The following is a 144,179-nucleotide window of genomic DNA, read 5'->3' on the forward strand; positions in this document are numbered from 1 at the left end:
TTTGGGGAGTGTTTTTTGGAAGGGCCATCCTGCGTGACACTGCAGTGCCACTCCTAGATGGGCCAGGTGTTTGTGTCGGCCACTAGGGTCGCTTAGCTTACTCACACAGCTACCTCATTGCGCCTCTTTTTTTCTTTGCGTCATGTGCTGTTTGGGGAGTGTTTTTTGGAAGGGCCATCCTGCGTGACACTGCAGTGCCACTCCTAGATGGGCCAGGTGTTTGTGTCGGCCACTAGGGTCGCTTAGCTTACTCACACAGCTACCTCATTGCGCCTCTTTTTTTCTTTGCGTCATGTGCTGTTTGGGGAGTGTTATTTGGAAGGGCCATCCTGCGTGGCACTGCAGTGCCACTCCTAGATGGGCCAGGTGTTTGTGTCGGCCACTAGGGTCGCTTAGCTTACTCACACAGCTACCTCATTGCGCCTCTTTTTTTCTTTGCGTCATGTGCTGTTTGGGGAGTGTTTTTTGGAAGGGCCATCCTGCGTGACACTGCAGTGCCACTCCTAGATGGGCCAGGTGTTTGTGTCGGCCACTAGGGTCGCTTAGCTTACTCACACAGCTACCTCATTGCGCCTCTTTTTTTCTTTGCGTCATGTGCTGTTTGGGGAGTGTTTTTTAGAAGGGCCATCCTGCGTGACACTGCAGTGCCACTCCTAGATGGGCCAGGTGTTTGTGTCGGCCACTAGGGTCGCTTAGCTTACTCACACAGCTACCTCATTGCGCCTCTTTTTTTCTTTGCGTCATGTGCTGTTTGGGGAGTGTTTTTTGGAAGGGCCATCCTGCGTGACACTGCAGTGCCACTCCTAGATGGGCCAGGTCTTTGTGTCGGCCACTAGGGTCGCTTAGCTTACTCACACAGCTACCTCATTGCGCCTCTTTTTTTCTTTGCGTCATGTGCTGTTTGGGGAGTGTTTTTTGGAAGGGCCATCCTGCGTGACACTGCAGTGCCACTCCTAGATGGGCCAGGTGTTTGTGTCGGCCACTTGGGTCGCTTAGCTTAGCCATCCAGCGACCTCGGTGCAAATTTTAGGACTAAAAATAATATTGTGAGGTGTTCAGAATAGACTGAAAATGAGTGGAAATTATGGTTATTGAGGTTAATAATACTTTGGGATCAAAATGACCCCCAAATTCTATGATTTAAGCTGTTTTTTAGGGTTTTTTGAAAAAAACACCCAAATCCAAAACACACCCGAATCCGACAAAAAAAATTCGGTGAGGTTTTGCCAAAACGCGTTCGAACCCAAAACACGGCCGCGGAACCGAACCCAAAACCAAAACACAAAACCCGAAAAATTTCCGGTGCTCATCACTACTGTCAAGTGCCACAGTCATCAACCATGAAAATACACTTTTCTGCACATGCCATACCACACAAGCTACTTACTAACAATGCCATGAAGTTCATAAGTGTTTAGTTCCTGATTTTCATCAGTGAATGGGACATCTTAAATGTCACCAGCAGACTTTGCTATTAACAGTCCAACGAACTAGCAGAAAGAGCAGTATGTTCTTTCAAAGCACTTTTTAGATAAATGCTATAGGGATGATTCTGATGTGTTTATGATGCTCCTCAATTTGGGAAATACTCAGAGAGATGGACTTCCCTCTCCTGCCCAACACCTCCTGTCCAACACAGGCACCTGCACCATTATTTCTACCACCAAGTTCAAACTTAGACTACAAGTTGAGAACCATGTGCAAAATGCTCTGCAGAACTGCAGGTTGTGGCTCAAAGCAAATCCTCGGGATCGGGCGACATATCGTCTATTGTGTACCCAACTTAAGAGTTACTAAATTTGAGAATGTTCAAGGACTTCTGCAAATTAAATCAGTAGCAAAACTCATTTTGGTATGTATTTTGAAAATACTGTTATATAATTTACAAAGAAATCAAAATATAGCGCTCAGGCGCTCACACTTGAACACTTCCCTTAATAATTTATATGAGATGCGTCTTGAAATTCTCTCTCTTCAATTCCCCACGGAATGTCCTCGCACATGCAAGAGAAAACAAATATGCACCGAGATCCTCGTGTATTACTTCCAGATAATTTATATAGTCACTCTCCCTTCTTATGTTGTTAGTACCACAAGGGAAGATTTATCATGTGTTGGGGAACTCCCCCTTCCAGTACACTTACACAACTATGTAATGTGAAAACATCTCAAGAAACAATATTACGATGTCGTCCTAGGTAAATTTTCAAAAGTGTATCAGTATGACGGGGACAAGACACTCCCCTTCCCCACACACTTACACAAATGTAGGAATCAAAGGCATTCACAATAACAACTCCATAAACAGGGTGCTCCGTCACCAAGTGAAGAAAAAATGCAGGGGTTGCCCCCTATATATGGCACTCACAATCAATATGATGACCTTGACAAAGACCCTAGTACGGGCCGAAACGCGTTGGTAGAGAGACCTATACTGGATAAATCTATCCGTGGGAGACCAGGAGGAGATCAGATTAACGGGGCCCCGTCTTTTCTGTACACCATCCATTTCTCTTTCAACTCTCCCGGGTATGATTACCATTGTTTTTATTTAAAGTTTGTTTATTTTATTAAAAAGTCTTTTACTCCAACCTCCTTTCTGGTTCTTATTTTGGGAGAAAAAGCGCAAGGTTGGAGACTAAGAGTGAATAAGAAAGACCCACCCTACATGCTTGTGATATATCATATTGATTGTAAGTGCCACACATAGGGGGCAACCCCGGCATTTTTTCTTCACTTGGTGACGGAGCACCTTTCTAAGGGAGTTATTAATGTGAATACCTTTGATTCCTGCATCTGTGTAAGTGTGTGGGGAAGGGGAGTGTCTTTTCCCCGTCAAACTAATACACTTCTGAAAATTTTCCTAGGACGATACCACATATTGTTTCTTGAGATGTTTTCAAATTACATAGTTGTGTAAGTGTATTGGAAGGGGGATTTCCCCAACACATGATAAACCTTCCCTTGTGGTACTAACAATATAAGAAGGGAGAGTGACTATACAAATTATTTGGAAATAATACACAAGGATCTCGGTGTATATTTGTTTTCTCTTGCATGGTTTTGGGAGAAAAAAAACGCAAGGTTGGAGACTAAGAGTGAATAAGAAAGACCCACCCTACATGCTTGTGATACATCATATTGATTGTGAGTGCCATATATAGGGGGCAACCCCGGCATTTTTTCTTCACTTGGTGACGGAGCACCCTGTTTATGGAGTTGTTATTGTGAATGCCTTTGATTCCTACATTTGTGTAAGTGTGTGGGGAAGGGGAGTGTCTTGTCCCCGTCATACTGATACACTTTTGAAAATTTACCTAGGACGACATCGTAATATTGTTTCTTGAGATGTTTTCACATTACATAGTTGTGTAAGTGTACTGGAAGGGGGATTTCCCCAACACATGATAAACCTTCCCTTGTGGTACTAACAATATAAGAAGGGAGAGTGACTATACAAATTATTTGGAAATAATACACAAGGATCTCGGTGTATATTTGTTTTCTCTTGCATGGTTTTGGGAGAAAAAAAACGCAAGGTTGGAGACTAAGAGTGAATAAGAAAGACCCACCCTACATGCTTGTGATACATCATATTGATTGTGAGTGCCATATATAGGGGGCAACCCCGGCATTTTTTCTTCACTTGGTGACGGAGCACCTTGTTTATGGAGTTGTTATTGTGAATGCCTTTGATTCCTACATTTGTGTAAGTGTGTGGGGAAGGGGAGTGTCTTGTCCCCGTCATACTGATACACTTTTGAAAATTTACCTAGGACGACATCGTAATATTGTTTCTTGAGATGTTTTCACATTACATAGTTGTGTAAGTGTACTGGAAGGGGGAGTTCCCCAACACATGATAAATCTTCCCTTGTGGTACTAACAACATAAGAAGGGAGAGTGACTATATAAATTATCTGGAAGTAATACACGAGGATCTCGGTGCATATTTGTTTTCTCTTGCATGTACGAGGACATTCCGTGGGGAATTAAAGAGAGAGAATTTCAAGACGCATCTCATATAAATTATTAAGGGAAGTGTTCAAGTGTGAACGCCTGAGCGCTATATTTTGATTTCTTTGTATATTGTCTGTTCTTTGGAATTGTTTGTGGTTCCTGTTCAAAATATTTCTCAGGTTGCTCCACAATAGCGCATAGAGGCAGCTCAAAACCTTTTTTCATACTGTTATATAATTACCCATTATAATGTTGGGAGATCATATCTATTAGCAGAGGAAATTATATTAGTAGATGTGAATATTCCACATGGAACTGTCCATTTAGCTGGTTTGTGAAAAAGAAAAGAACAAAGATTATAAAAAATAATGGGTTTACTTTATAACTTGTGGATAATTACTTTATTTGTAAGTTGCCTAGTCAGACTGTAATGAAAGATAATAGGTAAATAATGGTAATTACTGTATAAACTACTGTGGCAATGTTGAATAAAGACAAGCTACTGGTGATAAAAGCCTGATTTATGGACAGGGCGAAACAATATTCTGCATTTATGATCTGTTTAGTTCCCACAGTGACAGGAGTTCTTCTGCCTTTAAAATAAATACTGGAAGTGTTGTAACTTCATATTACTGTTCTATTTTTTGAAGTAGCTGCACTTAGAGACTGACATAATGTGTTCTGAAAACAGTAATTAGGTTCAGGAGGTGACTATGCTGGCATAGTGTTGATTTTCTATTATTATCTACCAAGCCATTTCTGCAGAGGAATATTTTCTTCAAAGTGAACCTGCTATTCGATATCTCCCAACTGTCCCGCTTTGGGCAAAACAATACCGTTTTCCTGGGACGTCCTGCTGTCCCACCCACGGGCTGCAGTGTCCCAGGGTAGGGGCATTTGGAGCAATCACAGACACTGCTGCTCTGTGAGCAGCGATGTTTGCTAGGCGAACAGTGGATAAATAGATGCCGTGTGCATCTAATCAATGCGGGGACAGTCTCCTGGGCCAGCCCAGCATCTCCGGGAGTGCTGGCCACACCCCAGAGCATCAAAACAGGGAATGCTGTGAGGTTAAGCCACCATACCCACAAAGCCATAATCCTTTTAAAAAATGTCAGGGTCCCGCTCCATTGACCACAAATGTTGGGATGTATGCTATTCCCATATATTTTCTGTGTCCTTAAAGGCTATCTCTGCCAGCTCCAGGCACGTTCGACACATGCGGCTGCTCGGGGCGCCACCCTAATGGGCGCACCAATTTTCATCCCATCCAGTCCGCCCAGCGCTGTGCTCCCCTGCCCGGGGCCCTTCCCCTCACCGGCTCCATCCGTCCTGACTTCTGCTGTGGACACCTGAGTGCCCAGACACAGCCAGAGAGACCACAGTGCCAAGTGATCCATGTCATCCTATCAGCCGCGTCCCCCTCTCCTGGCTCTATTCCAGCATGCTTCCCTACCCGGAGACTGAGCACTGGCAGGGGGATAGAGAGGGAGGGAGAGTCCGTCGGCTGTTACCAGGTGTGCTGATGTCACCCGACCGCCCCACGGTCACACAGCTGCCTGTCCCTGCAGCACCCAGTCCCCTCACACACAGCTACAGTCTCCTCCAAGTCAATGCCTCCCAGTCTCCTGTCAATGCAGCGCCCAGTCTCCTCACACACAGCCTCCTAGAAGTCCAAGCTTACCAGTCTCCAGCCCCTTCCCTGTCCCTGCAGCACCCAGTCTCCTCTTGAGGAGGTGGCATGCAGGATGTGATGTCACACTGCCAAATCACTCTGATGGGGCTGGTGGCCGTTGGGCTGATGCAGTGGCTGTGCTGCAGTTCGGTGCAGACGTCGGGACCCAGTACCTGCACTGATTAGTGATGGCAGCTCCCCGTGTCCCTGCAGCTCCCCAAGTCAGGTCCCTCTGGCTTCCTCTCTCCTCCCCGGTTTACCTGTGATATCGGCGCTGATGGCATGAAGAGCGTCTCCCTATGTCAGGTACCTCCGTTTCCCTCCTTCCTCTCTCCTCTGGGCACTACTACTGTGGGAATTATGTGTGGCACTACTACTGTAGGCAATGTATGGCACTACTGTGGGCATTGTGTTTCGCACTACTACTGTGGGCATTATGTGTGGCACTATTTTGGGTGTTATTTGCTAGGGGCACCTCTACTGTGGCCATTGTGTACAGGGGTACTGCTGTGCAGCGTAACGTGACTAGGAAGTACTGCTGTATGACATAAAAAAGGTACTCTACTAAAGTATGTGGTATAATATAAATCAGGGGCACTACGTGTGATGTAATGTGAATAACTTTGTACTACTGCGTGGTGTAATTTTAATTGGTGGCATTATAGTGTGGCTACGCCTCTTCCTTGTGAGACCACACCCCTTTTTGGTAGCATGCGCCTACGGCACACTGTCATTTGTAGGGGGGCTTTTCCAAGACATCACTCTTCCTGTCATACGGATACAGCATTTTCTTTCAGGCCACACCCTTGTTGCAAGGCAATGCCTACTTTTCCAGGAACACCCTCCTCTTCCCATGTCATTGGGGTGAGTGGAGCGGGGGGGAGGGTGCTCCTAAAAATGATCGCTCAGGGTGCTAGTTGGCCTAGAGGCGGCCCTTGGATATCTCAACCATTGAGCCTTTTAGGGGTTAAGGGGTTGATGCAGAATAAGAAGTGAGAAGTACATCAGTTTGCGTAATGTAAAATCACTCTGCACATGCCCAGAATCAGGCATATGATTCTGCTGCTTACACCTGCTTGCATCTGGGGAGACAGTTTGGGAGCCAAGTATAATAGGGCTATAGCATCTTGTGGGTGTGGCTGTACCTCTTTCTTCTTCTACCAACCTCCCTTAGTATGCAATCCCGGCAGTCAGCATTCTGACAGTCAGAAGACTGACAGCAGAATCCCGACTGATCGAGATATGTACTTTCACTCCACGGATATGTACTTTCACTCCACCCTTAGTCCTAGACCTAACCCATCCCTCCGGCAGCTGCAGCCTATCCCTAACTTCCCCCTCCTGCAGCCATACCCCAACCATTCTCTCCTGCAGCCTGAGGATATGCAAAATGATCCAAAAACCCCAGCTGCTCTGAAAATTATAGAGACATCCAGCGGAGCAATCGCAAAGGAATAGCAACTGTGTGGACATTCCCAGCGCACACACACATCTTTAGACAACTGTCAGTAAATCAACGACAACGCAGCATGACAGCCTGAACAAAAATGGCGGAGCCATACTGTTTAAATATGTATTTACCAGTGCAGCCAGCGGCACGCCCCGAAAAATGGCCACGAACTCCCGCATATCTGGCACTACTCATGTCAATCATTCTGCATGAAAGTTCTACGAGTAGCATCGCTATTCGACCTTGGTGCATGTGGAGCGAGAAGCATGTGCAATTTTCCGATAAAGCACAATTGCGAAAAAACATGGACATAGTGCAGGTTAAGTTCGGCAGTGGGTAATTAGAATTATACATTTGTAACATATCCACTAAGAAACGCTTTATACTGAGAGTACAAATGGGGAAATTGTATATACTGTAGAAGGGTACCACAGGGAGTAGGACAGACGACACTACGGTTTAAGTACTTGCTTCTTGGTGGTCTTGGACAGTTAGTTTGCCCATTAATTGAAAAGGATTTTCCAAAATTCAGAGGGTCTCACCCTCTTTCATTCCCTTTATAATCTCCTAAATGAACAACAGACAAGCTGACTACTTCACACATGCAAGCAAAACCACGAACAAAGAAGACTTTTCACATGGTAGAGCTTTACTTTAAAGCTATGGAACACATATTAATATTCAGAATATCACTGAAGTATTTTCAATTTTACAAAAGCGTTACTTCTTGTTTCAAACAAAATACTGGAAACTGACCAATTTATTTTAAGAAGCTGAATTTCTCAGTCTCATTGAAAGCAGTTGATCTGCCAATTGGGAGACAGAATGAGATTCGACTTGTCGATTTTAAGTAAAATCTTAAAACAGGAAACGAGCCGTCCAAATATTTGAGCCTGATTGCCAGCCAGGAGTCTGAAATTGAAGGAGGAACTTGAAAGTGCCCAGAACCACGACGTCCTTGGCTAATTAGCGAGAACCATTCAGTTTGTCTTTGCAAGCATTTTGTGACACTTTCAACCACAAGTAAGATCCCCAGATAATAGAATACTTTCAGATGGAAAAGAGAAGCAGAAATGATTGGAGAAATAAATTAAACACAAAAAATATGTGCCAAAAATGACTCCAACATAAGAAATTCAAGCACTGTGATGAGAAGGAAACAGCTTCTCCTTTTAATAAAATCACAATACAGCTAAATCTTCATAGGCATCTCTGAAATGTGTTGGCAGAAAGGACATGAGGAGATAATGAGAACCAGTAAGGAAACACTTAGTCATAAGAAAAAGATTACAGTTTAATGATATTGCTCCTGATTTTGGAAAAGCAACTGTCTTGAGGAAGACTACTCATTGCTGTAATGCTCTGGAAAAAATTATGTTGGTCTGGCTGTATCTTGTAAAAGAAATCCAGATACATCACTAGTGATATAGCTGCTTGTTAGTCTTATGAGGCCTTGTCAAAAGAATGCAGGCCTCGTGCCTTCACATTGTAAGTTAAGGAGCCAGCTTAGTTCTTTAACTGGTCACAATATTGAAATCCCACAGTTTTTTCTTTTTTTTTTTAAATTGGTTGTATTATATATTGACAAAAAAATAAATAAATGTTTCCTGCTGTGTCCCAGCCACCGGTAGTGAAGTAGCTGTCTCTGACCATCGACCTCACTGCCCCCAAAATGCCTGAGCACTATTTCTGATCTCTGCACTTTGAGTTCAGAGATCAGCTGGGGAACTGATAGGGTTACAGAGAAGGGGGGAACTAGTTACCTGGGCTAGTTAAAGAGCTATGGCAGGGGCCCGCATCCATTTACCCCCATTTCTTACCTGTCAGCCTCAGCAGCCTCGCTCCTCAGCCCAGCGCTCGCGACTGTGTGCTGGACTGCAGTGGGTCCAGGTAGTGTAAGCTGCACATTCCGGTTTTTTATTTTTTTGGTACAGGGGCTCCATGATTTGGCCAAGCCTCCAACAGTGCCCAGGCACAGCCCCATTCTCTACGGCCCTAGGGACTGATAATCAGTCCCTGTGACACTCTTTCTCAGTGCTCGGCATGAGGAGAAGGGGAGTGGGTATGGTAAACTGTGGGAGTGTCTCTGGCCATTGGGGAGGTGGGTCAATGCACCAATGAGATTTATCGTTACTGGTGCAGGATGATCTATTGATATAGGAGTTTATTGCTATTGAGGGGGTGACCTATGGACATTAGGAGGGTGGGAGCAATGCTACTTAGAAATTGTTTACCACAGGATGGTGGGGGTTAAAGCCTCTGGGGATCTATCGCCACTTGAGAATCTATTGTCAGTGGGGGGTGGGATATAACATTATAGTAAGAACCTACGGACACTGGGAAGGAGGCCGGGGTGGGTGGTGTACTAGATGTATTTTTTTTAGTGAATATTAAAATATTTTTTTAATGTTTTTGACTTATGGAAACAATTTTGCCAATTTTTGCTGTTACTTTTAGGAAGGAAATGTCAGTTATGGGGGGTATTCAATTGAAGTCGGAAACTGCCATATTGTCGGAAAGACTACAGTTTCTGACTTGTTTAGATCAGAAGGAGTTTCGACCTATTCAATACCAACTCTGTTTTCCCGACAAGTCGAGGAATTACGACTTGTTGGAAAGCACGCGGATTGGCGGCTTCAGGAGCCGATCCACGTGTGTAGTTGGAAACGCGGCTAAATCCGTAAGGTTTTAGCCCCGTTTCCGACAATGTCAATCTGACTTTAAAAAAAGTTGGATTGACATTGTTGGGAGCAGCCAAATCCGACAGGATTTGGCCACTCATTAAATACTTAGATGTCGGATCCTTTCCGTCGGAAAGGATCCGACATCTATTGAATATACCCCTATGTGGTTAAGGTCCAAATATATATGAAAACATTTATTTTATTTTCTAAATATATATATAAAAAACGATATAGTAGCACTATATAAGCAGAAGATGTGCTGTAACTCATAACAACCAGTTAATCAGCTGGTCTCACTAGCGTAGGCTGCTAAAAGCCGATACTTGATCGGTTGCTGTTGGTTACTCACATCATTGCTGTTATTATTATCATTATTTAAAAAAAATGTATAAGGCGCCACAAGTGTTTCGCAGCGCCGTACAAAGGACAGTACAGGGAGACAAATCTTAGCATTACAGTAAATAAATAACAAAAATAGAGTACAGGTAACAAAGAGCACCACAATTCTCAAAACATAATACAGCTAAGATGTAAGTAGTGAGGGAGTGATCATCGTATTACTAGGGGCTGGTGGCCATAGATGGAGATGAGCCTTTACCAGCAAGAGAAAAAGCGGGTAAAGATGGTCGCTGAGTAGGAGAGAGCTGTGAGTGAAATGTGTCGAGATGAGGACTTTGACAACAAGAGGAAAGAGGGCCCTGCTCTGAAGAGCTAACACTCTAGTGGGAAGGGGCGACAGACAGATGACATGAGGTGCAAGCAAGCGGGAGGTAGCCTGATGGCTGGATATAAGCAAAGCAGAGATGTTCAAGGAATGAGGCAGGGGGATGGAAGAGCAGCCTCAGGACTAGGTTATGCATAGGAAGGGTACGCTTTGATGAATAGGTGGGTTTTCAGTGCCCGTTTGAAGCTTTGCAAGGTTGGGGAGAGTCTAATGGAGCGGGGGAGCGCGTTCCACTGAAGGGGTGCGGCATGGGCAAAATCATGAACTCGAGCATGGGAATCAGTGACCAGGGTAGAGGAGAGGCGACGTAGAGAGCAGTAGGGAGTATGAAGGGAGAGGAGGTCGGAGATGTAGGGAGCAGTGGAATTAGAGATGGCCTTGTATGTGAGGGTGAGGAGTTTGAAGAGGATTCTGTAGGGGAATGGGAGCCAGTGCATGTTTTGTCGAAGGGGAGTGGCAGATGTGGAGCGGTGGGAGAGGAAGATAAGCCTAGCTGCGGAGTTGAGGACAGATTGTAGGGGAGCAAGATGGGAACAAGTGAGGCCAGTGAGGAGAACATTGCAGTTGTCGAGTCGTGAGCCGACCAGTGAGTGGATGATAAGTTTAGTTGCACTCTGGGAGAGAAATGGCCTGATGTGAGTGATGTTGCGTAGCTGGAACCGACAGGATTGCGCCAGAGCTTGGATGTAGGATGCAAAGGAGAGGGAGGAGTGAAGAGTGACACCCAAGCAGCAAAGTTGGGGAACAGGGGAGATGGTGGTGTTGTCAACAGTGATAGAGATATTGGTAGGGGGTGTTACTCGGGAAAAGATAATAGGATTTTAAATACCTACCGGTAAATCCTTTTCTCGTAGTCCATAAGGGATATAGACGGGTCCAAAGGAGCCAGTGCACTTTGAATTTCTTCAACTGGGTTTACTGGCTCCTCCCATCTATGCCTCCTCCTACAGCTCAGTTATAGGTAAACAGTGCCATAAGGAGAATGACATACTTGAGAGAAGGAACATAACAACAAAAAGTGTCATGAGAATTTCACACCAGCTCACCAACATATAACTTAGCCAGCAACATCTGGCAACATTAACAGCAACAGCTGAACAGGAACGCATGCTAAGAACCTACAGAAAGTCACTGCACAGAGGCCAGCGCCCAATATCCCTTATGAACTACGAGAAAAGGATTTACCGGTAGGTATTTAAAATCCTATTTTCTCTAGCATCCATAAGGGATATTGTGGACAGATTAGTACGATGGGGATGTCCCAAAGCTTCCAGAATGGGTGGGAACATGCAGAGACATCTGCAGCACCGCTTGCCCAAACTGGGTATCCTCTTTCGTCAGGGTATCAAACTTGTAGAACTTCACAAAGGTGTTCTTTCCCGACCAGGTAGCAGCTCAGCATAGTTGCTGGGCCGAGACTCCACGTGCAGCCGCCCAGGAAGAGCCCACCTATCTTGTAGAGTGGGCCTTCAGAGACTGTGAAACCGGTAAGGCTGTCGACACATAGGCCTGTTGGATAGTAAGCCTAATCCAATGAGAAATGGACTGCTTTAGAAGCAGGGCAACCCTTTTTCTGCACATCATAGAGCACGAATAAGGAATCCGTCTTTCTGATTCGAGCTGTCCTTTTGATACAAAATTTCAAGGCTCGCACAGCATCCAATGCCTCTGGAGGAGCAGAAGTGTCAGAACTGTATGGAATCATGATAGGTTGATTCAAGTGAATCGCGGAGACCACCTTTGGCAGGAACTGCTGTCTAGTCCTGAGCTCCGCTCTGTTCTCATAAAAGACCAAGTACGGACTTTTGCACAAGGCCCTCATTTCTGAGACATGCCTAGCAGAAGCCAGGGCCAGTACCATCACCGTTTTCCACGTGAGGTACTTATCTTCTACTGTCGTCAGAGGTTCAAACCAGGAGGACTGTAGAAAACGTAACACTACATCCAGATCCCAAGGTGAGGTAGGCGGCACAAATGGAGGTTGTATGTGAAGCAACCCTTGCAAGAAGGTTCGAACTTCTGGCAAGAGAGCCAGCTTCTTCTGGAAGAAAAAGATGGAAAGAGCTGAAATCTGGACCTTAATGGATCCCAGATGTAAGCCTTTATCCTCTCCAGCCTGCAGGAATCATAGGAACCTTCCCAAGTTGAATTCTGCAGAGGGATATGTGCGTTCCTCACACCAAGAGACATATCTCCACCAGATATGATGATAGTGTTTCGACGTCACAGGTTTTCTGGCTTGCACCATAGTGGCAATGACCTTTTTGGAAAGCCCTTTGTGAGCTAGGATGTTCCGCTCAACTTCCATGCCATCAAACAAAGCTGCCGTAAGTCCGGGTAGATGAACGGTCGCTGTTGAAGAAGATCCCTTCAAGGGTCCTCTACGGACATGTCCAGAAGAGCCGCATACCACGTTCTTCAGGGCCAATCCGAGGCAATCAAGATTGCTTCCACTCTTTGATGTCTGATCTGCTTGAGAACCCTTGGGATCAGCGGAATCGGGGGAAACATGGAGACCAACTGGTAAGGCCAAGGTGATGTCAGCGCATCCACTGCGCTCACCTGAGGGTCTCTGGTTCGTGAGCAATTGCAGCAAAGCTTCTTCTTGAGACAAGAGGCCATCAAGTCGATCTGTGGGCAACCCCACTTGTCAATGATTTGCTGAAACACCTGAGGGTGTAGTCCTCACTCCTCTGGATGGAGGTCGTGGTGACTTAGGAAGTCCACCTCCCAGTTGTCCACTCCCGGAATGAAGATCGCGGACAGTGCTCTTGCATTTCTTTCTGCCCAGAGGAGTATTCTTGACACTTCTCGCATGCAGGTCTTGCTTTTTGTCCCTCCTTGTCAATTGATGTATACCACCGCTGTGGCGTTGTCCGACTGCACCTGGATTGCCTAATCCTGGAGTAGATGGGATGCCTGAATCAGAGCGTTGTAGATAGCTCAAAGTTCCAGAATGTTGATTAGAAGTAGGGCCTCTTGGGCAGACCCCCTGCCCTGGAAATGCGCCCCCTGGGTGACAGCTCCCCATCTTCTCAGACTCGCTTCCGTCGTGTGGAGGATCCAATCCTGAATCCCAAAGTGTTGACCTTCCAGCAGGTTGGAAGACTGTAGCCACCACAGAAGAGAGATCCTGGCCTAGGGTGACAGCCAAATCATCCGGTGCATCTGAAGATGGGAACCAGACCAATTGTTCAGGATGTCCAATTGAAACGGTCTGGCATGAAACCTTCTGAATTGAACTGCCTTGTACGAGGCCACCATCTTTCCCAACAATTTTATGCAAAGATGAATGGAGACTCGAGCAGGTCGCAGAACCATGTGAACCATTTCTTGAAGTGTTCTTACTTTTTCCTCTGGGAGGAACACTCTCTGAGCTAGAGTATCCAGTAGTATCCCTAGAAACAGGAGCCGTTGAGACGGTTTCAGGTGGGACTTCTGCAGATTGAGGATCCACCCGTGGTGTGACAGAAGTTGGATGGTGCGATCTATATGGAGCAATAGAAGCTCCCTGGAGCTTGTTTTTATCAGGAGATCGTACAGGTATGGAATTATATTGACCCCCTGGACCCTGAGTTGAAACATAATTTCTGCCATCACCTTCGTGAACACCCTCGGAGCTGTAGACAGGCCGAAGGGCAACGCCTGAAACTGGTAGTGATCGTTCAGCAGGGCAAACCTCAGATAGGCCTGATGAGGAGGCCAGATTGGGATTTGTAGGAAAGCGTCCTTGATATCCAGGGACACTAGGAATTCCTGTTGTTCCAGGCCTGCGATCACCGCTCTCAAAGATTCCATCTTGAATTTGAAAACCTTCAGGTAAGGATTCAAGGACTTCAGATTCAGAAAGGGTCTCACAGACCTGTCTGGTTTTGGTACTATGAACAGACTGGAGTAGTAACCTTGTCCTTGTTGTAGAAGGAGTACTGGAACAATGACCTGGGACTGGACCAACTTGTTTATGGCCATCAGTAGCGTACCAGGCATATTTTCTAAAGCTGGTAAGCTGAATTTGAAAAAAATCGTTGGGGAGTAGTACCGTCGAACTCCAGCGTGTAACCCTGAGAGATAAGGTCCCTTACCCAAGCATCTTGACAGGAACCGTCCCAGATGTGAATGAATTGCATGTGTCATCCAACAACCTGCAATGACTGGCCTTTGAGGGAGTCACAGAGGACTCTTTTGCCGTATCCTGAATGTTATTCAGGAAAGTAACAGTATTAACTAAGGTCATATCACCCGAAAGACCTTCCTTAATTTGATTAGCCCATGAATGAATTGCATGTGTCTTCCAGCAACCTGCAATGACCGGCCTTTGAGCAACACCTGCAGCAATGTAAATAGATTTCAGAGTGGTCTCAATTTTCCTATCTGTTGGGTCCTTTACCGTAAAGGAGCCCGGAGCAGGGAGTACTGCCTTTTTAGAAAGGCGAGAGTCTGAGAAGTCCACTGCTGGAGACTCTTCCCAGAATTTCCTGCCTTCAGGGGCAGAGGGGAATGTATGCAAAAACTGTTTTGATACCTGATATTTCTTATCTGGATTCTTCCAGGCTATTTTAAATAAGTCATCCAATTCCTTGGAATCAGGAAATGTGACTGTCAGTTTGTCTTGTGGGAGGAAAAATGACTGCTGCATAGTAGCATCCTCCAGGGGGAGCTTTAACACATCCCTAATAGCCAATATGAGGTGTTCAATACCCTGGGTAGGAGTGGAATCCCCATTTATGGGGTCCACATCAACACCATCATCCTGTATATCATCATCAGTATCTGATAGGAGTGCAGGTAGAGCACGTTTTTGTGCACCTGTAGTAGACAGAGGGGGATGTTTAGCAGCTAGACTTGCCACTGCTTGTTGCAGTTCCTGAGTCTTACTTGCATTTGCAGTGAGCTGAGATGGCATATCAGACATCATACTTTTGATAGCCCCCAACCAGGAGGACTCTGGACTCTCCCCCAGATTGATATCAGCATTCTGAGATGGCTGACTACACTGCTCACATGATATGGAGATAGATGAACTAGGAGAGAATCTAGCATTACACACACTGCATAACTTCTGTTTTACCATATTGAAGCAGAAAACAGTAAGAATACACACACAAAACAGTCTTATATATACATATATATATATACAAGCCTGCCCTATTGCATGTGAGAGGAGAGGGTGGTCTTCAGGTTGCCGGTGGTCGGGGTCCCGGCGACCAGCATACCGGCACCGGAATCCCGACCGCCGGCATACCGACATCTTTTCTCCCTCTTGGGGGTCGATAACCCCCCTGGAGGGAGAATAGATAGCGTGGCACATTTGCGCTCGCCCAGCTGTCGGTATGCCGGCGGTCAGGATTCCGGCGCCTGTGTGCTGGTCGCCGGGACCCCGACCGCCGGCAAATCATACTTCACCCGAGAGGAGACACAGAAGAGAGGACACTAGCACACAGAGAGCTGTGCAGCCCCATTGAGGCTGTCAGCATTTTTTTGTGTAAACAACAGTGCTACTGTAATATGAGAAATCCCTCAGAGGGATGATACTTGTGCACAGATATAGCGGCTCTCCCCTTCTACACCCGGTACCAGCGATCCAGGGACTGATATGGAGGAGCTGTGAGGCTGCTGCTTCTATGCAGAGGAAGGCTCCAAAATGCCTCTGTGCCTGCTCTCATGTAGCCCAGCCCCCCGCCATGGTGCCGGAGCTACTTTTTAATAATTATACTGTCTATGTCTCCTAATGTATGTGGCCTCACATAAATGCTTGGTACAACATTTTTATTAGCCAGTCTCAAACAGGGGCTACAGCGTGTCCCCCCCAGGAGGGACCCGTACACCTCACCCGCGCTTCTTGCGCACAGTGATCCGGGGGACCCCTCTAGCGGGGGCCCCGATTGGTACTCACCACTGATGATCACCTTCAGGCAGCATTAGGGGTGTGCGGCATGCTGCGACTGCAACAGACAAGGCGTCATACCCCGCTGAACAAACAGCCCCTTGGCCCTGATTTGTAGGAGGAGGCATAGACGGGAGGAGCCAGCACACCCAGTTGAAGAAATTTAAAGTGCACTGGCTCCTTTGGACCCGTCTATACCCATCGTACTAATCTGTCCCCAACATCCCTTATGGATGCTAGAGAAAATTAGTTTAGTTTTGTCCATGTTAAGCTTCAGAGAGCACTCAGACATCCAGGAGGAGATGGCGGAGAGGCAGCTGGAAACTCGAGAGAGGACAAAGGGGGACAACTCAGGAGAGGAGAGGCAGAGTTGTGTGTCATCAGCATAAGGCAGTATTGAAGGCCAAAGGAGTTAATGAGCGCACCCAGGGAAGAGGTGTACAGGGAGAACAGAAGGGGGCCAAGGACCGAACCCTGAGGGACACCAATAGGAAGGATGGAAGGGTGTGAGGTAGTGCTGGAGGCAGACACAGAGAAGGAGTGGTTAATGAGGTCAGAGGTAAACCAGTCAAGGACAGTGCTAGAGAGGCCAATGTTTTGGAGTGTCAGGAGGAGGAGAGGATGATCCACGGTATCAAAGACAACAGAGAGGTCCAGAAGGACAAGTAGAGAGCAGTGGCCCCTGGATTTGTCTGAAAGCAGGTCATTGGTGACTTTCACCAGGGCAGCCTCAGTGGAATGGAGTGGGTGAAAGCCAGATTGTAATAGATCAAGGATGGAGTTGTCAGTGAGGTAGCTTGTAAGACGGCTGTAGACCAGTCGTTCAAGTAGTTTGGAGGATAACGGGAAAAGAGAGATGGGGCAGTAGCTAGTGGGTGATGAAGGTTCGAGGTTGTTTTTTTTTTTAGAATAGATGAGACCAGAGCATGTTTGAATGGTGAGGGAAAGATGCCGGTAGAGAGCGATAGGTTAAAGAGGTGAGCAAGGTGGGAGCAGGCAGTGGGGGAGAGGGAGCGGAGAAGACGGGAGGGGAGGGGGTCCAGGGGACAGGTTGATGGGGGGTGGGGATAAGATGAGGGAGTGGACTTCCTTGTCTGTAGTGGGATGGAATGAGGACTGAGTGGGATAGATGGAGGGGAAGGATGATGGGGGCAGGGGGGCAGCAGAGGGATGATGGGAGGAGATATCGTGTTGGATATCCTCAATTTTGGATATGAAGAAGGAGGCAAAGTCAGTGGCAGTGAGGGAGGATGGGAGGGGAGGAGGAGGGGGGCGAAGGACAGTGTTAAAAGTTTCAAAGAGATGGCGTGGACTGGAGGACTGAGAGAAGATGAGTACTTGGAAAAATGCGTACTTGCTTGGCGAGGGAAAGAGCAGAGCTGTAGGAGGAGAGAATAAACTAGAAAAGGAGGAAGTCCGCCAGAGAGTGAGATTTCCTCCAGGAGCGTTCAGCAGAGCATGAATATATTTGTAAGAATCGTGTTACTTTGGTGTGCCACGGTTGGGGTTTAGAGCGGCAGAGGGGGACAGAGGAGAAGGGGGCCACAGAGCCGAGAGCAGTGGTTAGGGAAGAGTTACAGAAGGAGGCTACCTGGTTGGGACAGGTCATAGTGGAAAGAGCAGAGAGGAAAGTCTTGAGGGAGGACAGGATAGCGGGGTCGAGAGACCCGAGATTGCGTCTGGTGATGGTGGGTCTGGAGAGGAGAGGGGAAGATGAGTGGGTGAAGGAAAGCAGATAGTGGTCAGAGAGAGGGAAGGAACAGTTTGAGAAATCAGAGAGATCACATCGGTGGGTGAAGACAAGGTCAAGGGAGTGGCCGAGATTGTGAGTAGGGGTGGAGGTCCATTGAGAAAGTCCAAAGGAGGAGGAAATGGGCAAGAAGATTAGTGGAAGCAGCATTAGTTATGTCAATAGGGATGTTACAGTCACCGTTTATGATAAAGGGGAGGTCAAAGGAGAGAAAGTGGGGAAGACAGGCATCAAAGTTGTCAAGAAAAGGTGAACAGCGGCCAGGGGAGCAGTAGATCACTGTCACAAGGAGGTGAATGGGGTAGAAGAAGCAGATAGTGTGGACCTCAAAGCTTTTCACAGCAAGATATTAAAAGTACCTCACTTATCCAGGAGCTGTACTGTACAGAGATTCATAATTCTCTACTGCACCTGTGTATTAGAAACATAGAATTTGACGGCAGATAAGAACCACTTGGCCCATCTAGTCTTCCCCCTTTTTTTTATCCTTTAGGTAATTTCAACCCTTTTTGAACCTTAATTCTTTGTAAGGATGTTCATATGCTTATCCCGAGCATGTTTAAATTGCTCTAAGTCTTAGCTCTGATGGGAGGCTATTCCACTTATCCACTACCCTTTCTGTGAAGTAATTTTTCCTTAAATTTCCCCTGAACCTGCCTCTCTCCAGTTTCAGTGTATGTCCTCGAGTTCTAATACTTCTCTTCCTTTGAAGAATGTTTCCTTCCTGAACTTTGTTAAGACCCCTGGTATATTTTAAAGTTTGTATCATGTCCCCCCTTTCCCTTCTCTCCTCCAAACTATACATGTTAAGATCTTTTAGCCTTTCCGGGTAAGTTTTGTGATGTAGGCCATGCACCATTTTAGTTGCCCTTCTTTGTACACTCTCTAATGTATTTATATCCTTCTGGAGATATGATCTCCAGAACTGGACACAGTGGCCCTCATTCCGAGTTGTTCGCTCGTTCTTTTTCATCGCATCGCAGCGATTTTCCGCAAACTGCGCATGCGCAATGTTCGCACTGCGACTGCGCCAAGTAAATTTGCTAAGAAGTTTGGTATTTTACTCACGGCATTACGAGGTTTTTTCTTCGTTCTGGTGATCGTTGTGTGATTGACAGGAAGTGGGTATTTCTGGGCGGAAACTGGCCGTTTTATGGGTGTGTGTGAAAAAACGCTGCCGTTTCTGGGAAAAACGCGGGAGTGGCTGGAGAAACGGGGGAGTGTCTGGGCGAACGCTTGGTGTGTTTGTGACGTCAAACCAGGAACGAAACTGACTGAACTGATCGCAGTGGCAGAGTAAGTGTCGAGCTACTCAGAAACTGTTTAGAAATTTCTATTCGCAATTTTGAGAATCTTTCGTTCGCAATTTTGCTAAGCTAAGATTCACTTCCAGTAGGCGGCGGCTTAGCGTGTGCAATGCTGCTAAAAGCAGCTTGCGAGCGAACAACTCGGAATGAGGGCCAGTATTCCAGATGGGGCCGTACCAAAGACCTATACAGTGGCATTATTACTTCTTTTTTCCTGCTACTGATTCCTCTCCCTATGCAACCAAGCATCTGACTTGCCTTTCTCATTGCTTTGTTGCATTGCTTTCCTGCTTTTAAGTCACGTTAAATAGTGACTCCTAAATCCCTTTCCTCCTCAGTAATTTCCATTATAGTACCCTTGATACTATATTTAGCCTTTGGGTTTTTAAGACCCAAGTGCATGATTTTGCATTTTTTAGCATTAAACTGTAGTTTCCATGTTCTTGACCATTTCTCAAGCCTACCTAGGTTATCAATCATTTGTTTTACCCCTCCCTGTGTGTCTACTCTGTTGCATATCTTTGTATCATCTGCAAAAAGGCATACTTTCCCTTCAATACCATTTGCAATGGTACCAACAAAGATATTAAAGAGAACTGGTCCAAGTACAGATCCCTGGGGTACTCCACTGGTAACATTTCCCTCCATAGATTGCACTCCAATTACTACAACTGTCTGTTTTCTATCCTGCAACCAGGTTCTTATCAGTTTAACTGTTTTATAATCCACCCCCATGCTTTCAAGTTTATTTAGCAGTCTGCGATGTGGGACAGTGTCAAATGCCTTACTAAAGTCTAGATATGCTACATCTACAGCTCCCCCTTGATCTATTATTTTCATCACAGAGTCAAAAACGTCAATAAGATATGTTTGGCATGATCTCCCACCAGTAAATCCATGCTGTTTTGGATCCTGTAAATTGTTTTATTTAAGATATTCCACAACTCTTTCTTTTAATAGTTTTTCCATTACTTTCCCTACTATGGATGTAAGGCTTACTGGTCTGTAGTTACTTGCTTCTTCCTTGCTTCCACTTTTGTGAAGTGGAACTACATTTGCTCTTTTCCAGTCCTCTGGAATGGCACCTGTATTTAGTGACTGGTTAAATAATTCTGTTAAAGGTGTCACCAGCACATCTTTTAGCTCTTTTAGTATCCTTGGGTGTATCCCATCTGGCCCCATTGAGTTATCCACTATTAGTTTTGAAAGTTCTGTTAGGACTTTTGTTAGGATATTACCTCAGCTAAGGTAATAACAGTGGTATACTGCAATGCAACACTGCCCCCTTGTGCAAAGATATCACAACAATACTGTATGTACTGTATTTACCTTTACCTATTTAGCTTTCTGCACATAAGGTACTTTTGTACTTTAAAAATATAGGGACTGAAAAGAATAAATAAAATAAAATAAAATAAATTTTTTGCAATTGTATTTCAGATTTTGTACTTTTTGTTTCCTAAGATTTCTTATACTTAACAGACAATTTAATGAATAACAAGTTTATTGCGTACTGTCAAAGTCAGAAAAATATCACGCTGCACATTGCCATATATGCACCTCATGCGTGTGCACGTGCATGAGCCCTCCCGTGCGTGCGTATACTCGCAGTCGCGTGCACTCGCAGGCGCACGGTATGCGCATTTATGGTAGAGTTTGTGTGCGTCTAGCGGGCGACTCAATCGTTACATATTTTAGTCATATAATGTATTTTGTAGATTATGGTCCCGTTGATAGAATCTGAAAGTTTAGTTAATGTAGCATGTTCAGAGACAAAGAGATCCCTCTTTGTTTGATACGAAGGGTCAGACAGGGGTTACACAGTGGTGTTTAGTATCCATCGGAAGGGTATATAATTAGCAATATTCCGGTGTTGGTTAGAAACGGATTAATCGCTCGTGCGTATAGTTATGACTATAAGAAGTTTATGGACATTTGCTATATTTGCAGTTTATTACCCATGCGGCGGGAAACCTGAGTTTCCCTCCCACTTGAGCAGTTTGAAATAGTCACAGCCCACCTGTATGAACCAACCTATGACCTTTTGTTGTAATGCGGAGACGGATTCCTGTGTCCAATGAACAATAAGAATGTAGGGACCATTGTACTGTACTGTGTGTAAGTGTATATAAAGACAAGCCGACCTGGGCCAGCCCCACTCTACTCTGCTCAACGGTTCTCATCACTGATAATCGGGAGCTGGATATCCAGGAAGGCGCTTGCGATTGTTTCCCCTTGTGCGTAAGTTCTCTGCAACCATTTTACCTCCTAATTTGTTGTAAGCCATTCTCTCTCTCCTTCCCCTTTAAATGTAATTGTGCCACTATTGTATTTTAACGTGTAGTAATTCAGTTAGATGTTTATGTTAGCCTGGTAGTGTATAAATTGTACTGTATATTCTTTTGCAATTGAACGTTCATTCTCTCCCTTAAAGGTGTTAGAACCTTAGACCGGTATTTGAGTGTTTATTATATTGCTAAGTGTTCCCTGAGCGTCACAAACGCTCATACAGCTTTTAAACTAACAAGGTTACACTGCATTGCATCTACACCTTATCACTGCATAAAGGTTTACAGTATAAGTACATTCCTTATGGTATAGTTATTAAGGTTTAATTCTGTGAGCGACAGCGCCGCTTGTGATCTCCTCGTGGTCTCGAGCGTCCGCTATGCTGGTAGCGTATCATTACGGTAGTCGGCAGCCTATAGCGTGCTTGACTCTACGCATTAAGCCATGCGTCTCGACCACGGCTAAGCGTCTGCTATGCTAAGTGCGTACCCTTACGGTATCTCATACGCCAATTGCGTACTGTGTCTATTAACCTTTTAGAGTGTTTAATATAGGATAAAATCTATAGGCTTTATCAATTGGGTGCTCGGCCGCTCTTCACATATCTGCACTAGGTAACTTTAACAGACATTATCGGTCAGCAAAGGGCGGGAAGGTGGTATACCTCGCAGTGCTGACCAGATAAGCGTCTGCTTCGCTTAGTAAGGAGTGCTGAGGGAATCCGGAACCGGAAGGTAGGAACAGTACGTTATTGTCTTTTAAAACTGTTTAGTTTCTGTTTTGCGTACGTACGCATAAGCACACACACCTGTATTTCTTGTTTAGTAGTATTTGTCCGTATATCATTCTCCTGATTGCCACATACCAGTGATAACGTACTGAGAGATTTGTTGTTATTAATAGTTAAAAGATAAAAAGTAATATTTAAGGGAATAATTGTAAAAGGCACGCATACAGTCTCGCCTAGAAATACAAGGGAGATTTGGGTGGTGTCCAGTGAATGATTACAGTTAAAGATCATTTATTGATAAACGTGTACTGTGTTACTGTGGACGTACTTGGTCTGTGTACACGTGTCCTTACAAGGGCAGGGTGTACGCAATACAAGGGTCAACGCACGGAGCGTATATTACGCAACGGAGCGTACGGATACGCCCACATAATACAAACCGCACGATAGTATTGTTTTAGTAGGCGATAAGGAAGCAACGCGATAATAATGCAAATCTATCTCAAATCCAAAAAGTTAAAGTTAAAAGAAAAACTTTCTCTGTTGCAATTCTTCTGGGTTAGACTATTACTGAATGAAAGGAATTCTGTACAGAAATAAGAGTGTTCGAATGTAAGAGTGTGTATATATAAGATTTCTCTCTTTTTACGGACGTGGGAACCATAGGCAATTAGAAAGAGGTACACCAGCGAGAGTGATAGTGCGGGGTGGCTTGGAAGGCGTCCCTTGTTAGTCTCGCCATATTATGAGCAGTAGAGTCTGCTGTACATAACAGACCAGGAGGTCACGGACCAAGAGGTTCAGGTACAGTAGACTAGAAGTAGAGAGCACAACCGAAGAGGGTTGGTGCGAGACCCATATAGGCCAACAAAGCTCATTGCTGAAGGAATTTGCAGCCGAAATTTTCAATTCCGTTGATCGTTCCGCACATAAGATTAGTTGCTTGTGTGCAGATACGATTGTACCGCATGTGATTGTGTGCATTAGCGTGTCTTGAATATTCATAAGAACGCTACTTGCACATTGTTAACGTGATTTGTGTAATTTTTTTTATTTTAAGGGAGGTAGCCTGATCACTCAGGGACACTCCAACGACTGATACTTGCTGGGGAGGGTAACATACTCCCACACGCCCGAGCAAGTAGACGTTCATAGGTGCCCTAGGTTGGGTACGGAACCTCTGGGAACTTTGGTCGCCGTATTGGCCAGCGTGGGCGGGAGTTAAGTGGGCGGACCTCGGTGCAAAACCCCCACCGCAGCCTTACCCCGGACATCTTGGTTTTTGTAAGGGTTGCCGAAGACCCTGATTTGAAGTCAGAGGTAGTGAAAGCAGCACCAGCAAAGATGGGGGCCAGTTGTTCAGGTAAGGGGCGATCAACCGAGGTTCAGGTTGATTTGGTAAACCGACCAATCGGGTCGGCAAGGTATATCATGTGTGAGAAATATGGTCATCACACAGAGATGTTGTGCAATGAATGGGAAAGGATGACTGTGCATGACGGGGAGAAGTTTCCCCGGGTAGGTAGTTTTAACCCAGAAGTATTACAGAATTTAAGGAGAAGAGTTTGCCTGATTAAATCTTCAAAAAGGCGTATTAGACATTATGACTATTTAACATTGTGGCAACAGGAAGGTGAAATACAAAGGGGGTTGGCGCAAGCCGCTGGATCTAACCCTATCAGGAAACTGATAGCCACTGCACCCCCACCACCATACATACCTGGAGAGAAATTGGTTGCAGAGAATGGCACACAGGGTTAGGATAAATGTATAGAAGTTAAAGATAATGTAACCAAAGTAATTAATGCTAAAACTAATCCGTGCAAGTTGTACCCTGTTTTGAACTTTCCCCAGGATTGTGACCAAGAGGATGAGCCCACAACAATATCAGCACTCTCCCTAGCAGCCACCATAGCAGAAACAACCGTGGGCACGACCCAACCCGTAAGATTAGTATCAAAGGCCCCTAGCGGAGGGACAGGTGAGGTCGTATCGACTGGTAAGTACGGCACCATACACTATGCTGAAACCATTTCACCACATGTTTTAGAATCTACTCAAAATGATGTTATTGGACTTAATCCCGTTAGGGTAATAGCAGTGCCAAATGGGAAAACTGACACTTCAGGAGCAACTCCTGTCAGGAACATCGCCATGCACTGTCCCTTTTCCCGAGCAGAATTAAGATCAATGATGTCTGAATTCCCTGATCCTAGGAAAGACTTAGTTGCATGTCAAAAGTATATTAGAGAGCTAGGAAATTCTGCAGAGCCAAATAACCAAGACTGGAGGACAGTTTTGAGGGCATGTTTACCCCCCAATGTTGATTCGTTAAAGTTTATCGCTGATTGCAAGTTAGATGAGGAAGTACCATTAACAGACGAGTATAATCAGGATAATGTAAAGAGAATCAACTTACAGTTAGGAGTATATTTTCCTGCAGTGGTAAAGTGGAATAAAATCTTTACAATAAAACAAAAAGAAGGTGAATCCACACCAGAGTATTTTCACCGGGCTCTGCAGGATATGGCTAGGTACACTGGTATAGATGACATTAAAACTAATGTACACCACAGGGAAGTAGCTGTCTCGGTATTAATGGATGGGTTAAAAGAGGTTTTAAGGAATAGAATACAAACCACTAGGCCTGATTGGAGAGGTATGTCGGTGGATGCATTGGGAGAGGCTGCTGCTGGGCATGATCAGAATATCATCAGACACAGGGAGTCACATAGTGATAAATTAATGGCTGTGAGCATACAGGCCCTTACTACCAGGCCACCTCAGCCCAGAACTGTGACCCCTGAGGGTAAGTCAAGAGGTATAAAATGTTATTGTTGCCACAGAGAGGGACACATGGCACGTGATTGTAAAACAAGACAAATACAAAATTCATATCAACCCCCTAGACAACGACCTATTACGAGACATTGGGATCAAGGACCGCAGAAGCAGAGCTATGAGCCACATGCAGGGGAAACAAAAAGGTATCCCCCAAGAAGAGACTGGCAAATCTCTGATAGTTCCCATCTACCCCCACCACAAGTAATTGCTGCCAGTGCGATTCAGGGAGGTCACCATACCCAATAGGGGTGTGGCCATACCTGTAATCTGCAGCCAGTGAAATTAATTGCGAATCTTGGAAGTGAACCCGAGGTCACAATTGATGTAGCTGGTAAACCATTAAATTTCCTTGTAGATATGGGGGCGGCCAAATCAGTGATAAATTCGACAGTGGGCATGAGAACCACTGGTAAGACAATTCCAGCCATGGGAGTAACGGGAGTAGTACAGCACTACCCTGTTAGCAAACCAGCAGAGATTACAATAGGGCCTTTGCATACCAAGCATTCCTTTTTGCTGGCTGCATCGGCACCGACTAATCTCCTGGGAAGAGATTTATTGTGTAAAATGGGGTGCGTCATATATTGTACACCTGAAGGTGTATTCCTGGACATACCTGAGAACCACGCTCAGGAAGTACAAGATATGTTAGACTCCCCATCAAAATTAATGTCACATACTGTTATGATAAATAGGAGTCCATCCCAGGTAGAAGAAATGACATCCCAAATACCAGAGTCACTTTGGACTAAAGATGGACAAGACACTGGATTAAGGGCAAACGTAGCTCCAGTAGTTGTGCAAGTAAAAGATGGTAGGATAGCTCCAAAAATCCCACAATGCCCTCTGAAGCCAGAGGTGGAGTTAGGAGTGTACCCCGTAATAGAGCGCTTGCTACAACAGGGCATTCTGGTAAGAACATCCAGCACTGCCAATAGTCCCATCTTCCCTGTTAAGAAGAGTGGGGGGAGGGGTTACAGGCTAGTGCAGGATCTAAGGGGGATTAACAAAATAGTTGAGAGTCAGTTTCCCGTAGTGCCAAATCCAGCTGTCATCCTTATGCAAATCCCTCCCACTGCAAAATTTTTCACTGTAATTGACCTCTGCTCCGCTTTCTTCTTGGTACCTCTGCACCCTGACAGCCAATATTTGTTTGTGTTCACATACAGAGGAGTTCAATACACCTGGACTCGCTTACCACAAGGTTTCATTGACAGTCCGAGCATTTTCTCACAAGCCTTGCATGATTGTTTACAGTCTTTTCAACCTGAGAGTGGATCAATATTAATACAGTATGTAGACGATCTACTTCTGTGTTCTGATTCACTCGAATCGTCCCTGAGATACGAAACAACTCCTGTTTCATCTCTCAGAAACCGGACACAAGGTTTCAAAAGATAAGTTGCAATTATGCCAGACTAAGCTAAAATATTTGGGACACTGTCTGACACAAGGACTGAGACACCTGACCGCTGATAGAATTCAAGCAATTCGAGACATGACTCTGCCACAAACCCAGCAACAGATCAGAACGTTTTTAGGAATGTGTGGGTATTGCCGTAACTGGATCCCAGGTTTTTCCATACTAGCATTACCTTTACAGGAGATGGTCTCATCAAACAAACCTGATCGGATTTCGCATACAGACGAATCTGAGATGGCATTTGAGAGACTTAAACAGTGCCTAACGCAGGCACTAGCATTAGGTATGCCAGACTATGGGAAACCCTTTGAGCTGTACGGAACAGAAAGTGCTGGTTGCGCGGCAGGCGTCCTAACCCAAAAGCACGGTGATGCCAGCAGGCCGGTAGCATACTACAGCGCTCAGCTAGATACGGTAGCGCGATCCCTCCCCACATGCTTGCGAAGTGTTGCTGCGATAGCATTGCTAGTAACAAAAAGCGAAGATGTAGTGCTAGGACACAACCTCACAATCCATACACCGCATGCAGTGTCAGCCTTGCTAAATTCGGCTCAAACCAGACACGTCTCCTCAGCACGGTTTACAAGATGGGAATTGGCATTAATGGCCCCCGTAAACATCACCATAAAGAGATGCAGCGCATTAAATCCTGCAACGTATCTCCCAGGTGTGCCTGGACAGGCACAAAGGGTGGAGGATGAAAGTGATGGTGAAGGAGGATTTAGTATAGGAAAAGACATGCATGATTGTATGGAATATCTGACCCAAAATTTCACGGCAAGGCCTGACATCAGTGACAACCCACTGGAAGATGTAGATTTTACTTTCTACACTGACGGTAGTTGTCACAGACAGACGGACTCGGGAGACTTGTGTACTGGATACGCAGTCGTAGATGACCAAGGCACCATAGAAGCAGAACCGCTAGGCCCACCTCACTCAGCCCAGGTTGCTGAACTGGTTGCCCTAACCAGAGCATGTGAATTGGCTAAGGGAAAGTCAGCCAATATCTATACGGATTCTAGATACGCCTTCGGGGTAGTCCATGATTTCGGAGCCCTATGGCGCCTCAGAAATTTCATGACGGCAGCTGGTACACCGGTAGCGCATGCAGCCCACATAAAAAGGCTTCTAACAGCGATACAGGAACCCGACAGAGTGGCTGTTATCAAGTGTAAAGCACATACATATAGCCAAGACCCGGTATCACTTGGTAACAGCCGAGCAGACGAAGCTGCTAAGTTAGCAGCTGGTACCCCCAGACAGACAGACATCACACAACTGATGGTATTTAATACTGTCAACACACAGAAATTGTGTGAAATGCAAAATTTGTGTTCTACACAGGAAAAGGCAGTTTGGAGGGCAAAAGGATATGGCCAGGAGTCCTCAGGACTCTGGATAGATGGACAGGGTAAACCAGTGGCACCAAGAGCATACCTTCCAAGTCTAGCGGAAGCAGCACACGGGCTGACTCATCTGGGCAAAGAAGGGATGTGTAAGCTAGTAAGAGCTTATTGGTGCGCCCCAGGATTTTCTTCCCATGCAGAAAAGAGAGCGATGACATGCCTCACCTGCTTGAGGAAGAATATCGGAAAGGCAATACCAACAGAACCATCTCATATCCCACCTACAGGCGGCCCTTTTCAAGTAATACAGATTGATTTCATACAATTACCCCCTTGTCGAAATTTGAAGTATGTACTAGTTTGTATAGATGTGTTTTCAAATTGGGTCGAAGCATTTCCTGCGGCCACAAATACCGCTATGTTTACTGCTAAGAAAATTGTGCAGGAATTTGTGTGTAGATACGGTATCCCTAGAATAATTGAAAGTGATAGGGGTACCCATTTTACAGGTGATGTCTTTCAAGGAATGTGTAAGTTGATGGGAATTAATAGTAAGCTGCACACTCCGTACCGCCCCCAGGCGAGTGCGAAGGTAGAAAGAGTGAACAGCACTATTAAAAATAAATTGAGCAAAGTTATGGCAGAAACAGGATTGACATGGCCAGAAGCTTTGCCCATTGTACTATACAGCATCAGAACCACTCCCAGGTCCCCTCTTAATCTGTCCCCTTTTGAAATTCTGTTCGGTCGACAACCGCATGTTATGATTAACCCTCAGGATGATTTGAAATGTAACAATGAAGTGACTGTAAAATACCTGGTTAACATGAGTAAACAGCTAAGGAATCAGAATGATAATTTGAAGTTGGTGATTCCTGATCTGCCAGATAGTAATTGTCATGACATTGAACCTGGGGATTATGTAATGATACGGAATTTTCTACGCTCAGGTTGCCTTATTGACAGATGGGAAGGACCATACCAAGTCTTATTGATTAGCACGACAGCATTGAAGGTTGCCGAGAGAGAGACTTGGGTTCATTCGTCCCATTGTAAGAAGGTTGCTGATCCAGAGAGGTCTCGTGATAAAGAACAGACAGTAGAGGAAGTTGTATCACTGGAGTGTCTGTTTCAGGAAGAGTGAAACGGCACCTGAGCATTGAGAATAATAAGATCGGAGGCAGTTGTCGATCCCCTGTTCCCTTTTATTGTTTTTCTCCACCTCCCATCCCATCTCCCTCAATTATTTCTTTCCCCCTTCTCATTTTTCTCCATTTCCTCCTATAAGATGGACTTGCCCCAAGAGACTGTGATCCGGATTTTCCTGTTGACCATGATGTTGACCAGAGCAGTCTGTTCCGGCGAGAGTACCATGGAGGTCGAGAGAGGTTCTGGAATGGGTTCTGATGACAGAGATGGAGGCGTAGATTTCCAAGAACAACATAATCACCAAGCAAAGGCGAGTATCAGAAAACGATCTGGTAGCATTGACCATAGAAGGAATTGTGAAGGATTGTTAGCTGAAGAAAATTGCATCTGTAGGCATTGTGATAACTTAGTTGAGGATGGGTGCATCAAGAAATGTCAGTCCAGTTTTAACATTAACATGGACCGGCATCCATTGGGTGACTATCACTCCTTAGTGGGTAAAGTGTTAAACCAGACAGATTGTTGGGTATGCTCTCAAGTACCTCAAGGCCATAGCAAATCAGGACTAGTACCATTCCCTTTAACTATAGGGGAGGTATTTGAGTTAAGTGGTGGGAGGCCGGTGGACAGGAGGTTTAATATCTCCAGTCCTCCTAGTCTGAAGCTACACCAATATCATGTGGATAGATCCCTAGTATGCTTTAACATTTCCAATCCCCGAAAGCCGGGAAATTGGGAAGTGTCATGGAATAACAAAACCATGACCTTTTCATATAGAGCCGATAGAATGCCTACAGATACAGAACTTATACGCCACATAGCCGATAGTGGAAAATATTTCCGATATAGGTATACCCTAGGAAGTAGGACCATGAGAGTTGGAGAAGTATCACCAGGATACTGTGCACATATCATACAACCGGATACGTGTACTACACAGATGGGAGAATTAGGGTTAGGAGGGTTCACATGGAAGATGTGTAACATGGTTCTAACATATTCAGTCCCATATGTTCTCCCCGATGATGCATATTTCATATGCGGGAGAAAGGCGTATAAGTGGCTTGCCCCAAACTCAGAAGGGTTATGTTATATTGGAAAAGTACTGCCTGAGGTAATGACTGTATCCCACACAAAACTGAAAGATATTCACCTCAGTGCCCAAGCTCCTTATACTCACACTCATTACGAGCACATCGTTAAACGGCACCTGATAGAAAGAACAGAGCATCCGGCCTCTGACCTGATCCATGAATCCACCGGGATTCAATTCCTAATCGCGTTAGATATCACTCGTACCGCCAGGGGGGTGATAAATTTCAAATACATAAACGCGCTTGCGAATTTGATAGACAATATCACTGAAATGTATGACGACACTTTTAGGTATACTGGAAGGGAGCTCCAAGCTTATAAAACAGAACTGGTTCAGCATAGGATGGTTCTCAATTATCTCACGGCAGTGACAGGTGGATATTGTGTCACACTGGCAACGCAGTATGGCGTAAAATGCTGCACTTATATTACAAACAGCACCGAGGACCCGGTCGAGGTCATAGACCAAAAGATGGATGACATTCTTCAATTAAAGTGGGAGTTTCGCAGGAGACACAATCTCACCCTTGCTGCTGTGGGTAATGAGCTGACCGGTTGGGTGTCATGGTTGAACCCGCAAAATTGGTTCTCCGGTTTAGGAGAATGGGCTCAAGGAATTATAATAGATGTAGGGAAATTTCTTCTGTGTATCTTGGGTATCGTCATATTGATTGGTTTGGTATTTAGATGCGTTCGGGCTTTAACGAAGTGTAAACGAAGTACTAGGGTGATGAGTCTGAGGAGTGAGGACATTGTAATTCCAATTTATTTGATTTATGACCCAACGATAGAGACAATGTTGTGATGAAAATGTGATTCCACGGTCCGTTTCTTTCACCCGTTTCTCCTTTGTTTTCCTCCAAGGTAAAAAGACATCCGCTTGGAAGAAGAATTTGACAACCTTTTACACAGACCACTGATGGACAATGCCATAGACCCCCCCATATCCCTAGTGACTTTAACTTTACGCTAGCCCAACACTTTTAAAAATTGTAAAGTCTATGGACATTGAGAAAGCTTTTTGCTCGCATTTTGGCAAAAGCCCAAAGAGACTACAGTCAACATGTACATCAAGACAAGACACCAGACAAGACTTCAATCAACTAATGTATATTAAACTCACATAGTTTATGACTGCATTTACCACAATTGCTCCTTATCTTCATTTCTACAACCTTCAGGTAATGACACACATAGTCGATAGGGAATATAGGCACAGATATCAGCACTCACATATCCCCCCATTCATGTATCATCAACTAAAATGTGCTCCCCCATTTTGTTGCAACCAAAAGCCGAAACGAGCTCGGTAAAGTTTGACAGCCCATCCACAGGCCCGTAATACGGGATAAGAAGGAATTCAAATGTATACTTCGCAATACCTCGAAGCTTGATTTAAAACACGTACGGCACGATGATACATGACCCCCCCAAACATGGACTCATACACACATGCTTCTACTATCTCACTAGGTCATACCTTTTTCCCACCTTCTTCTCTCCTCCCTTACCCAATCATAGAAATGTATTTACATATGACATATATTTTTCTCTTTTTGAACTGTTTTAGGAAGTGGCAGTTATTGGTGACTGCCAAAGGGTGGACTGTCAAAGTCAGAAAAATATCACGCTGCACATTGCCATATATGCACCTCATGCGTGTGCCCGCTGCATGTGCATGAGCCCTCCCGTGCGTGCGTATACTCGCAGTCGCGTGCACTCGCAGGCGCACGGTATGCGCATTTACGGTAGAGTTTGTGTGCGTCTAGCGGGCGACTCAATCGTTACATATTTTAGTCATATAATGTATTTTGTAGATTATGGTCCCGTTGATAGAATCTGAAAGTTTAGTTAATGTAGCATGTTCAGAGACAAAGAGATCCCTCTTTGTTTGATACGAAGGGTCAGACAGGGGTTACACAGTGGTGTTTAGTATCCATCGGTATCCATCGGAAGGGTATATAATTAGCAATATTCCGGTGTTGGTTAGAAACGGATTAATCGCTCGTGCGTATAGTTATGACTATAAGAAGTTTATGGACATTTGCTATATTTGCAGTTTATTACCCATGCGGCGGGAAACCTGAGTTTCCCTCCCACTTGAGCAGTTTGAAATAGTCACAGCCCACCTGTATGAACCAACCTATGACTCTACGCATTAAGCCGTGAGCGAACGTGCCGCTCGTGCGTCTCGACCACGGCTAAGCGTCTGCTACGCTAAGTGCGTACCCTTACGGTATCTCATACGCCAATTGCGTACTGTGTCTATTAACCTTTTAGAGTGTTTAATATAGGATAAAATCTATAGGCTTTATCAGTACAGTCCTTACCTTATAATGTCACATTTGGGTTTAGTACATCTGTATATTACAGTACCTTTGGTACCCAAATAGCAGGCAGTATAGGTCTGAGAGCTAATACACCATATGAAAGTCTCTTGCATTTTTTTGCGGACTGTATTAGATCTTGCATTGCTTTCATCATGGTCTTGGTGATATGATATATGAGCTAGAAAATGTGGGTACATATATACACAGGAGCTTTCTAGACAAAATAACATTAAGTAAATAGTTACTGTTTTACAGTGTGAGTTGGAAATGTGTGTACAACTTGTTTAGCCGAGTTGTGTAACCACCAGCAGATATGCAATTACTCCAGACCACTAGTCCAGTGAAACTTAACCAGGTTGTGTGGTTTATTGAATGTGAGAATTATGCAGCCGTACTCACTGTTACACTGGAAGTTAAGAGCATGAAGCGGAGCAAGGTTAGGCCACTCACCATATGATGACTAACTCAGGTATTGCAGTAACGTTGCAGACACTGGAACAGCAGTCAAATGTGGGCAATTGTCTCAGGAGCTAAGAGGGGGACAGCCACCCTTCACTGTAACACTCATATACAGTGAACACATGCACATTTATAGTATCAGCAGCCATCTTGGTAAGCATGTTCCATCCTCAACAGTAGTAAATGAGCAGTGGCAGCTCTAGGTGCAGGAAAGCAGGGCTGCCACCCGGGCGCAGCTGAAGTCACCCCACCAGCGGCCGCCCAGCCGCCTCGCCAGTATTTGTGGCATTGATCAAACTGGGAACAACTTTTCTAGCTGTCATCGGGGAAGGAGCTGAGGAAGTCTGAGCCTCGGGGGATCCCGTACTCAGTCCATGCCAGTGATGGTGGGAAGTCCAGCAGGATATCCACTATCTCTCCACCTATCCCGCCTCCCAGCCCAGTTCCTGCCTAGCTACTCACCGAGATCAGTGACCCAGGAGCTGCCGGTGTGTCGGATGGGGAAGGAGACTGATTGAAGAGTGGCGGCCAGGCCTGCATGTAGGGATCCCGGTCCTCCCCCTTCCCCCGCATGCGGAGGGCATGCTGGGTTCCGGCATCATAGGTAATGGCAGTGGAGCCAGTGGTGTTGGTGAATGCTAATGATCCCCTGCAGAGAGCTCCCCAGTCCCGCTGCTGACAGGTACTGGCTTCCAGCTCTCTCTCCTCCTGGCTAGGCATTATGCCCTGTCCTTCCTCCCCTCTCCACACTCAGTTCCCCTTTCCTGCCTTGTAAAAAGGGGCTCTGTCTGGAATAACGTGTATATAAGGATCTCTAAAACCATACCTTGTAAGTGATTGCTCATTTAAAAAAATGTCTGAAATCAGGCGGCATCTCAAACCTTCGGCGATCTTGGATTTTCCTGCAAAATAGATCTTGAGATATATATATATAGATCTATTTATTTGTATATGCATACATACATAACTTATATTACATATAGGGGCTAATTCAGTACTGATCGCTAGGGTGCATTTTTTCCTCCCTACGATCATGTAGTCGCCGCCTACAGGGGGAAGGGGAATTTGCTGTGCAGGTGTGCGATCGCATGTGCAGGAGAGCTGCACAAACTGCAGTTTGTGCAGTCTCTGCACAGCCCAGGACTTACTGTGGTGATCGGGGCCGGAGCTGACGTCACAAATCCTCCCACAAAACGACGGGTCCCTCCTGCGTTTTTCTGGACACTCCCTAGAAACGGTCAGTTGCCACCCACAAGCGCCCTCTTCCTGTCAATCTTCTTGCAATCACCAGTGCGATCAGATTTTTCGGACCATCCTGGTGCTGTGGACTGTCGCGCCCTGCGCATTGCGGTGCATACGCATGCGCAGTTCAGACCTGATCGCCCATTGTGCGATAACGCACAGCAGCGATCAGGTCTGAAATAGCCCTATAGTCATTTTGGACTGAAGAGCCTGTGCATATTCCGATAAAACCATTTTTTGTCTCCATAGTTCATAAACAGTCCCTAGAAGTATAATTCTCCCCATAAAAATTACATTTATATACATACTGTACATACTATAGACATTTTTGCCTTGAGAAGGCTGCACACTGCTTGCGCAGAGTTTTTATTTTTTCTTTAGTGCTCCTCTCCATGATGTCACATTGAGATCATACATACCTCAGTTTCTTTCTAGGGTAATAATAAGCTATAGAATAGTGAAAACACCATCCAAATTCATCCAGCAGTTTTTGTGTGATGTTGAAATGAATAGACAGAAAAAAATTCAGATTTATGTTTTTTTGTCTCCATAGTTCATATACAGTCCCAAGGAGTATCTTTCTCCAAAAACATTTCTATGTACAGACACAACCATTACAACTTAATTATAAGTATAGATTTCTTGAAATTATATATACTAAAAGTGTATATATTTTTACTTTTACAGAGTGTTAAAAATTTGTGTGGAAAATACACAAACTGTTATTACAATAAATACTGCCACAATATTGAGAGGTGTAAATTGATTGCTCAATTAATTCTATGAGGAATTAATGGAACGATCGCCGGCTGCGAATAGTAGCAGCTTGGCATGCCATACAGCAAGCGGTGTTGCAGCGTGCTGCAAAGATGAGCATGGATACATCTATAAGTTGCAGTATACTGTCGAAACAGAGGGATTGCAACAGATACAGACGGTATCTCATGCTGTATATGTGCTGTGGTCACCCCTTATTACATTCCAGAGATAATCATCCATATACCCCTTTTACACTGAAACACCGGCTTCGACTCGTCTGGGATACTGAACATGGGTCAGAGCAGAGACTACAGCTATATTCGCGCTTTCACACTGCCTGATGGTCCCAGGTTGCCGCTGCTCACACAGGAAGCTTGCAGATGATGTCATCTCCAAGCGTTCCAGAACCAACCAAACGGCAGCCATTTAGGAATGACCTGGGTCATCAATGACCCGGGTCTGCCTTTCACACTGCAGCCGCCCACGGTTGGACCCAGGATGTTAGACCTGGGTTGACCCTTTCACACAGAGGTTCTCAACTCAGTGTAAAAGGGGTATAAATAAATATGCTCTGAAATCTCCTGTTTGTTGATGTATATACCATAGTGGGTTGTGAACAACCTATAGCCAATGTTAATGGCAGCGCAAGGCATTGCTGCATGTGACAGGAGCAGTGTCATGATGTAATGAGGGGAAATAAGAAAAGTAAGACGACTGTAAATTAAATAAGCAAGATCTTCCAACAACACACAGTAGAGATTTTGGGGTACCTACCATACTGATATGGAGAGGTTAGGCTGTCATATACATTCTATACAGTAGCGCATCTTGCCACGGGCAAGCAGGACTTTTGCCCGGGGCGCCGCCTTCCGGAGGGCGCAGGGCGCCATCCGGAGGGCGCCGCACCAGGGCAAGATCCGCTGCTGCTGTGTGCCCCCCGCTGCCCGCCTGCTGCCGCTGGCCGCTGCCCCCCCGCTGCCGCTGTGAAGGGAAACTAGACGCGTACGCGTCTAGTTTCCCTTCGTGGAGAGGTCCTTTACTGTGCGGTGCGCGATGACGTCATCGCGCACCGCACATCATTTCAGTCTGTACAGTGGGCGTAAATGACCACGCCCCCTGTACGAAACCACGCCCCTATTGCCGCCCGGGGAGCTCAGAGCGCCAGAACCGGCCCTGAATCTATATGAAATGAATTCATACATCCATTTTGCGTTTCCCTTATTTTCTGACACAAAGAATTATATGTAGCAGGCTTAGTTTCAATCAGCTCTCACAGACTGTGTGAGATTATCCAGACTAGCTGAACTATTCTATACAATCAAAAAACTGAGGGCAACCCACCAGCATCTAATTTGCATATCCCTATCTATTATAGTCTGTAGGAAATTGTACGGTAATCATATTTTATTGCCGTTATGTTAGAAATAAAGATTAGATGAGAGCAGAGTTTGGCAGGAAGCCATTAGGCCATCAAGGATTTAACGAAGTAGTAGTTGGCACAAGCTGCTAATTGCTTGTAGATCATCTTAAAAAAACATATCTTTCACTGGAGTGCTAAAACGGACATTTATGCTTCTTTAGGAAAAATAGTGGGGGTGCCTTCATCAGAGTTCATGGGATTCAGATGTAACATTTAATCACTGTAATCACTATTTACATTACCTAATCTGTAGAATATAGGTATAAACAAAAATGACCCCCCCCCCAACAATAAAAAATAAAAAAATAATTTGCTCAGATAGAAAAGCACGTGTCTCTTGAGAGGCGTCCAGCGGTTATTTGAACTGTATTCTTCTTTCAGCTTTCCTGCCCCGTGCCTCCCAACCTCACAAATTTCAGCATTGGCTTAATTGGCACGGAAGGTACTGTATCTCCCATTCATCATTGATTACAAAGTAGAGTGGCACCTGCCACTGGTGTATGCCCTGAATGTGTGATTGGCAAGGGTCGAAGGGGTTAATGGTCAGCCTAGCTCATTTCAAAACTAAATCACCCCCTGGACCATAGCTATGTTATAGTATTGAATGATCTACAGTAAAAACATAGACAGTTAATAGGTCGACCCCAAATGGTCGACATGCAAAATGTCGATAGGTAAAAGGTAGACAGTGCTTAAGGTCGACAGGTTGAAAATGTCAACGCAAGTTTTTTACCATTCTATAATTTACCATCCGCATGGACTACGATTGGAAATAGTAACCTTGCCTGAAGCATGGTGAGCCAAGCGAGCCAGCAAGGGTACACGTTTCCACTAAATTGGCTCAGATATTGTGACACATACAAAATGACACTAAAAAAATCTTGTTGCTATTTGGTACAGTGAGTGTGTTGTAGAACCACCACAATTAATTGCATATATGACAGCACTGACAGAGACACCTTGACATTTACATTAGAATTAATTGAGGTGTAATAATATTCTTGAAGGTGTGGTCCACACAATGTATATGGTAAAACTGTATCCGTTTCCAAATCCCCATTAAGTACAGTGAGGATTTCAATTCCACTTATAACATGATCACCAAAGTTTATTGGCACCTAATTAGTGTCATATTGGCGTACACAGTTATAAAAAGTGTCACTGCAGACCGCAAGAGTCTCCCATAAACAGCAGGGTAACCGCAAGTGGTTGCCCTGCTGTTACCGGTTTAGGGGGAATTGGTTGAATCTGGAAAAATAAAATCATTCAGCTCAGGTGGGCGGGCCCTCCTGCTGCATATGGACGATCTCGTCCATATTTGTATGCACTGGTATGGAGCCGGGTGACGGGGGGAGTGAAGAAACTTCACTCTCCCCGTCACCTCCCCCCCGCCGCCGGGTAGCCCGTCTGCTGTATCGGCCGTCGGGCAGCTCGGCAGTGGGTCGACCAATGTGTAGGACTAACAGTTTACTGTGATCACTAGCCCAGTTGCCCAGTACCTCTGCAAAGCTCTACCATCTGACAAAAATAAAAATTGTATACAGATCTTAGGGACAAACAGCATAAATAGAACCCTGCCACGTGGATTGCACTGATCCTCTCTAACAATGGAATAGGCTAGGGCCGCTAGGCTGTTATCATCTAGTGATCAAGCAATACCTTGCAGCCCAGGGGATGCCTAATTTGTCTGAAATAAATGTCTGCCATCTGTATGATACTAATCATGTTTTATCTTAAAACAGATAGAAATTAAATAAACGGGCAATGTAAATTGCATCGTGACTATTTAAAGCATATCTAATAATTCCTTTTCAGTCAGGTGAATGTATTTAAATATGCAGAAAAAAAAGCTATGTAAATATCTGTAAACCGGTAATTTTACATTGTTTGAAGCTTGTACGCTGAGCCCCAGGATTAAAGCCTACAAATAAAGTTCTCAAGGAGTATTTAATTCCATCGCTGTGTGATACTGTATATCCATAAACCTCTCTGCAAAGGAAGAAAGGATGACTTCAACCTGGGGGGCCGAGTATGTCAACGTTTCCTTGCTCAGACTACTGTAATAGCATATCGAGTCCAAAATATTATTTGCTCTCTAAAACAGAATATAAATTAATAGGAAAAAGATACTTCCTTATCACTTTCTCCCCTGCTCTCTATTTCTTGTGTTTCTCAGTTAAGAGGCTTTTTACATAATTCTTACAACTTTCAACAGTTCTTTGAACTTACAATGTGTTTAGAAGAAAAAAAAACTGCACGAGAGACTGGTCTGACTTAACGCTCCCAAATATGATTAGTGTCAAACTATGATATATCATCTCCTTATCTCTGGGCACCAGCCGACAGGGACATTTCTTGGGATCTGGGGTTGTTTCTTGCTGTATATTTATGTATCAGTTTTCCTTTTGCAGAATAAAGCCTCAGAGGCCTGGCTTGTGTGCTCAGCTACTCTGCTGTCATTTAGCTTTGTTGAAGCCTCCACGATTCCGCAGTGTTTGTTTGTTCTTTAGCTTGAACTTCAGAGTTTAGGAGGCCATTAATTTGTGATCAAGGGACATCCGTTTTTAAGATGTCAGATGAATAGTTTAACCTGTTCTGTACATATGAAGTGATTAGATGAATGTATGTATCTGTAGCTTAATCAGCAACAATATTATGTAAAGTTCAGCTGTATATATGATCCCCTAAGGGTCACACAAAAAGATAAGAGTGAGACCAACTAGATTATGTTGTAGAAAAACCCACAAATGTTTTTTACAGATTTGTCCTTATCAGTGCCGGTTCCAGATGTGGGGCTGTAGCGCAGTCCAAAATTCAAATAGGGGAGCCACACCAACTGCCACCCACCCCCCAAACACTGCCAAACATCGCCTGGCCTAGACTCTCTGGCAGCATAAAGCCACTGGGAACCGGTGATGCAGCAGCAGCAAAAGACAGGATGACGGATCATCAGCAAACTTCTATTGGCAAGCTAACTATCTGCCCACCCTGTGACACGACTCTGGGGGCGTGCAGATAGTTAGCTAGCCAATAAACATTTGCTGGCTGGGAGAGAGCTGATGATCCGACCGTCTGTCTATTACTGCTGCTGCGCCGGCTCCCGGTTACATCAAGCTGACAGTAGCTGGAGATATTTGGCAGTGTGTGTGTGTGTGTGTGTGTGTGTGTGTGGGCAGGGGGGGGGGGGAGGAGGGCAGTTGGTGTGGCTCCCCCCCTATTTGAATTTTATATTGTGCTGCGTTCCCACCACTGGTCCGTAGACACTGCAGCTTCAGTCACGTCAAATAGCAGACCAGCATCTCTAGTACACTGATCAGGGGTTGGTGGTCTGTCTAAACCAGCAAATAGATGAACTTGTGAAACTTTTGACAAGCAAATACTAGAGCCACCAGTTCCTTATCAATCTGAGCGTAATGCCACTTAGTCTCAGAAAGGGCCCTGGACGCACAACTGATGGGTTTGTTATGCTGTTTAAAAACCTATATAAAATCATTTCCAAAAACAGATAAATTTGTAATATCCAATGATTCTATACCGATGAATTAAGTAAATACTGCTCCTAAATAGGTATTCATGATTACCAATCAGCAGAGATCACAACAGAAACATGAACATGAACAAAATTAATGCATGGGCTGGTAGTGAGCATAGCCTTGAGGTAAAAATTAGCAGTAGCATGGTAGCCAACCAATGCCATTCAATGTCGTTGTACAAAAGCTAGCGGAGTGGGGCTGTGACTTCACTGTAGTATGGCAGAAATTTTGAATGTAGTTGTTCATACCCAAGAAGTACTGCAGACACAACTTATCTGTGTGGCTAGTCATGTGTTGGATAGCCTGTGCCTTGGCAGGATCCACCTTAACACCCCCTGAAGTTAAGAGATGGCCAACATATGGGACCTCAGTGACTCTGAAGCTACACTTTTCATGGTTTTACTACATGTTGAATTTTTCTGATTCTTTGGAGGACCTTGCGGAGGTGTATGCCATGTTCTTCCATAGTGTGACCCCAATCGAGGATGCCATCCACAACAATCTCTCAAGGGTATCCTTCAAAGAGATACTATGCATTGTATGGTTAACAGTGAGAGTGTAAGATTCTTTTATATTCCATCGATATAATCTAGAAAGCACAGCAAGGTTTTATTAATGGAATTTCTCCACCAATGTCAATCTGCCGCTATGCCACCACTATCCCCAACCTGTTGGATATGATGTGTGTGCAGGTGTTGATATTGCAGAGTTAAATAGAAACACACCAGTGGATGACTCAAGATAGCAGGAGCAGCCATACTCACTGTTACATGAACAATGGTGATGGAGCGGCCTTTCATACAGCTCAGTTGGCGAGTGTATGCTGCATATAGATAGTGATGCAGGCATGCTGGAACACCTTTACAGCTTTTACCAGGTCTCTCATGGTAGCTAAGCAGGATATTCCCACCATGACACTCTCATGTCGCTCTTGGGATAGGGAATGAATAGGAATCAAAATATAACGTAACTTTAGCTTTGCCTTATTGGAAGACACATTAGTAAAAGTTCCTTCACTTAACAACAACTCACAACTCATGAACACGTGTGTTTTTTTCACTCACACCAATCAGACTAGTTTTTGGTCTCTGGAAATCTTGATGTTCACTGACTGCAATGTTTGCAAATTCTTTATCATACCTCTTACTGTAGGTGGTTTGCCAAAATTTGATCTCCTCTGTGGTTTAACTTCTACGCTGGAAGCTTCTGGATCAGTTACATCTCCAGCTGCTGGCATGTCAAATGACACATACTTGTTCTGCATATCAACTTCCAACTTTTCTTCAATTTGAGATTTTTTATAAGATCTCTCTAGGCTTGAATATCTTTTTGATATTTGGATTACATAATCTGCAGCATGATGCCCTTTACTAATTTTGTATCCAGATTGCGTCTTCTTTCTTTTGGTACTGTACATGGACATTGGTATATGGACATAGGCAATACTTCCAAAAACTTTGAGATGCTTTACACTGGGTTTTCTCTTTGATCAAACTTCAATAGTTGTTACTGTATGTCCTATAAGGCAACTGTTAGAGAACGGTACTTGATGTAAACTGCTGTGGGCATGGCTGCTGGTCTAGGTCTGTGTCCGTTAACATACCTCTTCTATTCCCCACTAGTGTATGGTTTGCCTGTTCACTGACACCGGTTTGCTCAGAAGTATAGGAAATGGTCAAATGATGCTTGAGACCTGTTTGATTTTCTACAAGCCTCTTTTATTCTGCAATCTTTTTTGCCACTTGAAATTTCTCTCTGATGAAGTACGTTTGCCATTCTTGTGAAGACATCTATGAACGTCATAAAGTATTTGTATCCACTTACTGACTGTACTTCCATTGGATCACATACATCTGAATGTAATCAAGCGATTTTGTAGCTAAGATTGTTCCTTTTCTGTTTCGCAGGCTACACTTTCCTTTAGCAAAGTGAACTCTGTGGCCTCTCTATTCTAGGACACTGATGGCGATCAGATTCGTTCCCATTTCTGGTACATAATTAATGTCTTATCTGTTGGTAGTAGGCATGTGTTGGATATCCTGTGTCTTCATAAGATCCAGCTTAAAACTCTCCGGCGTTAGGAGGTGGCAAACATTTGGGACCTCAGTTATTCTGAAATAAGACTTGTCAGGGTTTCAAGGATTTCATGGACCTTGCAGAGTCACATGTTGTGTTCTTCAATGGTGCAACCCAAAACTAGGAGGCCATCCACAAAGCTCTCACACAGGTATCCCTCAAAGACATGCTCCATGCACAGTTGGAATACTTCACTGCCAGTGCAGATGCCATAGGTCAGTGGTTCTCAAAATCAGTCCTCAGGAGTCAGGACCCCACACAGTTCACTTATTCCATCTCACCTAGCTGGACACAGGTGTATTACCAACTGTAACATTTCAAAGATCCATGTGTGACCTGGAAAACATGAACTGTGTGGGGTTCTGAGGACTGAGTTTGAGAACCACTGATATAGGGTATTTGGAGGAAGGTGTACATTCCCACATGTGTCATGAAAGTGGTGAGCATAGATGATTCCTTCTACCACTGGAGCAAGGACGCCTAATGCTGTCATACAAATTCATTCTGCTATCACTTCTCCTTCATGGCCAGAGGCACATGTCTGAAAGCACATACTGTGGGAGAATCAGTCTAATCTAAAAGCATGTGACAGGTGACTGGCAGTTTACCAATGGTATTACAACTGATCAGATAAGCAAAGTACTTTAACTTGGGGATTAGCCACATCCATAGTCTTTATTACCTGGCTACCATAAGTAGTGTGAGGGCAGTCAATAGGTGTTTTGGGGTTTCTGAGCTACAGGATTTCACATGACATAATGTTACACTTGGCACCAGTGTAAATTTTTATTTTGATGGCAGTAGTACTGCACTTGTTTGCCGGGGTTTAGGTCACAATCAGTCTCAATGTACGCATTCAGAACTGTAGGACAGTGTTGCTGGACCAGTTTCAACGGCTCATCACTGTTACAAGATGGCTGTGGCGTCCGTGCCTTTCACTAGGTCTGGCAGTGTCCGGTCTCCAGCTGCAACATCTCACACTCGCTCACCCGGCTCTCGACTTCCCAGTAGCACCCCGCTGCTTCTACTCTGCAGCACTGCTCTCACTGCCCCGCGTGACTCTCAAGTTTGCATCTGTTCTCAGCTCTTGCACTGCTCCTCGCTTAGCATGCATCCAGCACCTGCAGTCACTCCTGCAGACTCCTCCTTCTGCTTCCCACAAGGCTTCTCTGCTCCCAGACTGCCTTGTCCAATCAGCCATACAGACAATGTGATCGGACCAGGGTCTACATCTAACTCCTGCTGTCCTAGTGCTTCCCCTTTTTGCTTCGGACCTTAAACGTTTTAAAGGGTGCCACATTTGCTACAAGCATTGCAGCATTTATTGAAAGCACTCTGGTGTTCATGGGATTGGCAACATATGCAATTCACACAGCATGTACGATGTTGCATGTCTTGCCATACAGTACATTAGACTGTCTTTTAAACTCCATTGCACTTTTATTGGACTGCTCATGCAGCATACATATTTGTATAGCAGTGTCTAGTGTTAATTCCTTCTCATATAATAAATGTACGAGTTACATCATTATACGATCCACATACAATCTTGCCTCTGATGAGCTCACTTGCTAATGCCTCCATAATCACATTTATTTGTAAGTAGTTTCAGTCTGGCAGCATATGGCTGTTTACTCTCAGAGGGGCTCAGCACAGCAGTGTTAAAAAGCATGTCTGTACATTAGAACATTTTTCACTGTTTAGCATGGGTGGTCTTCAGGTTGCCGGCGCCGCCCGTTTAGCATATCTCATCACACTTTTTTCTTAGTGTTTCTGAATGCCCCTCTGAAAAGTAGAGATGTGCACTTGAAATTTTTCGGGTTTTGTGTTTTGGTTTTGGGTTCGGTTCCGCGGCCGTGTTTTGGGTTCGACCGTGTTTTGGCAAAACCTCACCGAATTTTTTTTGTCGGATTCGGGTGTGTTTTGGATTCGGGTGTTTTTTTCAAAAAACACTAAAAAACAGCTTAAATCATAGAATTTGGGGGTCATTTTGATCCCAAAGTATTATTAACCTCAAAAACCATAATTTCCACTCATTTTCAGTCTATTCTGAACACCTCACACCTCACAATATTATTTTTAGTCCTAAAATTTGCACCGAGGTCGCTGGATGACTAAGCTAAGCGACCCTAGTGGCCGACACAAACACCTGGCCCATCTAGGAGTGGCACTGCAGTGTCACGCAGGATGGCCCTTCCAAAAAACACTCCCCAAACAGCACATGACGCAAAGAAAAAAAGAGGCGCAATGAGGTAGCTGTGTGAGTAAGCTAAGCGACCCTAGTGGCCGACACAAACACCTGGCCCATCTAGGAGTGGTACTGCAGTGTCACGCAGGATGGCCCTTCCAAAAAACACTCCCCAAACAGCACATAACGCAAAGAAAAAAAGAGGCGCAATGAGGTAGCTGTGTGAGTAAGATAAGCGACCCTAGTGGCCGACACAAACACCTGGCCCATCTAGGAGTGGCACTGCAGTGTCACGCAGGATGGCCCTTCCAAAAAACACTCCCCAAACAGCACATGACGCAAAGAAAAAAAGAGGCGCAATGAGGTAGCTGTGTGAGTAAGATAAGCGACCCTAGTGGCCGACACAAACACCTGGCCCATCTAGGAGTGGCACTGCAGTGTCACGCAGGATGGCCCTTCAAAAAAATACTCCCCAAACAGCACATGACGCAAAGAAAAATGAAAGAAAAAAGAGGTGCAAGATGGAATTGTCCTTGGGCCCTCCCACCCACCCTTATGTTGTATAAACAGGACATGCACACTTTAACCAACCCATCATTTCAGTGACAGGGTCTGCCACACAACTGTGACTGAAATGACGGGTTGGTTTGGACCCCCTCCAAAAAAGAAGCAATTAATCTCTCCTTGCACAAACTGGCTCTACAGAGGCAAGTGGAACCTAGATGGTATTTGGTAACGGGGGCACACTACCTCAAGAAATTGTCTAGTTCCCTGTGAACTAACGGCGGATACCGGACGCACGTCTAACACCAACATAGTTGTCAAGGCCTCAGTTATCCGCTTTGCAACAGGATGACTGCTGTGATATTTCATCTTCCTCGCAAAGGACTGTTGGACAGTCAATTGCTTACTGGAAGTAGTACAAGTGGTCTTCCGACTTCCCCTCTGGGATGACCATCGACTCCCAGCAGCAACAACAGCAGTGCCAGCAGCAGTAGGCGTTACACGCAAGGATGCATCGGAGGAATCCCAGGCAGGAGAGGACTCGTCAGAATTGCCAGTGACACGGCCTGCAGGACTATTGGCATTCCTGGGGAAGGAGGAAATTGACACTGAGGGAGTTGGTGGGGTGGTTTGCGTGAGCTTGGTTACAAGAGGAAGGGATTTACTGGTCAGTGGACTGCTTCCGCTGTCGCCCAAAGTTTTTGAACTTGTCACTGACTTATTATGAATGCGCTGCAGGTGACGTATAAGGGAGGATGTTCCGAGGTGGTTAACGTCCTTACCCCTACTTATTACAGCTTGACAAAGGCAACACACGGCTTGACAAATGTTGTCCGCATTTCTGTTGAAATACTTCCACACCGAAGAGCTGATTTTTTTTGTTTTTTCACCAGGCATTTCAATGGCCATATTCCTCCCACGGACAACAGGTGTCTCCCCGGGTGCCTGACTTAAACAAACCACCTCACCATCAGAATCCTCCTGGTCAATTTCCTCCCCAGCGCCAGCAACACCAATATCCTCCTCATCCTGGTGTACTTCAACACTGACATCTTCAATCTGACTATCAGGAACTGGACTGCGGGTGCTCCTTCCAGCACTTGCAGGGGGCGTGCAAATGGTGGAAGGCGCATGCTCTTCACGTCCAGTGTTGGGAAGGTCAGGCATCGCAACCGACACAATTGGACTCTCCTTGTGGATTTGGGATTTGGAAGAACGCACAGTTCTTTGCTGTGCTTTTGCCAGCTTGAGTCTTTTCATTTTTCTAGCGAGAGGCTGAGTGCTTCCATCCTCATGTGAAGCTGAACCACTAGCCATGAACATAGGCCAGGGCCTCAGCCGTTCCTTGCCACTCCGTGTGGTAAATGGCATATTGGCAAGTTTACGCTTCTCCTCCGACAATTTTATTTTAGATTTTTGAGTCCTTTTTTTACTGATATTTGGTGTTTTGGATTTTACATGCTCTGTACTATGACATTGGGCATCGGCCTTGGCAGACGACGTTGCTGGCATTTCATCGTCTCGGCCATGACTAGTGGCAGCAGCTTCAGCACGAGGTGGAAGTGGATCTTGATCTTTCCCTAATTTTGGAACCTCAACATTTTTGTTCTCCATATTTTAATAGGCACAACTAAAAGGCACCTCAGGTAAACAATGGAGATGGATGGATACTAGTATACTTATGGATGACGAGCGACTGCCGACACAGAGGTAGCTACAGCCGTGGACTACCGTACTGTGTCTGCTGCTAATATAGACTGGATGATAATGAGATAAAATTAAAATATATATATATATATATCACACTAGTACTGCAGCCGGACAGGTATATATTATGTAATGACGGACCTGCTGGACACTGTCTGTCAGCACTGCAGACTCCTAAAGTAAGCTACTAGTATCAAGAAGATAGAAAAAAAAAACCACGGGTAGGTGGTATACAATTATGGATGGACGAGCGACTGCCGACACAGAGGTAGCTACAGCCGTGGACTACCGTACTGTGTCTGCTGCTAATATAGACTGGATGATAATGAGATAAAATTAAAATATATATATATCACACTAGTACTGCAGCCGGACAGGTATATATTATGTAATGACGGACCTGCTGGACACTGTCTGTCAGACTCAGCACTGCAGACTCCTAAAGTAAGCTACTAGTATCAAGAAGATAGAAAAAAAAAAAAAAACACGGGTAGGTGGTATACAATTATGGATGGACGAGTGACTGCCGACACAGAGGTAGCTACAGCCGTGGACTACCGTACTGTGTCTGCTGCTAATATAGACTGGATGATAATGAGATAAAATTAAAATATATATATATCACACTAGTACTGCAGCCGGACAGGTATATATTATGTAATGACGGACCTGCTGGACACTGTCTGCAGAATGCGTTTATAAAAACACCACACGACGAGTGTTTAACTTTTTCAGGCAGACAATCACAATATACTGGTGGTCAGCAGACAATCACAATACTGGTGGTCAGTGGTCACTGGTCAGTCACACTGGCAGTGGCACGCTGGCAGCAAAAGTGTGCACTGTACTTAAAATATGTACTCCTGCTATAACTGCTCCCCAGTCTCCCCCACAATTAAGCTGTGTGAGCAGTGAGCACTCAGCACAGTCAGATAATGATATACAGTATTACATATATGCAGCACACTGGGCTGAGCACAGATATGGTATGTGACTGTGTCACACTGTGTATCGTTTTTTATCAGGCAGAGAACGGATTAATTAAACTGGTGGTCACTGGTCACACTATCAGCAGCAAGTAGTACTCCTCCTAATAATATGCTCCCCAAAATTTGTGTCTCTCTCTAGTACTCTAGTCTAAACGGAGAGGACGCCAGCCACGTCCTCTCCCTATCAATCTCAATGCACGTGTGAAAATGGCGGCGACGCGCGGCTCCTTATATAGAATCCGAGTCTCGCGATAGAATACGAGCCTCGCGAGAATCCGACAGCGGGATGATGACGTTCGGGCGCGCTCGGGTTAACCGAGCAAGGCGGGAAGATCCGAGTCGCTCGGCCCCGTGTAAAAAAACCTGAAGTTCGGGCGGGTTCGGATTCCGAGGAACCGAACCCGCTCATCTCTACTGAAAAGCCAACTGTATCTGTCTTATCAAAAGCCTAATGGTGCCCATACACTTGTGAGATATTAGGTGCTATCCTTCGATTTCGACCGCATCTGTGAGAGAAATCGAAGGATTGTATGCACATTGAAGGTACCATGAGACACGATGTGCGGGCACGCCGCTCGAATGTCGTGTCTGATGATAATATGTGCTGCACATAATATTTCTCGTATTGCAGTGTGATCGCATGTTTTTTTTTTTAACACATGCAATATATCGCAGCCAGAGGCTGCTCCCACTCGGCGGTGACGTGCCCATCACGTGATTACCATGTGATCTATCACATGATCGCATGGTAATCACTTTAGCAGTTCAGGTGCGATTTCATCGCACCTGAACTGTAGGTGCGATGCCCCGCGATGTCGCGTCGCAGGGCATCGCACAAGTGTATGGGTACCATTAGACCCAGCTAGGTTGAACAAGGTGTATGCCTGTATCTTTTTTACTTGTCTGAGAGTCCTGCACAACGGATCTATGCATATGGGGTGTCATTCAGAGTTGATCGCTAGCTGCCGTTGTTCGCTGCGTAGCGATCAGTGAAAAAAATGGCTAATCTGCGCATGCGTATGCACCACAATGCGCACGTGCGTCGTACAGGTACGAAGTCCATTGTGGTTCTGCACTGGTTCTTGCGCTAATTCCAATCGCACAGCCGAACGCAAGGAGATTGACAGAAAGTTAAACCATGCCGTCCTTTCATCCGGCTACTTCGGCGGGTACGTCGGGGTCCAAGGAGCAGCGGCCCAATGACGTGTTGGTTGGGAACTTGTAACGGCACCGGCTCAACTGGCTAATAGCAGTGTCCGAGTCTTGGGGACAGTGTGTGGGCACCCCTAATCAGGCCACGCTTGCGCCAACTTGGATGTAAATCTGCATCATCCGCAGCATATTGCAGAGCATTAAAAAAATATATCAAGGATATCTGGATTCCCATAGTATTTATTCACTTACAGCGAAGTGTGCCAATACTTTGGTGCAGAGCTATAATCTATAAACAAAGACAGGGTACAATGTGCTAAAATATATGAGAAGTATCTAGTGTAAAAACGGGTGATAGTATCTAGCCTTGGAGAGAGTGAGCGATAAAGTGGAGATAGATAAAGGAGGAGATGTACTAAGTCTCTGAGGGGGATAAGTGATAAGAGCGGAGAAGTGAGCCATTAGAGATGTGGCCCCATTAACCAATCAGCAGCTCTGTATCATTCTATAGTATGCAAATTATAGATGTTACTTCAGTGCTGGTTGGTTGCCATGGGCAACTTCTCCACTGGCTCACTTCTCTGCTCTTATGACTGCTTAGTAAATGTCCCCCTGAGAGAGATAAAGTCGAGAGAAAGATCTCCACAGAAGAAGTACCAGATAATCAGCTCCTAACTGCCATGTTACAGGCTGTTTGAAAAACTATAGGAGCTGATTGGTTGGGGCTTTATCTCTCTCCACTTTACTCAGAAAGGCAGAGCGGGGACCCCCAAAGACCCTCTCCCCAAATTTTGCTCTGTGGCTTGATGATTGCATGTTACACTTCTGCCTACTGCTTCTGTTTCCTTAAATGTTCATTTTATACTTTCAGCATGCAAGTCTGCAAGGCTGCAAATCACTCTAGATTGGCTCTGTCAATAAGTTGCTTTAAATTGCTCTCAATCTGAAATTGAATCCAGACAGCCTGTCAAATGGAATTACATTATTTTGACAAAATGCCAAGACAAAATTTGTTCTGTTCTTATTAACAATTGTTGGTTATAAGGTGATTAGAAATCAGGCATTACTCCAATCTCATTATTGTGTTTAGGTAAGAAATATGCATTTCTACTCCACAGAGTGGTGGGGGCTCTACTGTGTTAAAGTGCACTCATCTACCCACACTAACGGGCATATTTATTAAAAAATTTTTATTCAAATAATGTGAAAAAGGGTGTTTCACACATTTTTCCACATTATTTTATTATCACCTGAATATATTAAAGGGCTTGTGGAGCAGTTTTCATGACAAGCTGTTCAAAACCCTTTAATTCGCTTTTTTTTTTAGTAACCAGATCACATTTCCCATACTTATAATAGGAAATATGATCTGACCGAAGTTACTAATTTAAAAAAAAAAAAAATACCGCAGTGAGCCCTGTGATAATTACGCTATCTTCAGCTGGCGGAATCACACAGCTCACTGCGTATTCTGTACTTCTGCACAGCTTTCTCTGCCCCTGGGTAAGGTGATTCTGCAAAATGGCAGCACGCTTTACAGCACTGAAAGTCACAGCAGCAGGGAGCACCTGATGACCAGCAGTCCTCTAGGAGCTCCGATCACTGATACCCGGGCTTGGTATGATCAGGGTTGGTGGGAGGGGGGCATCACAATGGGGAAGGGGTGCTCACAGTGATTGTAGCGTTATTGTACAGTGACGTCATGCCGCGGCCGGGCTGTGCATGCAGCATTGGACGATGAGTACAAATTTAGCTGCATGTACAGCCGACACCACGGGTCGTTAATGACCCACGGGGCCACGCAATGGCTGTCGTCAGCTGCATACACACCGGGCGATATAATAAATTATATCGCTCAAGAGGGGTAAAATGAGCGATATCGTGTGTATGCACCTTATGTTTTATATATTTATCTTTTCAGATGCCTATCTCTACTGGAATTTAACATCAATATCCAGCATGAAAGAGAAGTAATCATATATCATTATTTTATTTTACTACACTCACGTCTATGGCTGTATAGGGTAGTGCCATTTTATCACACCACTTTCCTCACAGAGCATTGTATATCTTGGGTTTTCATAGGTTAAGCCCCAGTGCTTTAAAAAGCTGCTGATACCTACTGTAGTCAAGTGCCAATTATAATTTCTTTCACACTATGGGGTATATTCATTTAAAGTCAAAACCTGCCGTCTTGTCGGAAAGACGGCAGGTTTCGACTTTTTCAGGTCAGAAGGGGTTCCGACCTATTCAATATACCCCATTTTTCCCCCCGACAAGTCGGGGCATTTCGATTTGTCGGAAAGCACGTGGATCGGTGGAATAGCCGCCGATGCGCGTGCTTCTGCAGGAAATGGGGCCAAATTCGACAGCTTTTGGCCCCATGTCCGACAATCTCAATCCGACTTTAAAAAAGTTGGATTGAGGAGATGAGACGGAGGAGCAGGGCGGTGCGCTATAGGTGCAGCAAGGCACAGGTACCTCTATAGCAGGGCGTCCGCCCGGAAAGGGTTTTCTCTCCCGCAGCGCTCCGCAGCCGGCAGTAACAGCAGCAGCAGGATGGGATACCAGGAATGGGCAAATACGACAGTCGGATTTGGCCGTTCATTAAATAGGTCCTGTCGGATCCATTCCGACAAATGCATGTTGGAATGGATCCGACTTTAATTGAATATACCCCTAAAGGATTTTGCTCCCAGCCTATAGAAGTGTGAGCAGAATCAGCTACCTTAAGAGAATGAGAACTGTTACTGAATCTGATCCTACATCTCTCATTTAGAGAGGAAACTATAAAATTCATAAAATAAGTAGTAGCACTGGATATGGGGACGGAAAGATCCCTTAGAAATGGGAATGCAGGCAGCATCAAATGGCGTAATCTGAAGAGGGATACGGACTAATTGCCGCCGGATGGGATCCCCTACGCCAGAATGCCGGCAGCAAGGTGAGCGCTAGAAAGCCCCTTGCAGGCTCGCTGTGCTCACCACGCGCTATTGTGGACACCCTCAGAGGGAGAATAGCTTGTTTTGCCGGTATTCTGGCGGCAGCATTTCATCCCCTGTCGGGATTCTGTCTTCGGCAGTGGCGTAACTAGAAATTTTTCTCCCCCAAGACAAAAAATTCTCCAGTGCGCCCCCCCCCCATCCCCCATAATTGTCACTAGTGAAGGGATAAACCTGCGCGCGCCGAATGCACTCGCCACAAAAAGGGGTGTGGCTTTGTTGAAATGGGTGTGGCTTTACATAAAGGGGCGTGGCATTGCAGGAAAATACTACCTTGTACCCCAGTTTTGCAACCTGCACGCCCAGACGTTGGCCACCACAGGAAAGAAAAATAATCCTGATTCATGCCCCTTACATTATTTGTAATTTTTCCTCTTTATAGTAATGCCCAGTATACATTATGCCACATACTGCAATGGCCCTTAGACATTATGCCACACACAATAATGCACATGACACAATATGCACACACCATAATGCCCCGACACATTATGCCACACACCGTAATGCCTGTGACACATTATGACAGGAATCGCAATGCCCGTTATACATTATGCTACACACTACAATGCCCCTGATACATTATAGCACATACAATTCCTGTGACACATTATGACACACACCGCAATGACCCTGAGACATTATACCACATACCACAATGCCCGTGATATAGTATACCACACCGTAATGCCTGTGACACATACCGCAATGCCCGTTATACCCTATGCCACACACTGCAATGCCCGTTATACATTATGCCACACTGCAATGCTCCTGAGACATTATACCACATACCACAATGCCCGTGATATAGTATGCCACACACCGTAATGCCTGTGACACATTATGACACACACCGCAATGTCCGTGATACATTATGCCACACACCGCAATGCCCATTACACATTAAGTCCTACAGTAAGGCTTCTAATTACTTTTAAATTACCTGCTCGTTGCCAGGGGTTTCATGCTTTTGGTTCCATGCACGGTGCCAGGGGTTTTCATGCTCAGGGTGTCATGCTCGTTGCCAGGGGTTTCATGCACTGGGTGTCATGCTCGTTGCTAGGGGGTAATGCTTGTTGCTAGGGCTGTGCTCCCAGTGTCACATATGCCCCCAGTGCCAGATATTCCCCCACAGTGCCAGGTACACACATGCCCCCAATGCCAAATATGCCCCCCCCAAGTGCCAGGTATACATATACCCCCCAGTGTCACATATGCCCCTCAGTGTCACATATGCTCCCCCTCACCCCAATGCCAAATATGCTCCCCCAGGTACAGCTCACCCCCGCTCCCCGCTGTTTTGTGAAGGAGGGACACGGAGGGCACAGCGCGCGCCTCTCCTGTGTCCCTCCTGCGTCTCCGGCGTGTCTGTTAAATGAAAGTGAGGCAATCAGAGCTCACGAACGGGCACTTCATTCAATAGACACACCGGAGACGCAGGAGGGACACAGGAGAGACGCGCGCTGTGCCCTCCATGTCCCTCCTTACAGCAACGGCTAGGGAAGGAGGGAGACAGCAGATTGACATGCGGATGGCTCGTCCGCATGTCAATCTGCGCTAAATCAGTGGCGGCGCCCCCCGCAGCCCTGCGCCTCCAAGCCACCGCGAGGGCTGCCGGGGCAGTAGTTACACCACTGGGCTTCGGAATCATGACCACCAGGATCCCGACTGCCGGTATTGTAACCACTTCCCTCTTACGAATGGAAGGATGTGAGATTCCAAAAGAAACAGACATAAAACAAGGTCTGGATGCGGTCCACAAGACTGGTACACAGTAGTATGGTATAATAACAAACAGACAAAGGGCCTAAGGGTACAATAGACAAAGGGCCTAATTCATGAGCGGTTGTTTTTGTGATTGCTGTTGCTATCTTTTGTTGTTTACAATTGCGATTATATGCTAATATAGGCAGCAGCTAAGCTGAGCATAGAGACGCCTACTGCTGGCGCATCATTTTCATCCGGTGGTGTAGAGCAGCTGATACAGTATATAGGTACCATCATCGCAAATCAGGTCATACAGTATGGCAGATTCAGAGTACCTAAGGTAATATTATCCGAAATATTACCGGTGCCACGCGCTAGTCCAGTGAGGCAGAGGGAGATTAGGGAGGTAACTGTGTGGCTTAGGGATTGGTGCAGGAAAGAGGGCTTTGTGTTCCTGGAACACTGGGCGGACTTCTCAGTCAGGCGCCATCTCTTTTGTCGTGACGGATTGCACCTGACTGAGGAGGGAGCAGCAGTGCTGGGGGGAAGAATGGTTAGAAGGTTGGAGGAGATTTTAAACTAGGAGCCTGGGGGGAGGGATTAGCTAGAAACTACGGGTCATGCAGTGAGAATAGTGGGGATGGCGGTAGTAAACTAAATGGGGGAGAAGTTGGGGGGAGGGTAAGAGCAGGCGGTAAGGTTACTAACATGGGTACTAAAAGAGATTTTACCAAAGCACTAACCAATGACGATTACAGGTCATCATTGCTACATAAGGTGAAAGATGTCCCTAACGCAAGGGAAAATACTTATCTTAGTTGTATGTATGTAAACGCTAGAAGCATTACTGGTAAAAAGGGCGAACTAGAAATACTTGCAGCAAGCAAACAGTATGATATTATAGGCATTACTGAAACTTGGTGGGACGAATCTCATGATTGGACAGTCAATCTAGAGGGCTATACATTGTTTAGGAGATACAGACTAAATAAAAAGGGTGGAGGGGTGTGTCTTTACGTAAAGCCGTTTTTAAAACCTGATATACGGTAAGATATTCAGGAGGGGACTGTAGACACTGTCGAGACATTATGGGTAGAAATTGCATGCGGGGAAAAAGGAATAAAAAAGTTAGTATTGGGTGTATGCTATAGGCCGCCTGGTATCAACGTATGTGATGAGGAATTGTTACTAAAGCAAATTGAAAGAGCAGCAGGAGTAGGAGACATAGTAGTGATGGGAGATTTTAACTATCCAGAGATAAACTGGAAAAACGATTCATGTGATACTGCTAGGGGCAATATGTTTTTAAACACACTTAATGATAACTACTTATTTCAACTAATTGAGGAACCAACTAGATACAATGCAATCTTAGACCTGGTATTAACAAACAATGAGGATTTGGTATCAGGTATTATAGTAGGGGAACCCATAGGAAACAGCGACCACAATATGGTCACATTCAATATCAGTTTTCATAAACAGCCCTATACTGGCTCAACTAGGACTCTAAACTTTAGCAAAGCGAATTTTGAAAAGATGAGGGTATTTTTCAGGGATATTGTATGGGAAGGTTTGTTTTTAGGAAAAAATACTACGGAGAAATGGGAGGTACTAAAATTCCTGCTAGCTAAAAATACACTCAAATTTATTCCTACGAGCAGCAAAAAAAAGGAATACAAATCATAAACCGATGTGGCTTAACAAAAAGATAATGGAACTTATGGGCAAGAAAAGGTAAGCATTTAAAAAATACAAATCTGACGGGGAAGCAGAGTCATTTCAGCACTATATGGAATGTAACAAAATATGCAAAAAGGAAATAAGAGCGGCTAAAGTAGAAACTGAAAAACTAGTAGCAAAGGAAAGCAAAGCGAATCCCAAAAAATTATTTAAATACATTAATAGCAAGAGATTAAAGAAGGAGAGTATAGGCCCTTTAAAAGACAAGTTGGGAGTCTTAAGCAAAAATGATAATGACATAGCGGACACACTAAATTATTTTTTTTCAACAGTATTTACTAGAGAGGACCCAATTCAGGGACTAACACATAATCTCAATAATGAGAATATCCCACTGATAGGTACTTATTTAAGCGAGGAAGTAGTCTGTGACCGATTAAAACATTTAATGATTAATAAGTCACCAGGTCCCGATGGTATTCACCCAAGGGTTCTAATGGAGCTTCACTCTGAACTTGCAAAACCGCTATTTTTGATCTTTAAGGATTCAGTAATATCAGGTATGGTTCCCAAAGACTGGCGTATAGCGGAAGTAGTGCCTGTATTCAAAAAGGGAAGTAAAGCTGAACCAGGTAATTATAGACCAGTTAGTCTTACATCTATAGTGGGGAAAGTATTGCAAGGTATTCTAAGAGATAGTATTCAGAAGTTCCTTGAAGTCAATAAGGTCATTAAAAGGAATCAACATGGGTTTATGAAGGACAGATCCTGTCAAACCAACTTACTTGGCTTTTATGAAACAGTAAGTGCAAACCTAGATCAGGGTAAAGAGGTGGATGTAATCTTTTAGATTTTGCCAAAGCATTTGACACTGTACCACACATGAGACTTATCTACAAGCTACAAGAATCAGGACTAGGAAGCACAATATGCACTTGGGTCAAAAACTGGTTAGATAATAGGGAGCAGCGCGTTGTGGTTAATGGATCTTTTTCAAATTGGACTGAAGTGCTAAGTGGTGTGCCGCAAGGCTCAGTATTAGGACCGCTATTGTTCAATATTTTCATTAACGACCTAAGAGAAGGTCTAGAGAGCATGGTGTCAATTTTTGAAGATGATACCAAATTGTGTAAAGTTATAAATGTGGAGGGGGATGCTGAGTCGCTTCAGAACGACTTAGTTAAATTAGAAGCTTGGGCAGCAAAATGGAGAATGCGCTTCAATAGAGACAAGTGTGAGGTAATGACTGTGGTAACAAGAACAAAAATAACACCTACCTACTAAATGGGGTAAAATTAGGGGATTCTGTACTGGAAAAGGACTTAGGTGTCCTCATAGATAGCAAACTAAGCAGTAGTACCCAAAGTAGGACTGCAGCAAAGAAGGCTAATAAGATATTAGCATGCATAAAACGGGGAATTGATGCTAGGGACGAGAGTATTATACTCCCGTTGTATAAATCACTTGTGACGCCACACCTTGAATACTGTGTACAATTCTGGGCACCTTACTACAAAAAGGATATCCTGGAGCTAGAAAAGGATCAAAGGCGGGCGACCAAACTAATTAAGGGTATGGAGACCCTGGAATACGAGGAAAGGCTTGCAACACTAGGCATGTTTACACTGGAAAAGAGGAGATTAAGAGGGGACATGATCAACGTTTACAAATATATAAGGGGACAATATACAGATCTTGCGCAGGACCTGTTTTTGGTTAGATCAACACAGAGAACTCGTGGACACTCCCTCAGGTTAGAGGAGAGGAGATTCCGCACAATACGGCGTAAAGGCTTTTTTACGGTAAGGACGATACGTGTTTGGAATTCCCTGTCTGAGGGAGTTGTAATGGCCGACTCAGTCAACACCTTTAAGAATGGGTTAGATAAATTCTTAATGGATAAGGATATCCAGGGTTACGGGGCATAGTCACGCACTATGGTTATTATAAAAAAGAGGGATAAAACGTAACGGCAGTCATCAACTTCAGTCAAAATTTTATACAAAATAATCGTGCATAGGAGACCACAAATAGGTTGAACTCGATGGACAATTGTCTTTTTTCAACCTTAGATACTATGTTACTATGTATATTTATTAAGACATGCAGGCTGAACTGAGATGCAGAGGGCTCCCCTGCAGCAAGTGAGATCACTACTGCAAAAAACGCTGTCTGAATGGCCATGACGCCTGTGTTTTTCTGACCACTACCCACCCCCACCCCCAAACGCTGTCTGTCTGACACTCACTTTGCAGCTGATTCCTTGTTTTGAGTGCATTTTGCCTGTAAGTAACCCAAATGTCAGTGTATGCAGAGGGTTTAAATCATCTGATCACTTTTTTGTTAGGACTTATATTTTGTTGTTAATGCAAATGTTGACCTCTATTTCTAAAAGGAGGCACAAGGCATTAGTGTATCAATATATTTTGGTAACCAGTTTAATTCTAGTTGAGGTTGAGATTGTGGTGGTCCTACCCTTCTGCTGTTCTCCCGTCGTGCCAAGTTATTGGTATTGGGCTTGGAATGAGAGGAGAGCGAAAGGACAGAATAGGACAGGAAAGGGTTAAACCCCTCAGGCTGGGGCAGACCAGGGAAAACATCAGGTTTCTAGTGTAGTGGCCTATGGGTGCAGAGGGTAGTGTTAGGATCTCCTGCTCTGTGCTGCCACGTCGCCATGGCAACCGGGAGGCAAGTGTTAGCGAAGTAACCTGAGCGCAGCTTATACTCCGGTCCGGGTTTTTTACTGTGTAGTGGGTACAGGCGCTGTGCACAACAGGGAATCCGGCGCTGGTTTTGTGCTCACAGTCTGTGAGGTCTGAGTGGGGCGTGGACAGCACCTGCTATATAAACCATCCTCTCAGGCTAGGCAAATGCTGCTGAATCTTTGTTTGTTAGTCAGTTCCAGAGAGTTAGCTAGTACTGTGTGACTTTGTATTTACTTGTTGCTTACTGCGAATAGGCCTTGGGATTCGGTACTTCATTCTACCAATCCGGACCTAGCAGTAAGACTGGAGTCAGTTGTTTGACCTGCTGGGGTTCTTTTGCTATTCTGTGAACCCAGCAGGTTTGCGGCTGTACTCTCAGACCTGCCTGCTTAATCCTCCCTCACTGTGCAGGGCGTCCAGGTGTCAGTTTAGTGGCAGTAAGCTGAACCTGTGCCCTGCAAGTGGGGGTTAGGATTGTGGATACTCTCCTTGTGTCTATATTTCTATCTCTGACCAAGGAGTTTATTCCCACACCCGTTGGTAACCCTTTGGGGTTTTTTCTGTTGCTCTTAGCAACATCATTTCAGGTGCTCCACATGTTAAATCACTACACATCGCTTCATTGTCCGCTCTATTCCATCTGAGCATTCCTGACACTAGGGAGACACCCAATTCCTGAGCCTTTGGGCTTCTCCGTTCACTTTGTGTTTATTAGTTATTCCATCACCTCCTGTGTATGTTATGTTATACTGTCTGTGAGTTCGTTTGCTTCGCTTCCCTCTCTGTTCATACACCGGTATACTCCTGTTAGCACTGGTGTGCGTAACAGGTAGGGGTTGTCCGTGAGTTGTATAAGGGAGCTGGCAGTTAGGTCAGCCTCTTTTCTAGAAATTTTTCCCTCCCTCCCTCCCTTTGGTTTATTATGATGTTGGTGGTTGTCGTTGGGATTCGACAGTTTACGGTGGCAGGAAAGAACGGATTATTACCTGTTGTTGGTTGAGTTTGCAAATTATTTTGGGTGCGCTCACCTTTGATGACTGTTATATCTGCTGGATCACCTTAATGGGGGCAGCCTCACCACCCGGACGGGTGGGTAGTCAAGTGGAGGTTGAGTGGATACCTTTGTTTAGTGTTTTAGTGTTGTGACTTGGCTGGGTTTGTATAGAGCTTTTGGTGTGGACTGTTACTGTCGTTCTTTCTGGTCACCATACTCTTAATTTCTTTGCTACTTTATTACATTTATTAGTTTACTACTTATAAACAAATAGCCGTCAAGATTTTCTGCCAAGTTCAAGTCTCAGAGTCTTTATTTTAGATGTTAAGTATAATTGTTTGTCACTGAATGAGTTTAACTGGATGGCCCTCAGCCGTTAAGGGGTTTAGAGGGTGGCACTGTCCTTCAGCTGGAAAGAAGGAAGCAGAGATATCAAGCACTAAGGCAGTGTGGAGCTTTTCCTTGATGCAAAGAACTTGCTGCACATGGAATTGCTCTGAACACTAGTCCAGTGTGCAATATGCTCAGAAAGAAGGATAGGAAAACACAGTGAACACACAATTAGGCTTAGTAGAATGTGATGGGTTCATATAGATTCGTACATGTAGTCGTGTAAGGAATGATTTTCCCTGAAGTTATTAAATTAATAATCACTACAGTTTTTGTTTCTGAGACCTGAGTGCTCCCAACCTAAGGTTACTTCTTTCTCTCTCTGGTTGCATAGTCAGCTGATAGTGTCGGAGGTCATCTGATACCGCATCCTAGAATGCAAATCAGTAATGCACGCAGGAGTCGTGACGCCTCCTGCTGCGTTACCATATAAGTGCTATCGCAGCTTATTCTATGTAAGCAGCAGCAACAGCAACCCCAACTGAATGACCCCCATTATATGCCAATTTTGTCCAATGAAGGAGTACAAGACTTACAACACTATGGGGGTTATCCAGTTAGCTGCGGTTAATTGCCACAGCTAATTATCCCACTGGGGGCTATCCAATTAGCCCCGTTAAGTCACGCCTGTGCCAGCTTATTGGGGATTTTGTTTCACCTGCCTTAGACAGGCAAAACCAAATACCCAGAAACAAAGGCTGTTTCTACCGATAATACACAGGTTTCACTGAACTTATGTGTTTTCGAGAGATAATGTATTTTTTTACAGATGACCAAATTGGATAGCCTGTAAAAAAAAAAAAATACGGGTGAAACATCAGTAAAAACATGAAAAATGTCTGTTTTTCATGCCTGATGTTTCTTCACCCCCTATAGACGCCACCTTAGTGTTTGTAATGTTTGTTATTTGGGGTGTGATACAGGATGCTGATGGTTGGGATGCCGGTGGTCACGTGACCAACACTGGCATCCCAACCATGAAAATGCAGATGGGGACAGGGTAATTATTTTTAATGACCAGGTAAATACAGGTTACAATAAGCAGTGAGTGTGGTATTCAAAATGCAGAGGATTCCAGCCAGGCAATCTATGATATGTGAGTTGTTGTCAATTCAAAGTATGCTCATTTCTGGTGTTCATTACATTTAATGTAATCGTATTTCACTACCGTGCGTCCCCTTTTTTTATATTCTTCTGTAGATACTGTTACATTGAGGGATGGAGAATGGAGGGGTGCTGCGTGAAAAATTATTCTACTAACATGCATATTGAAATAACTCTACACATGGTAATATAACTGAGATGATATCAGAAGATGTCATAAATCACCCCGTTCTAACTTCTTGGTGTAATGACTCCTCATCACTAACATGTCATTTCCCACTGATTTCCCACATGTATCACTGTGTAATATCAGTGGGAAGATGCTGCTGATGTGAAGCACGGCCATCACCAACTGCCATCACCAACTGCTGCCCGCATGCCACATTTGAATTCTCCATGGCATAAAACCCCAGTGCACAGCAATATCACCGGCATTTCTTGAGTTGAAGCTGTTGCTGACCCATGAGAAAGAGCCTCCCAAGAGAGATCACGTTTTCTCACTGGTATTTGCTGCCAGCAATTCACCAGTGACCGGATCTCAGCGCACAATCACATCTGTGTTTTGTCTTACTCTCTTTTCTTTCTTTTTTACATTTCGCCAGCTACTGTCACCAGCTGCAATAAGCCAAAGGGAGTTAGCCCAGCTGCTTGGAAATGGAGGAACAAACCATAACATCAGTGAGACATGGTTGAGGTCATGACGCCGCAGACCGTCCAATAGTGGAGCATCATCAGGAAGAGAAACAGCTGGACCATCATCTGGAAGAAGAAGAGCTGGCCCATCATCAGGACGAATGGCACCATCATCTGGAAAAGTGCTGGACCATAATCAGAAAGAAGAAGAAATGAGCTCAGTGAAAGTGAAAACTGGGCAGCTGCACTGAGGGCAACACTCTTGAGGCTGGTGTTATGTCTGTCTTGTTTAGTTGTTGTCTCACCACCAGGGGTCACCAGACATTTCTGGATTGCAGATCCGCACTCTGCCAGACGTGCTGCTTATTGGAGATTCTTGCAGATCAGGTGCCTGGTAAATGATCACTTAATCAGCAAAGTCTGGACACCTGTCATCTGGACTTTAAAATCTGCTTGAGGCCAATACACTTTGCTGATCATTGCATTTTCTGGTCTGATGTAAGGAGGTTGCTGATCCTGGAGCTGTTCCTTTTATATCAGTCTGCCAATACAGTACCTTGCAAAGCCCAGCCACAGTAGTTCTTGGATTCCTGGCCTGTCTGTCTACATTTCATAACTTCAACCGCAGCTGTTCCTTAAATACCTGCATTTCCATAATCTGCAACTATTCTGGTTTCTGGTTTCGACTATATCTGCATATACCTGGACAATTCATTTACCAGCATCACCTCAGTCTGCAAATATCCTGTGTTCTAGTCTGGTCATCTATGTATTTCTCTGGGCAATCCATTTGTTAGCATTACCTCAGTTTGCAGTATTTTGTGTTAAGTGTTCTGCCACACCTGCATATACCTGGACAATTTATTTACCTGTGTGGAAGGGTGCCCAGCTGAAGAGGGAGTGGAGGTCATTCATTCCTCTACAGCATCGTCGGGTACAGCGGGGGACGGCGGCGTCGCGGAGGAGGAACGGCGACGGGATGCTGGTGTGGATAAGCTTTCATCTGAAAGGATTCAAGCTCATCCAAACAGATTGCGGAAATTTGAAATTGGCATCCTCCATGAGCCAATCACAGCTCGCGGAGCGGCAGCCAATGAGCAGCGGTCGCGGTGCTCGCCACGTCATAGCCCCGCCCCCTCCCAGCGTCTTATTTAAGATGCTGCAGAGCGGGAGAGCCCACTTTGCTGGTGGAGAGGGAGCAGAGAAGAGCTCCAGAAGAACAGAAGAGCTCCAGCAGCCGCGGAAGAGGCCAGAAGCCAACGGGATCAAGACAGAAGGCGGCAGCTGTGGAAGAAGAAGCGGCGGATTGTGGAAGATGGTGGCTGTCGGCTCAGGCTTGCGCAGCAGCTGAGGACCGGAGAGCTCTGCAGTGGTGGGAAGAGAAAGAGGTCAACGAACTTCCCCACTGCAGGCTATCCCACCAACCAGGGTAAGAGGTTGTAGTGGCCCACGACCAATCTGTAAACCCTAGACCACCACGGTTCAGGCACTAGGCACGTGAGTACATTCAGGCACCAGGCATGATAGGCGGGCACTAGGCCCATGGCCAAAATCAGGCATTAGGCCTGTGACCACATTAGAGGGCATTAGGCCCTAGTACAACTGCGGCCAATTAGGGATATATGGTGACTGGGCAATAGGCCCAGGTCACTAAGCAAAGGCCCACTGTGGACAGGCTTGAAAGCCTGAGCCACCTGTATATAAGGGTAATCTGGGAACTAGGCTCAGGTCACTCCAACTGGCCCCTGTAAGTTGGGCAGTGTGCCCTTGCACCAGTGTAAAAGGCGATCTGGGCATTAGGCCCAGATCACCTATCTGGCCCAAGTCAGGTGGGCGCAAGGCCCGTGGGATAAAGTCAGGCCTGTGGCCTGTGTGCAGATAAGGGGGCACTAAGCCCAGTATAAATAGAGTGCACTGAGTGAGTATGGGTGGTACTGGGCACTAGGCCCAGGCAACTACATTGTGCCCGTGGTAGGCAGGCCCACCAGCCTGAGCTGATGTTAAACAAGATGAGTGCGTGCTTCATTTAGATAGTGTAAGGTAGAGATGAGCGGGTTCGGTTTCTCTGAATCCGAACCCGCCCGAACTTCATGTTTTTTTTCACGGGTCCGAGCGACTCGGATCTTCCCGCCTTGCTCGGTTAACCCGAGCGCGCCCGAACGTCATCATGACGCTGTCGGATTCTCGCGAGGCTCGGATTCTATCGCGAGACTCGGATTCTATATAAGGAGCCGCGCGTCGCCGCCATTTTCACACGTGCATTGAGATTGATAGGGAGAGGACGTGGCTGGCGTCCTCTCCATTTAGATTATAAGAGAGAGAGATTTACTGGAGCTTAGGACTAGGAGGAGTACTGTAGAAGTGTAGAGAGTGCAGAGAGTTTACTAGTGAGTGACCACCAGACAGTGCAGTTTATTTAATATATCCGTTCTCTGCCTGAAAAAAGCGATACACACAGTGACTCAGTCACATACCATATCTGTGTGCACTGCTCAGGCTCAGCCCAGTGTGCTGCATCATCTATATATATTATATATCTGTCTGACTGCTCAGCTCACACAGCTTATAATTGTGGGGGAGACTGGGGAGCACTGCAGTGCCAGTTATAGGTTATAGCAGGAGCCAGGAGTACATAATATTATATAGTGAGTGACCACCAGACAGTGCAGTTTATTTAATATATCCGTTCTCTGCCTGAAAAAAGCGATACACACAGTGACTCAGTCACATACCATATCTGTGTGCACTGCTCAGGCTCAGCCCAGTGTGCTGCATCATCTATATATATTATATATCTGTCTGACTGCTCAGCTCACACAGCTTATAATTGTGGGGGAGACTGGGGAGCACTGCAGTGCCAGTTATAGGTTATAGCAGGAGCCAGGAGTACATAATATTATATAGTGAGTGACCACCAGACAGTGCAGTTTATTTAATATATCCGTTCTCTGCCTGAAAAAAGCGATACACACAGTGACTCAGTCACATACCATATCTGTGTGCACTGCTCAGGCTCAGCCCAGTGTGCTGCATCATCTATATATATTATATATCTGTCTGACTGCTCAGCTCACACAGCTTATAATTGTGGGGGAGACTGGGGAGCACTGCAGTGCCAGTTATAGGTTATAGCAGGAGCCAGGAGTACATAATATTATATTAAAATTAAACAGTGCACACTTTTGCTGCAGGAGTGCCACTGCCAGTGTGACTGACCAGTGACCTGACCACACTGACCACCAGTATAGTTAGTAGTATACTTATATTGTGATTGCCTGAAAAAGTTAAACACTCGTCGTGTGACTTCACTTGTGTGTTGTTTTTTTTTTATTCTATAAAAATAAAACTCATTCTGCTGACAGACAGTGTCCAGCAGGTCCGTCATTATATAATATATAATATATACCTGTCCGGCTGCAGTAGTGATATATATATATTTTTTATATCATTTATCATCCAGTCGCAGCAGACACAGTACGGTAGTTCACGGCTGTGGCTACCTCTGTGTCTGCACTCGGCAGGCAGTCCGTCCATAATTGTATACCACCTAACCGTGGTTTTTTTTTCTTCTTTATACATACATACTACTACGACATCTCTTTATCAACCAGTCTATATTAGCAGCAGACACAGTACAGTACGGTAGTTCACGGCTGTGGCTACCTCTGTGTCTGCACTCGGCAGGCAGTCCGTCCATAATTGTATACCACCTAACCGTGGTTTTTTTTTCTTTCTTCTTTATACATACATAGTTACATAGACATCTCTTTATCAACCAGTCTATATTAGCAGCAGACACAGTACAGTACGGTAGTTCACGGCTGTGGCTACCTCTGTGTCTGCACTCGGCAGGCAGTCCGTCCATAATTGTATACCACCTAACCGTGGTTTTTTTTTCTTCTTTATACATACATAGTTACATAGACATCTCTTTATCAACCAGTCTATATTAGCAGCAGACACAGTACAGTACGGTAGTTCACGGCTGTGGCTACCTCTGTGTCTGCACTCGGCAGGCAGTCCGTCCATAATTGTATACCACCTAACCGTGGTTTTTTTTTCTTTCTTCTTTATACATACATACTACTACGACATCTCTTTATCAACCAGTCTATATTAGCAGCAGACACAGTACAGTACGGTAGTTCACGGCTGTGGCTACCTCTGTGTCTGCACTCGGCAGGCAGTCCGTCCATAATTGTATACCACCTAACCGTGGTTTTTTTTTCTTTCTGCTTTATACATACATAGTTACATAGACATCTCTTTATCAACCAGTCTATATTAGCAGCAGACACAGTACAGTACGGTAGTTCACGGCTGTGGCTACCTCTGTGTCTGCACTCGGCAGGCAGTCCGTCCATAATTGTATACCACCTAACCGTGGTTTTTTTTTCTTCTTTATACATACATAGTTACATAGACATCTCTTTATCAACCAGTCTATATTAGCAGCAGACACAGTACAGTACGGTAGTTCACGGCTGTGGCTACCTCTGTGTCTGCACTCGGCAGGCAGTCCGTCCATAATTGTATACCACCTAACCGTGGTTTTTTTTTCTTTCTTCTTTATACATACATACTACTACGACATCTCTTTATCAACCAGTCTATATTATTAGCAGCAGACACAGTACAGTACGGTAGTTCACGGCTGTGGCTACCTCTGTGTCTGCACTCGGCAGGCAGTCCGTCCATAATTGTATACCACCTAACCGTGGTTTTTTTTTCTTTCTTCTTTATACATACATAGTTACATAGACATCTCTTTATCAACCAGTCTATATTAGCAGCAGACACAGTACAGTACGGTAGTTCACGGCTGTGGCTACCTCTGTGTCTGCACTCGGCAGGCAGTCCATAATTGTATACTAGTATCCATCTCCATTGTTTACCTGAGGTGCCTTTTAGTTGTGCCTATTAAAATATGGAGAACAAAAATGTTGAGGTTCCAAAATTAGGGAAAGATCAAGATCCACTTCCACCTCGTGCTGAAGCTGCTGCCACTAGTCATGGCCGAGACGATGAAATGCCAGCAACGTCGTCTGCCAAGGCCGATGCCCAATGTCATAGTACAGAGCATGTCAAATCCAAAACACCAAATATCAGTAAAAAAAGGACTCCAAAACCTAAAATAAAATTGTCGGAGGAGAAGCGTAAACTTGCCAATATGCCATTTACCACACGGAGTGGCAAGGAACGGCTGAGGCCCTGGCCTATGTTCATGGCTAGTGGTTCAGCTTCACATGAGGATGGAAGCACTCAGCCTCTCGCTAGAAAAATGAAAAGACTCAAGCTGGCAAAAGCACCGCAAAGAACTGTGCGTTCTTCGAAATCCCAAATCCACAAGGAGAGTCCAATTGTGTCGGTTGCGATGCCTGACCTTCCCAACACTGGACGTGAAGAGCATGCGCCTTCCACCATTTGCACGCCCCCTGCAAGTGCTGGAAGGAGCACCCGCAGTCCAGTTCCTGATAGTCAGATTGAAGATGAAGATGTTGAAGTACACCAGGATGAGGAGGATATGGGTGTTGCTGGCGCTGGGGAGGAAATTGACCAGGAGGATTCTGATGGTGAGGTGGTTTGTTTAAGTCAGGCACCCGGGGAGACACCTGTTGTCCGTGGGAGGAATATGGCCGTTGACATGCCTGGTGAAAATACCAAAAAAATCAGCTCTTCAGTGTGGAGGTATTTCAACAGAAAAGCGGACAACAGGTGTCAAGCCGTGTGTTGCCTTTGTCAAGCTGTAATAAGTAGGGGTAAGGACGTTAACCACCTCGGAACATCCTCCCTTATACGTCACCTGCAGCGCATTCATAATAAGTCAGTGACAAGTTCAAAAACTTTGGGCGACAGCGGAAGCAGTCCACTGACCAGTAAATCCCTTCCTCTTGTAACCAAGCTCACGCAAACCACCCCACCAACTCCCTCAGTGTCAATTTCCTCCTTCCCCAGGAATGCCAATAGTCCTGCAGGCCATGTCACTGGCAATTCTGATGAGTCCTCTCCTGCCTGGGATTCCTCCAATGCATCCTTGCGTGTAACGCCTACTGCTGCTGGCGCTGCTGTTGTTGCTGCTGGGAGTCGATGGTCATCCCAGAGGGGAAGTCGTAAGCCCACTTGTACTACTTCCAGTAAGCAATTGACTGTCCAACAGTCCTTTGCGAGGAAGATGAAATATCACAGCAGTCATCCTGCTGCAAAGCGGATAACTCAGGCCTTGACAACTATGTTGGTGTTAGACGTGCGTCCGGTATCCGCCGTTAGTTCACAGGGAACTAGACAATTTATTGAGGCAGTGTGCCCCCGTTACCAAATACCATCTAGGTTCCACTTCTGTAGGCAGGCGATACCGAGAATGTACACGGACGTCAGAAAAAGACTCACCAGTGTCCTAAAAAATGCAGTTGTACCCAATGTCCACTTAACCACGGACATGTGGACAAGTGGAGCAGGGCAGGGTCAGGACTATATGACTGTGACAGCCCACTGGGTAGATGTATGGACTCCCGCCGCAAGAACAGCAGCGGCGGCACCAGTAGCAGCATCTCGCAAACGCCAACTCTTTCCTAGGCAGGCTACGCTTTGTATCACCGCTTTCCAGAATACGCACACAGCTGAAAACCTCTTACGGCAACTGAGGAAGATCATCGCGGAATGGCTTACCCCAATTGGACTCTCCTGTGGATTTGTGGCATCGGACAACGCCAGCAATATTGTGTGTGCATTAAATATGGGCAAATTCCAGCACGTCCCATGTTTTGCACATACCTTGAATTTGGTGGTGCAGAATTTTTTAAAAAACGACAGGGGCGTGCAAGAGATGCTGTCGGTGGCCAGAAGAATTGCGGGACACTTTCGGCGTACAGGCACCACGTACAGAAGACTGGAGCACCACCAAAAACTACTGAACCTGCCCTGCCATCATCTGAAGCAAGAAGTGGTAACGAGGTGGAATTCAACCCTCTATATGCTTCAGAGGTTGGAGGAGCAGCAAAAGGCCATTCAAGCCTATACAATTGAGCACGATATAGTAGGTGGAATGCACCTGTCTCAAGCGCAGTGGAGAATGATTTCAACGTTGTGCAAGGTTCTGATGCCCTTTGAACTTGCCACACGTGAAGTCAGTTCAGACACTGCCAGCCTGAGTCAGGTCATTCCCCTCATCAGGCTTTTGCAGAAGAAGCTGGAGACATTGAAGGAGGAGCTAACACGGAGCGATTCCGCTAGGCATGTGGGACTTGTGGATGGAGCCCTTAATTCGCTTAACAAGGATTCACGGGTGGTCAATCTGTTGAAATCAGAGCACTACATTTTGGCCACCGTGCTCGATCCTAGATTTAAAGCCTACCTTGGATCTCTCTTTCCGGCAGACACAAGTCTGCTGGGGTTGAAAGACCTGCTGGTGACAAAATTGTCAAGTCAAGCGGAACGCAACCTGTCAACATCTCCTCCTTCACATTCTCCCGCAACTGGGGGTGCGAGGAAAAGGCTCAGAATTCCGAGCCCACCCGCTGGCGGTGATGCAGGGCAGTCTGGAGCGACTGCTGATGCTGACATCTGGTCCGGACTGAAGGACCTGCCAACGATTACGGACATGTCGTCTACTGTCACTGCATATGATTCTCTCAACATTGATAGAATGGTGGAGGATTATATGAGTGACCGCATCCAAGTAGGCACGTCACACAGTCCGTACTTATACTGGCAGGAAAAAGAGGCAATTTGGAGGCCCTTGCACAAACTGGCTTTATTCTACCTAAGTTACCCTCCCACAAGTGTGTACTCCGAAAGAGTGTTTAGTGCCGCCGCTCACCTTGTCAGCAATCGGCGTACGAGGTTACATCCAGAAAATGTGGAGAAGATGATGTTCATTAAAATGAATTATAATCAATTCCTCCGCGGAGACATTGACCAGCAGCAATTGCCTCCACAAAGTACACAGGGAGCTGAGATGGTGGATTCCAGTGGGGACGAATTGATAATCTGTGAGGAGGGGGATGTACACGGTGATATATCGGAGGGTGATGATGAGGTGGACATCTTGCCTCTGTAGAGCCAGTTTGTGCAAGGAGAGATTAATTGCTTCTTTTTTGGGGGGGGTCCAAACCAACCCGTCATATCAGTCACAGTCGTGTGGCAGACCCTGTCACTGAAATGATGGGTTGGTTAAAGTGTGCATGTCCTGTTTTGTTTATACAACATAAGGGTGGGTGGGAGGGCCCAAGGACAATTCCATCTTGCACCTCTTTTTTCTTTTCTTTTTCTTTGCATCATGTGCTGATTGGGGAGGGTTTTTTGGAAGGGACATCCTGCGTGACACTGCAGTGCCACTCCTAAATGGGCCCGGTGTTTGTGTCGGCCACTAGGGTCGCTAATCTTACTCACACAGTCAGCTACCTCATTGCGCCTCTTTTTTTCTTTGCGTCATGTGCTGTTTGGGGAGGGTTTTTTGGAAGGGACATCCTGCGTGACACTGCAGTGCCACTCCTAGATGGGCCCGGTGTTTGTGTCGGCCACTAGGGTCGCTAATCTTACTCACACAGCTACCTCATTGCGCCTCTTTTTTTCTTTGCGTCATGTGCTGTTTGGGGAGGGTTTTTTGGAAGGGCCATCCTGCGTGACACTGCAGTGCCACTCCTAGATGGGCCCGGTGTTTGTGTCGGCCACTAGGGTCGCTTATCTTACTCACACAGCTACCTCATTGCGCCTCTTTTTTTCTTTGCGTCATGTGCTGTTTGGGGAGGGTTTTTTGGAAGGGACATCCTGCGTGACACTGCAGTGCCACTCCTAGATGGGCCCGGTGTTTGTGTCGGCCACTAGGGTCGCTTATCTTACTCACACAGCGACCTCGGTGCAAATTTTAGGACTAAAAATAATATTGTGAGGTGTGAGGTATTCAGAATAGACTGAAAATGAGTGGAAATTATGGTTATTGAGGTTAATAATACTATGGGATCAAAATGACCCCCAAATTCTATGATTTAAGCTGTTTTTTAGGGTTTTTTGAAAAAAACACCCGAATCCAAAACACACCCGAATCCGACAAAAAAAATTCGGTGAGGTTTTGCCAAAACGCGTTCGAACCCAAAACACGGCCGCGGAACCGAACCCAAAACCAAAACACAAAACCCGAAAAATTTCAGGCGCTCATCTCTAGTGTAAGGTCTCCTGGAGCATCCAGGGCAGTAGACCAAATCCCTGAAGGTACAGGAGGTGGCAGGCTGTACGGCAGCCACTCACCTGTATCTAAGGTGTTCTTCCACTGTGTGGAGGAGCGGTCCAGCTCCACACACACAGCTGAGTCTGCTGCCAGCAACCCATGATAGCAGTGATAGGAGGGCTTGCCAGCTCTGGATAGGTAGGGACTGAGAAACAGTGAAAGGCGGTTAATTAAAGGCACGGAACCATTATATATATTCTTTTACTGTATTGTGTTGTTGTTTTGTGCAGGGCCAATTTATTAGAACTGTTGTGTTTAGTTTGTTGCACCACACACACAGAGTTAGTTTGAGGGCTCTGTTGTTGTAGTTAGTGTAGTGGTGTGACACCAGGTTAGAGTTAGGCACTGCACGGCGGTAGAGTCTTTGTCTCCTTACAGGGACCTGTAAGTGAGGAAGCAGGCCAAGAACAAGATTATTGATGGTGGGAAACATCTCTGAATGTGTGTTCCTATTGGTGTCTGTTCTCTACTTCCTTCTGGGTGGACAGTGGACCTTGCATCCAGGTGCAAGGTCGCAATTTTCACCTAGTGCACTAGCACACAATAGGTGATAATTCGGGCTCTGAGGCCAAGAGTGCCGAGGATGACCCCCATTTAGGTCCGATACTCCTATAGTGGGAATCCCTATTTCGGCAGTGGACATTTCGGTCTTCTTAGGAAGGGGCAGTTCTCACCTGATCTCCTTCCCTGCAGAATATCGCGTCCTGTTCCAGTTGGTGTACCAGTGCCATGGAGTGATCTCGCAGCCTGAAGTTGACGCCGCACAACGCCAGGTAAGCGGTTTGGTCACACCTGCACCAAACCCTCACCGCCCCTCTCACACCTGCATTGCCTCAGATTGCAAATATACTGTGTTCTAGTAATCCTTCACAATAAACACCCTGAATTACCAGCAACCCTTTGTTCTTTGGATTCCTGACTAACTTTGGGAAAGTAAGCGTAACAGCTGGAAGATATCCCGAGGCCCATTCTGCCCAGTATTCTCACCTAGAGAATGCATTGTTGAAGAAGGAGCGGCCGTAGAGTACTGTACCATCTGCATGTCTGACATTTAAGTTGAAATGGAAATGGCTGTATCATCCTGCCACCATACCTTCCATGTCTTTTGCCTGACACAATGGCTACAGATGAACAGCGTTTGTCCTGTGTGCCGCACAAGGTGCTACAACATGGATATTTTTTTCCATCTTATCTGAAGGGCACCAAACAGAAGCAGAAGCCGAGGACACAATCTGAACATCAAAAGTATATAGTGGTAGGCTTGTTCCTTATTCTTTCTCCTTGTTTTAAGATCAATAATTTTTTATTTTAGATTGCAGAATTGTATTTAGATTACTCTGTCTATCTTCCAAACATAGGGCCTAATTCAGCATGGATCGCAGATGTGCGAAAAAATGCACATACTGTATACGATCCATTACTTTGACATGCGGGGGGATGGCCAGCACAGGGCAAGTCTGCCCCGCATGCCGGATCCAGCCCCCCTACAAACATGCGAAAGCATCGCACAGTAGCCCTGCCTACACAGCCTAGCTGCTACCTGCCATGTTTTGGGTCGCAGCGGCTGCGTGTGATGTCCGGACCGCTTCCCCCACGCCGATTTGAGGCCACTTTAACGCCGCCGTGACACCCCCTCCTACCCCGATGATTGACAGGCAGATGTGTTGGAACAAGTGAGATGCATTAACATCTTACTGTGTGAACACGTACTGTGCGGCTGCTGCCCTTGTGCACACTTAACAGGGTCTCAGCTTGCGAGCGCTGCCGCAGCAGTGTTGCATGCTTAATTAGGCCCATAGTTTGTTTTCTGAACAATAAATAAGAGAATAATAGATACATTTTTTGTTAAATAAATCTGTCAATTTACACTTACAGAACAAACAGTACAATATTACATTCACTGCTTTCTCCCTTCTTTGAGGTGACACACGCATCAAAACTGGCAAGATTACAGCCGGCACTTTTTGTGCAGGCCCTTTGTGGGACTACACAAAGGGCCTGATTCATGTTTGTAAGTAAAGCATAAAAGCAATCAACTGGACTAAGGGGGTAATTGAGATCTGATTGCAGCAGCAAATTTATTAGCAGATGGGTAAAACTATGGGGGTAATTCCAAGTTGATCGCAGCAGGAATTTTGATAGCAGTTGGGCAAAACCATGTGCACTGCAGGGGAGGCAGATATAACATGTGCAGAGAGAGTTAGATTTGGGTGTGGTGTGTTCAATCTGCAATCTAATTTGCAGTGTAAAAATAAAGCAGCCAGTATTTACCCTGCACAGAAACAAAATAACCCACCCAAATCTAACTCTCTCTGCAAATGTTATATCTGCCCCCCTTGCAGTGCACATGGTTTTGCCCAACTGCTAAAAATTTTCCTGCTGCGATCAACTTGGAATTACCCCCTATGTGCACTGAAGGGGGCAGATATAACATAACATGTGCAGAGAGAGTTAGATTTGGGTGGGTTATTTTGTTTCTGTGCAGGGTAAATACTGTCTGCTTTATTTTTACACTGCAATTTAGATGTCAAATTGAACACACCCCACCCAAATCTAACTCTCTCTGCATATGTTATATCAGCCCCCCCTGTAGTGCACATGGTTTTGCCCAACTGCTAACAGATGTGCTGCTGCGATCAGATTTGAATTAGGCCCTAAGGGGTCTATTTACTAAGCCTTGGATGGAGATAAATCTGGTGGAGATAAAGTCCCAGCCAATCGGCTCCTGTCATTTTTAGAGATGTGCACTTGAAATTTTTCGGGTTTTGTGTTTTGGTTTTGGGTTCGGTTCCGCGGCCGTGTTTTGGGTTCGACCGCGTTTTGGCAAAACCTCACCGAATTTTTTTTGTCGGATTCGGGTGTGTTTTGGATTCGGGTGTTTTTTTCAAAAAACACTAAAAAACAGCTTAAATCATAGAATTTGGGGGTCATTTTGATCCCAAAGTATTATTAACCTCAAAAACCATAATTTCCACTCATTTTCAGTCTATTCTGAATACCTCACACCTCACAATATTATTTTTAGTCCTAAAATTTGCACAGAGGTCGCTGGATGACTAAGCTAAGCGACCCTAGTGGCCGACACAAACACCTGGCCCATCTAGGAGTGGCACTGCAGTGTCACGCAGGATGGCCCTTCCAAAAAACACTCCCCAAACAGCACATGACGCAAAGAAGAAAAAAAGAGGCGCAATGAGGTAGCTGTGTGAGTAAGATAAGCGACCCTAGTGGCCGACACAAACACCTGGCCCATCTAGGAGTGGCACTGCAGTGTCACGCAGGATGGCCCTTCCAAAAAACACTCCCCAACAGCACATGACGCAAAGAAGAAAAAAAGAGGCGCAATGAGGTAGCTGTGTGAGTAAGATAAGCGACCCTAGTGGCCGACACAAACACCTGGCCCATCTAGGAGTGGCACTGCAGTGGCACGCAGGATGGCCCTTCCAAAAAACACTCCCCAAACAGCACATGACACAAAGAAAAAAAGAGGCGCAATGAGGTAGCTGTGTGAGTAAGATAAGCGACCCTAGTGGCCGACACAAACACCTGGCCCATCTAGGAGTGGCACTGCAGTGGCACGCAGGATGGCCCTTCCAAAAAACACTCCCCAAACAGCACATGACGCAAAGAAGAAAAAAAGAGGCGCAATGAGGTAGCTGTGTGAGTAAGATAAGCGACCCTAGTGGCCGACACAAACACCTGGCCCATCTAGGAGTGGCACTGCAGTGGCACGCAGGATGGCCCTTCCAAAAAACACTCCCCAAACAGCACATGACGCAAATAAAAATGAAAGAAAAAAAAGGTGCAAGATGGAATTGTCCTTGGGCCCTCCCACCCACCCTTATGTTGTATAAACAGGACATGCACACTTTAACCAACCCATCATTTCAGTGACAGGGTCTGCCACACGACTGTGACTGAAATGACGGGTTGGTTTGGACCCCCACCGAAAAAGAAGCAATTAATCTCTCCTTGCACAAACTGGCTCTACAGAGGCAAGATGTCCACCTCATCATCATCCTCCGATATATCACCGTGTACATCCCGCTCCTCACAGATTATCAATTCGTCCCCACTGGAATCCACCATCTCAGCTCCCTGTGTACTACTTTGTGGAGGCAATTGCTGCTGGTCAATGTCTCCACGGAGGAATTGATTATAATTCATTTTAATGAACATCATCTTCTCCACATTTTCTGGAAGTAACCTCGTACGCCGATTGCTGACAAGGTGAGCGGCGGCACTAAACACTCTTTCGGAGTACACACTTGTGGGAGGGCAACTTAGGTAGAATAAAGCCAGTTTGTGCAAGGGCCTCCAAATTGCCTCTTTTTCCTGCCAGTATAAGTACGGACTGTCTGACGTGCCTACTTGGATGCGGTCACTCATATAATCCTCCACCATTCTTTCAATGGGGAGAGAATCATATGCAGTGACAGTAGACGACATGTCCGTAATCGTTGTCAGGTCCTTCAGTCCGGACCAGATGTCAGCATCAGCAGTCGCTCCAGACTGCCCTGCATCACCGCCAGCGGGTGGGCTCGGAATTCTGAGCCTTTTCCTCGCACCCCCAGTTGCGGGAGAATGTGAAGGAGGAGATGTTGACAGGTCGCGTTCCGCTTGACTTGACAATTTTGTCACCAGCAGGTCTTTGAACCCCAGCAGACTTGTGTCTGCCGGAAAGAGAGATCCAAGGTAGGTTTTAAATCTAGGATCGAGCACGGTGGCCAAAATGTAGTGCTCTGATTTCAACAGATTGACCACCCGTGAATCCTTGTTAAGCGAATTAAGGGCTCCATCCACAAGTCCCACATGCCTAGCGGAATCGCTCCCTTTTAGCTCCTCCTTCAATGCCTCCAGCTTCTTCTGCAAAAGCCTGATGAGGGGAATGACCTGACTCAGGCTGGCAGTGTCTGAACTGACTTCACGTGTGGCAAGTTCAAAAGGTTGCAGAACCTTGCACAACGTTGAAATCATTCTCCACTGCGCTTGAGACAGGTACATTCCACCTCCTATATCGTGCTCAATTGTATAGGCTTGAATGGCCTTTTGCTGCTCCTCCAACCTCTGAAGTATATATAGGGTTGAATTCCACCTCGTTACCACTTCTTGCTTCAGATGATGGCAGGGCAGGTTCAGGCGTTTTTGGTGGTGCTCCAGTCTTCTGTACGTGGTGCCTGTCCTCCGAAAGTGTCCCGCAATTCTTCTGGCCACCGACAGCATCTCTTGCACGCCCCTGTCGTTTTTTAAAAAATTCTGCACCACCAAATTCAAGGTATGTGCAAAACATGGGACGTGCTGGAATTTGCCCAGATTTAATGCACACACAATATTGCTGGCGTTGTCCGATGCCACAAATCCACAGGAGAGTCCAATTGGGGTAAGCCATTCCGCGATGATCTTCCTCAGTTGCCGTAAGAGGTTTTCAGCTGTGTGCGTATTCTGGAAACCGGTGATACAAAGCGTAGCCTGCCTAGGAAAGAGTTGGCGTTTGCGAGATGCTGCTACTGGTGCCGCCGCTGCTGTTCTTGCGGCGGGCGTCCATACATCTACCCAGTGGGCTGTCACAGTCATATAGTCCTGACCCTGCCCTGCTCCACTTGTCCACATGTCCGTGGTTAAGTGGACATTGGGTACAACTGCATTTTTTAGGACACTGGTGAGTCTTTTTCTGACGTCCGTGTACATTCTCGGTATCGCCTGCCTAGAGAAGTGGAACCTAGATGGTATTTGGTAACGGGGGCACACTACCTCAACAAATTGTCTAGTTCCCTGTGAACTAACGGCGGATACCGGACGCACGTCTAACACCAACATAGTTGTCAAGGCCTCAGTTATCCGCTTTGCAACAGGATGACTGCTGTGATATTTCATCTTCCTCGCAAAGGACTGTTGGACAGTCAATTGCTTGGTGGAAGTAGTAAAAGTGGGCTTACGACTTCCCCTCTGGGATGACCATCGACTCCCAGCAGCAACAACAGCAGCGCCAGCAGCAGTAGGCGTTACACGCAAGGATGCATTGGAGGATTCCCAGGCAGGAGAGGACTCGTCAGAATTGCCAGTGACATGGCCTGCAGGACTATTGGCATTCCTGGGGAAGGAGGAAATTGACACTGAGGGAGTTGGTGGGGTGGTTTGCGTGAGCTTGGTTACAAGAGGAAGGGATTTACTGGTCAGTGGACTGCTTCCGCTGTCGCCCAAAGTTTTTGAACTTGTCACTGACTTATTATGAATGCGCTGCAGGTGACGTATAAGGGAGGATGTTCCGAGGTGGTTAACGTCCTTACCCCTACTTATTACAGCTTGACAAAGGCAACACACGGCTTGACAAATGTTGTCCGCATTTCTGTTGAAATACTTCCACACCGAAGAGCTGATTTTTTTGGTATTTTCACCAGGCATGTCAATGGCCCTATTCCTCCCACGGACAACAGGTGTCTCCCCGGGTGCCTGACTTAAACAAACCACCTCACCATCAGAATCCTCCTGGTCAATTTCCTCCCCAGCGCCAGCAACACCCATATCCTCCTCATCCTGGTGTACTTCAACACTGACATCTTCAATCTGACTATCAGGAACTGGACTGCGGGTGCTCCTTCCAGCACTTGCAGGGGGCGTGCAAATGGTGGAAGGCGCATGCTCTTCACGTCCAGTGTTGGGAAGGTCAGGCATCGCAACCGACACAATTGGACTCTCCTTGTGGATTTGGGATTTGGAAGAACGCACAGTTCTTTGCGGTGCTTTTGCCAGCTTGAGTCTTTTCATTTTTCTAGCGAGAGGCTGAGTGCTTCCATCCTCATGTGAAGCTGAACCACTAGCCATGAACATAGGCCAGGGCCTCAGCCGTTCCTTGCCACTCCGTGTGGTAAATGGCATATTGGCAAGTTTACGCTTCTCCGACGACAATTTTATTTTAGATTTTTGAGTCCTTTTTTTACTGATATTTGGTGTTTTGGATTTTACATGCTCTGTACTATGACATTGGGCATCGGCCTTGGCAGACGACGTTGCTGGCATTTCATCGTCTCGGCCATGACTAGTGGCAGCAGCTTCAGCACGAGGTGGAAGTGGATCTTGATCTTTCCCTAATTTTGGAACCTCAACATTTTTGTTCTCCATATTTTAATAGGCACAACTAAAAGGCACCTCAGGTAAACAATGGAGATGGATGGATACTAGTATACTTATGGATGGACCAGCGACTGCCGACACAGAGGTAGCTACAGCCGTGGACTACCGTACTGTGTCTGCTGCTAATATAGACTGGATGATAATGAGATGAAATTAATATATATATATATATATATATAATATCACTAGTACTGCAGCCGGACAGGTATATATATTTATTATGTAATGACTGATGACGGACCTGCTGGACACTGTCAGCTCAGCAGCACCGCAGACTGCTACAGTAAGCTACTATAGTAGTATGTATAAAGAAGAAGAAAGAAAGAAAAAAAACGGGTAGGTGGTATACAATATTATATATATATTATATACAATTATATATATATATATATATATATATATATTATACTGGTGGTCAGTGTGGTCACAATGGCAGTGTGGCACTCTGGCAGCAAAAGTGTGCACTGTACGTTATATGTACTCCTGAGTCCTGCTCTCAGACTCTAACTGCTCCCCACTGTCAGTGTCTCCCCCACAAGTCAGATATACATTATACAGTCACACTATCTATCTATCTATCACTTCAGCAAGTAGTAGTACTCCTCCTAATGCTCCCCAAAATTACTACTGTGTCTCTCTCTACTCTAGTCTCACTCTCTTCTTCTCTTCTCTATAAACGGAGAGGACGCCAGCCACGTCCTCTCCCTATGAATCTCAATGCACGTGTGAAAATGGCGGCGACGCGCGGCTCCTTATATAGAATCCGAGTCTCGCGATAGAATCCGAGCCTCGCGAGAATCCGACAGCGGGATGATGACGTTCGGGCGCGCTCGGGTTAACCGAGCAAGGCGGGAAGATCCGAGTCGCTCGGACCCGTGTAAAAAAACATGAAGTTCGGGCGGGTTCGGTTTCCGAGGAACCGAACCCGCTCATCTCTAGTCATTTTTCAAACCCAGCCTGTGATATGGCAGTTAGGAGTCAATTGGCTGGGACTTTATCCCCGTCGGATTTATCTCCATCCAAGGCTTAGTAAATAGACCCATAAATCTTGTTGCATTGCAGGTGGAGCAAATGTAATATGTTCAGACAGATTTAGATTTGGGTGGGATGTGCGTTCAAACTGAAATCTAAATTGCAGTGTAAAAATAAAGCTAACGTGGGTTACATGCAAACAGTTAGTATTTACCCTGCACAGAAAAAAATATCCCAATATAACTGGGGATTAGGGCTACTGGCGACACCCCAAAAAAAATCCCGACATTAGGCAGCCACCTCATGGACGTGTTGGAAGAGCTGCTAATTACTTTTTAAAATGTTGACAGTTACATCCAACTCATTGATAACTTAAGCACTTGAAAATGTCAAATACTGTAGTTAGAATTATCTATATTTCTATGTAAGGGCAGATAGCTCAATGAATAGAATGTCTGACTGCAATGCCACATGCAGTGGGTACGAATCCAGGGTATACATGAGCATCTTGAAATGTAATAAAGGACAGTGTGACTGAATAACAAAGAGCTCATAAGTTAAGTTCATGAATGTTGTACATGTATTAGGGACAAAAGGGGTGGAGGAAGAAGGAGACAGGGTAGTCAGGAGATGCAGGGCTTCAAAAAGGGGGTAAGCTACAAGTGAAAGTAATTAACACAGATGTTTGACAAGTGCTGCCTATCCTGCAGAGCTATGTGCAGTGGCACACTCCACAAACACCTAGTTATGACCCTGCTTCTTGGCCCCATAGCAACAGCCACCAATGCACCCACTTGAGTTACGACACTGCACGCTCTGCTGACTGTATAAAGAGAGGAGCACAAAAGAACCACCAGTGTCTGGGACCCTAAGAGGTAAGAAATCTGCCATGTGATTGACTCTGTAATGCGGTAAAGAACCACAGCCCAACAATTCCATGACACGCCTCTCAGATGGACCACTACACGTCCACTTAAAACCACATTCTTGGGTGGTGTTTTCGCAATTTCCCTGAAAAGCTTTTTCATAAGTAGGCAAGTATGGCTTACTGACGCAACTGAAGTCACAGTGTATGAAAACTAGAGATGAGCGCCTGAAATTTTTCGGGTTTTGTGTTTTGGTTTTGGGTTCGGTTCCGCGGCCGTGTTTTGGGTTCGAACGCGTTTTGGCAAAACCTCACCGAATTTTTTTTGTCGGATTCGGGTGTGTTTTGGATTCGGGTGTTTTTTTCAAAAAACACTAAAAAACAGCTTAAATCATAGAATTTGGGGGTCATTTTGATCCCAAAGTATTATTAACCTCAAAAACCATAATTTACACTCATTTTCAGTCTATTCTGAATACCTCACACCTCACAATATTATTTTTAGTCCTAAAATTTGCACCGAGGTCGCTGTGTGAGTAAGATAAGCGACCCTAGTGGCCGACACAAACACCGGGCCCATCTAGGAGTGGCACTGCAGTGTCACGCAGGATGTCCCTTCCAAAAAACCCTCCCCAAACAGCACATGACGCAAAGAAAAAAAGAGGCGCAATGAGGTAGCTGTGTGAGTAAGATTAGCGACCCTAGTGGCCGACACAAACACCGGGCCCATCTAGGAGTGGCACTGCAGTGTCACGCAGGATGTCCCTTCCAAAAAACCCTCCCCAAACAGCACATGACGCAAAGAAAAAAAGAGGCGCAATGAGGTAGCTGTGTGAGTAAGATTAGCGACCCTAGTGGCCGACACAAACACCGGGCCCATCTAGGAGTGGCACTGCAGTATCACGCAGGATGGCCCTTCCAAAAAACCCTCCCCAAACAGCACATGACGCAAAGAAAAAAAGAGGCGCAATGAGGTAGCTGTGTGAGTAAGATTAGCGACCCTAGTGGCCGACACAAACACCGGGCCCATCTAGGAGTGGCACTGCAGTGTCACGCAGGATGGCCCTTCCAAAAAACCCTCCCCAAACAGCACATGACGCAAAGAAAAAAAGAGGCGCAATGAGGTAGCTGTGTGAGTAAGATTAGCGACCCTAGTGGCCGACACAAACAACGGGCCCATCTAGGAGTGGCACTGCAGTGTCACGCAGGATGTCCCTTCCAAAAAACCCTCCCCAAACAGCACATGACGCAAAGAAAAAAAGAGGCGCAATGAGGTAGCTGACTGTGTGAGTAAGATTAGCGACCCTAGTGGCCGACACAAACACCGGGCCCATTTAGGAGTGGCACTGCAGTGTCACGCAGGATGTCCCTTCCAAAAAACCCTCCCCAATCAGCACATGATGCAAAGAAAAAGAAAAGAAAAAAGAGGTGCAAGATGGAATTGTCCTTGGGCCCTCCCACCCACCCTTATGTTGTATAAACAAAACAGGACATGCACACTTTAACCAACCCATCATTTCAGTGACAGGGTCTGCCACACGACTGTGACTGATATGACGGGTTGGTTTGGACCCCCCCAAAAAAAGAAGCAATTAATCTCTCCTTGCACAAACTGGCTCTACAGAGGCAAGATGTCCACCTCATCATCACCCTCCGATATATCACCGTGTACATCCCCCTCCTCACAGATTATCAATTCGTCCCCACTGGAATCCACCATCTCAGCTCCCTGTGTACTTTGTGGAGGCAATTGCTGCTGGTCAATGTCTCCGCGGAGGAATTGATTATAATTCATTTTAATGAACATCATCTTCTCCACATTTTCTGGATGTAACCTCGTACGCCGATTGCTGACAAGGTGAGCGGCGGCACTAAACACTCTTTCGGAGTACACACTTGTGGGAGGGCAACTTAGGTAGAATAAAGCCAGTTTGTGCAAGGGCCTCCAAATTGCCTCTTTTTCCTGCCAGTATAAGTACGGACTGTGTGACGTGCCTACTTGGATGCGGTCACTCATATAATCCTCCACCATTCTATCAATGTTGAGAGAATCATATGCAGTGACAGTAGACGACATGCATCACCGCCAGCGGGTGGGCTCGGAATTCTGAGCCTTTTCCTCGCACCCCCAGTTGCGGGAGAATGTGAAGGAGGAGATGTTGACAGGTCGCGTTCCGCTTGACTTGACAATTTTGTCACCAGCAGGTCTTTCAACCCCAGCAGACTTGTGTCTGCCGGAAAGAGAGATCCAAGGTAGGCTTTAAATCTAGGATCGAGCACGGTGGCCAAAATGTAGTGCTCTGATTTCAACAGATTGACCACCCGTGAATCCTTGTTAAGCGAATTAAGGGCTCCATCCACAAGTCCCACATGCCTAGCGGAATCGCTCCGTGTTAGCTCCTCCTTCAATGTCTCCAGCTTCTTCTGCAAAAGCCTGATGAGGGGAATGACCTGACTCAGGCTGGCAGTGTCTGAACTGACTTCACGTGTGGCAAGTTCAAAGGGCATCAGAACCTTGCACAACGTTGAAATCATTCTCCACTGCGCCTGAGACAGGTGCATTCCACCTACTATATCGTGCTCAATTGTATAGGCTTGAATGGCCTTTTGCTGCTCCTCCAACCTCTGAAGCATATAGAGGGTTGAATTCCACCTCGTTACCACTTCTTGCTTCAGATGATGGCAGGGCAGGTTCAGTAGTTTTTGGTGGTGCTCCAGTCTTCTGTACGTGGTGCCTGTACGCCGAAAGTGTCCCGCAATTTTTCTGGCCACCGACAGCATCTCTTGCACGCCCCTGTCGTTTTTTAAAAAATTCTGCACCACCAAATTCAAGGTATGTGCAAAACATGGGACGTGCTGGAATTTGCCCATATTTAATGCACACACAATATTGCTGGCGTTGTCCGATGCCACAAATCCACAGGAGAGTCCAATTGGGGTAAGCCATTCCGCGATGATCTTCCTCAGTTGCCGTAAGAGGTTTTCAGCTGTGTGCGTATTCTGGAAAGCGGTGATACAAAGCGTAGCCTGCCTAGGAAAGAGTTGGCGTTTGCGAGATGCTGCTACTGGTGCCGCCGCTGCTGTTCTTGCGGCGGGAGTCCATACATCTACCCAGTGGGCTGTCACAGTCATATAGTCCTGACCCTGCCCTGCTCCACTTGTCCACATGTCCGTGGTTAAGTGGACATTGGGTACAACTGCATTTTTTAGGACACTGGTGAGTCTTTTTCTGACGTCCGTGTACATTCTCGGTATCGCCTGCCTAGAGAAGTGGAACCTAGATGGTATTTGGTAACGGGGGCACACTGCCTCAATAAATTGTCTAGTTCCCTGTGAACTAACGGCGGATACCGGACGCACGTCTAACACCAACATAGTTGTCAAGGCCTCAGTTATCCGCTTTGCAGCAGGATGACTGCTGTGATATTTCATCTTCCTCGCAAAGGACTGTTGAACAGTCAATTGCTTACTGGAAGTAGTACAAGTGGGCTTACGACTTCCCCTCTGGGATGACCATCGACTCCCAGCAGCAACAACAGCAGCGCCAGCAGCAGTAGGCGTTACACGCAAGGATGCATCGGAGGAATCCCAGGCAGGAGAGGACTCGTCAGAATTGCCAGTGACATGGCCTGCAGGACTATTGGCATTCCTGGGGAAGGAGGAAATTGACACTGAGGGAGTTGGTGGGGTGGTTTGCGTGAGCTTGGTTACAAGAGGAAGGGATTTACTGGTCAGTGGACTGCTTCCGCTGTCACCCAAAGTTTTTGAACTTGTCACTGACTTATTATGAATGCGCTGCAGGTGACGTATAAGGGAGGATGTTCCGAGGTGGTTAACGTCCTTACCCCTACTTATTACAGCTTGACAAAGGGAACACACGGCTTGACACCTGTTGTCCGCATTTCTGGTGAAATACCTCCACACCGAAGAGCTGATTTTTTTGGTATTTTCACCAGGCATGTCAACGGCCATATTCCTCCCACGGACAACAGGTGTCTCCCCGGGTGCCTGACTTAAACAAACCACCTCACCATCAGAATCCTCCTGGTCAATTTCCTCCCCAGCGCCAGCAACACCCATATCCTCCTCATCCTGGTGTACTTCAACACTGACATCTTCAATCTGACTATCAGGAACTGGACTGCGGGTGCTCCTTCCAGCACTTGCAGGGGGCGTGCAAATGGTGGAAGGCGCATGCTCTTCACGTCCAGTGTTGGGAAGGTCAGGCATCGCAACCGACACAATTGGACTCTCCTTGTGGATTTGGGATTTCGAAGAATGCACAGTTCTTTGCTGTGCTGCTTTTGCCAGCTTGAGTCTTTTCATTTTTCTAGCGAGAGGCTGAGTGCTTCCATCCTCATGTGAAGCTGAACCACTAGCCATGAACATAGGCCAGGGCCTCAGCCGTTCCTTGCCACTCCGTGTCGTAAATGGCATATTGGCAAGTTTACGCTTCTCCTCCGACAATTTTATTTTAGGTTTTGGAGTCCTTTTTTTTCTGATATTTGGTGTTTTGGATTTGACATGCTCTGTACTATGACATTGGGCATCGGCCTTGGCAGACGACGTTGCTGGCATTTCATCGTCTCGGCCATGACTAGTGGCAGCAGCTTCAGCACGAGGTGGAAGTGGATCTTGATCTTTCCCTAATTTTGGAACCTCAACATTTTTGTTCTCCATATTTTAATAGGCACAACTAAAAGGCACCTCAGGTAAACAATGGAGATGGATACTAGTATACAATTATGGACTGCCTGCCGAGTGCAGACACAGAGGTAGCCACAGCCGTGAACTACCGTACTGTACTGTGTCTGCTGCTAATATAGACTGGTTGATAAAGAGATGTCTATGTAACTATGTATGTATAAAGAAGAAAGAAAAAAAAACCACGGTTAGGTGGTATACAATTATGGACGGACTGCCTGCCGAGTGCAGACACAGAGGTAGCCACAGCCGTGAACTACCGTACTGTACTGTGTCTGCTGCTAATATAGACTGGTTGATAAAGAGATGTCTATGTAACTATGTATGTATAAAGAAGAAAGAAAAAAAAACCACGGTTAGGTGGTATACAATTATGGACGGACTGCCTGCCGAGTGCAGACACAGAGGTAGCCACAGCCGTGAACTACCGTACTGTACTGTGTCTGCTGCTAATATAGACTGGTTGATAAAGAGATGTCTATGTAACTATGTATGTATAAAGAAGAAAGAAAAAAAAACCACGGTTAGGTGGTATACAATTATGGACGGACTGCCTGCCGAGTGCAGACACAGAGGTAGCCACAGCCGTGAACTACCGTACTGTACTGTGTCTGCTGCTAATATAGACTGGTTGATAAAGAGATGTCTATGTAACTATGTATGTATAAAGAAGAAAGAAAAAAAAACCACGGTTAGGTGGTATACAATTATGGACGGACTGCCTGCCGAGTGCAGACACAGAGGTAGCCACAGCCGTGAACTACCGTACTGTACTGTGTCTGCTGCTAATATAGACTGGTTGATAAAGAGATGTCTATGTAACTATGTATGTATAAAGAAGAAAGAAAAAAAAACCACGGTTAGGTGGTATACAATTATGGACGGACTGCCTGCCGAGTGCAGACACAGAGGTAGCCACAGCCGTGAACTACCGTACTGTACTGTGTCTGCTGCTAATATAGACTGGTTGATAAAGAGATGTCGTAGTAGTATGTATGTATAAAGAAGAAAAAAAAACCACGGTTAGGTGGTATATACAATTATGGACGGGCTGCCGAGTGCCGACACAGAGGTAGCCACAGCCGTGAACTACCGCACTGTACTGTGTCTGCTGCTAATATATAGACTGGTTGATAAAGAGATAGTATACTCGTAACTAGTATGTATGTATAAAGAAAGAAAAAAAACCCACGGTTAGGTGGTATATACAATTATGGACGGGCTGCCGAGTGCCGACACAGAGGTAGCCACAGCCGTGAACTACCGCACTGTACTGTGTCTCCTGCTAATATAGACTGGTTGATAAAGAGATAGTATACTCGTAACTAGTATGTATGTATAAAGAAAGAAAAAAAAAACCACGGTTAGGTGGTATATACAATTATGGACGGGCTGCCGAGTGCCGACACAGAGGTAGCCACAGCCGTGAACTACCGCACTGTACTGTGTCTGCTGCTAATATAGACTGGTTGATAAAGAGATAGTATACTCGTAACTAGTATGACTATAAAGAAAGAAAAAAAAACCACGGTTAGGTGGTATATACAATTATGGACGGGCTGCCGAGTGCCGACACAGAGGTAGCCACAGCCGTGAACTACCGCACTGTACTGTGTCTGCTGCTAATATATAGACTGGTTGATAAAGAGATAGTATACTCGTAACTAGTATGTATGTATAAAGAAAGAAAAAAAAACCACGGTTAGGTGGTATATACAATTATGGACGGGCTGCCGAGTGCCGACACAGAGGTAGCCACAGCCGTGAACTACCGCACTGTACTGTGTCTGCTGCTAATATAGACTGGTTGATAAAGAGATAGTATACTCGTAACTAGTATGTATGTATAAAGAAAGAAAAAAAAACCACGGTTAGGTGGTATATACAATTATGGACGGGCTGCCGAGTGCCGACACAGAGGTAGCCACAGCCGTGAACTACCGCACTGTACTGTGTCTGCTGCTAATATATATACTGGTTGATAAAGAGATAGTATACTCGTAACTAGTATGTATGTATAAAGAAAGAAAAAAAAACCACGGTTAGGTGGTATATACAATTATGGACGGGCTGCCGAGTGCCGACACAGAGGTAGCCACAGCCGTGAACTACCGCACTGTACTGTGTCTGCTGCTAATATATAGACTGGTTGATAAAGAGATAGTATACTCGTAACTAGTATGTATGTATAAAGAAAGAAAAAAAAACCACGGTTAGGTGGTATATACAATTATGGACGGGCTGCCGAGTGCCGACACAGAGGTAGCCACAGCCGTGAACTACCGCACTGTACTGTGTCTGCTGCTAATATAGACTGGTTGATAAAGAGATAGTATACTCGTAACTAGTATGTATGTATAAAGAAAGAAAAAAAAACCACGGTTAGGTGGTATATACAATTATGGACGGGCTGCCGAGTGCCGACACAGAGGTAGCCACAGTCGTGAACTACCGCACTGTACTGTGTCTGCTGCTAATATAGACTGGTTGATAAAGAGATAGTATACTCGTAACTAGTATGACTATAAAGAAAGAAAAAAAAACCACGGTTAGGTGGTATATACAATTATGGACGGGCTGCCGAGTGCCGACACAGAGGTAGCCACAGCCGTGAACTACCGCACTGTACTGTGTCTGCTGCTAATATAGACTGGTTGATAAAGAGATAGTATACTACTAATATTATATATACTGGTGGTCAGGTCACTGGTCACTAGTCACACTGGCAGTGGCACTCCTGCAGCAAAAGTGTGCACTGTTTAATTTTAATATAATATTATGTACTCCTGGCTCCTGCTATAACCTATAACTGGCACTGCAGTGCTCCCCAGTCTCCCCCACAATTATAAGCTGTGTGAGCTGAGCACAGTCAGATATATATATACATTGATGCAGCACACTGGGCTGAGCAGTGCACACAGATATGGTATGTGACTGAGTCACTGTGTGTATCGTTTTTTTCAGGCAGAGAACGGATATATTAAATAAAACAAACAACTGCACTGTCTGGTGGTCACTGTGGTCGTCAGTCACTAAACTCTGCACTCTCTTCTACAGTATCACAGCCTCAGGTCAATCTCTCTCTCTCTCTCTCAACCCTAATCTAAATGGAGAGGACGCCAGCCACGTCCTCTCCCTATCAATCTCAATGCACGTGTGAAAATGGCGGCGACGCGCGGCTCCTTATATAGAATCCGAGTCTCGCGAGAATCCGACAGCGTCATGATGACGTTCGGGCGCGTTCGGGTTAACCGAGCAAGGCGGGAGGATCCGAGTCTGCTCGGAACCGTGAAAAAAACATGAAGTTCGTGCGGGTTCGGATTCAGAGAAACCGAACCCGCTCATCTCTAATGAAAACACGTCATCTATAGCAGTTATCTATTCTTGCTTGTAGGAATTGTAAGCTTTCTAAACATAAGGCTGCATCAACCCCACCAAACTCCTAGTTGCAGGTGAGTTAAGTTACCAGAAAACTTTAAAGGAGACTGCATTATCGTTCATTTTTGTTCAGAGGTGGACAGATGTGCAGTAGTGGATGACATGTGACTCTATGCTAATGCTGCAGTCAATGGGCTCCTACTGAGATGCCTACCGGCTGCAGCTCGAATCCGCTGTGGTTGCTCAGAATGACTGATAGTACATGGCCGCAGTGCCAGTGAGACAGCGTCTTTTGTCACCGGCATGCCACTGACACTCCCACTGACACCCTCCCGATGAAAGCCAACTCCCCATTCACCCTCCAGGAAGGCCTATAAAAACTGCATGGATCTCCATGCAATTCTGATATGCCTCCCCCGATGGTAACCACCAGAAAGCATGCACCGATTTAAAACATTGGTCACTTGCATCCGACGCTCTAAATCAGGGATGGGGAACCTTTGGCCCTCCAACTGTTCTTGAACTACACATCCCAGCATGCCCTGCAACAGTTTTACCATGACCAAATAGCAAAACTGTAACAAGGCATGCTGGTCTGTGTAGTTCAATAACAGCTGGAGGGTCAAAAGTTCCCCACCCCTGCTCTAAATCCAACCACCTCAAAATCAGGCTATGAATCTCTGAAGATCTTGACCCTGAAGCAGAAAGAATCCATAGCCTGGGCCACATAGTTGCTAGAAAGACAAGATCCATTACCTACAGTACATTTCTGCAAGTTCTCCGTATTGTCTAACCTGTGTCGAGGCACAGGTGGTTTTCTGAAATATAGGATTGGTGACACAGATTGTAATATTGCTTTTGACACATACCAATCAGACTGGGCCTTAAACTGATAATATGAACACAAAACAGAGGTGCTGTGCTAGGGGTGCAGAAAATTGTATAAAATGGATTACAATTGTATAATCTTTAGTAATATACAAGGTAAACCCACTGTCACACTTGCGGCGCTGCGGCTGCCGCGCTTACCGCTCCGGGTGCGCTGGGTCTCCCGGTGGTCGTTGCCCCCGGTGGGCTCCGGGTCGTCGCGTTTTGCTGGTGCTGCCTCCGGCGGGTTCACGGGGTGTGGGCGCCGCCATTGCACCCGGCATCCACGAGAGCGTGGTGAGCGGGTGACGTCATCGGCCCCTTCCGCCAATCAGGAGAGGGCGGGAAGTTCAAAGGCAGACGCCGTACAGAGCCCCGGCGCCTGAGTATCGTCTTTCCAATGATTACCAGTGCTAGCAGCGTTCAGCGTGTTCTCAAGCTGAACGTCTCCTGTGTTCCAGCGTTGCAGAGTATCTTCCAGTGGGACATTCCCTGTGCTACCAGCGTTACAGAGTATCTTTCAGTGGGACATTCCCTGTGCTACCAGCGTTACAGTGTATCACTTAGTGGAACCTTCCCCGTGCTACCAGCGTTACAGTGTATCACTCAGTGGAACCTTCCCCGTGCTACCAGCGTTACAGTGTATCACTCAGTGGAACCTTCCCCGTGCTACCAGCGTTACAGTGTGTCACTCAGTGGAACCTTCCCTGTGCTACTAGCGTTACAGTGTATCACTCAGTGGGACATTCTCTGCGTTACCAGCGTTACAGTGTATCTCTCAGAGGGACACCTCCTGTGCTTCCAGTATTACAGGGTATCCCTAAGTGGAACGCCTCCCAAACTTCCAGAGTTACACTGAATCTCAAATCCTCATTTATTTCTTCCGCATCACTCACAAGTTCTTCATACTTCTGTGTGCTTCAACATCGTTCTCAAATCCTCATTCATTTCTTCAACATCGCTCACAAGTTCTTCATTCTTCTGTGTGCTTCAACATCATTCTGAAATCTTCATTCATCTCTTCAGCATCGCTCACAAGTTCTTCATTCTTCTGTGTGCTTCAACATCGTTCTCAAATCTTCATTCATTTCTTCAACGTCACTCACAAGTTCTTCATTCTTCTGTGTACTTCAGCATCGCCCCCCAAGCCTTGGCCACAACTAATTCTTTAGCATTGCACGTCGGTTACAACGGCTAAGTTCTGCATGAGGAAAACCTACATCCGGCCATCCCTGCTCCGGCCCAGCTGTGGTTCCTCTTCCCTACCATCGGAAGAACCCCCGAGTTCTCAACACTCTCAACCCAGGTCAGTGACAGTATACTCAGGCGCCACATGGACCCGGGGGATCGGAACCCAGAGTCAAGCGCCATCCAAAACTTGGCTTCCCGAGTTCAGAGTCAGGAGGCGGCACAGAGCCAGGTGATGCAGTATCTCCAGGAATTATCCGGCCGGTTGGATCAAATTCAGGCCTCCCTGGCTTCAGTAGTTCCGGCTCCTGCTCCAGTACCCGCTCCAGTAGTCGTCTCCAGTAATGTTCAATCCTCGTCTGGAACCAGGTCACGCCTTCAGCTTCCCACTCCGTCTCGCTTTAATGGGAATCCAAAGAATTGCCGTGGTTTTCTCAACCAATGCGAGGTGCATTTTGAACTTCTCTCACACAATTTCCCCACGGATCGGTCCAAAGTGGCATACATTATTTCCTTGCTTGAAGGTTCAGCATTGGATTGGGTGTCTCCGTTGTGGGAACGATCTGACCCATTGGTTTCCAGTTACACTAATTTCATCGCGTCATTCCGAAGGATTTTGATGAGCCCGGCAGAACGACCGCTGCTTCCTCGGACCTGCTCCGAGCCCGTCAAGGCTCCCGTTCTGTGGGACAGTATGTGGTTCACTTCCAGACCATTGCCTCATAACTACGCTGGAATAATGATGCTCTCAGGGCCGCTTTCTGGAACGGGCTCTCTGACCGTCTGAAGGACGAGCTGGTCACTAGGGATCTGCTGGATCCTTTAGAAGAGTTGATCTCACTCTGTGTCAAGGTGGATCTTCGCATGCAGGAACGAGGTGGCGAACGTAGTCGATCGGATCGATCCAGATTCCGGCTTCTCCCGCCTAAGCAAACAGTTACCCCGAGTCCGGACATACCCATGCAAATCAACCGATCCCGGCTGTCCCCGGAGGAACGACAGCGCCTTCGTGAAGGTAAACTCTGCCTCTACTGTGGAGCCGCGGATCACTTTATCAAGTTCTGCAAGTCCCGTCCGGGAAACGGGCAGGCCTAGCTTGTTCCGGAGGAGTCAAGTTAAGGGTTACATCTAAATCTTCTCCGACAGTGGATTGTTTACTCTCTGTGTCTCTGTTTTCTGAGTCTATAGCCAAACCTGTTAAGGCCCTGCTGGACTCTGGGGCTGCAGGGAATTTTGTTTCTCTTTCTTGTGTTCAGAGTCTGGGTTTACAGTTACAGTCTGTCAAACGACCTTTAACGTTGACTGCCATCAATGGTACCAAAATATCTAATGGTCTTATTACAAGTCGCACAGAGCCAATCAAGCTGCAGGTCGGAGCTCAGCATCAAGAACATTTGGAGTTTCTAGTAATTCCGGAGATGCCTCACGATCTTGTTCTTGGTCTACCTTGGCTTAAAATTCACAACCCTCACGTCGACTGGAAGTCGTCACAAATATTGTCCTGGAGTTCGTTTTGTCACTCTAGTTGTCTCACTCCTGTTTACCCGCTCCGTGCATCTTCCAAGTCGGTTGAGGAGCTCATTCCGGAGGCCTACCGGGAGTTCACAGATGTGTTCTCGGATCAGGCGGCCGATCAGTTACCACCCCATAGACCCTGGGACTGTCCCATTGAGCTTATCCCAGAGAAAATGCCACCCCGGGGACGCACATATCCCTTGTCATTACCCGAGACCCAAGCTATGTCGGACTATATCAAATCTAATTTACTGAAAGGATTCATTCGCCCCTCTACCTCCCCGGCTGGAGCAGGTTTCTTTTTCGTGAAGAAGAAGGACGGGGGGTTAAGACCATGTATTGATTATCGTGGCTTAAACGATATCACCGTTAAGAACAAATACCCTTTGCCGCTAATTACTGAGCTATTTCATAGGGTTCGTGGAGCCCAAGTCTTCACTAAGCTCGACTTAAAAGGAGCCTATAATCTGATACGTATCCGACAGGGGGACGAATGGAAGACGGCCTTCAATACCAGGGACGGGCATTACGAATATCTGGTAATGCCGTTTGGCCTCAGCAATGCCCCTGCCGTTTTTCAGGGATTTGTAAATGAAATCTTCCGAGATATGTTATACCAAAGCGTAGTGGTGTACTTGGATGACATTCTGATATTTTCTAAGAATCTTGCAGAGCACAGAGTACAGGTCAAAGTAGTACTTCTTCGCTTACGAAGGAATCGTCTCTACGGCAAGATTTCCAAATGTATCTTTGAGGTCCCTTCGATTCCGTTCCTCGGTTATGTCATCTCGGGTACGGAGCTTCGCATGGATCCGGAAAAACTCACTGCCATTCGGGACTGGACTCAGCCTCTCTCCTTGAAAGCGGTACAAAGATTCCTGGGCTTTGCAAATTACTACCGGAAATTCATTAAGGGATTTTCTACCATCGTTGCACCCATTACTGCCCTAACCAAAAAGGGGTCTGACCCAAGTCTCTGGTCTTCCGAAGCTGTAGAAGCGTTTGCCCGGTTGAAATCAGCCTTTATGTCTGCTCTGGTACTCCAACAACCGAATTTCTCAAAACCATTCTTCTTGGAAGTCGATGCTTCCTCAGTAGGCATCGGTGCCGTCCTTTCACAGTACTCTTCTGATGGGAAGTTACATCCATGTGGTTTCCATTCTCGTAAGTTCTCTCCTGCTGAACGAAACTACACCATTGGAGATCAGGAACTTTTAGCAATAAAATCTGCCCTAGAAGAATGGAGGTACTTATTGGAAGGTGCTAAACACCTAATTACTATTTACACCGATCACAAGAACTTGTTGTATATCAAGATGGCCCAGTGCTTGAATCCCCGTCAAGCTAGATGGGCGATCTTCTTCACTCGGTTCTCGTTCGTTATTAAGTACCGGGCCGGGACTCTTAACGCTAAGGCTGATGCTCTGTCTCGTTCTTTAACGGCCTCGGATGAGGAGAATTCCTTTGAAAAGAGTTTAATTCTCAGTCCAGTCTCTATTTCAGCAGCTTCCACCTCTCTGGGTTCTCCTCCTGGGAGAATGTCTGTACCAATTGAATTTCGACCAAAGTTACTGCAGTGGGCTCATATCTCCAAGTTTTCCGGTCATCCTGGAGTTCAAAAAATGTGTGAATTTCTACGAAGGTCATATTAGTGGGACACCATGAAGAAGGATATACAAGATTATGTCAATTCATGTCCTCAATGTGCTCAGCACAAAACTCTTCGTCTGCCTCCTGCGGGGTTGCTTCGTCCACTGTCCATTCCTAAGAAACCCTGGACCCATATTTCTATGGACTTTATTACCGAATTACCCCTCTCTAAGGGTTACAATACCATCTGGGTGATTATTGACCGCTTTTCAAAAATTGCACATTTTGTTCCATTGACCGGTTTACCAATGGCTCCCAAGTTGGCTTTACTGTTTATTCGTGAACACTTCCGCCTGCATGGGTTACCTCGGGAGATAGTCTCTGATCGAGGGGTACAGTTCACTGCAAGATTTTGGAGGGCCCTCTGCTCAGCCTTACAAATAAAACTCAAGTTCTCATCTGCTTACCATCCACAAACCAATGGGCAAACTGAACGTGTCAATCAAGATTTAGAGACTTTTCTCCGCGTTTATCTCTCTCCTTCACAGGACGATTGGGTGGAATTGTTACCCTGGGCCAAGTTTGCCCATAATCATCTATACCACTCTTCCACTGGTGAGTCCCCATTCTTCATTAATTACGGTTTCTATCCACGAGTCCCAGAATTACCAATTTTTCCTTCGGAGGATGTTCCTGCTGCAGCTTCCACTCTCCGGCACTTCAGTCAAATCTGGAGTAGGGTTCATGCTAATCTCAAGAAAATCTCTGGCCACTACAAATTCTTTACGGATAGAAAACGGCGAGCAGCTCCTCAATACAAAGTTGGTGACAGGGTATGGCTCTCTACCCGCAATCTTCGTTTAAGAGTACCCGCTATGAAGTTTGCTCCGAGGTTCATCGGTCCTTACCCCGTTTTGCAAGTCCTGAACCCTGTTGTCTGCAAATTGGGATTGCCTTCCCACTTTCGGGTACCAAATTCTTTCCATGTTTCTCTCCTTCATCCCCTCATTTTAAATCGGTTTCATTCGGAGTCTCCTAGCCCAACCTCGGTAGAGACTGAAGCTGGAACAGAATTTGAAATCAAAACTATTCTTGACTCTCGTTATCTTCACAAGAATTTACAGTATCTGGTAGAATGGAAAGCTTATGGTCCTGAGGAGAGGAGCTGGGTCAAAGCTTCTGAAGACACTGCTCCCCGACTAGTCCGGATCTTTCATTCTAAACATCCAACGAAACCAGGAAAGTGTCCAGGGGCCAATCATAGAGGAGGGGGTACTGTCACACTCGCGGCGCTGCGGCTGCCGCGCTTACCGCTCCGGGTGCGCTGGGTCTCCCGGCGATCTTCGCCGCCGGTGGGCTCCGAGTCGTCGCGTCTTGCTGGCGCTGCCTCCGGCGGGTTCCCGGGGTGTGGGCGCCGCCAATGCACCCGGCATCCACGAGAGCGTGGTGAGCTGGTGACGTCATCGGCCCCTTCCGCCAAGCAGGAGAGGGCGGGAAGTTCAAAGGCAGACGCCGTACAGAGCCCCGGCGCCTGAGTATCGTCTTTTCCAATGATCACCAGTGCTAGCAGCGTTCAACGTGTTCTCAAGCTGAACGTCTCCTGTGTTCCAGCGTTGCAGAGTATCTTTCAGTGGGATATTCCCTGTGCTACCAGCGTTACAGAGTATCTTTCAATGGGACATTCCCTGTGCTACCAGCGTTACAGTGTATCACTCAGTGGAACCTTCCCCGTGCTACCAGCGTTATAGTGTATCACTCAGTGGAACCTTCCCCGTGCTACCAGCCTTACAGTGTATCACTCAGTGGAACCTTCCCTGTGCTACCAGCGTTACAGTGTATCACTCAGTGGGACATTCTCTGCGTTACCAGCGTTACAGTGTATCTCTCAGAGGGACACCTCCTGTGCTTCCAGTATTACAGGGTATCCCTAAGTGGAATGCTGTTATGCACACCAGTGCCTGCAGGAATGTACTGGTATTTGAACTGTTATGCACACCAGTGCCTGCAGGAATGTACTGGTGTCTGAACAGAGAGGGATGCAAAACAAATGAACTCACAGACAGACTGGGAAATATGACATTACGTACACAGAAGGTGATAGGGTAACAAAACCAACACAAAGTGAACAGAGAAGCCCAGAGGCTAAGAAACTGGGTGTCTCCCTAGTATTAGAAATGCTCAGATGGAAAAAGCAAGATGTTGTGTTTTAATACGTAGAGAACCCGAAATGCTGTTGCTAAGGGCAACAGCAAAACCCTAAAGGGTTACCAACGGGTGTGGCAGTAAACTCCTTGGTCAGAGATGGAATAATAGACACAAGGAGAGTCTCCACAATCCTAATTCTCACTTGCAGGGCACAGGTTCAGCTTACTGCCACTAAACTGACACATGGACGCCCTGCACAGTGAGAGAGGATTAAGCATGCAGGTCTGAAAGTACAGCCACAAACCTGCTGGGTTCACAGAATAGCAAAAGAACCTCAGCAGGCTAAACGACTGACTCCAGTCTTACGGCTAGGTCTGGATTGGCAGAGTGTAGTACCAAATCCCCAGGCCTATTTGCAGTAAGTAACAACAAATACAAAGCTACACAGTACTGGCTAACTTTCAGGAACTGACTAACCAACAAAGATTCAGCAGCATCTGCTTAACCTGAAAAGAGGCCTTATAAAGCAGGTGCTGTCCACGCCCCACTCAGACCTCACAGACTGTGAGCACAAAAACCAGCACCGGATCCCCTGCCTGTAACCACTGCACAGCAAAAGACCCGAACCGGAGTATCAGCTGCGCTCAGGTTACTCCGCTAGCACTTGTCTCCCGGTTGCCATGACGACGTGGCAGCACAGGGCAGGAGACCCTAACAGTACCCCCCCTCTGACGAGGGGTCAAAGAACCCCTACCACCGGGTTTATCGGGGAACTGCGAGAAGAAAGAGCGTATCAGTCTGGGGGCATGAAGATCACAACTGCGCACCCACGACCGCTCCTCCGGGCCATACCCCTTCCAGTGCACCAAAAATGACAGCCGACCCCGAACCATCTTGGAGTCAAGAATCCTTTCAACAACAAACTCCCTCTGGCCATGTATCAGAAGAGGGGAAGGTCTTCCTCTGGAAGAAGGATTACTAATCGCCCGTTTTAAAAGGGAACAATGAAATGTTTTATTGATACCCAAAGAACGGGGCAGATCTAACTGAAATGCCACCGGATTGATAACCCTGGTGATCTTATAAGGGCCGATGAACCGGGGGCCTAACTTATGAGATGGCTGTCTCAACTTCAAATTCTTGGTAGACAACCAGACGAAGTCTCCTAATTTGAAGCTGCAGGGTCTTTTCCGCTTATCAAAAACCCTTTTGGTCACTAATGACACAGACACAAGGGCTTTCTTCACTTTCCTCCAAATACCTCTAAGGACCGAAACGACAGAGGAACCACCAGGCGTGGAGTCCAGGGGGTCAAAAGAATTGGCCTTAGGATGATGCCCATACACACAAAGGAAGGGAGATATCCCTGTAGCAGAGTGAGCCGCGTTGTTATAGGCAAACTCCGCCATGGACAGATGAGCAACCCAGTCAGTCTGACACTTGGAGACATAACACCTGAGGAACTGCTCCAAGGACTGGTTCACCCTTTCAGTCTGCCCATTAGACTGCGGATGGTAGCCTGACGACAAGCTGACAGAAATCTGGAGATCGGAACAAAATGCCCTCCAGAATTTGGCCACAAACTGGGATCCGCGGTCAGAGACCACATCAAGTGGCAACCCGTGGAGACGCACTACATGCAGCATAAATAATTCAGACAGGCGTCTGGCCGATGGCAGCCCAACCAGTGGAACGAAGTGCGCCATCTTCGAAAACCTGTCAACGACAACCCAGATGGCTGTCATCCCCGAGGATTTGGGCAAGTCCACCACAAAATCCATTGAAATGTGGGTCCATGGCTTAGATGGAATAGAGAGTGGATGTAATGGGCCAACAGGAACCCCTCTAGGAGTCTTATTTCGGGCACAGATGTCACATGCCCGAACCCACTGATCCACATCCTTAGCCACCGAGGGCCACCACACCGCCCTAGATAGCAACTCCCGAGTTCTGGCAATACCCGGGTGACCTGCCAACTTCTTGGCATGGAATTCCAGGAACACTCGCTGTCTTAACCTAGGAGGCACAAACAAAAGACCTACCGGAAGGTCTGGAGGAGCCTGCTCCTGTGCTCTAAGGACTAATGACAAGAGGTCGTGGGTAATGCCCACTTTAATACATGATGGGGACACAATGGGCAACGGCTCCTCGGTGGTCTCCTGGATTGGAGCAAAACTCTGCGAGAGCGCATCAGCCTTGATGTTTTTTGACCCAGGGCGATATGTTATCAAAAAATTAAAGCGAGCAAAAAACAAAGCCCATCGTGCCTGCCTGGCATTGAGACGCTTCGCTGACTCTAAATATGCCAAATTCTTATGGTCGGTGAGAATTGAGACCACAAACTTAGCCCCCTCAAGCCAGTGTCTCCACTCCTCGAGTGCATCCTTAATAGCCAACAATTCCCGGTTACCCACGTCATAATTCATCTCGGCAGGCGAAAATTTACGGGAAAAGTAAGCACAGGGATGAAGGCGATTATCAGACACTCCCATCTGAGAGAGCACTGCCCCAATACCCATCTCAGAGGCATCCACCTCCACCACAAAAGGACGCTCTGGATCTGGGTGTCGCAGCACCTTGGCCGAGACAAATGCCCTTTTGAGACGGGCAAAAGCCGCTTTGGCCTCACGAGACCAGTGAGCAACATCCGCCCCTTTCTTAGTGAGTGCCACCAAGGGCGCCACTATAGACGAAAATCCAGCGATAAATCGTCTATAAAAATTTGCAAAGCCCAGGAAACGCTGAAGCGCCTTCAAACTAGTGGGCTGCACCCAATCCAGGACTGCCTGTACCTTGGAACCCTCCATTTGGAAACCTTCTGGGGAGATAATATATCCTAGAAATGCGATTTGCTGAACTTCAAATTCGCACTTTTCCAGCTTCGCCCCAAGCCGGTGATCTCTGAGTTTCTGGAGGACTAAGCGTACATGCTTCCGATGTTCCTCCAGGGAATGGGAGAAGATTAGGATGTCATCTAAGTATACGACTAAGAATCTATCCAAATATTCCCTGAGCACATCGTTCATGAAATCCTGGAAGACTGCCGGGGCATTACAGAGCCCAAAAGGCATCACCAAATATTCATAATGCCCTGAGTGGGTATTAAAGGCAGTCTTCCATTCATCCCCCTCTCTTATTCGGATTAGATTGTACGCACCGCGTAGGTCAATCTTAGAAAAAATGGTGGCAGTACGAAGCTGGTCAAACAAGACCGAAATGAGAGGCAGTGGGTATGAGTTTTTAATCGTGATACGGTTCAATTCCCTGAAGTCGATGCAGGGTCGCAATGAACCGTCCTTTTTACCCACGAAGAAGAACCCCGACCCAACTGGAGACTGTGAAGGTCTGATAAATCCTTTAGCCAAGTTCTCCTGAATGTACTCTGCCATAGCCTGAGTCTCAGGACGTGACAGGGAGTACAACCTGCTCTTGGGAAGCTTAGCATTCGGCAACAAATTAATGGCACAGTCATAGGGGCGATGGGGAGGTAGTACCTCTGCAACTTTTTTGGAGAACACGTCCGCAAAATCTGCATAACACCCTGGCAATCCTGGCAAACTTAGCTGCGAGAGCCTGACTGGAAGGCTCAAGCAACTCCTGAAACAATCAGTACCCCAACTAAGAATCTCCCCAGAGACCCAGTCAAATTGAGGATTGTGGGCCCTTAACCAGGGTAACCCCAACACCAATGGGGCAAAAGTACAGACAGTCACATAAAAGGACAATTTTTCAGAGTGTGTGGCTACAATAAACAAAGAAATCTGGCTAGTGCAAGAGGTAATTTTACCCTGGGATAATGGTTCCCCGTTTAACCCACAAATCTCAATTTCCGACGCCAAGGGTACTAAGGAAACAGAGTGTTTCAGGGCGAATTGGCGGTCCATAAAAACCCCGTCGGCCCCACTGTCCACAAAGGCCTCAGTCTTGACAGTTTGACCGAGGATCTTCAAGGTCACCGGAATGATAAAAGTCTTCTTGGGAAATTCTGACTTCTGGCCTGACAGGATATTTCCCATCACCCTCAGGCCCTGAAGTTTTCCGGCTTTTCTGGGCATGATACTACCACATGACCCTTATTCCCACAGTACAAACACAACCCCTGCTGTCTCCTCCGCGTCTTCTCACGCGAGGAGAGGCGGGTAGCCCCAATCTGCATAGGCGCCTCGGAAAATTCCTCAGAGTCTGAGGTTCCCTTGGGAAAGAAGGAAACCTCGGTCTCCCTTTCAAGCCTACGCTCTCTCAGCCGTCTATCCACCCGGATGGATAACTGCATGAGCTGATCCAAGCTATCAGGCAAGGGATATTGTACCAGTTGGTCTTTTATCTGGTTAGAAAGACCTCTTCGGTACTGGTGTCTCAGGGCTGGGTCATTCAACTGGGTATCATGGGCCAACCTCCGAAACTCCGTACAGTAAACCTCAACTGGCCTTCGCCCTTGCTTAAGGATCGAAATCTGAGCCTCGGCTGAGGCCGTCTTGTCAGGGTCATCATACAACATGCCCAGTGCCGTAAAAAAAGCATCAACACTTTTAAGCGACGGACAGTCAGGCTGCAACCCATATGCCCAGACCTGTGGGTCTCCTTGTAGCAAGGAAATCACTATGCCCACCCGCTGAATCTCTGACCCAGAAGACTGAGGCCTAAGCTGGAAATATAGCTTGCAGCTCTCCTTGAAACAAAAGAACTGCGAGCGATCTCCAGAAAAACGATCCGGAAGATTTACTTTCGGCTCCTTAACCCCTGAAGGTGCTGCTGCTGCGGGAGCTCCGCCAGCGGCCTGGGAGGTGTGCATTTTAATGGACAAATCATTAAATTGTCGAGTCAGGACCTGCACCTGATCGACCACCTGTTGCAACGTATTTTGAGGGGTATGCTCCATATTCCCACAAAATTTCAACAGGAGTATTGGGCTGCTGAATATGTTATGCACACCAGTGCCTGCAGGAATGTACTGGTATTTGAACTGTTATGCACACCAGTGCCTGCAGGAATGTACTGGTGTCTGAACAGAGAGGGATGCAAAACAAATGAACTCACAGACAGACTGGGAAATATGACATTACGTACACAGAAGGTGATAGGGTAACAAAACCAACACAAAGTGAACAGAGAAGCCCAGAGGCTAAGAAACTGGGTGTCTCCCTAGTATTAGAAATGCTCAGATGGAAAAAGCAAGATGTTGTGTTTTAATACGTAGAGAACCCGAAATGCTGTTGCTAAGGGCAACAGCAAAACCCTAAAGGGTTACCAACGGGTGTGGCAGTAAACTCCTTGGTCAGAGATGGAATAATAGACACAAGGAGAGTCTCCACAATCCTAATTCTCACTTGCAGGGCACAGGTTCAGCTTACTGCCACAAAACTGACACATGGACGCCCTGCACAGTGAGAGAGGATTAAGCATGCAGGTCTGAAAGTACAGCCACAAACCTGCTGGGTTCACAGAATAGCAAAAGAACCTCAGCAGGCTAAACGACTGACTCCAGTCTTACGGCTAGGTCTGGATTGGCAGAGTGTAGTACCAAATCCCCAGGCCTATTTGCAGTAAGCAACAACAAATACAAAGCTACACAGTACTGGCTAACTTTCAGGAACTGACTAACCAACAAAGATTCAGCAGCATCTGCTTAACCTGAAAAGAGGCCTTATAAAGCAGGTGCTGTCCACGCCCCACTCAGACCTCACAGACTGTGAGCACAAAAACCAGCACCGGATCCCCTGCCTGTAACCACTGCACAGCAAAAGACCCGAACCGGAGTATCAGCTGCGCTCAGGTTACTCCGCTAGCACTTGTCTCCCGGTTGCCATGACGACGTGGCAGCACAGGGCAGGAGACCCTAACAAATGCCTCCCAAACTTCCAGAGTTACACTGAATCTCAAATCCTCATTTATTTCTTCAGCATCACTCACAAGTTCTTCATTCTTCTGTGTGCTTCAACATCGTTCTGAAATCTTCATTCATTTCTTCAGCATCGCTCACAAGTTCTTCATTCTTCTGTGTGCTTCAACATCGTTCTCAAATCTTCATTCATCTCTTCAGCATCACTCACAAGTTCTTCATTCTTCTGTGTGCTTCAACATTGTTCTCAAATCTTCATTCATTTCTTCAACATCGCTCACAAATTCTTCATTCTTCTGTGTACTTCAGCATCGCCCCCAAGCCTTGGCCACAGCTAATTCTTTAGCATTACACGTCGGTTACAACGGCTAAGTTCTGCATGAGGAAAACCTACATCCAGCCATCCCTGCTCCGGCCCAGCTGTGGTTCCTCTTCCCTACCATCGGAAGAACCCCCGAGTTCTCAACACTCCCAACCCAGGTCAGTGACACCCTCATGGAGCAATATATAACAGGGGCAGGGCTGTTTCTAGCCAATTTGGTCCCAGTGCGAGATTTAAAAATGCGCCCCCCATGACATAAAAAATGTGGGCCCCCCCCCACACACAGCTAGAAAAAAAAAAACTTGCGCGCGCACATGGCAAGGGGGCGTGGTCTCATCTAAATGGGTGTGGCTTCATTTAAATGGGCATGGCCTCGTCTGAAAAGACTACCTCACAATCCAGTTTTTGACCCTGCTCCAACAGATCACGACCACCACAGGGAAAAAAAATTCTACCATAATAAGCCCCACACAGTAATGCGCCCTGCACCATATTATGCCACACACTGCAATGCCCTTGATACATTAAATCCCCACACTACGGCAGGCAAGAGTCCCCATTTCACACATTACGGCAGGTGTCCCCATTTTACAAATTGAGAGAAAGAGAGAGAGAGAGAGAGAATACTTACAGAGGCGATTACCGCTCTTCGGCCCGCCTCACCAGTCGCTCCTCGCACCAGCCTTTCCCTCTTCCTAACTTGGATCCCCCTTTCCCTCTTCCTAACTTGGGGTTGCGTCGTGACGTAACGTCGCAACCGTGTCATTCCGTAAAACTCCGCCCCCCGAGCGGGTTACTCGGGGAGAAATAGGAGGGGGAAGCAGGGAGCCACAGTTAGTGCCGCGGCAGGCGCCCAGTGCGGTTGCACTGCTCGCCTGCCCCAAGAAACGGCCCTGAAAAGGGGTAACACATTCCAGTGATAGACAGAGGAATGGTGTGATTAAAACTTGAAACCGACAGAGATCAGCACCAGATTTATTTAAAGTGCAACTATGTTGTAGGCTTGTTGTAAAGAGTGATTATTTCCTTGTGTCTGCTTTGTTTTCACTATATAATATATATTTACCTACCCTCATATAGGGAAAGTGGAATCAAATTCCTGCCAGTTGCAGCCTGGAAATATTGTTACAGTAGCTGCAGTTGCTGGATCATAAACCTACATTTTGGCTTGTGATGATTTCTCTGTATAATACAGGGGTACATGGACATACGTTGTGGTACAAATTTGAAACTAGTGATGAGCGGGTTCGGTTCCTCGGAATCCGAACCCCCCCGAACTTCACCCTTTTTACACGGGTCCGAGCAGAGCCGGATTAAGGGGGGTGCCCCCCCTTTATATTGGGGGCCCCCTGCCTGCCATAAAGCACTGGACGTGTTAACATGATTTTTTTTTAAGTAAAGTTCTGCCATTGGTGGCAGTGGTGCTGGAACACCCCCCCCCCCCCCCCCCACACACACACACACACACTCCCGCTCAATTAAAATTTGTTTTCCAGAGATCTCTGCACTGGCCGGGCACACCTGCAGTCACGATCTCAGCTGCCGCGCAAGGACGGCTGCTCCTCACAGAGAGCTGTGATCAGCAGACCTCTCTGCAGCACTGGATACATTGTATACAACAGAGGGAGCTACTGAGTATGTGCAGCAGAAGCTCCGCTCGTAAAGACTTCGGCAATAACAATCTCCTCCTCTTCGCTCTTGGTATGGTTAGTGCATTAGGTGTGTGTGTGTGTGTGTGTGTGTGTGTGTGTGTGTGTGTGTGTGTGTGTGTATGCTACAGTATGTGTGGTTATTTGTAGGCATGGTGTGTGTGTGTATGGTGTGTGTATGGTGTGTCACGTGTGTGTGTGTGTGTGTGTGTGTGTGTGTGTACTGTATGCTATGTGCCTGTGTATTAAGTTTTCATATTGAAGTAGGGCTGTCTGAAAATTCATTTTGGGACAGGCAGATTATATAGACCTGTACTATTGTAACCAGTAGCTTGCGTGCCCTTACATGCTAGCAGAGTGTTCCCCTACATCATACCATACCACCTACTATGTGACAGCGTGATATTGTTTTTCTTTTTCTACAATGGATAAACTTGCTTTCTATTTTTCTGTTCAATAATATATACTGTTACTGCCTCTAACAGCTTCCTGCTTATATGTGTGTAATATATATATATATATATATATATATATATATAACCCCGCCCCCCCCCCCCTGCCCTTATATAAACTATATATGGCCCTTAGGGGGCCCCCTTGTCTTAAGTACCCCGGGCCCTGTGGAGCCTTAATCCGGCCCTGGGTCCGAGGCAGACTCGGATCCTCCCGCCTTGCTCGGTTAACCCGAGCGCGCCCGAACGTCATCATCCCGCTGTCGGATTCTCGCGAGATTCGGATTCTATATAAGGAGCCGCGCGAAGCCGCCATTTTTCACTCTTGCATTGGAAATGATAGTGAGAGGACGTGGCTGGCGTCCTCTCACTTTGTTTCAGGGGGCTGCAGTGCAAATATCTTTATTCTGGGGACCAGCAGTATTATAGGAGGACTACAGTGCAGAGTTTTGCTGACCAGTGACCACCAGTATTATACGTTGTCTGCCTGAAAAACGCTCCATATCTGTGCTCAGTGTGCTGCATATATCTGTGCTCACACTGTTTTATTGTGGGGACTGGGGACCAGCAGTATTATATAGGAGGAGTACAGTGCAGAGTTTTGCTGACCAGTGACCACCAGTATACGTTGTCTGCCTGAAAAACGCTCCATATCTGTGCTCAGTGTGCTGCATATATCTGTGCTCACACTGCTTATTTGTGGGGACTGGGGACCAGCAGTATTATATAGGAGGAGTACAGTGCAGAGTTTTGCTGACCAGTGACCACCAGTATACGTTGTCTGCCTGAAAAACGCTCCATATCTGTGCTCAGTGTGCTGCATATATCTGTGCTCACACTGCTTATTTGTGGGGACTGGGGACCAGCAGTATTATATAGGAGGAGTACAGTGCAGAGTTTTGCTGACCAGTGACCACCAGTATACGTTGTCTGCCTGAAAAACGCTCCATATCTGTGCTCAGTGTGCTGCATATATCTGTGCTCCAGAGGCGTCACTAGGGTTGGTGTCACCCAGTGTGGTAACTCATGGTGTCACCCCCCATGGACCTCCTCCCTTATCACACCACACGGAATCCTGGCAGGGGGTGGTGATGGGACGTCGACGCACCTTTTGAGGGGTGTGGTCCGGACAACGCAGACGTTTCCGGACCATTTGTGGGGCGGACCGCAGCGGCTGCATGACGGCACACACAGCCACTGCGATTCAAAAGATGGCGGCCCGGCGACTGCATTCACATTTAGGCTGTGGAGGCAGAGGGCTAACCTTAAAATGCGAGCGCATCACTGTATAGCAATGCGCTCGCATATCAGCGGGGAAGGCGGACCCGGCATGCGGACGGCCTTGCCCTGTGATGGGAGGCCCCTCTCCTGCTAGAGAAAGCAACACCCATACTACGCTGACACAGCACCCATACTATGCTCACACAGCACCCATACTACACTCACACAGCAGCACCCATACTACACTCACACAGCACCCATACTATGTCACACAGCAGCACCCCTACTACGTCACACAGCACCCATACTATGCTCACACAGCAGCACCCATACTACGCTCACACAGCACTCATACTACGCTCACACAGCACCCATACTACGCTCACACAGCAGCACCCATACTACGCTCACACAGCACCCATACTATGTCACACAGCAGCACCCCTACTACGTCACACAGCACCCATATTACACTCACACAGCATCACCCATACGTCACACAGCACCCATACTACGCTCACACAGCACCCATACTACGTTACACAGCACCCATACTACACTCACACAGTAGCACCCATACTACACTCACACAGCACCCATACTACGTCACACAGCACCCATACTACACTCACACAGTAGCACCCACACTACGCTCACACAGCAGCACCCATACTACGCTCACACAGCAGCACCCATACTACGTCACACAGCAGCACCCATACTACGTCACACAGCAGCACCCATACTACACAGCACCCATACTACGTCACACAGCAGCACCCATACTATGCTCACACAGCAGTACCCATACTACACAGCACCCATACTAGTCACACAGTAGCACCTATACTACGCTCACACAGTATCACCCATACTACACAGCAGCACCCATACTACGTCACACAGCACCCATACTGCACAGCACCCATACTACAGTCACACAGTGGCACCCATACTACACTCACACAGCCCCAATTTGCTCCCCCCCCAGCACTCAGTAACCCAACAACTTGTATATCCCAATGCCCATTAACACATTCACCCCCATACAGACACACACACACACAACATAAATCGATTCTGCTCATCGTGGAGCATTTATAGAAATTACCTGGCATCATGCAGCAGCTCCTTCCTCCTGTAGTATAGTTTGGGGGGGGGGGGGCGGAGCTTGTGAGTGTCAGGCCCCCAGTGAGGAGAGAGTGGAATCTGCAGGAGAGGGGAGGGGCAGCCAGTGCACTGCCTGCACGGCTCTGTGGCTGCTGCCTGCTGATCTGTCTCACTGACAGGTGAGAGTGTCGGGCTTTAGGAGGCAGGGCCTAGGAGGAGGGTGTGTGTTCGAGGAGGGGCTGTGGTCGCAGCCGTGAAGTGGACCAGGCTTTGTCACGTCAGGGGATAGGGGTGCCTGCATGTGAGTGTGGGGCTCGTTTTGGTGTCACCATATTGAAGGGTGACACCCGGGTGCGGGCCGCACCCACCTCATGACGCCACTGCTGTGCTCACACTGCTTTATTGTGGGGACTGGGGACCAGCAGTATTATATAGGAGGAGTACAGTGCAGAGTTTTGCTGACCAGTGACCACCAGTATTATACGTTCTCTGCCTGAAAAATGCTCCATATCTGTGCTCAGTGTGCTGCATTAATTTGTGCTCACACTGCTTTATTGTGGGGACTGGGGACCAGCAGTGTTATATAGGAGTACAGTGCAGAGTTTTGCTGACCAGTGACCACCAGTATTATACGTTCTCTGCCTGAAAAATGCTCCATATCTGTGCTCAGTGTGCTGCATATATCTGTGCTCACACTGCTTTATTGTGGGGACTGGGGACCAGCAGTATTATATAGGAGGTGTACAGTGCAGAGTTTTGCTGACCAGTGACCACCAGTATTATACGTTCTCTGCCTGAAAAACGCTCCATATCTGTGCTCAGTGTGCTGCATATATCTGTGCTCACACTGCTTTATTGTGGGGACTGGGGACCAGCAGCATTATATAGGAGGAGTACAGTGCAGAGTTTTGCTGACCAGTGACCACCAGTATTATACGTTCTCTGCCTGAAAAATGCTCCATATCTGTGCTCAGTGTGCTGCATATATTTGTGCTCACACTGCTTTATTGTGGGGACTGGGGACCAGCAGTGTTATATAGGAGTACAGTGCAGAGTTTTGCTGACCAGTGACCACCAGTATTATACGTTCTCTGCCTGCAAAATGCTCCATATCTATGCTCAGTGTGCTGCATATATCTGTGCTCACACTGCTTTATTGTGGGGACTGGGGACCAGCAGTATTATATAGGAGGAGTACAGTGCAGAGTTTTGCTGACCAGTGACCACCAGTATTATACGTTCTCTGCCTGAAAAACGCTCCATATCTGTGCTCAGTGTGCTGCATATATCTGTGCTCACACTGCTTTATTGTGGAGACTGGGGACCAGCAGCGTTATATAGGAGGAGTACAGTGCAGAGTTTTGCTGACCAGTGACCACCAGTATTATACGTTCTCTGCCTGAAAAACGCTCCATATCTGTGCTGCATTGTAGTATATAGTAGGAGTACAGTGCATAATTTTGCTGACCACCAGTATATAGTATATAGGAGTACGGTACAGAAGGCCACTGCTCTACCTACCTCTGTGTCGTCAAGTATACTATCCATCCATACCTGTGGTGCATTTCAGTTTTGCACAGTTTGCTGAGCACCAGTATATAATATATAGCAGTACGGTACAGTAGGCCACTGCTCTACCTACCTCTGTGTCGTCAAGTATACTATCCATCCATACCTGTGGTGCATTTCAGTTGTGCGCAGTATATATAGTAGTAGGCCATTGCTATTGATACTGGCATATAATTCCACACATTAAAAAATGGAGAACAAAAACGTGGAAGGTAAAATAGGGAAAGATCAAGCTCCACTTCCACCTCGTGCTGAAGCTGCTGCCACTAGTCATGGCCGAGACGATGAAATGCCATCAACGTCGTATGCCAAGGCCGATGCCCAATGTCATAGTAGAGAGCATGTAAAATCCAAAACACAAAAGTTCAGTAAAATGACCCAAAAATCAAAATTAAAAGTGTCTGAGGAGAAGCGTAAACTTGCAAATATGCCATTTACGACACGGAGTGGCAAGGAACGGCTGAGGCCCTGGCCTATGTTCATGGCTAGTGGTTCAGCTTCACATGAGGATGGAAGCACTCATCCTCTCGCTAGAAAAATGAAAACACTTAAGCTGGCAAAAGCACAGCAAAGAACTGTGTGTTCTTCTAAATCACAAATCCCCAAGGAGAATCCAATTGTGTCGGGTGCGATGCCTGACCTTCCCAACACTGGACGGGAAGAGGTGGCGCTTTCCACCATTTGCACGACCCCTGCAAGTGCTGGAAGGAGCACCCGCAGTCCAGTTCCTGATAGTCAAATTGAAGATGTCACTGTTGAAGTACACCAGGATGAGGATATGGGTGTTGCTGGCGCTGAGGAGGAAATTGACAAGGAGGATTCTGATGGTGAGGTGGTTTGTTTAAGTCAGGCACCCGGGGAGACACCTGTTGTCCGTGGGACGAATATGACCATTGACATGCCTTGTCAAATTACAAAAAAAATCACCTCTTCGGTGTGGAATTATTTTAACACAAATGCGGACAACAGGTGTCAAGCCGTGTGTTGCCTTTGTCAAGCTGTAATAAGTAGGGGTAAGGACGTTAACCACCTCGGAACATCCTCCCTGATACGTCACCTGCAGCGCATTCATCATAAGTCAGTGACAAGTTCAAAAACTTTGGATGACAGCGGAAGCAGTCCACTGACCACTAAATCCCTTCCTCTTGTAACCAAGCTCCTGCAAACCACACCACCAACTCCCTCAGTGTCAATTTCCTCCTTACACAGGAAAGCCAATAGTCCTGCAGGCCATGTCACTGTCAAGAAATACAAAAGGGATTTTTCCCACGCACTCTGCTGGCTGTTAGTAAGAAGAACTGTATACACTATGTAATAATAGAAAATTTAGAGCTCTTCGTTACATATGTTTTGCAAAAGATATGATAAGCCTCCAGGCCACTTCACGGCTGCTCTATTGCTGGAGGTCCCTAACTAAGCATAAGTCCAGGGCCTGGACCCCACAAAGTCGGCTCAGGCCCAACCACCCTAGGGCAGCACACCATTGAAATACTAAAGTGTTAATATGTGTTAAGAAAGAAGCAGAAGCTATGGGTTAGAAAGTGCTACAAAAATAAGGGTGTTAATAAAATACTCAAAAGAGTAATATTAGTGAAAAAATAGGAGTGTTACATAAGTGCTAAATAAATAATATGGCGTGCTACCCCAAGGTGGCCCAGCCCCACCAGACCTGGGGGGTACCACTCCCCAAACCCATGCACAGCATAATAATAAAAATAAACATCCACTATGGGTCATACAATTGCTTAATGTATGGCCACATGATAATGGCACATACAAAACATATCCAGATTGAGAGCTAGTTTACCTGGAGGCACCCCTCTATTATTACATAGTGTATACAGTTCTTCTTACTAACAGCCAGCAGAGTGCGTGGGAAAAATCCCTTTTGTATTTCTTGTCTAGAGTAACCCCCTCCCGCAGCACCTGGGGATTGTTACCAGCTTGATTAGAGCAGTTTTCCACTATTTATTGCATGTCACTGTCAAGTCTGACGAGTCCTTTACTGCCTGGGATTCCTCCGATGCATCCTTGAGTGTAACGCCTCCTGCTGCTGGCGCTGCTGTTGTTGCTGCTGGGAGTCGATCGTCATCCCAGAGGGGAAGTCGGAAGACCACTTGTACTACTTCCAGTAAGCAATTGACTGACCAACAGTCCTTTGCGAGGAAGATGAAATATCACAGCAGTCATCCTGCTGCAAAGCGGATAACTCAGGCCCTGGCAGCCTGGGCGGTGAGAAACGTGTTTCCGTTATCCACCGTTAATTCACAGGCACCTACAGACTTGATTGAGGTACTGTGTCCCCGGTACCAAATACAATCTAGGTTCCATTTCTATAGGCAGGCGATACCGAAAATGTACACAGACCTCAGAAAAAGAGTCACCCGTGTCCTAAAAAATGAAGTTGTACCCAATGTCCACTTAACCACGGACATGTGGTCAAGTGGAGCAGGGCAGACTCAGGACTATATGACTGTGACAGCCCACTGGGTAGATGTATTGCCTCCCGCAGCAAGAACAGCAGCGGCGGCACCAGTAGCAGCATCTCGCAAACGCCAACTCGTTCCTAGGCAGGCTACGCTTTGTATCACCGCTTTCCAGAAGAGGCACACAGCTGACAACCTCTTACGGAAACTGAGGAACATCATCGCAGAATGGCTTACCCCAAATGGACTCTCCTGGGGATTTGTGACATCGGACAACGCCAGCAATATTGTGCGTGCATTACATCTGGGCAAATTCCAGCACGTCCCATGTTTTGCACATACATTGAATTTGGTGGTGCAGAATTATTTAAAAAACGACAGGGGCGTGCAAGAGATGCTGTCGGTGGCCCGAATAATTGCGGGCCACTTTCGGCATTCAGCCACCGTGTGCCGAAGACTGGAGCACCGGCAAACAGTCCTGAACCTGCCCTGCCATCATCTGAAGCAAGAGGTGGTAACGAGGTGGAATTCAACCCTCTATATGCTTCAGAGGATGGAGGAGCAGCAAAAGGCCATTCAAGCCTATACATCTGCCTACGATATAGGCAAAGGCGGGGGAATGCACCTGACTCAAGCGCAGTGGAGAATGATTTCAACGTTGTGCAAGGTTCTGCAACCCTTTGAACTTGCCACACGTGAAGTCAGTTCAGACACTGCCAGCCTGAGTCAGGTCATTCCCCTCATCAGGCTTTTGCAGAAGAAGCTGGAGACATTGAAGGAGGAGCTAAAACAGAGCGATTCCGCTAGGCATGTGGTACTTGTGGATGGAGCCCTTAATTCGCTTAACCAGGATTCACGGGTGGTCAATCTGTTGAAATCAGAGCACTACATTTTGGCCACCGTGCTCGATCCTAGATTTAAAACCTACGTTGGATCTCTCTTTCCGGCAGACACAAGTCTGCAGAGGTTCAAAGACCTGCTGGTAAGAAAATTGTCAAGTCAAGCGGAACGTGACCCGTCAACAGCTCCTCCTTCACATTCTCCCACAACTGGGGGAGCGAGGAAAAGGCTAAGAATTCCGAGCCCACCCGCTGACGGTGATGCAGGGCAGTCTGGAGCGAGTGCTGACATCTGGTCTGGACTGAAGGACCTGACAACGATTACTGACATGTTGTCTACTGTCACTGCATATGATTCTCTCATCATTGAAAGAATGGTGGAGGATTATATGAGTGACCGCATCCAAGTAGGCATGTCAGACAGTCCGTACGTATACTGGCAGGAAAAAGAGGCAATTTGGAGGCCCTTGCAGAAACTGGCTTTATTTTACATAAGTTGCCCACCCTCCAGTGTGTACTCCGAAAGAGTGTTTAGTGCAGCCGCTCACCTTGTCAGCAATCGGCGTACGAGGTTACTTCCAGAAAATGTGGAGAAGATGATGTTCATCAAAATGAATTATAATCAATTCCTCCGTGGAGACATTCACCAGCAATTGCCTCCAGAAAGTACACAGGGACCTGAGATGGTGGATTCCAGTGGGGACGAATTAATAATCTGTGAGGAGGGGGATGTACACAGTGAAAGGGGTGAGGAATCGGAGGATGAGGAGGAGGTGGACATCTTGCCTCTGCAATGAGAGATTGATTGCTTCTTTTTTGGTGGGGGCCCAAACCAACCAGTCATTTCAGTCACAGTTGTGTGGCAGACCCTGTCGCTGAAATGATGGGTTTGTTAAAGTGTGCATGTCCTATTTATACAACATAAGGGTGGGTGGGAGGGCCCAAGGACAATTCCATCTTGCACCTCTTTTTTCTTTCATTTTTCTTTGCATCATGTGCTGTTTGGGGACTATTTTTTTGAAGTGCCATCCTGCCTGACACTGCAGTGCCACTCCTAAATGGGCCAGGTGTTTGTGTCGGCCACTTGTGTCGCTTAGCTTAGCCATCCAGCGACCACAGTGCACCTCTTTTTTTCTTTACATCATGTGCTGTTTGGGGACTATTTTTTTGAAGTGCCATCCTGTCTGACACTGCAATGCCACTCCTAGATGGGCCAGGTGTTTGTGTCGGCCACTTGGGTCGCTTAGCTTAGTCATCCAGCGACCTCGGTGCAAATTTTAGGACTAAAAATAATATTGTGAGGTGTGAGGTGTTCAGAATAGACTGAAAATGAGTGGAAATTATGGTTATTGAGGTTAATAATACTATGGGATCAAAATAACCCCCAAATTCTATGATTTAAGCTGTTTTTGAGTTTTCTTTGTAAAAAAACACCCGAATCCAAAACACACCCGAATCCGACAAAAAAATTTCAGGGAGGTTTTGCCAAAACGCGTCCGAATCCAAAACACGGCCGCGGAACCGAATCCAAAACCAAAACACAAAACCCGAAAAATGTCCGGTGCACATCACTATTTGAAACACTCAATTATTTGTTCGAATACTGCTAGCAGACTGCCAAACATATGTAGTGGGCGCAATCTTAATATTGGAAAGTTGTCTCGAATTTATATGGATCAGTTGGTTTACTATAAGCAGATTGCACTCTGCTGTGTCCTTTGGCAGTCGGCAGTCTGTAACGTTATGCAAAAGCCCTTCCCTGGTGTACATCTACGCAAAAGTGAAAGGATTGATACGCCCACTTTAAGAATATGTAGATGCAATAATACTGCCTGGTGCGTCTTTAGATGTCGCCATTGGTCTCAAATTTTTAGGCATTATTATGTACGCACAGCAGAAAAAAAAAAATCTCTGTGAAATGCTGAACCAGGTACAATATACAGTATTATTGAGCCTGAATTGGACCTGGTATATGTTTCAATTCGGCCGCAAGTGGTGGTCCTACATCACCAGACACAGTGTGGCAGCACACGTCGGGTGATTGACAGTCTGCAGCAATTTGAAGACAGAAGCATGTTGGACCCATTTTTAAAGGTGTGCCAAGGCCAGTGACGCAGATTCACTGGCCTTGGCAGCGTAGTTGTGGCAGGCATTCTGAGCAAACTTAGTATTGCAATGGTCACAATAGTGATTAGATGCTGTGTTTGTGGATGCATGCAGCAGATCTGAGAAGGCACAGGTGGGCGTCTCAATTCAATAGACAACACCTGCATCACTTACATACCTTCTCAGATCCACTGCTATCGAAAATGCAACACCAATCATGCCTGTGTCCGCCTCTGAATCAGTGTAGCGTTAATACTAAAATACATCTGTACATAGATAATACTGGTTGAACAAAAGTATTTTTGCCATAATTGCTGTTAAATACATTGAAGCCAAACAATAGAGCTTTGTGATCCAATGAGATTGAGCAGAGAGAGGTGTAATAACAAGCCTGGATAGTTAAACTATAATACAAGGGAAGTGCCACTGTCTAAATTTCTGCTGCCTACGCTTTTAGTTTTACCTTAAATGTTGGATCAAAATATGAACAAATTCCTCATGCTTTCCCTTTATGAGACATAAACAGTGATGACAATTTCCACCAACAATTGTTTTTCTGTTTTGTATTTACATACTGTATGGAAGCTTAACATATTTTTTTCTAAAAATATTAACTAATTCAGTAACACCACAATGTACAGAACACAGCAGAGCAGATAAGGATCAGATAGAAAGGTAATTAAGTAACAAAGCAAGGTCAGAAGCCAGGATCGCTTTCAAAATTTGCGGGGTGTGCACAGTTACAAATGCAGACCAATCACCTAGCACCAGGGGTGAAGGTAGGGGTGACGATGCCCCTAGGCACAACAGTAATGGCTGCCCCCCCCCCCCCCCCCTTCCCCACCTAATTTTTATTTTTTATATTCATTGACTGGTTATAAGTCTTAATTTGAGGATTGCCAAGTTAACATAAAATGCTGACTAGATCTACTGTTCATGGCAATCATATGTTTTCTGCTAAACTGCTAATGCCCAAGAATCCAGAGTCCGGAATAATGCCCATCCAACCCACGCAGGCATCATCAGAGGTCCTTTGCTGAACCAAGAGAAGAAGAGGAAGAGAGAGCTAAATGTGTGCCATTGTTGTGCCTGCCCTGCACATATACTACAGGCTGGGGTTTTCCCTCTTTTCATTAATCAATGAAATCCAGATGCGCATTCCGCAATCTTATATATCATTAGTGTTGTTTCCTTGAAAATGGTGAGTACTCTGTCTCTGCTCAGGCTCTTCTGAGTCCTAGCTCTATTGGGAAAATGTTGTGGACAGTGGATGTGTGAAGACACACATTTGCGCTAAAGGAAAGATGATTCCGTTTGAAATCATTGCTTGATCTCCTTAGTCATTGGTCTTATAAATTAAGAGACTGGTCTATTATTTTTATTTATATCTGAAAATACTGTCCTTGCATGTGGATCAATTCCCATAATTTTCATCCATGGCTCTCCTTGCATAATCCCTTCTTAATTGGCAGATCAAAGAATTATAATTTTTACATCAGATCTCTGCAGTCACCATTGTTTACACAAATACATATAAAATACCCACGCTAATTTATTCAGGCTCAATAATAGGTGTGAACAACCTAATTCCTTCCAGCAGCTGTTTATAAAAGGGAAAAATCTGCTTAATCCCAAATATGAACACTAGGAAAGGAGATGAGGTTGAGCTATGAGAGGAACACAAGGAGGATCACTAAAATAATTTACTTTACACCAATGAAGCTCAATATAGATATTTAATTACACAAATTATTTATATATATATATATATATATATATATATATATAAAATATGAAACATTAAAGCATATGGCAAATTAAGGGGTAAATAGACGCAAAAATCACAATATAATAACAACATATGGATCCTGTGTGAATGGAACAACGTTAGAACAGCCTTTAACGTTGATCCATGCTTCCAGGAGCCGTATGTTGCTATTATTTTGTGATATTTTGCTGCTATTTGCTCCTTATTTTACCATATGTTTTGATGGTTTTTATATAGGTCATTTGAGAAATTAAATTTGCAGATTGAGCTTCATTATTGTGAAGTTAAAGCTTCATTATTCATTAAAGCTTCATTATTGTGAAGTTAAAGTTGTTATTTTAGTCTTCCCGTAGCACAGCCTCATCTACTTTCTTAGTTTTCATTATATAGCCAGCTCAGATTACTTTGTTGTCGTAGCAAGTGACAAAAATGTGGGACTACAGTATCTCTCCTGTACCAATAATTCAAAGATGCCATCTCAGCATCCACATGAATATCCAATTTATCTTATTCCAGGGGCTGTCAACACTTTTGGCTGTATCTACAAAAATTATGGTTTCCCATGATATTTACCAAGCTAGATCTCAGGGGATTTTTATAATTTGTAATTCTGCTAAATTATAAAGTGAGTGTTTGAAACAGTAGTAACAATAATATTACAGTAGAATGAGTCACGATAGATCTGATTAATTCCCAAACTATTGAAGAGTGGCAGATATTCATCGATGTCACCGCAGTATAACGTTTTTTGAGCTTTTCAAACTACTACATAACTTTCCAGTGGCCAGCTCCATTACAGGTCGATTTTAATCCTGATCAAGCTTTATTTTTAGAGGGTGATAAATCTGGGTCCCCTGCTGGAGCTACTCTGTCACAGGGATTATCCATCCCTGCATTCAGTTTTCTAAATAAAGGTGTCTTCTGAAGAGCACAATTATTTCACAAGAGATTGGGTTCTCATTGCTATCTGTTTTGCACTCAAAGAATATATTCAAATCTGCAGTTTGAGAAACCCCAATATGATCTAGAGAAAGAAGAGCCTATTGTGCAGACCAACCATATCTTAGCAGCAAATTATTTATCCACCCTTTGGGTATAAATTGATAATTCCATCAAAAAGATGTGTGCCTTCATAAGCTCGAGCTAAGATGTTGTGGTCTGCAAACTCAATGAAATGGATGTCTGACTCAGTGTTTGGGTCTGTTTATTCTAACCCCTCATTTTAGACAAATTATTCTGTCATAACGTCACACAGTAAGTTTTCGGTTGTTGGCCTCTTTTATTTGTACAGTTAAATTTACAAAGAGAGCTATTAAATGAATCATTGTTTCTTTGAACAGTACAGTATTTAGAAAATGATGTTCATAGCGTAAGGGAAACTACCTACATCGGGGGGGGGGGGGGGGGGGGGGGTTAGGAAGACCTAATAAGTCAAAGTGGCATAGTAGTAAAAAAGGCTGTATTAAGTATGATGGGGGTGCTAAGGGAGGAGAATAACAGTCATTAAAGGTAATTCTAGAAAGGCACTTGTAAATAATAAGATACCATTAAAACAAACTGGCAAGGGAAATGGTAAGCTAAAATGTATGCTTGAGAACGCAAGAAGCCTATCAGGTAAAATGGGGGAATTGGAATGGCTTGTATAAAAAAATCAATATATTATAGGTATTATGGAAACATGGCGGGATGACTCCCATGACTGGTTTGCAAATTTGGAGGGATATTCCCTTTTTAGGAGGGATAGGGCTACCAAAATGGGAGAAAGGGTATGTCTCTGTTAAACCATCTCTGAAACCAAACTTAATAGATGTTATTTATGAGGGGACTGGAGATAACGTGGAATCGCTATGGGTACACAGCTAGCAAGACCCTTATACTTGATTTTCCATAGTTCAATTAGATCAGGTATGGTACCAAGGGATTGGCGTATAGCTGAGGTAGTGCCATTATTTATAAAGGGATCTAAAAATCATCCTGGGAACTATAGACCAGTTAGTATAACCTCTATAGTGGGTAAAATATTGGAAGGAATTTTGAGGGATAGCATAGAGCATTATCTGGAAAATACTAAGTTTTTTTTTAGCATGGGCTTGTGAGGGACAGATCATGTTAAACTAACTTAATTAGCTTCTACGAGGAAGTGAGCGATAATCTTGACCAGGGCAAAGCAGTGGGTGTTGGCCTTTTTAGTTTTTGCAAAAGCCTTCAATACAGTGCTTCACAGGAGACTGATCATCAAATTAAGGGAACTTGGCCTAGGAAATACTATTTGTACATGGATAGGTAATTGGCTGAATAACAGGGTACAACAAGTAGTGGTCAATGGGATGTTCTCCAGCTGGGCACCAGTAGTCAGAGGTATACCACAAGGGTCCGTACTTGGCCCGCTATTGTTCAATATATTTATTAATGATCTAGGAATAGGCCTGGGAAGCACAGTGTCAATCTTTGCAGATGATACTAAACTGTGTAAGGTAATTAATTCAGAAATCGATGTGGAGTCTCTACAGAATGACTTACTTAAACTTGAAACCTGGGCGTCTAAATGGGGAATGAGGTTCAATATTGAAAAATGCAAAGTTATGCACTTTGGGATTAAAAACAAACTTGCATCCTGCTCACTTAATGGGGAAAATATAGGGGTAACTGTAGTGAAAAAGATTTGGGGGTGCTCATAGATAATAGGCTTAATAACAGTACACAATGTCAAAATGCAGCAAAGAAGGCAAGTAAAGTCCTTGCGTGCATAAAACGGGGTATTGAGACAAGGGATGAGGATGTAATCCTGCCTCTGTATAAATCATTGGTACGTCTGCACCTGGAATACTGTGTTAAATTTTGGTCACCATATTATAAAAATGAAATCTGGGAGCTCGAAAGAAGTCAAAGGCGAGCTACTAAACTGATTTAAAGGGTTAGAGACACTGGAGTGTGAGGAAATGCTTACTAGGTTAAATATGTATTCCCTTGAAAAGAGGAGACTAAGAGGTGACATTATTAATATCTTCAAATATGTAAAGGGTCGATACAAAGAGTAAGCAGGGAATTTGTTAATAGAACTCTGTATAGGACACGTGGGCACTCACTGAGGCTAGAGGAGAGAAAATTCTGTACAAAACGTAGGAAAGGGGTCTTCACCGTAAGGGCAATAAGGATTTGGAACTCCCTGCCAGAGAAGGTAATAATGGCGGACTCTGTAAATGCATTTAAAAATGGATTGGACAATTTTCTAGCTGAAAAAAGTATCCAAGGCTATAGCATTTAATAAATTGACATTAAGTATATGGGAGTGATATGAAATATAGTTGTTAATTGGTACGAAATCATTACTTCAGCTAGTGCATTACAATGTGCACTTCTTAATACAGAATACAGGTTGAACCCGATGGACATTTTGCCTCTTTTCAACCTCATTAACTATGTTACTATCATTATGTTCCTGCAGAATCAGTTTGTACTCAGAACAAATGGGTCTTCCGCAACCTTTGCCCATTTCTTTTGGTCCATGGAAAGCATTATATTCACAGTTAATCACAGAGCATCCACTTCACAGATCTTTTATACAGAGCCATCTTAACATATAGGCACGGAGCAGCTGCCCAGGATCCCAAGATTTTAGGTGCCTCCAAGTTGTGGTCATACAATCAGTAGTAGCAGTAGCAGTATATCTTCTTGCTTCCTAGCCTACAGCCAGACGCTGAATGGCTGTGTGGCATGCTGATTGGTGAACGGCTGGAGCTATCCACCAACTGCAGTGCTGCCAGACATTCACTGTATGAAAGCATGTGGAGAGACGGCATAGGGCCGCGGGAGGGGCATGTTATAATGTTTTTTAATTGGTTCCCGTGAATGGATGTGTATGTGTAGAGGCCTCAGTGCATTGCCTTGCCCAAGGCATTTTATGCTGTTAAGATGGTCCTGGTTTAATACAATTTTGGTAGTGAAAGATACTTTTGCTTCACAAAGGTGGCACACTTTATTCCTCTCAAGAAAATACAGTACTGTGAGCACCATACTCAAAACAATTATTTTTGATGGCTATCTTTCAATTACATGGATGTCCAAGGTCTAATATTTCAGACAGATGTACAAAGTGAATGGAAAATTTTCTAGAGCTTTTGCAAATATTACTATGTTCATAGACGTGTGCAGCACATTTGATTAGGGTGTGTTCTATCGCAGGGGCGTGTCTAGCTATGCCTATTGGGCATATCTGCCACCACCTATTGGGTGTGTCTAGTGCCGCTTATTATGTGTATCTAGCGCTATTTTACAATTATCGTATGGGGGAGAGAGTAACAAGGTAAAAAATAGGGGAGAGCGCTGAATGAGATGGATATGTGGGATCAGCTCTGTCTATCCCAGAATGCAGACGCTGACATGAGAACAAGATTATCAACATGTTACTTAGAGCATGTTAACTGGATCAGTATTACAACTGTAAACTGTAAACAGTATTACATGCTGCCTAACTAGTAGGTTTACAGTTGTAATACTGGATCAGTATTACAACTGTAAACCTACTAGTTAGGCAGCATGTTTGTTCTCCATCCAGTTAATATGCTGTAGGAAGCATGTTAACACTTGTAAAATGCTGTCTGTAGTCTGGAACCGACGTAGTCTGTCGATCTCGTAAGTACTTTGTGCACTAGATAGAGATAGAAAGAGAGAGATATGCAATAGTAAAGGTTCTATAAAAAATAAACACTTTAATAAAATAAGTACTATAAAAAAAAGGTCATATTAAAAAAAAAAAATCAATTTAATATTCACAATTACATAATTATATTGGTAGCTTGTTATTAGAGTTTAAAATAGCAAACTACGGTATATAAAAGTTTGCTATTTTAAACTATAAGGAATAACAAGCTACTAATATAATTACATATTTAATATAAATGTTTTCTTTTTTTATAGAATCTGTTTGATCCCTAGCATCAGCTGCTGCTTTGTTACTATCTACCTCCCAAGTCAGCATCCTCATAGTGGAGGCACCCTCCTCCTCAGCCCTAGACGGTGGTGCTGCTGCTGCTCCTCTCTCTCCGTGTCTGGTCCCGGGGAAGCGGGCACTGATCGGGTTGCAACAGCGATGAATCTGATGAGGCTGTGTGGGATGGAGAGCACAATACATCGGGGGAAGCTGAGCACAGCGTCATAAGGTCATGGCTTTCCATGAGGCCATGTTCCTTCCACAAGACATGCCCCTTATTCATGTGCATGATTGCAAAATCTCCCTTATGGGGAAGGGGGCACCATACAAAATTTTGCCTAGGGCACCAAATTAGTCAGGGCCAGCTCTGCCCCTGGCCAACATTGTTGTGTGACTATATCACACAGCCCACCAAGAGCCATTGCAATCTGGCTGGATGATTATGCATTGGATTGCACCTATCCTTGTGTATCAATGCCTATAGATTGTAAGGTCTTCCTACTTCTATGTCTGTTATTAAGGCCCATACACATGGTGATATTCGGGCTATGCCCGATTCTCACTATGCGACAGGGGCTAGGTCGGCATTGCAAGCACATAATGAGTGTGCTTGCGATACTGACTATGTGCGATTTTGACTATCTGTTCTACAGAGATAGTCAAAACTGACTTGCCTGCACAATCTATCTAGGCTTGCGATGCAGACCGCGCGGGACCGCGCATCGGCATCGAATCGGGATCGCAAAGTGACTTTCACCTTGGGATCTGCACTAACTTTTCTTACGATTTTGACTATATAGTCAAAATCGTAAGAAAATATCTCACCGTATTGCTCAATTACTGTTTTTTCCAATTGTAAAGGGCGATGGAATATATTGGGTTATGTAAGAAACTGTTAATAAATAAATCTGACTGGTCTGACCCTTTTGTATACATTATTTGGTATTGCCTCTTTAATTTAGTGCAGGTTTATCTGTTCCTTCATCAAGTGCTTTATTTGCATCATCTAAATACACAAGTTTAAAAATATAAAACTTTTAAGAATATTGTAGTATTTTATAGTTTATATATAGCACCATATGTCCAGAAAGCATACTGCCAGTTACCTCATTAGCAGCCAGTCAAACAGGTGAGGCTCGATAAGAAATGAGCTCCAAGCATTTTCACAATTCTTTTCTTACTTTTGACACTTTTTTCCCGCTTACACCTCCTATAAATATAACTAAGAAAACTGAGAGCTCTATTAGGACAATACCAAGGTTTGCAAACTCACATGCTTTTCACTAAGATGATTTTTCGCTCAAAAATAAATAAGAAATTAAATATAAAGCTTGGCAAACACAGAAACAGCTGCTCGCTATGAACAGAAAACAGTTTAAGAAATGTTCACAGCCTGTCTCTGAATTTAATAGCTCCTACTAGCTGCTAGCAATGTAAATGTGGTCCCGTGACAAAGTTGCTAAATCACAAGCTTGGCCATGCACAGTACTATCACCTGATTTCCGATCTGCAGGTATACTGGATAGTACATCATAGGACTTTTACAAAAACTCCTACACTTTATTTATTAGCAATGACTAATGTACAAGCTATATATATATATATATATCCTAACTACACATAAATATATATAGATATATATATATAATTTTACATACACTACAAACACAGTTGCCTGTGGCATGCTTTTTCAGGGGGTAAAATATGATTATATTTGAACATTGGGGGTCATTACCGAGTTGATCGCTCGGTGACGATTTTCGCAGCGCAGCGATCAGGTGAAAAAAAAATAGCATTTCTGTGCATGCGTATGCCCCGCAATACGCACACGCGATGTACGGGTACAAAGCTCTTTGTGGTTGTGCTCAGGTTGTAGTGAAGTTTTCCTTTGCACTGGCGGTCACAAGAAGATTGACAGGAAAGGGGCGTTTCTGGGTATCAACTGACCGTTTTCAGGGAGTGTTTGCAAAAATGCAGGCGTGTCTGAAAAAACACAGGCGTGGCTGGGCGTTCGCTGGGTGGTGTATAACGTCAAATCCGGACACAAATAGGCTGAAGTGATCGCAATCGCTGAGAAGGTTCAGAGTTAGACCTACTCGAAAAACTGCACAAACTGTTTTTGCAGAGCTCGGCTGCACATCCGTTCGCACCTCTGCTAAGCTAAAATACACTCCCCAGTGGGCGGCAGCATAGCGTTTGCACGGCTGCTAAAACTAGCTAGCGAGTGATCAACTCGGAATGACCCCCATTGTGAGCAGCTGATAAATGTTGTAGCTTTATACATTCTATGTCAAGCCAAGGGCAACAGGAGGATTTCTAGAGGTGGATTTCTAAATGCTTGAGTTTGGAGCATGTGTGGCTAACCCATGATGAGGGCATGATTAGCACTAAACAAGCTTTTATGAAATGTTAATGTTAATTTCAGAATAATTTATGAAAGGTTAATTTGGTGAATCTGCATCTTTTCCCAAACTTACAAGCCATGTAAAATAAATGATGACGTTATAATATAAGATGCGTTGCTTTCCTTTGACCCGTCTATGCTTCAGTAAAATGTTATGTTAAGAATATTTATTGCAACACATATTGTTTTTTGTGTTATCTGGAAATGAAGCATGAAAGTAAAAAAAAAAAATTCTGCATTTCCTATTTCATATTTTGCAGGGGTCGTTATGATTTACCGCCGCACGGGATGCCAAATGTGAGTATACCAACATCGGCATCCCGAGCAGTGGAATGGCTGCAGGGGGGCGAGCACAACTAAGCCCCTTTGCGGGCTCCGTGGCAAGCTTTACTTGTCACATGTTCTATTCTCCCTCTATAGGTGTCGTAGACACCCATAGAGGGGGAATCACCTACCTTGCTGGGGGGAATCACCTTCCTCACTGGTATACCAGCAGTGGTATGGTGCCCCCGTCGGGATTCGGGCATCTGTATTGTGACCGCCGGGTGCCCCCGTCTGTATTCCGGCATCTGTATTTTGACTGCCGGGATCCCAACAATCGGTATACTAACCACATACCGTTTTGCAGGCAGCTCATAGATTCATAATTCAATGGAAGAATCAGCAGAAAGGGAGTGTCCAGTAGAGTAACTAAACAGGGTCCAGGGGATGCAACTGCTATGGGACCTGGACACTTGGGGGTGCCCCAAGATCCAGCAGGCAATCCCCCGCACCCATTTCAATTTTTGTGCTGCTCAGGTTTTAGGGGCATGTGTTACTACCTGAGAGGAAGGAGGATGGATATCCATGCTTCATTATGAAGTTGACACTGGGCCAATCAGTGACTGGGAGCGGGACTTTGCGGGTGTCAGGGGGTGGAGCTATGCTCCGTGTCCAGACTCAATGTAAAGAGGAAAAAAACAAAACTATTTGGTTGGCCTTTACCATCGATGGCAGGGGACCATGTGGTTCTCTACCATCGATGGTTAAAGTATTCGACATCAATCATAAACAATCGATGATTTTGAATCGTTGATGGCCATCCCTAGCTGCTAGTGAACTCGGAGAGCAGGAAGGTGGGGCCTCTGCCTGGATACACTCCGTGGAGGGGAGGTTGGAGGAGCCGCTACCCGGAGCCTGCCTGGAGCTGCTCCGTAGAGGGAAGAGGAGCTGCTCCTGCTGCCTGCAGCCACTTTGTGGAGGAGAGGAAGGTGGAGCTGCTTGTTGGAGACTACAGACGCAGTGACGGTGAGCAACCCCCCTGTCTGTTTGTCAGTTGGTCTATGACCCCCTCCCATCTATCCATCTATGCTGCCTCCCATCCGTTTGTCAGACTGTGCTACGTTATGGCGCTCTGTTTGTCCATCTATGACCCCGTCTGTCAGTCTGTGCCTATATCTGTCTGTCCGTACTTGTCCCGTCTGTCCATGCCCTCCCCCTTCCAACGTCTGTCCATCTATGCCTCCCTTCTGTGCTTTAATCAGGAAGTCTCTTGAGATCGCTCCCCCTCCCTCTCTTTTTCTCCTCCTCTCTCTGACACTGTCTCTCTCCCTGACACTTTCTTTATGACACTGTCTCTCTCTTCCTGACACTGTCTCTATCTTTCTTTCTCTCTCCCTCCTTGACACTGTGTCTCTTCCCCTCCTTTTCTCTCCCTGACACTCTTTCTATCTCTCTGAAACTGTCTCTCTCTTCCTGACACTCTCTCTCTCCCCGTGACAGTATCTCTCTCCCTCCCTCTCACTGACACTCTCTCTCCCTGACACTCTTTCTCTCTCCCTGACACTCTCTCCCTCTTTGTCTCTCTCCCTGACACTGTCTTCCTCCCACTTTCTCCCCCTGAAACGGTCTTGCTTTCCCTCCCCCTGACACGTCTCTGTCACTCCCTCTCTTTCCCTCTCTCTCTGTTAGTCTCCCCCCCCCCTCTCTCTCTCTGGCGCTGTCTCTGACATCCTCTCTCTTTCCCTGTCTCTCCCTGACCCCACTCCCTCCCTCTCTCTCTCTCACACTCATCCTCTCTCTCCTTGCCTTTACCTCTTTCTAGCCTTGACACTCTCTCACTCTTTTGCTACCCTTTTTACTTCTCCCTCCCTGGCATTCTCGCTCTCTCTTGCACCCCTCTCTCTCTCGCTCCTACCCTTCTCTCTGACACCCTCTCTCTCGCTCCTCTCTTTCTCTCATTGCCTCTTTTTCCATGAAGCCCTCTCCTTCTCACTGACAACCCCTTTCTCCCTCTCGCTCCTCTCTTCTCTTCTCTTTTCTCTTTTCCCCCAATACCCTCTTTGTCTCTCACTCCCCTCACTCCCCCCCCCCCCCTTCCCCCAAAGCCGGGTACACATTAGACAATATCATCCATGAACGATATTGTTAACAATTTCCCATGAACTGCCTGGTAACTCCCTGACACACGATATAGTGCATACACACTGAACGATAACTATATTGAACACACGAACTGGACGATATTACAAACGATATCGCTCAGAAAGGCTGTAATGAGCGATATTGTTTAAAATATCACCTAGTGTGTACCCAGCTTTAGGGGCATTGTAGTGACAGCGGTTGTGCCTTTTCAAAGTTTTGCTATAGGGCCCACAAAATTCTAGTTACGCAACTCAGAGCTTCTAAAGTTACACCAAAAGAAGGCAATTACTTAGTGACAAACACATTCAACATGCCATAACGTACATAAGTCTCATTAAGCCACAGTTGTACGATGTTGTTATAAAACAAATGGTCTATTCAGGGCCGGCAACCGAAATCTTGGGGCCCGGTACAATTAAGTCTCTGGGGGCCCCTCCCGCCCAACCATTTTCTGCTAAAATTTAAGCCAAGAAAGATTTGGTAATATATATATGTAGCGATGAATCACCTAGTGTGTATATATATATATATATATATATATATATATGCACCCACACACACACACACACACACACACACACACACACACACACACACACACACACCTATCTATCTATCTATCTATCTATCTATCTATCTATCTATCTACATACACACACATTAGAATAAAATTAAATATACACACTTAAATACCACACAAGTGTACCCCTCCCAGGGGTGAGAAATGCAGTGCTGCTGATACTGCAGCCAGATTCTTCTGCTTGCAGCCAGATTGCGCTGCAAGCACGGTCTCTCCTCCTGCACTTCGCTAGCCGCTGGAGGCAGGGAGTAGGTCAGAAGAGTCGGCACGGGCACAGTCAGCTTCTCGTGTAATGATGCCAGGATAGCGCCATCATTCATTCCCATGGCGCATGCACCGCATGTATGTGTTAACTGGGGTTGCCGCGGGTTGATGGGGAGGAGGTCGCGGTGGCGGGTTGCCGTAGCGGGGGATTACTTTAGCCAATTGGCTTCATTGTTTGTGTAGCAGTGACCGGCCAGCATGCAAATGAAAGGTGCCGCTACTCCGTTTTGTATGTCTCTGTGCCTCGGGGCCCCTCCGAACCTTGGGGCCCGGGATGGCTGTCCCCTTTGACCCCCCCTGTCGCCGGGCCTGGGTCTATTACAAGGACAATATCACACAATGGGGGAAATTCAAATGTTTGAATAGTCGTTTGGGTGTCTGCTTTTTCCTGTCTATTAGACAGGAAAAAACAGACACCAAACTGGCTTTTCAAACATTTGAACTCTCCCCAATGTCATTACATTTGATGAATTCACTTAAATATGGGGATATTGCAATCAAATTACAAAAATAAAATATTAGATAATTGTTTTCCTATGTTTGGAATGAGTGGTGAGTGATGGTCACTTATTTCAGCACCATTAACAGTAGCAAACTACTGAGACAAAGGTACAAACATAAGAATAATAATCACACCTGCATCATATAGTGACATTTATTGGAACAATAAAACGGTAACATCCTGAAATACGTGCAAAATGATGCTTAGACAACAGCTATACCATACTTAAATCTATGAATAAAAGTATAAATATAAATTATACATGATTGTGATGATCATTGACAAATCCACAAAGCAGCGCAATACAGATTTCTAAAATCACATGTGTAATAAACTATTCATAGAGGCATTACCCGATCTTACGTCCTCTCTTCTATTGGTGTGCGTCTGGGTAGACACAAGCCATTTCCTATATAGACTGTTTTGTAGCCTGTAAGCTTAGCTGATGCTACCATAAGGTCGGCAAACTAAGGAGATTGTCTACAACAAAAACATTTTGTGAGTACAAAAAATACTGGTTGACTGACATCTTGTCACTGATTTAGTGTCTTATATATACCCTATAATCCATTATCCTCATTTGAGCCAGTGCTAACTACTTGGGGCACAGTGGGTCCACAGTCAGAACCATCATCCTGAATATCTGATAACATCTCTGGTTTTGCACTTGTTTTTATGCGAACATGCATCAATTATTGGGCATGGATGGATGTATCAGTGTGGTGAAGGAATCCATTACAGAGAATAGTTATATCCCAGACCTGCTGAAATGAATAGTCTGTTTTACAAGGGGAATACCAAGTAAACAACAATGGGAAAGGAAAGGGCATAAATAGGGTATAATTAGTTATGACTTGAAAGACACAATATAAGACATAATAATTATATGTTTGTATAGTATAGAACTCTACATGCAATGCAATAATACCACAAAAAGGGGTGAGACCTTAATGTTCCAGAAGGATCAAATAAAGTCACTAGTCCTGAGGAGCCAAAATGTCCTAAAAGGCTGGATGAGATTCACGGCCTGTCCATGTGTCTGTTCAGGAATTCACATCTGTCAGGTGAAAAGGAATTAGGATAAAGATACCTTTTATATGTATTAACCACTGTTTGGCAGTGTGAGTACAATATGACTATACTATCCTAGGGGAAAATAACACGAGTAAACGTCTTACTGTACCTTACTATACCTGGGGGGTTACCTTAGAAAATTAGAAACTACTTTAGACATACTACACTATGGGCTCCCATTGCTCTTTGTCTTGTCTCCTTTTCTGAGGAAAATCGGATAAAGGGACTGCACTCTTGGGGGGGGGGGGAGAATTACTAGACAGACACATGGACAGGCCGTGAATCTCATCCAGCCATTTAGGATATTTCGGCTTCTCGGGACTAGTGACTTTATTTGATCCTTCTGGGACATTGAGGACCCCTTTTTGTGGTATTATTGCATTTTATATAGCGTATTATACTATACAAACATATGATTATTCTGTCTTATATTGTGTCTGTCAAGTCATAACTCCATAGGTGTGCGCAGCAGTAGGTTTATCTGTTGTTTATCATGTCCTAAGTGTTGGGTGGTGGATGACACTGTCAGGACGCATGGCCAGCACCAGCATCTTAATCGCTTACCGCTGACACTGCGGGTGCGGTGGGTGGTCCGTTGGGTCCATCTGGCAGACTGCAGAGATCTCCCTGGATGGTGGTGTTGGGCCGGCGTCCCCACAGTCTCCTGCATGGGCACCACCATCTTTCCTCTGGTTACATGATGGCAAGGGCCAATGAGAGACTATCTTCACTGACACTCCCTGCTGTTTTTCCTGTTCAGGTATAAAAGGAGGTCCTTTGCAAGCAGCCACGGCCTGTGCAACTAGTTACAATGTTAGTGTGACAAGTGAACCAGCATTTCATCTCCTGTGCAGCATTACCAGGTCCAGTTATATTCTTCAGCCGGTAGCCTGTCCGGTCCAGCTATAATCTTCAGACGGTAACCAGTCCAACCCAGTTATATTCTTCATCTGATAACCGGTCCGGTCCAGCTATAATCGTCAGCCAGTAACCAGTCCAGTCCAGCTTTATTCTTCAGCCCGTAACCAGTCCAGTCCAGCTTTAATCTACAGTCGGTAACCAGTGCAGTGCAGCTATAATCTACAGCCGGTAACCAGTCCGGTCCAGCTTTATTCTTCAGCTGGTAACCAGTCCGGTCCAGCTTTATTCTTCAGCTGGTAACAAGTCCGGTCCAGCTTTATTCTTCATCATGTAACCAGTCCAGTCCAGCTATAATCTACAGCCGGTAACCAGTCCAGTCCAGCTTTATTCTTCATCCCCTAACCAGTCCAGTCCAGCTATAATCTACAGCCAGTAACCAGTCCGGTCAAGCTTTATTCTTCAGCTGGTAACCAGTCCGGTCCAGCTTTATTCTTCTACCGGTAACCAGTCTGGTTCACTTTATTTTTCAGCTGGTAACCAGTCTTGTCCAGCTTTATTCTTCAGCCGGTAACCAGTCAGGTCCAGCTTTATTCTTCAGCCGGTAATCAGACCGGTACAGATCCACTCAGTGGTCCACTGTCAGAAATCCATACCAAAGGCAGTTCTCACTGCTACCCAAATCTCATGTAAAAGAGTTAGAGATTCAGTCTTCTCGATTTCAGCCACGAGTTGCAGCCTCTGGATTCCTGTCATCACCTGAAGCAGATAACGCTGTGCAAGAAACTATGACAGACACAACTTTTATAAACCTTCACTGCATTCACCTGTGTGCCCAGTAGCTCTTTTTAAAATATCCCTTATTTTTTTCAGTGTATAATTACTGTTTTTGATTTTATAGGATAAAACCACCTTAAAGGATTAATAAAAGGGTATTGTTTAATGAATGAGGTACAAGTTTGATTATAGTATACCAATTAATATTTTAAAAAGCAAAATCAGGACACAATACATTCCACACCCAATCAACAGAAACTCAACCCAGATATACCCTGTGCATAATGAATAACGATAAAAATAGCAATGCTGAGAAAGAATATGCTATTATTCTTTATACAGTATATGCCCCTTAAAAACAGTTATTTACTAACAATAGTCAAGCTGTGCACTAAATCCTCAGCAACCATCAGACACTTAATTTACTTATATAAAATGCATAAGACACCTGGCCGGCATCAGGGAAGGTCGTGTTCAGGTGGAGCTCCGGCCTGTGTCCCCTTAAATCCGTGCACTGCCCTGACTTTTATAGACCCACAGCTCGTTTTGCACCCTCACGAGCCAGCTGTGCTCCCCTGCGCCCGGAGGCCGGAGCTGCAGAGTCGGGGGGGCCTCCGTTGCCCCCTGCGGATTGCGGCCTACCTCTGCTGCGGAAGCCGGGGCCTCGATTCCGGAGACAAACCGCCGGGGGGTACTGCCTGCTGGACCCGGAGCTGCCATGTCACGGACCATCTCCCCTGCTTGGATGCCACTCCTCGCCGCTGAACGCTCCACCCGTCGGGCCGGGATCCCGACCGAAGACCGAGCGGAGCGGGGCCTGCTTGAGGTAAGGCCCGGGGCGCCATCTTGCGGTTGGCGCTGCTCGGCGCCCGGGCCCTGCAGCGCAATCCGCGGCAGTCCTCCGGAGCTCCTGGGCCCTGAACCCCCTCACCCACACCCCCAGCGCTACCACCGGGCTTCCTATCCCTGCCTGGCAGCGGTGGACGACGGCACGGGCCGCGGGATGTCCCAGGCTTGAGGGCTGGACGGCAGCCATCTTGGAACTGGCATTGCCCTCACTATTCTCCAGGAGGGACAGCATCCAGAGAGCTGACACGCAGAACCCCTTGCAACATCCCCCCCTGACCCTGCTGGCTCACAGTTCTTGTGTATGCTGCCTACCCCCACTGAAACCTGAGCAGGGTCTAGATAGATGCGGCTGACACCGCTACGTCCCTCTGTATTACCTCCACATTTGGCTCCCCCTGCACCATCCCACTGACACATCTATGACACAGTGGAGCCTGGATTTTTCCCATACTGCTTATAGTGTGAGTTGCAGTGTCGGAGCCTCATGACTACACGGACTCACTGTTTCTTTACTGCAAGTTTACTTCCATATTGATGGCCGGCTAGCCACTTCATTTCTGGGGTGACGTGCCGGCGCTGGCCCTGACTGGAGGTTGTTCTAATCACACAACGAAACTTCTGATGACTTACTGACGCGACTAAGGTGCCTCATGGTGAGAGGTAAGAAGGGATCGCAAGGGAGAGGAAGGAAGTCGCATAAACTCACTCCGACGCGCGCAATGGATACTCCAACTTCGGCCGGTATGAGCCAATTTCTCCTTCCCCAGGGCTCTGCCCCCACGATGGATGAATCCTCGCCCTCGACTCCGCGTCTCTTACCTGCTTCGGACTCGGCTTCTCAAGTGGGGTCCCATGGGGCAGGCCTGCACCCCACAACGGATCCGGGAAGCCTCTCCCAGATTCTGAACCTTCTCCAGGCCCTCCTAACGAAGCAGGACTTTGAACATCTGGAAGGCAGGGTCAGAGAAACTGTCCGCTCAGAGATTGCCGTGGTTCAGGCATAAATAACACATATTGGTTCCCGTCTGTCTTCATTGGAAGGCTTCTCTTCAGACACGGCAGCAGCACACAACGCCCTTAGGGCCACAGTTCTTAAGCAGGCGTCTAGCCTCCAACAGCTCCAAGACCGTGTAGAAGATTTGGATAACCGCGGAAGGAGAAATAACTTGAGGATTCGGGGGGTCTCGGAAGACATCTCGCCACACTGCCTCATTGACTTCCTTACGACAGTTTTCAACGAACTCTTGGGACGTGATCCTGCTTCAACAATCGAGTTCGATAGTGCCCACCGAGCGCTGAGACCCATGGGAGCACCGTCCGAACGCCCCCGAGACATCATCTGCCGCTTACATTACTACGCAGAAAAAGAGGAGATCCTCCGCAAGACCCGTCGTATGGATGTGATAGAGACTGCTTCTTATAGGATTCAGATCTTCCAGGATTTATCGTGGACGACCCTTCAAAAGCAAAGAGCTCTACACCCACTTACTGCGGAGCTCTGGAAGCTAGGCATTAAATATAGATGGGGCTTCCCTTTTGGCCTCCAGGTCTCGCAAAATGGGAAACTGTACTCCTTTAAAGACTCCTCCGACTTGCCCCTTTTCTGCCAAGCTTTGGGTGTGCCACAGGTCTCTCTTCCGGATTGGCAGGAACCCCTGAATTACGGTGTTCCACCGGAACTCTCTCACCCTGACAATGACTGGCACCTCGTCCACCGTAACCCAAAACCCCCTAGGGAGCAGCGTTCCCTCACGCAGTCAGCGAAGAAATGAGGGTCTCTACTTGGTTCGGGACATTTACTTTAGCAATTTTAAGTGACCCTTATTTAGTTTAACATGTTTACTGACGACTCGGGGGATTTCCTTGCCGTTCGGCGCGCTCTCCCTCAGGAGGCGTGGTCAGGGCATCGGGATCGCACTCGACTCGACGAGCACCCACCTGACCTGTATAGGCTGGAGGTATTTGTTCTCAGTTAAATGCTATTTCTCTAAAATGTTTCCCCCTCCCCCTTTTATAGTTGTGTGATTGAACTGTTAGATATATCCCTGATTGTGATGCCAATTTTCCTGTCGGGGCTGGGGCTGACACTGACCCCCAGATCGCCCCTGCACCGCCCGAGTATTCTCGGTCTTCGATGCGACTAACGCATCCAAGCTCCCGAGAGGCGGTAGTGTGTTCTATTCTACAGTCACTGATTTCATCGGCTGATTTTTGTTAGAGTTAAGTTCTTTGAACTTCCTTCTTCATGTTTTCTTTGCCTCTGTTTCATTCTTTCTCTCTTTTCTCCCCCTCTCCCCAATGTGTGGTTCTCTGTCTAGTGAGCTGTTCTGCGCTCCTTGTCGGACTCAGCACCCCTCCTTGGTACCCAGACGATGGCGGTTGATCCCAAAGTGACAACTATAAAATTGGTTTCCCTTAATGTGAAGGGCCTCAATGTCCCGGAGAAACGCTCAAGGGTGCTCAGAGACCTCTTTGCATTTAGGACTGATGTTGCTTTTCTACAGGAAACGCACTTTAAAATGGGAGCGGCCCCAGTTCTCAAAGACCGTAATTACCCACACTCCTTTTATAACAACAACAGCAAAGGTAAATCTTTGGGTGTCGCTATTTTGCTATCCAAACACTTGCCCTTTTGTGACATTACGTTTGAGTCTTTGGAGGAGGGTAGAACGCTTCAAGTGAAATGTAAACTGTTTGACCAGCTGTATATGTTTATTAATCTGTATGTTCCCAATCAATCACAACCTAGCTTCTTAGTGAAGGCTCTCAACCGTATTGCCCCCTTAGTTGTGGGTATCCCAGTTATTGGAGGTGATCTTAATTGGGCCCTCCAGCCGGAGGTGAACATCTCCGGGAACGCGACAAGGCCCTCCCTAGCATCGCACCGCAGAGTGCGTCGATCCCTTCATGACCACCAGCTTGCCGACACCTGGAGACTCCAACATCCCGGGGACAGGGATTACACATTCTATTCCAGACCCCACGACACCTACTCTAGGTTGGATTATTTTCTCCTACCCCACAGATTTTTGCACCTAGTTAGGGAAACTGATATTGGTCTAATTACCTGGTCGGACCATGCTCCCGTCTCCCTGACCCTGGAGACGTCCTATCCACACTCGAAACAATGCACTTGGCGGTTGAATGAACAACTTCTAACGGATACGAGGTTCCAACCCCAGCTACTCGAGACATTAGAGAATTATTTTCTAACTGAGACGCCAGATGTCTCCCGGGTCACGGTATGGGAAGCCCACAAATGTGTTTTGCGGGGAAAGCTCATCCAGTTAGGTTCCATGCTGAAGAAAGAAAGGCTGGGGGAAAAGGCTACTTTACTCCAACGGTTGAGGGACTTAGAGACAACGCATAAGACAAGCCCGTCTTCATCGGTGCTGACCGCACTGACTGAGACGAGAGCAGCTCTCAACACCCTGCTGTTCGCAGACATTAAGAGGGATTATAGGCTCTGCAGAAACCGCTTTTATCAATGGGGTAATAAACCGGGGAAGCTTCTGGCTAGGGCGCTCCATGCGCAGAGGGCCACGCTGTTTATCCAGTCAATACAGGATGCGGCGGGGACCCGCCGCACCCTTACAAAGGATATAGCTGGGGCCTTCCACTCTTACTACACTAAATTATATAATCTTCAGGAGTCTGGAGCCTCTGGATCACTATCGGTTACTCGAGACTTGGTGGAGAGATACCTTAGTGCCGCAGGACTTCCTAGAATATCAGAGGATGATAGCGCTTGGCTAGACTCCCCCTTTTCTCTCCCAGAATTGGAACAAGCTCTTAAGGAGACCCCTTCTGGGAAGAGCCCGGGCCCTGATGGCTATACCGTCTCTTATTATAAGCTTTTTAAAAATTCCCTCTTACCTAAAATGCTATTGGCGTTCAACGAGGTTTCCGATAATTGCGGTTTCTCCCTTCAATCACTAGAGGCTTTCATCACGGTCATACCAAAGGAAGGGAAAGACCCGACCCAATGCGCCAGTTACCGCCCGATATCCCTCCTTAACACAGACATCAACTTGTTTGCTAAACTTATAGCTAACAGATTGAAGCTACTACTCCCCAATATTGTACATTCGGACCAGGTGGGTTTTATACCCGGGAGGGAAGCCCGTGATAATACGACCAAAACCATTGATTTGATGCATTTAGCCTTGAATAGCCATAAACCGATAGTGGTGCTTTCAACCGATGCCGAGAAGGCATTCGACCAAGTTGATTGGGTTTTTATGCAGGGGGTCCTGCGACACATAGGGCTGGGACCTGTCAGCTTGAGCCGGGTTTTAGCACTATATAATTTCCCAACTGCGAGGATAAAAATTAATGGAGACTTGTCCCGTCCAGTTCCGATTAGGAACGGTACTAGACAAGGATGTCCCCTTTCACCCCTAATCTTCGTTCTTTGTATGGAGGCTCTGGCGGGATCCATTAGACTAAATCCCAACATCTCGGGACTCATGGTGGGGGGCAGGGAATACAAACTTGCGCTGTTCGCAGATGACCTGTTAGCTATTATATCGAACCCGGTGGTCTCAGTCCCCAACCTGATGTCCGAACTTCATAGATATAGTTCCCTGTCAAATTTTAAGATTAACCTCTCTAAGTCAGTGGCAGTGACTGTTTCACAACCCTCCCGAGCTCTTGATGGCCTCAAACGATCCTTCCCCTTCCATTGGCATCCTTCTAGCTTTAAATACCTGGGGGTCACCTTACATAAAGATCTATCGCGCCTTTTTGATGAAAATTTCAAAAAATTGCTTGCCTCACTTTGCTCCGAGTTCCGGGACTGGGGCAACAGGAGGTTATCCTGGTTGGGGAGGCTCAGTGTCATTAAAATGAACGTTTTGCCGTGAGTCCTCTATCTCCTCCAGACGCTCCCGGTCTCCATTCCCAAAACTTGGTTCAGAGATCTACACAATTTAGTCCGGGATTTTGTATGGAGGGGCAAGCGACCTCGTTTCCAACATGCCATTCTTTTTCGTCCTAAACATAAAGGCGGTCCTCAATTACCGCACTTCACACTGTATTATGAAGCTGTTATTCTCCACCGAATCTTGGAATGGACACGCCCACACGATACGAAACAATGGGTCCATATTGAGGGAACTGTGCTACCCACCTCCATTGCTTACTTCCCTTGGCGCTCAAAGATACCATGTATAGACCATCCTACCATAGGCCCTACACTTTCGCGCTGGAATAGACATAGGAGTCTCCTGTATATTTCTTCAAAATACTCCCCTCTGACCCCACTGTTCTATAACCCAGATTTCCCGCCGGCAGTCTCAGGCCGGGGATTTGACCCCTGGAACCTAGTGGGGGTGGTGCGTGTTGGCCAGCTGGTGGAACGTGGGGAGATAATCCCCTTCCCCTTGATGCAATCAAAGTGGAATCTCCCGCCTTCGGAGATTTGGAGGTACCTTCAACTGAAACATTTTGCCCTGGGGAGTGCTATCCGCCCAAACCTGACTAGACCTCTGATGGTTTTTGAGAATTTATGCTTAGACCCATCCTGCCCACTACACTTCCTCTCAAAATGCTATAGATCTTTGATCGTGAATAAATTCCAGATCTCCCTAAATATGCCAAAGATTGGGGCCATGACACACAGATGGACCTGTCAGAGGAGGACTGGGAGAAGTGTTTTCAAGCCACCTTTGTGAGTTCCCCAAGTTATTCAGTCCTCGAAACGCACTTCAAAGTCTTGTCCCGGTGGTACAGGTGTCCCCTAACCCTGGCTAAAATGTTCCCTGATGTACCTGACACGTGCTGGCGATGTAATACTGCAACGGGCTCCCCGATGCATATCTGGTGGGACTGCCCCGCACTTCGTCCATTTTGGGATAAAGTTATTGCCAACTCAATTAGGATAGTGGGTTCGGAGGTTCCTGCTGAGCCTGCCTTCTGGCTTCTCAACTGTGTTACATGGCCCCTGTCGACCTACAAACACTCCTTATTAAAGTTCCTTAATAGCGCAGCCAAAGCGGTTATCCCGGTTCGCTGGCGGTCCACTGAGCCCCCTACTGTGAGGGAGTGGGTGGCCAGAGTAGACTGGTATATGACTATGGAGGAACTGCGGGTGACTCCGGAGTCTCATCGGAGATTCACGACTACTTGGTCCCCTTGGCTGGAATTTAAATCCTCACAAGCTTACACGATGGTGATACTTTGACTCGGGTCTCCCACAGGGGTCCCTATTTCCGACTTTCAGTTGCCATACTGTCACTCGACGTCACATGTTGGTATTTCTGCTTCTTGACCCGACTGGATCTGAGGTAGTCCACACTGTCTCCGCCCCCCCCCTCTCTTTTTCTGAGTCTCTTTTTCCACCCTGTACTCTTTTCTGTCCCTTACTTCTTTATTAGTTTTAGTGCTAAGAAATTCCTCGGTTTAGACAGCCTTAATTCAGAGAGGCCGGATTTGACCTCGGACGAGAGTTATTAACCTGGACATTGAGTTTATTCATATCTGGCCATATTGTCTAGGCTTAACTGTTAATGTCTACACCTCATGGATTGTGTTTCCTTGTATTATTGATTGAACTAAGAATGCTGTCTTATTTGCCTTGTTATTACACCATAAAACAATAAAAATTTATTGGAAAAAAAAAATGCATAAGGCAAATGAAAGCTGATATATGATTTGCTGGTGCAATTCCTGTGCATATTTGCACCTTTAAATGTTAATAATTATTCCTCAATGTCGGTTTCAAATTTTGCAGAGATCTGTTTTTATTGAGCAAAACCTTGCTTTTTTTTTTCTTTCTAGCTTTTACAATGTTTTGAGGGGATGTTTGTATTAAGTGAAGGTGGCAAGACCTCTGACCTTCAAATTAGCCCTTGTCAAATGGTAACACAGAGGACATTGTAATTGCTTCACATGCAGGGAAGGATGGAATGTTAAATTATCTCTGGCATCTAACTCCTGCTGAACATCACTTACTGGAAGACTTAGCATAATAGATTGGCACTCTGGAGAGGTCTTGGCACAGTGGGGCATCTTCCTCTCCTTTAAAAACGCAGTGAAACTGGAGACCGGAAAAAGAAAGTGCTATGATACTGTAATAGGACATATGGGAGAGGCCAGCAAGGTCAAATAAGAAAGAAAGAGGGAAAGTGTTTCTGTGAATAGATGAATAGTTAATATTTGACAGGACGGCTCATTCAGGTGTGTACAACATAGCTATGATTGTACTGAATTCACAAGTCTCTGACATGCAAAACTTCAAAGGAGGCAGCTATTGGGTGATTCAATGAGATCTCTGTTTCCATGCCTATTCCCATAATACTCAGTAAAGTACTGTATGTATTAGTCTGCAGTGGCTCTTTCCCTCTATCACTCTGCAGTTGTAGAATTTGATCCATCTAACCGTACTTTAAATTTGACATATATTGACAAATACTCTCATCTTTCATGTCAGCTAACCTTTCTAGTTCTGAATCTGATACATACACCTTTGCTTCCTTTTGCATAGCAGTGAACAGTTAGTTTAGGTGAAATACAGAGCCTTAACTAGCGGTGTGCCGGCGGTGCCTTGCACACAGCGCATATGCGCTCTGGGCAGAGGACCGTCCGGCAGCACCCACAGGGCCACACTGCTGTCCCATCCTGCTGCGGCTGCCCCAACGCTACCACTGCTAGCAGCTCCCGCTCCTATGCGCACCGCACATTATAACTGTCTTACATACAGTTATACGGGCAGTGCTGCAGCTGCCCGACAGCGTCCTCCGCCCCATCTACTACCCCCTTTCCGGCCTCAGCGTCTCTGCGAGGCGCACATATCAGCGGGGACGGAGAGTGACTGGTGCTGCTGAAGGCAACCGGTCAGTTAACAAAAATCATAGTTGTGCCGCGCTCAACGGGGTCGGGGGGATGGGTATGATAATTGTATAAAGGATAAGATACAGAGCAGATAGAAAGGGGAAAACTGGGGGGGAGGAGGGGAGGGGTATGGTAATGGTATAAAGGATAAGATACATAGCAGATAGAAAGGGGAAAATTAGGGTGGGGGGAGAGGTGAGAATCGAAGAAGGTAACAGAAGGAAGCAGAAGATACAGAATGGATAGAGGGTGAAGAAAAGGAGAGAGGGAAGATGGAGGAAGTGTGGGGGGTATGTAAAGTGCAGCATGTGATAAGATACAGGGCAGCTCAGAGAAGGGGGAAACTGGGGGGGGGGGGGGGTTGGTAACGGAAGAAAGCACAAGGAACAGAATGGATAGAGTGCAGGGACGTGCAGTCAGGGGAGGCAGTGCCTCCCCTGTGATTAATTAGTAAAAGAATAGATTAATTAGTAAAAGAATACATAGAAGATACTTATGACACATATTCTATGTCATAAGTATCTTCCTTATGTAATGGCATATTTTTTGGGGGGTGAAATTACTTTGGGAGGCACTGTTAGCAGTGCCTCCCATACAGAATAGGAACGGGGAGAGAGCGGGGGGCGGAGCCTAGCATCGGGCTGTAAAAGCCCATTGAAATACAATGGCAAAGCGGCACTGAAAAAAGTGCCTCGCTGACAGGGACACCACCCCCATGTCAGCGAGGCAGCTGTGATTGGACTGCGGATCCAGCACTGGATCCGCTGTCCAATCACCAAGACGCGACGGGAGGCAGAAGTTGGGAGGGGAGCAGCAGCAGCGGTGGGTCTGCAGTGACTGCTGCTCTCCCCTGTTATGCTCCGCTGGCCCCGTCCCCCCCTCCCGCACACAGGCACCTGACAGCTGCCAGAGTCCGGCGGCTCCGTCCTCCCCTCCCGCTGACTGCTTGTACTGTGTGCGCCTCTCTCCGGGCGGCTGGTCCGTCCGCAGACAACAGCAGCAGGTATGTGTTTGGTTTTCTCTCTCTCTCTCTCTCTCTCTCTCTCTCTCTCTCTCTCTCTCTCTCTCTCTCCCTTTTCCCCCCTCTGTAACTCCTTATTTTCATTCACTTTTACAGGTCCCACTGTTGGATTCAAGTGGACGTGATTCTCGGCGTGGAATGTAGGTAAGTAATCTCTCATTTTTACAGGTCCGCTATAGGATTCTACTGGACAAGTGGACGTGATTCTCGGCGTGGGATGTAGGTAAGTATGTGTGAGTGTGTACGTGTGTTATAATAAAATTTTACTTTCACGGTGTGTGTGTTGTGTTTTTATTTGGGTATTTTTTTTGTTGTAGAACTACAAGTACCAGCGAGCCCGTTATTTCCCTGAATGCTGGTACTTGAGGTTCTCCAAGTACCAGCAAGCGGGGGAGGCTTTCTGGGCCTTGTAGTTCCACGACAAAAAACAATATTCTTTTTTAACACTCATGACTATCAGCCTGGCACCCACCGCCCAGGGGTGCTGGGGACAGCCTCGGGCTTCACCCCTGGCCCTTGGGTGCCTGGAGGGGGGGGACCCCTTGATTTAAGGGGTCCCCACTCCTCCAGGGAACCCCGGCCAGGGGTGACTAGTTGGGGGGGTAATGCCACGGCCGCAGGGACCTACGTAAATGTGTCCCCCGGCTGTGGCATTATGTCCCTGGCTAGTGGAGCCCGGTGCTGGTTTTAAAAATACGGGGGACCCCTACATCTTTTGTCCCCCGTATTTTTGGAACCAGGACCGGACTAAGAGCCCGGTGCTGGTTGTCTAAATACGGGAAACCCCTGTCCAATTTTCCCCCAGTATTTAAACAACCAGGACCGGCTCAAAGAGCCCGAGGCTGGTTATACTTAGGAGGGGGGACCTCACACATTTTTTTTTTTTACATTTTTTAACCCATTCAGACCCTTCTCCATTAAGTTAATGGAAGCCCTGGACAACAGAATTGCATTTATGTCCTCCTCCCACTCCCTTCCCAGTACCAAACACTCATTTTTTTTCTATAAAAATGTACAATATATCACAAGGATGAGAGGCAGGCAGCGGGCATTGGCGGCATCGGAGTGAGATGCAAATTAGTGGCGGAGGGATGGGTCAGTTTATGGTGGGCGAGTTTGTAAGCCGGTGGCGGTGGCAGCGGGCATCGACTCAGGGGCAGTAGCGGGCATTGGCTCGGTGGCGGTAGGGGTCATCGGCAGATTCGGCGGACATTATGGCTGTAGTGCCTCACCAGCCACTGACCTCATCGCACGCCACTGATAGAGTGTGAAGAAAAGGAGAGAGGGAGGGGATGGGAGGATGGGTATGAGTGTTAAAATGTATGTGTATTCAGTGGCAAACGCAGGACTTGCATGGGGGGGGTTTCCAGAACTGGGTGGAGCCAAGCACGGGGGTGGAGACTGAGGTGACCCAGTATATGCTGGGTCCGTAAAACTAGTGTGTCTGTGTATATATATATATATATATATATATATATCTACATATCTACACATATATATACTGTATATACACCTATGTATATATTTATATACATATACACATATACACATAGCATATTAAACATGCATATATATATATATACTCATACAGTACACGTATATATACGCATGTATATATATCATATGTGTGTGTGTTTATATGTATGTATGTATGTATATACATATTTATATATGTATGCACAAATTGCACATGGATATATATGTACTATAATTAAAATAAAGTAAACTTTTATTAAGCACTTACAAGTGCCACCAGGAAGAAAGCAGGCTGCAGAGGACGCTAGGCAGCCATTAATAATACTCATGCAGCAAAAAAGGGAGGGGGGTTTCTGGGTGCTCGGAAACCCCCCCTGGGTGCGCCACTAGTATTGGATAGGTGTGTAAATGATTTACACACCTATCCAATACACAACATTTTTCACACTCACTAATACCTGTCCCCAGCCACTCACACCCACACCCTCTTCTCCCATGTCCCTCACTAATACCTGTCCCCAGCCAGTGTAAAAAAGGGGGTCGCTGTCTGCCGTAATGTGTAAAAAGGGGACGCTGTCTGCCGTAATGTGTAAAAAGGGGACGCTGTCTGCCGTAATGTGTAAAAAAAGGGGACGCTGTCTGCCGTAATGTGTAAAAAGGGGACGCTGTCTGCCGTAATGTGTAAAAAGGGGGACGCTGTCAGCCGTAATGTGTAAAAAGAGGGACACTGTCTTCCGTAATGTGTAAAAGGAGCTCTACCTGGTGTAGTGTTGCTGCTGTGCAGCGTAATTTGAATAATAGAGACTACTGTGCACTGTAGTATGAATTTGAATTATTTTGTGACCACGCCCCTTTCCCATAAAGCCACGCCCCTATATAATTTTTTGCGCGCCTGCAGCGCGCACTGCTGCTGTATTGGGGGGGGGGGGGACACGCCAATTCCGTTCCTTGCACATAGCGCTAAAATGCCTAGTTGCGCCACTGGTGAAATATACCATGGTTGAATAGAATCAAAATGGGGCAGCAGGAATTATTTTTATTGTAGTGATGAAGTACTGTACCATTCATGATCTACAGAAATCCCTTAACAGTTTAATATTATTAGATTGCTTGGAGAATATTACGCACAGAAGCCAGAAACAGCAAATTACTTCATTACACCAGGATCTAGTTATAACAGTAATATTACATTAGTGAACCAATATTTGTTTTTGACTAGGCATTACAACAGAAGCAGAAAGGATAAATCAGAAAAAATGTACAGCTGTCTGTTAATTAGAGGCAGTAAGTGGCTGTGATCATCAGCGCTGATAGGCGGCAGGCAGGGCCGGTGCTTGGGTGTTTGGCACCTCCCTGCAAATTGTAAATTTGCGCCCTCTCTCCCATACTTAAGAGAGGGACAGCGCGCCACTGCAGGTGCATGCAACAAAAAGGGTTGTGGTTTCATAAAGAAGGGGTGTTCCTACACAACTGTACCCCTAATTTATGTTATGCCACACAGTAGCACAATCTAGTTCACATTACACCGCATACAGTGCTCTTGATTCATTTTACACTACTTACAACACACAGTAGAGCCTCTTCTTCAGGTCCTGGAGAGGTTGTGGAACTCATTTCCCTCGCCACCTACTCCCTTCCCATTAGTCGTGCCAGGTCCGATAGTAGGGTGTGCGGCGCCCTCTGCAAAACTACAGTGCCCTAACCCCCATAATGTCTAAAGAAACAGTTGCACGCTGAAGGCACATGCTGCAAAAAACAGGTGTGGTATCACAAGGAAGGGGCATGGCCACACAATATCAGTGCCGCTTATACACATACCCACGGTGGCAGTGCCATTTACACACATAATAATGCCAAGGGTAGCAGTGCTGCTTATACTCATAATAAAGCCCATGATAGCAGTGCCGCATATACACATGCCCACAATATCAGTGCCGCTTATACACATAATGCCCATGATGGCAGTGCTGCTTATATACATGCCCATGGTATCAATGCTGCTTATACACATAATAATGCCCATGATAGCAGTGCCGCTTATACACATGCCCACAGCATCAGTGCCTCTTGTACACATGCCCACGGTATCAGTGCCGCTTGTACACATGCCCACGGTATCAGTGCAGCTTGTATACATGCCCATGGTATCAGTGCAGCTTGTATACATGCCCATGGTATCAGTGCCGCTTGTACACATGCCCACGGTGTCAGTGCCGCTTGTATACATGCCCACAGTGTCAGTGCCGCTTGTACACATGCCCACAGCATCAGTGCCTCTTGTACACATGCCGACGGTATCAATGCCGCTTGTACACATGCCCACGGTATCAGTGCCTCTTGTACACATGCTGACAGTATCAGTGCCACTTGTACACATGCCCACGGTATCAGTGCAGCTTGTATACATGCCCATGGTATCAGTGCCGCTTGCCCACATGCCCACGGTGTCAGTGCAGCTTGTATACATGCCCATGGTATCAGTGCCGCTTGTACACATGCCCATGGTATCAGTGCCGCTTGTACACATGCCCACGGTATCAGTGCAGCTTGTATACATGCCCATGCTATCAGTGCAGCTTGTATACATGCCCACAATATCAGTGCCGCTTGTACACATGCCCACGGTATCAGTGCCGTTTGTATACATGCCCACAGTGTCAGTGCCGCTTGTACATATGCCCACAGCATCAGTGCCTCTTGTACACATGCCCACGGTATCAGTGCCGCTTGTACACATGCCCACGGTATCAGTGCAGCTTGTATACATGCCCATGGTATCAGTGCAGCTTGTACACATGCCCACGGTATCAGTGCCGCTTGCATACATGCCCACGGTGTCAGTGCCGCTTTTACACATGCCCACGGTATCAGTGTCGCTTGTACACATGCCCACGGTATCAGTGCCGCTTGTACACATGCCCACGGAATCAGTGCTGCTTATTCAAATGGCCACGGTATCAGTGCCGCTTATACACTTGCCCATGGTCACAGTGGCGCTTATACACATAATAAATGCCAACCTCCACTTGTCTTGTGTGTCACTGGTGTTTCCTATCAGCGTCTGCGCGGGTCCTGTCTCCTAGGTGTGTCGCTGGCTCCTCTTCACATTATCTCATTCACACCGCAGCCTAGCGCCATTGGAGGTGGACTAGGGAAGGCGGGCTAGGGGAGTCTGTCAAAGTCTAGTGCCGCCTACACCCTGATCTATTAGTATGGGAGCCACAGCTGTAGAAAACAAGGTTTTCAAAGAGTTAAACTCACTGTTGAATGTCAAGCTGCCCTGAACACAGACAGCTCCTGTGCTTCAGCATGTAGAGGGGGAGGGTCCAGAAACCCGAGTGCACTGCAGGGAGAAAGGTTCTCCAGAACGGGACAGAAAACATCAGAGAGGGGATACTTCCGACAGCCTGTGCGGACTGAGTTTCAGGCTGTTAATGAAACTCCTCCTGTGTGTGCTACTGTGAGGGAGGGAGGGGTGGGGAGGTCAGTAGGTGAACTGGAGCTTCATGCTGCCGTCCGACGCCGCTGCCTGTCATACAGTCTGACAGGCGCAGTAGCATCCGGCAGCAGCAGGGTCACAGAGAGAGCAGGGAAAGCGCCTCTTATGCCCGGTGCCTACCTGCTTTGCAGACTCTGCTGAGCGGGTAGCGCCAGGCCTGGTGGCAGGACTCCTCTATCAGACCAGCATACACAGTGTCAAAGTCGAAAAATATTGTAATACATATCCCTTGTATTAACCCCTCATGCACATGCACGCTGCTCGTGCACCCGGTCCCCCGTGCGTACACATATCCGCAAGTTGCGTAAGAGACGCTCCGGCGACTCGTGTGCATGATATATGTATTTACGGGGGAGTTTGTGAGCGTGTAGCGTGCGACTCGAACATAGCATATTTAACCCAAATAGTGCATTTTGTAGATATAGTTCCCTTAGATCATGTCAGCGAGTAATGTTAGTTTAAACAGTTCCTGGACAGAGAGATTTGTATTTGCATGATAGGAAGGGTCAGATAAAGGTTGGTAGGTGATGTCTAGTATCCAGCTGTAGGGTATTTTAAGAGTAACATTCCGGTGTTAGTTAAGAAAAGATCGCTTGCTCCTGCGTATAGTTATGTACAGAAGTAGATTATGAACATTAACTGTATTTGCTGTAAATTACACATGCGGCGGGAATCCAGAGGATACCACCCACAAGAGCAGTTGGGAAAAGACATCGCTTACCTATTCAAATCCACCTATGACCTTTGCTGTAATGTAGAGGCACATCCCTGTGTCCAATGAACAATGAGATTACAGTGACCATTGTATTGTGAATGTATGTTGTGTATGAAAAGATCACTGTTGCCTGGCCAGGACAAGACTCTGAAGGCTTTCTCCCTGATAGCTGAGGACTGGTCCAGGACGCGCTTGCGAACGATTCCCCATGTATGTATATTCTCTGTAGCCATTATTCTCTATTATTCTGTTAGATTTCCATGTTAGCCTGTAGTGTATAACTTGTATCTGTTTACCCCTTTTCTCTGAATAATCCACTGCGGTGTTAAAGCCCAGTGGTTTACCACAAACCGGTGTTGTGTTTTCACTTTCCTGCAAAGGGCTTCCATAGCGTATTAATCGCTATAAGGTGTATAAGCATTGTTAAGGTTTTAAGGTATTACATCGTTGCAGTACTAGGCTGCTAAGGTTTAAAGTATAAGCATATCCTTACACTGTTTCATTATTTAAGGTTTACTGTATATCAATCTGTGTGCGTCCGCGCCGCGTGTACGTTGTACCCATGGCACGGCGTCTGGTACGCTAAGTGCGTATCAATACGTTACTCAGTACGCCAATAGCGTACTTAGTACGTAGCGTGAATCCGTGTGCGTACGTGCCGCGTGTGCGTCGTGCCCATGGCACAGCATCTGATACGCTAAGAGAGTATTAATACGGTACTCGGTACGCCAATAGCCTACTTAGTACGTAGTGTGTGTAATAAGTCTAGCGACCATAGCGGCTCCACGGTAATAGCGAGTCAAGTGATATAGTTTTGTGTTTTAAGGTAATATTTGACATTATCAACAGGATCAGCCCTGCCTACCTAAGGTAAGGGGCAGGTCCCTCCTGCAGTGGGGCTCACCCTGCTCTCTGCAGTGGGCCATTCATCTGACATTGCTCAAAATGGTCTGCAAGGGGGCCAGGGGATAACTCATTGCTGGTTTAGGCAACAGTGGGCCCCTTAGACCTCAGGGGCCCTGGTGCAATGCACCTGCTGCACCAATGGTAGTTCTGCCTCTGCCCACAATATGTCCTGCATTTTGTTATTTGAACACAGGCATATTCTGTAACATCGATAAACTTGATATGCAAAACTAAATCTCATTTATCTGCATTTAGCCCCCCTACCCTATGCCCACTATTGGCAGATGCCCACAAGTTGGTAGGTGTATAGCAAATA

Source organism: Pseudophryne corroboree, chromosome 3 (assembly GCF_028390025.1).
Source record: "Pseudophryne corroboree isolate aPseCor3 chromosome 3, aPseCor3.hap2, whole genome shotgun sequence".
In the NCBI taxonomy this organism is placed as follows: Eukaryota; Metazoa; Chordata; class Amphibia; order Anura; family Myobatrachidae; genus Pseudophryne; species Pseudophryne corroboree.